The sequence below is a fragment of the Nuphar pumila genome, chromosome 6 (genome assembly GCF_984573655.1).
Source record: "Nuphar pumila chromosome 6, dmNupPumi1.hap1.1, whole genome shotgun sequence".
Classification (NCBI taxonomy): domain Eukaryota; kingdom Viridiplantae; phylum Streptophyta; class Magnoliopsida; order Nymphaeales; family Nymphaeaceae; genus Nuphar; species Nuphar pumila.
Genome location: NC_143254.1, coordinates 114,031,533 through 114,175,711, shown reverse-complemented (window position 1 = coordinate 114,175,711; position 144,179 = coordinate 114,031,533). Strand labels below are relative to the sequence as shown.

The 144,179-nt window shown below is 36.7% G+C and overlaps 4 protein-coding genes across 5 annotated transcripts; all 4 read right to left on the bottom strand.

Annotated features, from left to right (window-relative positions):
- Positions 1 to 19,074: 19,074 nt before the first annotated feature.
- Positions 19,075 to 30,815, bottom strand: LOC149835779 (uncharacterized). 2 transcript variants are annotated; one of them, XM_090010661.1, is made up of 6 exons: positions 30,698 to 30,815; positions 24,000 to 24,141; positions 23,743 to 23,881; positions 23,540 to 23,659; positions 23,342 to 23,447; positions 19,075 to 19,276 (listed from the first exon to the last, which is right to left on the bottom strand). In XM_090010661.1, the coding sequence occupies exons 2-6, from the start codon at positions 24,071 to 24,073 to the stop codon at positions 19,104 to 19,106; spliced, it is 612 nt and encodes a 203-aa protein (XP_089866787.1). In that variant the 5' UTR covers positions 24,074 to 24,141; positions 30,698 to 30,815; the 3' UTR covers positions 19,075 to 19,103. The 2 variants fall into 2 exon arrangements, with proteins under 2 accessions (XP_089866787.1, XP_089866788.1); XM_090010662.1 differs by lacking the exon at positions 30,698 to 30,815 and adding an exon at positions 30,540 to 30,581.
- Positions 30,816 to 56,521: 25,706 nt separating this feature from the next.
- LOC149835778 (histone H4) lies at positions 56,522 to 57,028 on the bottom strand. The gene has a single exon (XM_090010660.1). It carries the CDS (start codon positions 56,994 to 56,996, stop codon positions 56,685 to 56,687), a length of 312 nt encoding a protein of 103 aa, XP_089866786.1. The 5' UTR covers positions 56,997 to 57,028; the 3' UTR covers positions 56,522 to 56,684.
- Positions 57,029 to 74,651: 17,623 nt separating this feature from the next.
- LOC149835777 (uncharacterized) lies at positions 74,652 to 107,142 on the bottom strand. The gene is made up of 13 exons (XM_090008742.1): positions 106,640 to 107,142; positions 103,668 to 104,832; positions 102,561 to 102,779; positions 102,181 to 102,386; positions 97,503 to 97,577; positions 92,546 to 92,617; positions 88,195 to 88,293; positions 87,957 to 88,028; positions 87,764 to 87,878; positions 77,674 to 77,742; positions 76,451 to 76,988; positions 75,955 to 76,081; positions 74,652 to 75,453 (listed from the first exon to the last, which is right to left on the bottom strand). Exons 1-13 carry the CDS (start codon positions 106,784 to 106,786, stop codon positions 74,986 to 74,988), a joined length of 3,372 nt encoding a protein of 1,123 aa, XP_089864868.1. The 5' UTR covers positions 106,787 to 107,142; the 3' UTR covers positions 74,652 to 74,985.
- A 19,292-nt stretch (positions 107,143 to 126,434) lies between these two features.
- LOC149835776 (protein S-acyltransferase 21-like) lies at positions 126,435 to 142,878 on the bottom strand. Its single transcript, XM_090008741.1, has 10 exons — positions 142,476 to 142,878; positions 141,241 to 141,354; positions 141,039 to 141,129; positions 140,737 to 140,942; positions 131,645 to 131,713; positions 131,473 to 131,544; positions 131,210 to 131,338; positions 129,284 to 129,364; positions 129,001 to 129,195; positions 126,435 to 128,033 (listed from the first exon to the last, which is right to left on the bottom strand). The coding sequence occupies exons 1-10, from the start codon at positions 142,518 to 142,520 to the stop codon at positions 126,924 to 126,926; spliced, it is 2,112 nt and encodes a 703-aa protein (XP_089864867.1). The 5' UTR covers positions 142,521 to 142,878; the 3' UTR covers positions 126,435 to 126,923.
- Between the last annotated feature and the right edge of the window lie 1,301 nt (positions 142,879 to 144,179).

Genomic DNA, 144,179 nt, shown 5'->3' with positions numbered 1-144,179 from the left:
CTCACCTTTGCTTCTAAGTTTTACTTCTTTTTAGGCAAACTTTCGGTTATTCTACCATAAGTTTGAGGGGGATATTAAATTGTATATATATATACATTTATGTATATAATATAATATATACATATATATATTATTATATATATACTATATTTATATATATATATATATTTATCATATAAATATATATAATATATAAATAAGGGATAAGCTAATTAATTTGATTTGACCCAATGGCTAGAATTCTAGCCATTGGAACCAAGTCAAATAAGTTGACTTGCTCTCAACGGCTAGAATTCTAGCCGTTGAGAGGCCTATCTCCCTCTTGTTATGCTATCTCTTTACCCTTTCTACCTTACTCTCTTCTCCCTATTGTGTATAAATAGGGGGTATTCTCCCCTTTGTAAAGTAAAGTTTTCACACTTATTTCTTTGAATAAAATATATTTTATTATATTGTGTGTATCCCCTTTGCGGGATTTGTCATTTGTCAGTGTTCTTTAGAATACTTTTGTGATTCCCTTTGTGGGATCCATCAAGAACCAAGAGTACATCAATCTTCAACTTGAGTGGATAATAACAAAAGTGAAGATCTTTACATTTTCAAAGGTCAATGTAATACTCCAAAAAATGTAATATTTTCATCATATCATTTATTTGAAAAAAGTCATATAGGACTGCACTATTAGCCTGATAAAAAAATTGTAATATGTTTTTATGTTTTTATGTTATTATATCATTTATATATTCTCTATTTTTATATTTTTTCAAGAAAAAACAGATTTTTCCAATCTATCACAAGAATTTTCTTGGCCTACATTTTGGGTGAACAACATATTTGAACAATATTAGCTTACATTTTCAACTTTCTTAGGGAAAACGGGTCACTTTTCCATCAAATCCCTTTGGCTATGGGCTCCATGTTCTGTTGGGGCTCACATAACATGACAACAGATAGAACAAAGGGCCCGTCCCCACTACTCTGGAAAACCTTTGGTTGGATAAGTGACTTATTACTCTAAAAGCCAACTGAAAATTCCTGCTATGCATTCAAATTAGATAATAAAGTAGGTGTGCCTAAAATGAAAGATTTTTTTTTTTATGACAAGGAAAACCTCGACCATCCTACCTAAAAAGAAAGAAAGATAAAGGCAAACATATGATGGGATGAATGACGCAGACAAGTTAAGGATGATGATTGGGGGCAAATGTAATAAGAAATTACTGCCAGAGCTTATAAGGTTGCCCACATGACCATAGTTTTGTGGATAGATAGGGAGCTTTTCTCTTATGCCAAGTTCGAGCGAAAGGGGATACTCCTTTTGTAAGGCAAAACAATCGAGGTGGCACTCACATAGTTTTATACTAATGGCATAGCCATCATATTTATGGCAAGCTAAGTCTAGTGTGATCAAGTCTCCATCCTGAGCGAGTTTTCTGTGTTATAAAAAAAAAAAAAAAAAACTTGGCGACTCCCTAGGGTTGAGGGGGTAAGCCCTCGGAGTTTTACGCTGACATAGACAGAGACCGTAAGTACGGCAGGATGAGCCAGCGCAGCTAAGTCTCTGCACCTGTTGCGGTTTCTCCGAGTAAAAATAAAAAAGAAAACATATAAGCTATCACATGCCTCAAAGTTGCAAGTATTTAAGATAGATGCCTAACCTTTTAAGAACTACTCAAATGCTTGAGTTGGCTTTTTTTTTCTCTGAAATTACTTGATCCCTAGCTGTATAGCTTGAAAAGGTAGGACATTCAGTAATTTAAAGCAAAAGGAAGGTTAAGATTGTTATTTTCAAAGATAGATAAGTTAGGTTAATAAAAAAGCAATTCAATCGGTTATTTGAGAAGTTTTTTAAAAGGTAGACCGTATATCTTAAATATTCAAAACCTGAGGCCGCTAAACTTAACTTAGCTATACATTAGGCACCTATATGTAAATTAACCGTAAAAAGGGCATGATCTAGGCACCTAACACACAAGAACTTAACAATGCCTAATGCACCATAGCTGGAATTCTTTACACTAGTTTGATGGAAGCTTTGTTATTCCTTCTTTTTTGTCGTTTTCTGTTGTCGGCAAGCCTATCCAAGTTCATTTCCAGCAATGTCCCCATCAGTCGTGGGCCCATTCGACGACCATAGCAATAAATCCCTTTAACCAAGTTCCCCGTAGACCAAATCAGTCATTAGGCTTACAAAAAAACTGCCTAATCTATCAGATATCTACAAAAAAATTGCTCACATTTTAGTAATTACATTTACCCACCTCCTTATATGATTTATGTTTTAAAGACACGTTTGGGCCTAAAATCATTCAATTTACCTTTTTTTCTAACCAAACGAAATGATTGAAATAACTTCGTTGTTACTTTGTCAACAAAAGACATAAGAAGAGTTGTTCTACCTTAAAAAAAAAAGTGCAATTTTGCACCTCAGGAGGGTATTTGAAATTATGCATGAGCATAAAGTTAAGGGCTTAAATGTAATAACCTAAAGATTGGTCTGCTTTTTTAAAATATCTGATAAAAAATAAGTGCGGCTTTTTATAAGTTATGCTTAAACTCAAGGAACTAACTTGACTGAATAACCAAAGATTATTATATGTTATTTTATTAATCTGAATACACAGACACCTTATTGATTTCATTAGAAAAATAAATATAAATATACACACCTTATTCACACAAGCTAAGCTAGGCACGTAAAGTGAACTTACTCATTGGGTTTCCTTGTTTCAAATAAAGTATTATTTCCAATCAATGCTAGGCAAATAGGAACTTACACACCTGGTTTCTTCGTTTCAAATATGAAGTATTCTTTCCAATTAAGATATGCTTCCACATTGTATATATCTGCTAATATATCGGGCATTGCAGTTACATTGCCCCGGTGTATGTTTTCTATATAATATTTGTGGATGAGGATCCACAAATCAAGCATCATGGGCCCAACTGTAGCCAGCCATGGGGATTAAGGGTGGCTTGACTGGAGAGGATGATTGACTGATGCACCATCTAAAAGAGAAAATGCGAACTGATCCAACGATCATTGCCAATTTTGTAGCCTTAATTATGTATGAATGCATCTCAAAAGATGTCCATGGATCTTTGAATATACCTAAAAGCTGTAGGCTTCTTTTGTTTCATTATTGCCACCAATAAGAAAAAATACTCCCATGGGAAAGACATCCTCATTGATTGTGGGGCCCGCAGGAAAGTGGAGTGCGAATGTTTGTTTCATCTGCATAAGAAAATAGGAGGGTTTCATAAGTAAACCACCCATTTTCATGTGTAAAATGGGTGAGCCAAACATGGCTTTAGGGTTTGTTTGGATGTGAACGTAGGGTTTCTGACTTTAATGAGAACGTACAGTAGGTATGTTGAGAGGAAGCTACCTTTTTTATGTGTGCAAACAGGTGGGATACGGTTGGATTTCCGATCTGAATCTGGCCGATTATTTCTGGATTCGGATGCTTCAAGTAAGATCCAAATGTGCATTTCAATTGGATTCAGTTTCACTTAAAGGGATCATATTTGGTTCCAGATCAGTATTTTGAGTTGGACCTAATTTGGGTTCAAGTCAGAATCTGACCTAATTTGCAATTTTTTCATGTAAGAAGCATGTTTTGGATATGTTTCCATTGGATCTATTATTACCACATATAGTTCAGATCCAGATTGAACCTCAGACCATTGGATCTTTTCTGGATTTGATCACGTGCTTAAAATTCGGGTTAGGATTAGGATCCAGCCCATATCCAGTGTGTTTGGAGCCCTAGCACTTTTGCACCACATTGCCTATGAGGGTGATGCACGCGCCCATGTGTTTATGTGGGAGTTGGGCTCGAAAAAATGCTCCAACATCTATCAACTTTGGTCCCAAAAATGGGAATGGCACCAAAGGCATTATGGTTTCATCTAAAACAGAGACCACGAGTGGATACTGGGTTGGGTCTGGAGTCGAAGAGCCCTAGGGATGTTAATGGATTGGGTTTGGGTTGAATATCTGACCGAATCCTAATCCAATTTGATGGATTTGGTAGTAAAGTAGGCAGAATCTGATTAATAATCAGATTAGCATCCGTCTATGCAGATTTGCATCTGATCCAAGTACAGTGGAAAATATGACCCGATGACATAAAATATGTTCGATTAGCTAATCAGGTCAGAGTTCAATATCACATCTTCCCCTTCTTACACTAAATCCAAGTCCAAATCCAATTAGTTTAGATAGACCTCATTAGGACAGATTCAGTAATGTCTGGATTGGAACCAAGTCCAACCCGTTTACATCCATTAATAGCCTGTTGGAACTAGGGAGAATTAATTGATGTTTGAGACCAGTTTTATTTACGATTCAACTTGAATGACTTGACCAAAGAATTGGGATTTTTATGATAACATTTTGAAGTAAAGGAGTATTTGGTAAGGTACTCGGGCCCAATCACTCGATCTCCTTCACAGGTTGGGATGAGCAAAGCATGTATAGCTGAAAATCCAAAGGCTGCGAGGCCTGTCTATTATTATTTTGCTCAAAATATAACTTTTTGAAACCAAGGTTTTCTGCCAAAATAATCCTTTTTTTTTTACTAGTTATTTGAGGAAGTTTTTTTTTTCAGGGAAAAACCCATTTTATGAAAATTGTTTTGTCCCCTATTTATCATTATTGGAAAACTCCATAAGTTTATAATGAGAAGGGTGGTCTTAAAGGGCAAGACCTTCAGGGGCATTAGATCTTGAGCTTGTCAAATGCTTGTGATTTTTTTTTTAGAGGTGACACCTATTCTTTTTGTATAGCATCTACGTGTAAGCACGTTGAGACGTACGTGACACCCATGTTGGGTTTATGGCCGCCCAAGATGAGTGAGTTACATTGCACTATTTCATTTGGTATACCCTATCTGCCTTATATGAAAAACGTTTACAAAAAATGAGTTTTGCTTCTTCCAAAGTCTCTCTCCTCTCTTGGCCTGTGAAACTGTTTAGGGTAAATGTGTTGTGGTGACTAACCTACCCAATGTCAGGAGAGGTTAATATTGCAGGAGAGGTTTAGGCTTGGTTGTATCTTGGAACTGAGTTTGTTTTTAATCCTATTGCACTCATGCTCAATCCTAGTGGGGGCAGCTATCACTTTCAAGACAATGTCATTATTGTACGCTTCCAAGCTTTGGTCCCATCAATTTGAGAAGAATACTACCAAATCTTCAACAATTTGAAAGTGACAACTTACCTTCATGGCAACTCCTATAAAGATCAGGAACCAAAAGTTCTCAAAATGTCTCAGTTTGATGGGACTAATTTCAAATGCTAGTAGAACAAGTTCATGATCTTCTTGACCATGGCCAAGGTGGGGTACGTGCTCATTGAACCATATCCTCCTGAACGATAATAAGAAACCATTGTTAAGGACATGAAGCACCGAAAGTGAATGAAAAATGATTGTGTACCGAGGGTACATTCTGAATGTGTTGTCTGACCCCCTGTTTGATCTCTACTTTGAAGTAAACTCTACGAAAAGCTCTAAGAAGCTCTTCAAAGCAAATACAATGCAGAATATGCAAAAAACCGAAAGTTTCTAGTAAGTAAATATATAGATTTCATGCTTATTGATAACAAACCACTTCTACCCCAAATTAATTAAATGCAATTATTGGTTCATCATCTAAGTGTGAAAGGTATGAATTTTGATGAGTCTTTTCAAGTGGTTGCTATAATTGAGAAATTAGTCAATTCATGAAAAGACTATCATAGTATAAAACATAAAAATGAAGACTTAACTTTGAAACAACTTCTTTCACATCTTCGTATTAAATTAAAAGCTCAACATAGAGACAAAAAAGTGGATGTATGTAACGCTCCAAGATTTTCAACCCTTGAAAAAATACGTGAAAATTAAAAACTTTTCTTTTTTTATTAAAATCGTCAGCAAAAATATTTTCAAACAAGGTTTGAAACCTCAGGCGGGTGAGGTACGTGTTCACTAAACCATATCCTCCTGAATGATAAGAAGAGACCATTGTTGAGGACACTAAGCACCGAAAGTGGATGAAAAATGATTGTGTACCGAGGGTACATTCTGAATGTGTTGTCTTACCCCTGTTTGATCTCTACTCTGAAGTAAAAACTCTACGAAAAGCTCTAAGAAGCTCCTCGAAGCAAATACAATGCAGAAGATGCAAGTAACCGAAAGTTTCTAGTAATTAAATATATGGATTTCATGTTTATTGATAACAAACCACTTCTACCCCAAATTAATGAAATGCAATTATTGGTTCATCATCTAAGTGTGAAAGGTATGAATTTTGATGAGTATTTTCAAGTGGTTGTTGTACACATTGGCTTTGCACACTACAGCCTTGCACATGCACCCAAGGTGCATGAACACCGGATTGATAGCCTGTCTGCACCCTATAACCTTGTATATCTGTGTGCGATGCATAGGAGCTCTATGCTTGAACATCATGTGTGTAGAAGTGGTGTGTGTGCATCACTGGTGCCTTGCGCATAGGCACCGTGTGCATGTAGCGCTATGTGTGTGTGTGTTCTGTGCGTGCACATTGAAAGTGTGTGCGTCGTGTGCTTGCGCTACCTTCGCATAGGACTTATGCATATGATGTCTCTGTGTTGGCTCACTGCAGATCTGTGCAACTGCTTTTGCATCCTACACTAGCTGCTTGCTGCTGGATTTGAGCTTGCTCAACAGCAACGCTAACTGCTATCAATCCCACTCATCCTATTGTCCACTACAGTCACCTTATCTACCTGTGTGCTGATGCAAACAGAGGCTCCATCTAAATTCTCCTCGAACAGTTGTTGTAATTGTTGCATCATTCAATGGATTAGCCTTTGCAGGCATGGTGCTCTGAAACCACTTATTGCAGCTTGTTGTCGAGGCTTCCCAGGATCACATGTTGCGTAGCCTATTTTAGAAATGCACGTAGGTGCAAATGTGAAACTGACAATCAGCGTACACAGGCATGTATTTTTTCACTGCAAATGGTTGCGGATACAGGCGCAAGATACACAACCTCTGGATCTGATGCACACAGGTGCTAAAGCATGTGGTGCGGCCCATGCAAGCTCACGCAACAAGCTAAGGCGTTTGCAAGAGCTCAATATGAAGTCGTGCACGCAGGCATGCACAATAAAAAAGGCAACGCACGCAGGCACGCATAGTCGAGATAGCACACACTCAGATGCAGTTTGTTGCAAAGGTAACGCCTAGTCTTGTATACGCCTTCGGGCTCGCGTACAAGCTACAGACGACATAATGTAGCAGTGTGCAAACACTCAATCTAGTGCAGGGGTTGATCTGTAGTTCTGAGATGCAAATCACCTCAATTCTGCAAAAAAAGTTACATGCACTTAGCAATTAACGTGAACAAAAGATAAAGATGATCGATCAAGTGTGATTGCACTCATCTAAATACTCGGATTAGACGATCAAGAGTTATAAACTCTTAGATGCATTGAGGCAATGTTCAAATAAGTCGATCAGCTGAAGAAGTCCACGATCTGTGTGCGATCAGACCGAAGAAGAGGATGTAGCTGAAGACGGATGATCGATGTGCTACTTCACTCTTCAAGATCATGGATTGATCTACTCTAATTGATCTACTCTATTCGGTCTACTCTAAGAACTAAAATCTATTCTAGAGACTAAAGACTAAAGAATTAAGAGAAAATGACAATTCATTCAATTTCCAATCTCCCTTTTTTACACATGATGGCACTATTTATAGTGCTTACACATAATGTGCCCCTTAGGAATGGGCGGCCCACACATCAAGTCTCACTGGCCACGACCTTATACGCGCTCTTGGGACCACGCCCTCTCTGCCCTGCTCATTAATGGTTGGCCTGTGTGCACTTGGCTCATGGGGGTGGTTGTGCACGCGTGTGCACCAATGCTAATCGCATGGGCATAGGCGAGTGTGCATCACTTGTGACATGTGGTACTCACGTTGAAACAGTGTCTGCCCATGATGGGATGCTAGTGACATGTGGCACCCACGCCAGGCCGGTGGCCGCACAGGATGGAAAAGTTACCTTGCACTATTTGGTTTGGCATACCTGCCTTATATAAAATTTCTTTTGCAAAACATGAGTTTTACTTCTTCTGGAGTCTCTCTCTGCCTGCGAAGCTGTTCGCCATAAATGTGTCATGGTAACTAACCTATCCAGTGTCAAGGGAGGTTAGTATTGCACGAGCAGTGCAAGCTTGATTGTATCTCGGAAGTGAGGTTGTGTTTAACCCTACTGCACCTGGGCTCAGTCCTAGTGGAGCAACTGTCGCTTTCAAAACAGTATCATTGTTAAGCGCCTCCAAGCTTCAGTCCCACCAATCTGAGAAAAATACTACCAAATTTTCAACAGTCTTAATGACCAACTTTCATAATATTCAAGGAAGAAGCATTCTCAACTGAGAATCATAATCACGATTTGCATTTTCTCATGTTTCACAAAACTTGAAAAAACGTTATGAGTGCAATTTGCGATCATGGAATGGAAATTGACTATTATAGCCATAACCGGTAGTTGATAACCTAGGTCTTGAGTTGAACTGGTTATTGCAATGTGTTACACTTTCAAATGTTAACTTGAAAAAGGAATGCAGGAGCTTTCGGATTTTTAGCGGCTTATGACCTTATTCTTGATAATATTGAAGCCCACCTTCCTCCCAGATGCTCAATGTGAAATTCATGGATCGGAATCTCCTGTATGTCTGGATGACCCTTATGTGCTAGGAAACAGACATGCTACAATAGCAATTACAACGGGAAGCACTGCCAAGATTTTGAGAGTTTGGAGGTTAATTAAATGAGATGGCTAGATGGTTACGTCAAAACATCATAACTGAGGTTCTCGAGTTTGAATCCCATGGCGGTTATCCCCAGCTTGCCTAAAAAAAGGAAAATGAAAGAGTTTCGAGTGTTTGTACTTAAGTGTGTCATTAAGGTTTGTTTGCTTGCCCAATATAAGTTTTTTTAGTATGAAACTGAAAAAATATGCACGTTATAAGTCCTTACTCTTCCAAATAGTTGCCAGGTGAGCATTGTCAATCACCAACCCATGTGAGGAGCAAGTATGGCCTCCATGGTTGGCCATGGAGGTGGATCTCAGACAATTGGTGGAAAACTGGATCAGGTATTTGGAAGGCTTGGTGTAGGGCAATTAAATGTTTTATTGATGTGTGTAAGGTAAAGGTTGGAGCAGGTCGTCAAACTATGTTCTTGTGGGATCCGTGGCTACTGAATTCACCCCTTAGAGAGGTTTTTCCTTCTTTATATTGATTTGTTAGAGGCAAGGCTTTCTTTGCCGCCGATCGCTGGTCAGAAAATGGTAGTTGGGCGGTCCCTTGATATTCCAACTCCTCCCTGCAAGCTACACTAGAATGGAGGAATCTTATAGATCTTCGTTCTCCCTGTTCTTGACCGCCATGTTTTTCACCTTTTTGCTATGATGTATATACCTCTTTGGCACTCTAGAGTGCCCCACAAGGCCTTACGGCCTAAGCACCTCGTGTATTCGGACCCTCTCTTTCCCTCTTGATGTACTTTGCTTTCAAGTATCTATAAAGAAGCTTTTTGCATCTCTCTCTCTCTTTGTGCTTGTGCATACGCGTACTCTTGCTTTCGCTCGTGCGCGTGTGTTGTGCGTCGCTTGTGCGCTTAAATGGCCTGCCTTCGGTGTGTGTGATTGCCCGAAGCTACGTCACGGGGGCCTTCGCTTCCCAGCCCGTGACAAGTTGGTACCAGAGCCTTGTCGACATTGGGAGTGACAATGGCGCCGAAGAAGATTGTCATGACTTCTTCAAGCAGTATGGTTTCTGCTGAAGAGGACTTCATGGCCGATGATCGGGTGTCAGCCATCTCGCGCGATATGGCGGAGCTGACTGGGTCAGTGACCAACATGGAGAAGTTGGTTAATGGAACTTGTGTCGCTTTTAGAGATCTCAATGCAGAGATCAAGACAGCGGTAGAGGGAGTGGAAGACTCGGTGGAAAGTCTTGCTACTAAACTTAACTACTCGGTGGAGGACTTTTCCACCAGATTTGATGATTTGTTGGGTCGGTTCAACATCATGGTTGTTGAATTAGATGTTGTTCGATGAAAGAATGAACAGTTAGAGCGGCAGTTGAGAACTGCCCCGGCTGACAATGTTGCGACAAGTTACTTCCAAACTCATAAGAAGTTGAGTCCAAGACAAGCACGTTGGCAGGATTTCTTGGCAGAATTCGATATGGTCCTTGAGTATAAACCAGGCAGGACCAATGTTGTGGCCGACGCCTTGAGTCGAAAGGCGGAACTTGCAGCTTTGCTCACCTGGGATGACAGTGTGAGCCAACCGACGAGCGATCTTCTTGAACAAGTGCGTGAAGCTTCAAAAAGTGACCCAATAGCTCAACAATTGATCACATTGGTGAAGGAAAGAAAGACACGGAGATTCTGGCTAGAGGATGGTTTGCTTCGCGCCGCGGGCGATCGTCTATATATTCTGCGACAGGATACCTTGAGGAGGCGCTTGATGCACGAGTGCCATGATACTACTTGGGCGGGTCACCCGGGACAACAGAGGACCTTGGCATTGTTGGAACGTGCATTCTACTGGCCGCAGATGTGCGATGACGTAGATGCCTATGTGCGGACTTGCTTGATTTGCCAACAAGACAAGCCCATCAATCAGAGACCTGGTGGACTACTGGAGCCCCTACCTGTGCCTAGTCGCCCGTGGGACTGCATAACCATGGACTTCATTGTAAGCTTGCCGAAAGCACAAGGTTGCAGTTCAATTTATGTGGTTGTGGATAGGTTCTCGAAGTATGTTGTCTTCGTGCCTGCCCCTGCCACCTGCTCAGTCGCTGATACTGCAAAGTTATTCGTGCGAAACGTAATTAAGCATTGGGGAATTCCAGAGAGCATCGTCAGTGATCGTGATGCACGCTTCACTGGCAAGTTTTGGCGAGAAGTGTTTCGCTTAATGGGGACGAACTTGCATTTCAGCACAAGTTTCCACCCCCAAACCGACGGACAGACAGAGAGAATAAACGGCATGCTGGAGGAATACCTGCGGCACTTTGTCAGTGCCAACCAAAGGGATTGGGTTGATTTACTTGATGCGGCTCAATTCTGCTACAACCTTCAAAAGAGCAAGTCATCCGGCCATAGTCCATTTGAAGTCGCAATTGGACAACAGTCGTAGACTCCGCACTCCCTTGCTGCGCGAGGACGTGGAAAAGCACCTTATGCATACCAGTTTGTCAAGAACTGACAAGATCAGACAGAGTTGGCGAAGGCATATCTAAACAAGGCAACCAAGCGCATGAAGAAATGGGTAGATGAGAAGCGTCGCCCAGCAGAATTTCGAGTTGGAGACAAAGTGTTGGCCAAGCTCTTTCCTGACCGCATAGCTATCTTTTGGGGCCACCACCGAGGCCTTATTCGCAAGTATGATGGTCCCTTCACCATTATCAAACGTGTGAGAAACTTGGCGTACCGGCTGGACTTGCCAGCAAACTTTCAAGTGCACCTGTTATTCCATATATGTAACCTGAAGTCATTCTACGAAGATGAAGGAGATCCTCAACGGAGCATGCCTCAACGTGCTCTGATCCCGCAACGAGCTCCTTCAACAATTAGTGTACCAGGCAGAGATCCAGATATCATCCTCAACCATTCTAACAACTATCTAAGGGAAGTCAAAAAGTACTTAGTGTAGTGGAAAGGATTGCCAGAATGTGAAGTCACCTGGGAGAAAGCCAGCAGCATGTTTCAGCATCGACAGCTTGTAGAAGGCTACCATGAACAATTGGCGTCGAGAACGACGCCAACTTAGGTGGGGGAGCGTGTTCCGGACCGCCATGTTTTTCACCTTTTTTCTCTGATGTATATACCTCTTTGGCACTCTAGAGTGCCCCACAAGGCCTTACGGCCTAAGCACCCAATGTATTCGGACCCTCTCTTCCCCTCTTGATGTACTTTGCTTTCAAGTATCTATAAAGAAGCTTTTTGCAACTCTCCCTCTCTTTGTGCTTGTGCATACGCGTACTCTTGCTTCTGCTCGTGCGCGTGTGTTGTGCGTCACTTGTGTGCTTAAAAGTCCCGCCTTCGGTGTGTGTGATTGCCCGAAGCTACGTCACGGGGGCCTTCGCTTCCCAGCCCGTGACACTCCCTGCCTACTTACTGAATAATGACCCAGATAAGTTGTAAGTTGTGCTTGGAAGCCTCTTATGGGCCCGATCTTAAAATCTCTCATGCTTATGCCTTTATTCTCTGAACCAATGGTATTGCCACGGGTTAAAATTCCAAGGCCAACTTTTGATCCTTTCAAGCCAAGGAATGCTCGTGCGGTACTAAGCCTTGCGGCCTAGTCAGCCTCACAACACGTGTTTCCCACACGTAATCTTCTTACACAGTGAAACTTTAATTTAGTGAACTTTCGTTTCTTTTAAGAAATCCTTTCAACATGATTGTCGAGCATCCGATAGTCACTTATGTGCATAATCATCCCATATCGGCTAGCATCTCCAACCCAAATGCCCAAACGTATCTTATCGCTCACACAAGTAGGTGTACGCCGACTTAACCAACATCGACCACGGGTCATAAGGAGCATGGCGCATCCCCATATCCTTTACTAATGCATGCCAAGCCCTCCAAGTATCATTGCAAGCCACCTTTCGTTAATTCTATTCACCCAAGCCAACAACGCACTGATGCCTTAGCCTCACGTGCCATGGAATGTATCATGACTTCATGCGCACAACACCTCAAAACCTCACCACCAAAGGGACAAGGTCTTTCGACCCCTAGCCCGAAGACCATCCGATGATTGAACACCATAGCGAAGAGCACCACCCAAACTCATTCGCCGGCGCCTAGGCATTCACTCGCCTAGCCCCAAGTCACCATACTCGGTTGAGATCACCTAATGTGATCCTTGGGGGAATTAGCCCTAACCCACACGCACCCTCATACGTCCAACCGCTATGCGTGGAAAAACACTTTTACAAGCCAAGAGGTCCTTAACCAAATCTCCAAAGGCAACATCCTCTGATCTGCTAGCACTGTTTAACCAAACAATGCTTCACGTTTGTGCCGCCACACAATGATGCACTAACGACGATATTGATGTCTATCGAGTGTTGTCCTACCACTAGACGTCACTGATCAAGTGAACGCATACCGCACGTTCTTAGACTTGATGCATTTTCCACTCAGTAGAGCTCCACACTGCACCTGTCCTTATTCCGAAAGATCGGCTCGAAACAGGTATGGTGGCTTCCAAAACATGCTTTATGGGAAAAGGTTTGTCTGTGTGAGTGCCTCTTTTACATGCTGGTTGATACTTTTGTATAAGACTCTTACATAAACTAACCTTAAGAGGAGAGGTTTTCTTTTCGCTAGTTCATGCTCGCTTTGTTGTGAGTATTAAGAAGACACTATCCATTTGTTCTGGTAGTGCCCTTGTGTCCAGTTTCTAGTCGAATGCGCTTAGGGTGACAAAAAATATTTCTTTAGTTAGTTCTTTAATTTGAGATCAGTTTTGATAGAGTTTGAGTTAACGAGAATGGGTAGTAAATGGGTTTTTGTGTGGCACTGCTGGGTGCTTATTATGTGGAGGGTTGTGTGGTTGAAAAGGAACTGCAGAATTTTTAAGGGGAAGGGTGTAACCCCTCAAATTTTTAACCCGAAGAACATGGCTAATTTATATATATATAATCAAATTACAACACAATCCAGTACGAACCACCAAGACTAAAACCAATGTGATATATTACATAAAGGAAAAACAATTCAACGAAAACAATAGAAACAAACATGTTGGTTAACAATCCCGAGCAGATTACAGGTACACTACTAAACCCAACCACATCAACCCATGGCATTCAAATACTGAATTTAAAACAATTTATAGTTTACAAATTCTTAACTCAACAGTTCAGACAACCCTGATTATTAATTCATGTCTAAACACCACCCAGAACAAAATAGAAAACCCCTTTGGCAAATACCCCGAGCAACGTCTCACTATCGCATCCAGCAAGCCTACTCTGCACCTGTAGAATTTTAACATCGAAGATAGAGAAACACTAACAATGAATCACATCCAGCACTAAAATACATGAAACATGCTTTTCAAGCACTAAAATTCAATATACTATTAACACATATATCCATGCATAAAACATCAATTTAGAACATGTTCATACTTAGCATTCAATGAACAATGTATGATTACAATCCACATGTAAGAGCATACAGTAAAGAGCATACAAAGCAGGTATCCACAACCCAAAACGCATAAGCAGTTAAATCGATGCATGAACCTACCCATGGTACCAACCCACCCTTACATGCATGAGTTGCTTATTACCCCGTTTTAGATTTTATTGATGCATGTCATGCACTATTTTAGATGCTCAACACGAGTTTGTTTTGATTCTTAACATAGCCTGTGGGTACACTGACAAGAGACTCAGGTTGTTCATTCACAACACTTGTATTTTATTAACATAACATTGGACCACCATCCGGCCCCGTCTTGGGTGATCAAATGTCCAGAAAGTTGGGGTTAGGCAGACCCCTACCAGTTATACAACCATACTATTTGGGCTTCGAACTTGCAATGACCCAACACAATGTGACGTGCACTGACTGCTCCTGCTAGGCAAGCGGAGCCACCTTTTGGTAATTGAGAGACCCAATTAGAATCGGGTTGGACCCAAAGGGTCAAATTAATATATGGAGACAGGTATGGTTGGTAAAATTTCATACCAGATGCGGGTCTGACCTGAATTTTGATTAAGATCCATGATATTTTATTGTAAAAAGTTAAAAAATATTATTTTACCGAGTCTGGATCGGGTCTGATTCATCTAATCCTTATAGGACCCAGGTATGGTTTTTCTTATGGTGGACCTGATCGGATCTATGTCCAGATCTAGAACTAGCACCTCAAAGTCAGATCCAGGTTTGAACCTGCCTGGGTCCGAACCAGAGACGAACTGTTGACATCCCTACTCCCATGGTCAATTCCTACTAATGAATACAACCAGCAACCTGGTTTCACTACACATGAATTTAAGTTCGTTTTGAAAGTAGAACAAGATAACAGTTATCCAACCATGTGACTATTCACAACTAGGATGATTGTGACTACTGTTATACAGGTAGTTGTGAACCCTCTTCCACCTTCCCTTCTGCCAGTGAGTGTGAGCGCGACAGCAGTATCCAAACAAATTTTCCCTTTCCACTAAACAAAAAGTGACTACTCAAAACAATAATCACTGTATAAAACTCATTGAGACAGCTGAACAGAACTATAGATAGATGCATTCTTTCTCAAACAACAAATCACTGTTCTTTAAAAAAAACAATAAACCACTGTATAAAATTCATTGAGACAGCTAAACAGGGCTATAGATAAATGCCTCCCTTTTTAAGGAATTGCTCACATGACAACCTAATTTGAAATTTTTTATATGCCGTTAACCGTAGCTACAAAAGTGACATCCAACCATTTAAAGAAGAAAAAAGATTAAATTTATTATTTTTAAGAGTTCAGTAGAGTTAGGTGATATAAGTAACTAACTTGGGCGTTCATTTGAGCGATTTAAAATATATGTTTTTAATTTAAATACTTATAAATTGAGATAACTAAACATAGAGTGAGTGGTTGTTGTGCAACCCTTGGGTGCGCAGCTACCTGCCCTGTGATGGAAGGCCACAAAAAAAATACGAAAAGGGGCAAAACGTGCTATTTGCACATTTTTGTCCCTTTAGCGCTGCTTTTGACTGCTGCTAAAGGTCTCAGCAGAAACTGGGGCTCTTAGCGCAGTCAAAAACTGTCGTTAAAGATCTCGATTTTCGCTGGGTCTTTCAGCGGTTTTTAACTCCCACTAAAAGTTCCAGCAAAAACTGGCCGTCAAAAACCAAACGCTTTTAGCATTTTTTGTGGTGGCTGTCCATCAAGCCCTGCTATGGACGGGCAGCGCAACTGCGCAGCTACCACTTTTTCTATATTTTGCCAGATGCTGAACTCCTATATATAAATATCCCTTTTATAAAGGATCACAAACTTCTCCAAAATCTATCAACATATTCACTTACTGAATTTATTTAGGATCAAGTGATGAGCTTTTGACTTTGAAAAGACTATGTTTTAACGGCATGGCTGCGGGCACTTGCCAGAGAGTTTTAGTTTTTTTTTTTTTTTAAGAATTATCTCCAACCCCGCAGTTAGTCTCAATAGTAGTGCTGATGATATCCACCAGCACAAAAGTTGGGTCTTTTTAAAACCTGATCCGTATATACCCATCTATTTTATACCTGAACCCATTGACCAATATTTATTTACAATTTCGGTCAAACTGACTCGAACCCAAATGTATAGTCTGTTAAATCCAATTTTTGAGCTCAATTAAGAAAGTGGTTCTATTTAAACAAAAAATGACCTTATTATACGAGTAATTTGACATGTTTCTTGAAATGCCCTACAATTTTCGATATTCTCTTCATGTCAAGAATCACAAATAACCAACTTTAGAATATCCTTTTTATCCTTCGCAGGTACAAAACTCATGCAGTGCAAAATGCCACTCCATTCGTCGGGTGCTGCATATTCTCACTTAAAATGAGGTCTGCACATTTTTTTGCAGACTTCGCGTAATAATATTTGAGATTATAATGTCAAACTTGAACAAAATAAGAAAATCCGCCTATATTTTATATAAACTTTTCATCCTCACCTATTTCATTGTTTACACGTTTAAGAAGAACAATGTATCTTTCAAATGATGTTTCTCCCCAATCACTCATAAGATCAAGGTGACCTTGGTGGCAGTGGAAAGCTAACATCCCGATCTTTCTTTTTTCTTTTTTTTGTTTTTTCAAATTTTTCAATGTAGGTAGACAAAAAACATGCAACCCTGAAAGATAAAAAACATGTTGCTATTCCGATGGGGTTTTGAAATTAGAAAATGAGAACCCTGTAGGGGTTTTCACAAAACACTTGTATCTCAGCTTTCCAATGATTGTAAAAATATAAGTTTTCAACATCTCATCAGAGAGTTATAGATATGAGAACAAAGATTGTTCTTTAAAAAAGTCACATATTTAAGAATTTCACATATATAAGAATTTTGAATGTATGATGGCTAAAAAGGTTTTTTTTTTAATCTAAATATTTATGATTTTGAACATGAGAATATAAAAAATTATAGAGCTTTTAGGGAAATATGTCAAATTAATAGTAAAGTATGGTTATTTTTCAGTATTTAAAACCTAACTAAATTTATGAACTAATGAGATAAGAAACATTGTTAAGGAAGACACCTACGTAAAAAAAAATGAGACGAAAATGTGATCAAGGGGAACTTTAGTAGCTGGTTTCTTTATTTTGAAGGGTCACAAGAGGATTTTCCTTCAACACTTTAGCCTCAATATCTAAGAGAATTTTTTTCTTGATTTTCAAGGATGAATGGATTTTAAGTTTAAAGGTCTAAGGCAACCTTAGATCTTCAGTAATCGATCAGCTGGTTTCTTAAAGATGGAAAAATGTAATGCAGGTGAAATGCCCTGATAAACTACTGTATATGAGATCAAGATGTAGATGACAGTCTAGGAGAGGCTTAAAATTATGATCGTAACTTGTGAATGTCAATCATTTTATCAAATTTGATAGGTAGCATTGATTTATGAAGATAGCAGTAGATGATGGCTGCAACATGCAAGTTTGTGGGTCAAATGAGATATTTAAGTTCGAAACAACATAAGGATTACCTGTGAAAACATTCCTTAGGTTACCTAAAAAAAGAAAAGAGCAAGGATTTTAAGTTTGCAACATCAAAAGGATTAACTGTAAAAACAAAAAGCTTAGATGTCATAAATTGGGATTATTAAGGTACAGAGAGACTTTATCATGAAATTGGCATTTGGTCTTTGCCCAAACAACCTATTTTACTTATTTTTCTTGTAAATTGCTATGATTCTATTAAGTGCTTGGTTTTTATCAATTGCTGGGCATCATCAAGGGCGCATGCCCGTGATATTCAAAAACAGTGCTTGGTTTTTATCAACTGCTGGGGATCATCAAGGGCGCATGCCCGTGATATTCAAAAGAAACAACTAGAAACAGTCTTGAAAGAAATAAGACTAGAAGATTTACTTTGTTTTCTTTTCGGCCATGACATTACTGAAACAAAGTAATTTAAATTTTTTTCAAACGCTCCTTAACAAAGAAATTCGCAGCTTAATATTTTAATAGTCGTGTCACTTGAAATGGCACATTAGGAACAAACAATGCTGTATTTCAACTTGAAGCAGGGGCAGAGCCACATTATGGGGAGGGTGGGCACGTGCCCACCCTGACACACAGAAATACCCCAAGGGGACATAAGTCAGGGTGATGTCAGCAGTGACCTCCCTGAAGCAGGTCAGGGTGGACACTGGTGCCTGACCCAAGGTTTGATTTCTACTAATTTGCCTCGTGATGTTAGAAGAAAGAAAAAAAGAGATTATCTTAGTTTTAGTTCTAAATAAGAGCAGTCCAAGCAATTTATCTGTTAAATCCATCCACCAGATCTAAATTTGGCTAAAGGGTGGGGAAGAAAGTTGGATTTATTTACTGCTGTAGAATATTTGGAAAATTAAAGCACGATGGTAAAAGGGAACACATGGATTTGATGTGATTATGAAGAACTTCCAAAATCCAGGCCGATAAGAACACATGCATTTTATGCCACATTTCATCATGGTTGATCACCACACTTAGAGACCAATTAAGATGTAATGAAATTATTTTGTCCATATGCATTTGGTGTAGAAAGCTGGATTTAGGTTTTTTTTGTTTCAACTAGTATAGATGAGAATTTTAGGTTTCTTTTTAATGTTTTTTTGTCTTAATTAGCATGTATTTGTTTTAATTAATTCAGTTCTTACTCACATGTTTTTTTAATGACACTATCTAGTTCCTCAATTTTGTTTGCACTTGCTAAAATTAATTTTCCTTTTTACAGTGCATTTGTGCCCACCCTGGCTTAAATTCCTGCTCCGGCCTATAGAGAAGATAAAATTTGATGGCTTTCATTTAAAGTTGCATTTAAAATATCATGAAGCCTTTGATGATAACATTTGGTTGCACCTTGGTGGCTTTTGATGCTTCAGGAGCAAACATGATGGAAGGAAAGAAGGAATAATAAATGCAAATCCAATACAAAGTAGTGCTAAAATGCCCACCCACCAAGCTCTGTGTGGAATCCCAAATATAAGTCGATCACATACTGCATTTTTTAGAACAAAAAAATGAAATCAATAAGTGAACCATTCATAGAAATAAGAATTTATCAGGAATTAATCACAGATGCCTCTCTCTCTCTCTCTCTCTCTCTCTCTCTCTCTCTCTCTCTCTCTCTCTCTCTCTATATATATATATATATATATATATATATATATATATAATACTTTTTTTGCAAATCCATGTGTGTGGATGTGCTTGGCATGGTGAATTTGCTAGGAATCAACCATTGAATTGTGTATTTTCGATGAACAATGTGATTTTTGAGTACTCTGAGTATTTATGAAGATTATGAGTCCTTGATTTTAAAGCCTTAAAAAATTCACATTTATACATCAAAATAGGATGATTCAAGAACGGGTTCTTATAAAACCAAGCATGTAGATCACATCTGTGCAGTTAGATTCAAGAGAAAATAACAAAAAAATCATGAAAACCCGGTTTACACATTAGTTCTCATATTCTAGTGATTATATATATAGTCACTAGAATATGAGAACTATAATATAAGAACTAAAAATATGAGCATTTCCAACACTTTCTTTCAAATCCAACCATGTGGATGTGCTTGGCATTGTAAATTTGCTAGGAATCAACCATTCGATCATTTATAAAGATTATGAGCCATTGATTTTAAAGCCTTAAAAAATCTCTTTTATGCATCAAAATCAGATGATTCAAGAGCGGGTTCTTATAAAACAAAGCATGTAGATCACATCCGTACGGTTAGATTCAAGAGAAAACAAAAAAACATGAAAATCGCGGTTCACACATTTGTTCTCATATTTTTGGTTCTTATATTCTAGTGAATATATATATATATATATAGGAAAAGCCATATGAGTGAACCGCCTTAACGCTGGAAGCACGTTGAACGCACATCCAGTGTTGGATTAGGACCATTCGCAACGGTCATGACCACCGCTAATCTGCTGAGTGAAAAACAGGAACTAGCAGCGGTCGCAACTGCCGCTAATTTCTGTTTTATCTTTTAAAAAAAAATGCCACTAATCTGTGCACGATCAGCAGCAGATATGTGTCCGATAACCATGGACGATTTGCTCGTCCACTGTTACGGGCTTCTATATATAGAGAGAGAGATAGAATGATTGGTTCCTCATAATGGTAGGAGGGTGTGGACCGTCCTAATTTTCAATTTTTCAGTCCTTTTTCTTTTGAATCTAACCTTACAGATGTGATCTACATCGTTTTTTTTAGTAGGAAAAGGTTTCTGGATCATCCAATTATGACATATGAGCAGGTTTTTATAAGGCTTCAAAAATCAATGACTCAGAATTTTTATAAATCGAAAAACCCATAAAATCATATTTTTTCATCAGAAAACATGATCCAATTGTTGATTCTTAGCAAATGGATCGTGCTAAACACATCTGTGGGGTCAGATTTACCAAACATAGCTTCAGACAAAAAAATCGGCACTGTCCACACCATATAAAGAGTTAGGGAGACTGTCCACACCATATAAAGAGTTAGGAGGAACCAATTTTCACACACATACACATATATATAGAGAGAGAGGGGGGGGGGGGAGAATTGGTTCCTCCTAACCGTAAATATGGTGTGGATGGTACAGATTTTCAATGCTCTAAGCCATGTTTGACAAATCAGACCCCGCAGATGTGTTCAGTATGAAACATTTGCTAGGAACCAACTGTTTGATTATGCTTTTTCAAATAAGAAAAATCTGATTTAGCAAGAAAATTTATAAAAATTTTGAGCCATTGATTTTTTAATCCTTACAAAAAACTGCTTATATGTCATAATCGATGATTCAAAAGTTGATTCCTAATAAACAAACCATGTAGATCACATCTGTGATGTTAGATTCTAAAAAAAAGTATCAAGACCGATCACACCCTCCTACTGTTAGGAGGAACCAATCACTATATATATATATATATATATATATATATATATATATATATATATATATATATATATATATATATATATATATATATATATATATATATATATATATATATATAGGGTTAATATTTGGTACAAAACTATTGAGATGGAAATCATAGGTTCAAGCTTACCACATAGATGTGTTCAGCAAGCTTGTTTGCTAAAGATCAAACCATGTATCATGTTATTTCAATTTAAAAATACGATTTTTTTAATCATGAAATTTTAACCATTGTGGGGCCATCAATTTTTAAATCCCTAAAAAACCTGCTTACATATCACAATCACATTATTTAAAACTCATTTTTTATTAAATAAACCTTGTAGATCACATTCATAAGGTCTGATCTATAAAAAAAGATCTAAAACAATGAAACGAATGTGATTTATACTCTATAGTTTTGTGCCTTCAATAGCACTAAAAACAATGAGTACTTTTTTCATTGATCAGACCCAGTGTTGTGAAAAGCGTTGAGGCGTAGCGAGGCGCTCCACCAAAAACCGAGGCGAAGCGTAAAGCGTAAGCCTCAAAAAAAAAATTAAAAACTTTAAAAAAATTATAAAAAAAATATCTAAAAATACAAATAAATAAAGAAATGCTTTATTGATGAAATAACAACCAATAAGAAATAGAAAATCTCAAATAAGTACTAAAAAATATGAGATTAACATATAAAAGTAACTAAAAACTGATTACATAACTGGAAAATATATGAGATTAACCAACAAAAGTTAAAATATACTAAGAAACTGATTACATAACTGAAATAACTGGAAAATATATGAGATTAACCTACAAAAGTTAAAATATATGAGATTATTCTAAAAAATATGAGATTAACATATAAAAGTTACTTTTATATGTTACTTTAAGTAACATATAAAAACTGCTTACATAACTAAAAAATATATGAGATTAACCAACAAAAGTTAAAATATACTAAGAAACTGATTACATAACTGAAATAACTGAAAAATATATGAGATTAACCTACAAAAGTTAAAATATATGAGATTATTCTAAAAAATATGAGATTAACATATAAAAGTAAGTTACTTTTATATGTTACTTTAAGTAACATATAAAAACTGATTACTGAAAAAAATATACGAGATTAACCAACAAAAGTTAAAATATACTAAAAAATTGATTACATAACTGAAATAACTGGAAAATATATGAGATTAACCTACAAAAATCTTGTTGATTATGTCCTTTTTCTTTTTTGTGCCTCAGGCTTGCGCTTTGAGGCACAGAGGGCTGCGCCTCAAGACAAGGCGCGCCTTTTGCCCCTCGAGGTGCACCTTTCGCCCCTCAAGGTGTGTTTTTGACAACACTGATCAGACCTTATAGATATGATCTACCATCGTTATTTAGTGGAGAACAAGTTTTGGATCATGTGATTACGGCATACATGTAGGTTTTTTAAGATCTTCAAAAATCAACAACTCAAAATGGACCAAAATTTTATGACTTAAAAAACCTATTTTGATGTCCAAAAAACGTGATTCCTATCAAATAAACTGTGTTAAGTACATCTATAAGGTCTGATTAAGAAAATGCAACCTGCAAATATGATTTCTAGTAGGTGGGAGTAGGTGGGAGCATTATATATATATATATATATATATATATATATATATATATATATATATATATATATATAACATTTATCAACAAAGTCTTGACAAAGTTACGAGATATCACTAAAAAACATTTTATATTTTAATATTAAAAATGCACTTTTATTGAAATAATATTAAAAATCATTAAAAATAAATAATATTAAAATAATGATCATAAGCGTCAATGCCCATGCCTAGTCGTGTCACCAAGGACACGCTCATAAAATGGCATATCCCTGTGACAGGTTACAAGGCCAAATGTCAAATTAGCCTGATAACAAAACAAACACCAATGGCAAAAATTGTTGCAAGGGCTGAGCCTGCTAACATATACCTTTAACATCAATTTTGAAATGTCTCTGGAAAATAGTTCCAATACCTATGTCAGGCCAAGTCTAATAAGGCCCCAAGTAATCCACAGCCTAAGAATTGTGAATCTGCACATTTGTGTGCACAAAATGTAATATGGAATAAAAGATAGAGCATCCCTTACCAATATTAAACATGATAAATTTTCTCCCCTTTAGATGTGGCTTTGCAACAATACCTTCAGGCTGAACATACACTACAACACTATCACCAGTGTCCCCAGAGTTCTCCTAACAATCAGAACAACATTAGTATGTGCAAAGGATATCATATGTTTATTCTTGATTACATCTCTAACCAATCAGTGAATACAACCACTAACCAGAATGTGATCTTCAGCTTTGAAAATCAACTTCTCAGTATTAAGCAATCTTCTCAGATTGAAAGCATGCCCTTGTTCAGAGATGCCCCTCTGCAGCTGAAGGGAAATGCTTGCTGGAATCTAATGAGCCATTGAGTTTTTATTATAGTCTAAAGTAGTATCTTGATGAAAACCAAGAATGAGAGGAAAACTAGAACACATACAGAAGCAGGATATGATATCTTCACTTCATACCAATGGGAAGATGTCAATCCATTTAGCTTGTAACGCCGGCTACCCATTTGTAAAGGTAAAGTTTCACAATATAATTCCTCTCCCACATTCAATGTCTTTATGTCGGTTCTGTCAAACAAAATATACAAGGAACTTCACAAATGAGAATGTGATCATAACTGCATAAAAATATCAACTCAAGAGCTGTGAATTAAATTTAGGAAGCTTCCAGGCTCTGAGAACTAACATATTTCCAAGCTCAGAAGATATGATGCCAATAAAGCATAAATGAAGGCAAAGCAAAATAGTCAAGGCAGCCATACGACAGGTTGAGAAAAAATCAGCAGATCAAAAGCAGGAAATCTGCAATGTACATCTGAATAACAACTCTGCCATGAGAAAAGGAAAAGAATTAGTTTCTTTATAAGAAAAGTGTTAGATATTTACTTTCTACCAAACAAAATGACAAAAAATCGCCCGATCAAGAAGAGATCTTAATTCAAGCTATAGATCATTCAAGTTAAAAAGCTAATAAGACTTAACTAGTCAACCAGAAATGAACAAATACAAGAGAGCATTTCATTATGTGCTAGGATATGCAATGTTAAATTGGTCTACACTAGTAAAGTGAGGTAATCCATTTCCAGTTTCCACCAGAAGAAATATGAGAAAAGACAAGGCTAACATAAAAAGCAGAGTATCAACATGTCGGTCAAATATACAAAAGAAAAAAGGGAGACTTCAAGATGCAATTTTATGTAAATGAAATGATTTCTGGGTAAATTCTTGGAGCCTAAGGTCATCAATATTGTGATCACTGATTCCCACAGCTAAGCATATTCTTTCAACTATACTTTAGCTCTTAGGTATACTGAAGGCATAACTCCAAAGATATACACACAAATGAAGATAACATTGCATGTTCATAAATATGAATGAGCAGATGAGTACTTGCATCTATCTGTTCACAGATAAGACATTTTAGTCTTGCTACTGAATAGAAAAACAAATAAATCCATAAAATTCATATGGAAAAGGCAAAGTAGGGTAGAAGTACGTATCATCCATGCCTCAAAATTATGCATGAACATATGATAAAGAACAACTGCATAGCGGATATGTCAACTTTATTGAATAGAGTTGTTATCTTCTGGTTAACTTTTATTAAAAGCTACATCATGATTGGTACATTCATCTATTTTTTGGAAAGTAAGCATAGGGATGGTTTTTACCAACATTTGTTGTGAGGAACAATCTCAGTGGGACACAGTTTCCATCTTATGTTGCCAAGAGACAGCATAAGTAGTTCTATAATTACTATCATTCTCATTGTTCCCTTGCGACTTACATTGTAAAGTTGCGCTTAGAGTCTGTTTTGCTTTTGTTGAGTCTGATGTAAGTTGTCCGGTTCAGGTGAATCAATACCCCGAAGGGGCAGCCCGTATGCTTGAACTGTAATACCCTCGGGCAAAATTGTGAATGAATTAAATGCGTTGAGCTTTCTTTTGTTCACCCTCGTTGTGATTGCTTCTTGTGATTGCAATTCTTCTCCCTCTATTCTCTCTTGCTCTCTTGCACTCTGATTACAAGCTTCCGCGACTGGCAAGTGAGCTGACAAGTAGGTTTGCGGCGGTAAGGAAGCACCATCGCGCCGCGCTGGCCTATTGAAGGAAATAGGCCTATGACACTCACACTACGTAAACCAAACCAAACCAAAAACTGGAACAAATCAAAGATATACACATAATGATGATGCACTCTATAAGCATGAACCCTCAACGCATTTAAACTAGTTGGTCTCAATATTCAAAAAAGTTTAGGTGGACCTCATTGTTGGTATAGCAGCCCATAAACTGAACTGTCCCACCATGAGAGAGAGAGAGAGAGATCTTCCCCCTTTGTGTTGCCAGCATTCAACAGAGGAACCTTCCCTCTGTTGGTGCACGTGTGATCAGCAGCATATATGAACCCAAGGTGGAGGGGGGGGGGGGAGGGGGGGACTTGATTTGTTTGGGTCAAAAACCTGTTTTGATAAAATATTTGCCATTACTAATCTCTTTCAACTTCTTTCAAACTACTTGACCATCCTTTACATTTTCACCTTGTCACTTGAAAGAAAAATGAGGGTCGTTCTGTTTCGGCATGAACCACCTTCATAAGATGAGAGATTTGTGGATTTAGGGTTTAATCAATGAAGATAATCTTAGAAAAGAAAAAACTTGAATGAAACTAGCAATCCTCTCTCATTCTCTGCAAGTGGTTCCTTGCATATTGTCAGGTCCAATGTCACTAGAACGGCATCATTTTGCTCCCCGTTCATCTATCCAACAAAGCTTAAAGCCTGCAAACTGTTGTTCTAGCAGTGGTCGTGTAGCAGTGTTGTGTCAGCAGTGGTCGTGTAGCAGTGTTGTGCCAACATTGGTATTAGAGCTATCACAGGGCTTCCTTGACCTGCACACTGCTCACATTGGATGTACACATCAAACACCGATGGCTCGAGTCGAACAATTTAGGCACGATCTTAAGAATGAACGAGCAGAGAATAACCAGTCAGTGCTCACACTATATATCAGGTCAAAGACTTATTTTCTTCCTTTTGTGGAGCAACCGGTGCGAAAAACAGTAGGCTCCCTTTTGCTCACATACCAAGTGTTCCCTGAGATATTTCAATGAACATTTTGTGTGGACAACACCAGTATATGCCCTAGCCTTCAACCAGTTTTGGTCAATGCATTACAAGAAAAGCTTGGTATACAAATACAACTCAATCACAGGTAGAAAGGAACACATAAAATACAGTTTTGTATAACCCAAACAATTTAGATGATTATTTGATTTGACAATTTAGCAGAGAAACTAACCTATTTGGCATCGTAAATAGGCTACACATTTGCTGGAAACTAGGGATCAGTTCCTCTCTGCCACTAGGCAAATTGACCCTCTTTCTTTATTCTTACTAACTTGGTGCAGTCAAACCCTTGGCCGCATCCCACATCTGTTGCTCTTTTTTTCTCTGTTGGCCCTCTCTTTGCACCATATCTTGCGGGGATCGGGGCATGATTTCATGGTTGCGACAAAACAATCTGTCAGCAGCAAGTATCACCCTCCAACAGCTCACCAGTAGAATGCTTCTACTCGCCAGTAAATGAGCCTTACCTTGTTGGAGTCATGGAGGTAAAGAGTCTCATCAGTGTTGTGAAAAGAGTGCCTCGCCGCAAGGCGAGACCCCTTGAGCCTTGAGGCATCCTCACTAGCAAGAAGGGTAGATTTCGGGTGACTGGAATTGATGAAAAGCTCAACTCACCGGAAACACAGGTAGGTACTTTTTTTTTTGTGTGTGTGTGTGGAGCTCGCTGGAAGGTTTCTGACAAGCTCACTTTCAGATCGCCGATTTGAGCCCTAGGGCTCGCCAACAAGCCCCTCTGTCTGCACTCTAGAAGGGTTCGCAGGTGAGTCCCCCTTCCTCTATTCATCTACAGAAAGGGTCTCGCCAATGAGCAACCCACCCTCCCTACTTCATTAGCAGAGAGGGGCTCGCCGACTCACTAGCAAGCCCCTCTATCTGCACCCTGCATGCATATATATATATATATATATATATATATATATATATATATATATATATATATATATATATATATATATATATATATATATATATATATCGGGTTTAGAAGGGTTTTTTCATGTTTTCCTCAGATCTGACTGCATAGATGTGTTCTACAAACTTGATAAGAATCTACTCTTGGGGCATCCGACACGCAGGTAGTTTTTTTTAAGGTTTAAAAATAGACTGTCTACAATTTTTATAAATATTCAAACAGAAATATTCACATTTTTTATTGAAAAAACATGAACCAAGTGCCGTTTCCTAATAAATCAATCATGGCGAACACATCTACAAGGTTAGATTTGCGAAAAACAAACTGAAAACACTCATTCACTCGTGGTAGGCTCAGACATTCAGACAATGGGAAAAACACACACAGACATATACATATATATGTCAAAAATGGATATATATATATATATATGAAATTCAGGTAAAAAAAATCCAGAATTTTAAATATATATATGGCCTAAAATATCAGACATTTTCATAAATACTGCAGTTGCTCTCTTTCTATTCTTGCTTTTGAGAAGAAACTGTGTGGATAACAAATCGTTTAATTGGTGTGTTTTGCTGGCATGTTTTTGCACTTGGATATTTTTTCTAGCAATTGATGCTTCACATAATATTTTAGTGCATCACATAATTGTAGATCAATTTCAGTTACTGCTGTGAAGTGAATGGATGTGCTCTATAGTTGGTTACTTCAACCAATTTTGAATGTTCATATTTTAAAAGAGGTGACTTCAATCACATATGTTTGTAATAGCACTTTATATTGAATCTTCATATATACTCATGTTTCACTTCTTTTATATCTATCTATCTATATATATATATATATATAGAGAGAGAGAGAGAGAGTGGTAGCTGCTTAGTCAATTTGTGCTTAACGAAAACACAAGCGCGGTGAGCGTCCATCATGCATGCATGCGTGATGGACGCTCAATGTTTTTTTTGTAAAAAAAAGGTGCCGCTAAGAATTCTTTTAAAAAAGGGCGGGGTGGGCCTGAGCCTTTTAGCGGCGCTTCAAAAGCGCCGGTAAAAGCCTTTTTCACAAAAAAAAAAACTCTAAGTGCGGGCATTTTCGTTAAGCACGAATGGATTAAGCAGCTACCTTAGTTGTCAAAGGTGCTAGGCGGAGCCTAGGCGGATTAGTCGGTACACCAATTAAAAATTTTTAAAAAATACACAAAATATGTAAACAAACTGCTAAAATTAGTAACAAACATGAAACATGTATGCAACATAAAATCAATCAACAATAAGCAATAGAAAAAATAAAATATGTCATCGAACACTATAAGGCAATTATATTAAATAACCTACTCAAAAAAATTAAAAATAAATGAACAATTAAATAAACAAATCATACAACTAACAATGTGAATGAACAATATACAAAAAATAAAATGACGTATGCAAACAAATTAACAACAATAGACATAAAATAAGCAATAGACAAATAAGAAGAAGAAATGAACAATTGAATAAACAAACCATGCAAAACACTTGTAGAAGAAGCCCCTTCCATTGTCTAAACAAAACAAAAAATGCAAATTCGCAAAATTAAAATGAGTAAGCAACAAAAAACATAAGATCATATATATGTGAAAAACAAATACATAAACTATACAATATATACATATACATAATTACATAAGCTTATAAGTTATGTTAATATATATATACATACAGAAAACAGATATATATATATATATGTGCATAGCAACTGAGTGAGTGTGTGTATGTGAAGTGTGAACTGTCAAAAAGATAAGAAAACAGATTATATATAAATTATACACACACACACATTATATATATATATATATATATATATATATATATATATATATATCAGAAACATAACTCATAAACAGTCAACCAAAAATATAACTCAGAAACCTAACCCAGAAACAGTCAATAATCTGAATTACATACACAGATATGTGCATCAGCATCTGTGTGTGGGGGTGCATGTGAAGTGTGAACCGTAAAAAAGAACAGTCAAACAGAACATATATTTATTATACACATAAATATATAACTCACAAACATAACTCAGAAACAGTCAACCAGAAATAAAGCACATACTTAATAGTAATAAAATAACCTTATCATGCAAACTGCAGTATTATCAAGAAGATCATCACTGAAATAAAGCACATAAACATTAATCTACTGCATTCATTTCTTGTTTAAGGGGCCAGGGTGTTTCCTGGGGAGTGGAGAGAGGGTAAGATGGTAACCCCAGGAATCGTCTAACATGGACCTCAAGAAAACCAAGCACACCCAATAGTTGTCTTACCTTGAGTTTATAATCAAAACCAAAACAACGCATAATCATAATGCATCTGACTTGTGTGGTTTGAGTCCTTAGGTTTTATTCATCGTCATCTCAAACCCCACTTGGTACCATAAAGATGTTTCTTTGAGCTGCACTTGTATCATCTTTCCCAAGTTTCTCTATCACTAAGGTTCTTCCAACTTTTCCTTCTACATGCAAAGATATTTTCATCGCTTGACCTAATTCAAGATAGAATATGATTATAGCTCAACCTTATTGCATTTAAGGGCACTGCAGATCATCACACCCTACGATAGAATTTAACCAGATTCGGGCAATATATTCATAATAAAGTAACACTTCAAAACATGAGGGGAAGTTAAATAACCGCTAGAAGGATTTGCTATGTACAACATCCAACGACAAACATGGATAAAAAATCAAAATATTCCAACATATTCACTGTATTGTAATCACAGAAACCGGTAGAAATTTTTTTGTAAAAAAACTTCAAGAATGACATGAAAACACAAGCAGGCCATACAACTTCCCTGCATCACAAATCTAGATCCATTATGCTGCCAGAATCTAGCAAAACAATGGCAATACTGGATTCCAGCAACATAAATATCCGTATCGCTCCCGAGAAGGAAGTGCCCAATAGGGTATTGTGTTTCAACTGATCGGCCTCCCTTCCTCTGTCTAAGACAGAATCCAGTGAAAGCGACTCTAGAGAAGAGGTGCCGATTAGGATTTTGTGTTTCATCTGTCTAAGCGGGAATCCAGCGAACGAGAAAGATAGAGGAGCGAGACAGATAGTGAAAACGAGACAGAGAGAGTGAGAACGAACGAGAGAGATAGAGGAGCGAGACAAAGAACGAAAGGCATACCTTATTATTCTTCTTGCTGCAAAAAAACGAGTGAGAACGAGAGAGACAAAGAAAGAGAGAGAGAGAGAAAGAGATCGAGGACCTCTTATTCTTCTCATCTTGTGTATGGTTCAAACTGAAAAAAAAAACCCAAGACTCTTGAGCTCAGGCGGTCTTACCCTAGGTGGCGGTAAAATAGAGCTGACGCCCAAAACCGGTCGCCCGGAGGCGGTTGATGAGACCTTTAACCAAAGCAGCTACCACTTTTCCTACGCAAGAGATCTAGTCTCAGTTCCCCTCCCGTGTGTGAAAACACAATTTAACATGCATCGAAATTATGAAAAGGGAGGAGATTCGGCTCTTAAATGGGGTTGATAATGGCCAATACTCATTATTAGGTTCAACTCTTCGACAATTTCAGGTATGAAATGAGAGAAAACAGGGTTTGATTAAGATAAATAAGAAGTTTTCAACATCATACACTTTTTGTCTAAGACATCTAAAAGTGTCAGGCACGTGACATCAAGCAACCAATTTTCTTGGACACATACATTGAAAAATGAAGTGTCCATGAAATGTTTAGGAGTGGACAAAGGACATGATGTTTTGTCCTGTCTTGTTCACTACAGTGACAAGGTGTCATTGTCCACTGTTTGCATCGACTACTTTAGAACACTATTGTCTATGTGTCTTGTGTTTGATTCATTATCATAGACAACTTGGACACATAATCAAAAATTGTTAAAAATTCCATATTCTTTAGATATACAAATGCGTAATAGGTATCATATTCAAGCAAATTATGAAAAATTGTCAAAAATCTTAAAGTCTAAGCATACTAAAAAAAAAATCAAATTTAGCATCTATTCACTCAATAAATTGCCAAAATATAGATTAAAATATAAAACTCTTAAAATCTAAGTATACTCCACAAAAAAATGGGATTTAGCATTCATTCAATAAATAAATTGCAATAATAGAGATTAAAGTACAAACCCCCTAAAATCTAAGCAACCCAAAAAAAATTAAAAAATGACTCTACTAAACTTGGCCCGATTTCCAAAAAAATGTATATTTTTTTATATTCTTCTGATGTCCAAAATCGTAAATATTTGATATCGTTAGGACTCTTTTACCCTTTACAATTGTGAATTGAGGCATTTTTATGATAAAATTATACTGCTTGTCGGCTAGGTCCAACTCCCACTTAAACATAATCTCAGGGTTTTTTTACGTGAATTTAGATCTCACGAACATTGCATAAATTTATTTGCAAAATTTTAGTAAAACTGAAAACATTAAAATCATAAATATCTGACTGTTTCACAAATAATAAAAAAATTTGCATAAAAATATTTATGAAACACTTCTTGCAAATATCCTACTATTTCACATGTACTTCCTGAAATTACATAAATTTATGTGTGAAACTTCACTTAAAGGAAACTAACAAAATCGCAAATATTCTATTTACATATTTACAAAATTTTTATTATATGAAATTCTTTTTAATACTTGCAATTTTGTCGAATCATATATATACTTGTTTTTGTTCAAGAGTTTCTTCTTCTCATTTGTGTATGCAAAGAACTTCCCTAAAGAACCCTTGCGGCGATTCTTGCATTTCGATGAGGTTGTGGTATTATTCTTGTGATCGACTTTCCCATCTACAAGTTTGAAAGGTAAGTTTCATACAATATATACCTATATATCCCCATGCATATTTCTGAGGAGGTTGTGGTATCATCCTTGTGATTGACTTTCATTTAGGATTTACTATGTTTACGATTTTTTTATAGAAATATATATTGTTATAGATGATTTATGATTGTTTGTTTGTCCTTTAATATTTTTTGTTCTTGTGTTGGTGTAATTAGGGTAAGGTTCACTGCACAAGTATTAAAAGGGGTAAAGCATACTATACTATCGTGGTTGTTGTAGGTACTCAATGATGGTATTTGAAAGGTCTAATCAGATTCACATCAATTCGTTCAGATTCACAATATCAAATTCAAATTCACACAAAGAGGTTCAAATTTCAGATTTAAAATAGTGAAAAGAAACAAATTTATCTAATCCGCCCAAAATCAGATTTACTTGATTGAATAAAAACTCAGGTTTATTTAAATAAAACTTTAGATTTTAGGTACTTAAAAAAAAACATTGATTAATTAACCAAATACACAAATTTAATAAACCAAAAATCAGATTTACCTACCTCAATCAAATTCCATATTGATACACTTAAACCCAAAGTTACTAATTTAATCCCTAACCCAAATTTATCACACTATAAAAATGCTACACACGATAAAAACAAAGAAAATTGTACATGCTTAGGCATTCATCCAGGTTTAATCGTCAATGTCAATACAAATATAACTTAATCCAGATTTAATAAGAATCAACATTGTTTTAATGATTTAAGATAAATCAGCTCCAATGTGAACTCCAAAATGAAAGTCAGACTACAAGAACTTAACGACAATATATATATATATGTGTGTGTGTGTGTGTGTGTGTGTGTGTGTGTGTGTGTGTGTGGTGTAAGTTTTGTGAAATAGATTTTTAATAGATATGTTTGATGAAAACGATTTATGCAAGCCAGACACCAAATAATAAAAATCGACTCACACTAGTGGTGAATCCGGGTCAAACTCGGGGAATGAGAGAAAACTTTGTATTCCACACAAATATATTCTTTATTGTCTTGAAAATAAAAATAATTAATTAACTAAATGAGAGTGTGGCCCTCTGCAGAGGACTTAAATAAAGAATAATTAGTTACAAGCCTTTTACAAATTTAAATTAATAAAATAAATAAACTTAATCTTAAAAAAAAAGGTCTTCAGTGCTTGAGCTTCTAGTCCCTCTTATCTTCTACTGCTTCTTGCTTGTTATTGAGGGCTCTAAGGGTCTTTTGAGGAGACCATTTGAGAATCTCAGAGGGCTCTTCAGGGGTACTTTTAAGGGCCTACCGCACATCCAACTGCTTCCCTGCAAAATACAGTAGAACTAGACAGAAATTCAATGTTAATTTAAAAAAAAATCACAAAAACAAGAATCTAACTACTAATAACAAATTAACTATGTGTAATGAATCTGAACTAACATTTAACAAATTAAAGTACTAAATGACAAAATAGCAAAATTAACTAACAATCAAAAAAATAACTTGTAACAAACTAATAAGATTTGCTTCATTCTATATGTGGAATTATTGTTGGGTTGTGTAAATTAAATTTATAATGTGTGTTGAGTCCCAGGGATATTTTCTGCAATGTTTCAAAATTAATTATTTATAAAAAAAAATCTGCAAAATTTTGAGGGTCAGTTTGGGGTCATTGCATTAACTGCCCTGTGTGTTTGTGATTTAGTTTAATTATGTTGTATTCTTCTTAGTTAAAATTTTTAAGGCTTAATAGAGGATTGTTATCGGTGTCAACAATATTAGAAAATTGAAATTCAATTTTGTTTTAGTTCTGAAATTAGGATCGTGACTACAATACTACGTGTTATACATGTTATCTACATTATTGTTAGGGTTGTGCATGGTTGGTTTATGTTTATTAGAAGTCGTGTGTATGTGTTGATGTTGAATATGTGTTGATTGATTGCATATATAATAATGCATTTTTTTTCAATAAAGTATTTTTGAGATATATTTTCAGTAAAAATGTGTGTGAAAACCATGCATCAAATTATAAAAATTGATTCACACTAGTGGTGAAGTTTGGGTCGAACTCAGGGAAGAGGATAAGTGATTTTGTACCCTACACAGAACTACTTTTGTTGCCTTAAAAATAAAAATTAATTAACTAAAATAAAAGAATGACTGTTGCTCTCTGTGGAGGACTTACGAAAAATAATTAAATGGTTTTATTACAGACCAAATGAATTAAATAAATAAAATAAATCCTAATCTAAAAAGAAACGAAAAGGTCTTCAGTGCTCGGAGCTTCTAGTCTCTTTTTATATTCATTGCTTCCCTTCTTTGTTTCTTCATCATTGGTTTTTAGTCTTTTTGTTAAATGGCTTTCTTAGGAGCTCAAAGGGACCTTTTGAGGGGACCTCAGAGGGTTCTTTGAGGGCTTACTGCACGTCTGAACACTTTTCTGTAAAACACAAACACAAAACACACAAAAAATTGACAAAGAAAACTACGCAAGAATCGAAGGTTAGTATGAAAAAAAAATTATAAAAAAACATGCAATGAACTAACATGAAATAACAAACTACACTAAAAGACAAAGTAGTAAAACTAACTATTCACTAACCAAGAACTAACATGACAACTACTAAAAGACAAATTAGCAAATCAAACTAACTAATGAACAAGAAACAATTGATGAAACAAACTATGACAAAATAAAAAGAAACAACTAACTAATTAACCACCAAGAAGAAAATGTGCATAGTGTTTAGAACTAACTAAACTAATGTATTATGCTAATCAAATAAAACGTTAATGCTAATCAACTAATTAACAATTAGTAAAGCTAATGCTAACCAAATTATAATACTAAAATTAAAACTAGGATTAACTAACAATCATATGAATGAAAAATACCAAAACATGCTCTACGGTTTTCAGATTCAAAACTACTCAAGATAAAAACAATAGATACTAACCTAGGCTTTGAAATAATACTATTAATTTTAATCTAAGATGTAGTGCTAACTATGAAACGATTTAAGAAGATAGAACGATTAACTTACCAGATTGCTGCAGTTTCACACTTCAATTCACATCAGTCACGTTGGTGCGTGATTGTCGTGAGTTCTCAAAAAATTCATACGGTTTTAATCAATGCAGGTTATGCATGAACAAGATATTCAGTTGAACGTCCAAGGCAGGTGTTTTCACAGCAGATACACGCTGTTTCAACAGACTGCACGTTGCTAAACTGATCGCAACAATAAGAACGTCTGTATGTCTACAACTCGGCGATCGATCCAAACACTGTTGAGGCACACGAAATCACAGTATGTACGGCTTGATAATGGTGTTAAACAATAATTATTCATCACAGATCTATGTGATAATGCATCTCATGCCTTATTTTGTACCGTTTTCAGCCTCCCAAATGCAGCCTTATTGGAATATAATTAACACCTAGCTGTGGCATATAAGGGCTTTGCGGTTCTTATGGCTCATGACATTCAAGTTGAATGACGTCGAGTGTTTGATACTTAGGGCATGTTTGCTTTGGTAACATGTGAGAAAGTAACTGTGAAACCCTGTGATCTACTTTCACAAGATTCAAGGAGAAAATGCCTACAACGGTTTCACTCAATCATCTGGTAGTAGGACGACTTGTGAATGCTACCAAGTTGACGGGACGTTATAAGTTTAAAAGCTAGGTCCCTCGTCGCAAGGTCAAAGCTTGGTGTACTCCCCAGTAGGTAAGGGAGACCTAGAGGGTTTTACCAACCTGAGGCCAACCAATATGCAGCGGGTGAAAGGTTTTTTTTTCTTGAATTATCCAAAAAAATTAAAGCAAAAAATAATCATACAATTACAACTTTTACTATACTAACCTTAAGAAAGTATGGTAATTGTGATTTACAACGAATATGATCAAAAGATGGCTCAAGCCATTGAACAACTCTCTCTGGTGGGTAGGGGGAGACTACTCGTGGAGTTTTAAATTGCGACGATCAAAACAATCCAAACCAAGCTGCATGTTAAAAATAATAATAAGAATAACACTTAGATATTTGTGTTTCTAAATATACAAAAAAAAATCTTATATATGACATTTTTATCTTAACTGAAATACTGAATAATGGTTAAAAAAACGTCTGGCATCTAACTCGGTTCCAACGCTCTTTGTATATACGGTTCTGACTTGGATCCGAGTGAACCTAAAACCACTTTTTCTGGATCAGAACTGTTTATAAAAGGGAAAACATTTGTGATCCGTACCCACCCAACTTTTCTTTGGTTGGGTCAAAATCCAATAAATATCCGACCCATTTGCAACCCTAACAGCATTGAAAATTGTTAGTTGAAAACGATATAACTTTTCAACTAAATCGGTTTTTGCCTAATGAAACTAATTAGATCGAAAGAAGAGTAAATAAATTAGGCAGGAAAGTCATTTTATTATAAATCACTTGTGTTATTGAAGCCGCAAGAATCGCTGTTCATGATAATAATGCACCACAACTACAGTAGTGAGATTAAGCAAGAGGCTCCTGGAGGAGGAGAGTGTCCAGAGAGTTTTACACTGCCAGAATGGCGACCGTAAGTATAGTAGATTAAGATCAGCACGACCAAGCCTGTGATCTTAGGCTCGGTTTTTTCTGTGCAATAAAGAAAAGACTACAATATTTATATTCCATTAAAAGTGGAAAAGAAGAATTGCATTAGGTGAACTCTCTCTCTCTCTCTCTCTCTCTCTCTCTCTCTCTCGCTCGCTCGCTTAAACGGTCACGTTATTTATGTTTAACTTATTATAATATGTGTAGCAAATGCTCATATCACATCGGTATAATTAGCTTAGCTAGATGATACATGAGTTCTTATTAAGGGTAACCACCGTTATTCTATGCACTTCCTTCTCGCTCCGTGGTTTCATGGTGAGTGGATGGTGGGAACCCGGGCATGTTTGGGTAACAAGGCCAAGGCCAACTACCCTTTTGACAACCACAACCACCATAACCACCACCGCTGCTGCCACCGCCATTACCGCTACCAACACCACCACCACTACCACTACCATAACCACCACCACCTCCACTTCCACCTGAACCATAGTTCCAGCCAGGCCCATATCCACCGGTTCCTCCACCACCACTCCCACCTGGACCATAGCCACCGTTTCCTCCACCACTGCCTGAACCATAACCACTGCCCTGACCGCCTCCCCCTTCGCCATTGCCTCCTACTCCACCACCTCTGCCATTGCCAAAGCCACCACCTTGGCCGCCTCCGGAGCCAGAACCATAGCCGCTGCCCTGACCGCCTCCCCCTTCTCCATTGCCTCCTACTCCACCACCTCTGCCATTGCCAAAGCCACCACCTTGGCCGCCTCCGGAGCCAGAACCATAGCCGCTGCCCTGACCACCTCCACCTTCGCCACCTCCACCTCCTCCACCAGATCCGCTGTAGGGGGGAGCGTAGTCACCGCCCTGACCGCCTCCACCACCACCTCCGCCACCATGACTATAACCAGGGCCAGAGCCATGGCCACGGCCTCCACCATCACCTCCACTGCCTACATTATGACCATAACCGGTACCTCCACCACCACCACCTCCTCCTCCTCCTTGACCAAAACCACCACCTTCGCCACCACCACCACCTCCTCCTCCTTGACCAAAACCACCACCTTTGCCACCACCACCACCTCCTCCTCCTCCTTGACCAAAACCACCACCTTTGCCACCACCACCACCTCCTCCTCCTCCTTGACCAAAACCACCACCTTTGCCACCACCACCACCTCCTCCACCTTGACCAAAACCACCTCCTTCTCCACTGCCTCCACCGCCACCACCTCCTCCAGAACCAAAATCACCCCCTTCACCACCACTTCCACCACCATACCCACCACCACCACCACCTCCACCGCCACCACTCCATGGGCCACTTCCAGACCCAAATTGTGCACCCTTCCCAAAGCCACCAAAAGGGCCACCAAGGCCAAAGTTGGTGGCCCTATTAGCGGAGCACATCACCATGCTGAGGCAAAACAAGAGACATAAGTAGACAGGGTTTAGGTGTGAGCCCATCTTCCTCATACCTATCTATCTATTAATGGAAACCGCTATCTTCTCTCTAAGACAGATATATATAAAAGGAGAGGAAACGATCAGGTGTGCTTGATAACAGAGCCATTGTGTGTGAGACCAAAATCCGGAGAAATTGCGTCCATGCAAACGTATTCACACCAATCTCATGTTCAACCACTTACGGTGGTATGAACAATTTTAGCAGGGATTAGGTTCAATGTTACTGCACAAAAGAATGTGCTGCCCTAGCTCTCTGAATGACACCTGTCCAATTTAATTGGACGCACCAGCAAATTTGATGGTTCTTTTGGCTGAATGGGACAAGAGTGTGTGTGTGTGTGTTGTGGGGGGGGGGGGTGTGCGGCGGCGCATAACCCGATCAACCCATCAACTTTTTTAGGTGTGTCATAGGTAGTGCACAATCAATTCTGTTACGGTCCACAATCGAGTCCAGTTTGGGAGAGGGGCATATTCTTGTGCATTACATTACCCGATCAACCCATCAATTTTTTAGGTGTCATCGGTAGTGCACAATCAATTCTGTTACTGTCCATAATCGAGTCCAGTTTGTCAAGATGATATTTTGAATCTAGTTGGATTTGAGGTTTCAATTTTTTTGCTTTAACAGAGTGGGTGTAGCAGGTCTTTCTTTTTAAATGTTAGTATTTGGTCCATTTAAAAAAGTGAGTCAAGTCGGTACGGATCATGATCTAGTAGTCATTATTGATCCAAGTTCAGCTAGAGATCCACACCGAAGAGGAGATCTAGATTCAATCAACAATCTATATCCAAATAGTGCTCCAAATTCAATGCTGAGGTGGATAACCCAGTCAGCGTAAAAACCACGCATGCTAACATGGCTCATCTCTTAAAAAAAAATCAATGGACACATGTCCATACCAAGATTGAAGAGAGTCAAACACATGTCCACATGAATCAAGGGGAGTTAGCCAACGGGGCCCACATGGGGGCACCAACTTGAAAGGAGTGGGGGATGTCTCCTTCTCTCCAAAAATGTCCCGCAAAGGTGTAGTGTGTAACCTGCGAATTTTTTTTATCTTAACTTTTAAATTTGAGTAAAATTCAAGTAAAAATTAGGTTAAAATCAAGTTAAATTCAAGTAAAATTTAAGAGTTTGAGTTGAGCTAGGACTCTAGTTAAATACGTTATGAGCCATAGATCTTGTAGGAGATTCGATTTGGCGATTTTAAATTTTGGTTGAATCATAAAATGCATTTTTCAAATTGGACCAACCACTATTTTGAGTTTTTTTACTTGAATCTAATTCAGAAATAGATTTTTCAAAATTGATTGAACTATATTTTGGATCCAACCCAGAGTCCTAATAGGATGTCACAATGGTATATAAGGCCTAGAGGGTCATGCCCAGTCCAGTGGAGCACCACGTGTTAGTGCGAAGCCTACAGGGGGCATGGAGGTAACTAGGAGTATAATGGACTTGCACCATCTCTACGCCAAGTGGCAATTCCAGAATGCATAGAGATCCTCCTGGTGGATCTCAGGTCATTTGGTATTTTTTTTAATGGATTCTGAATGAGTCATATTTGGATTCAGTACATATTTGGATTAATTAATGGATTTTAGATATATTGTATATGGATCTAAACCATATTAACTAGATCCAACATGGGTTTGGATTAGATTTTGGGTTTGTACTCTTAATTAAGAAGTTTGGATCAGACTTGATTTGGTCATTTGATCCAATCTCAAATAGATTGGACCCATAGGGTGGGACACTTTGAACAACATCATTATTGTTTTGACAAAAATTATAGTTGATCGATGACCCACCTATTAAATTGGAGTTGACTTTGACGTTCCTCATCTTGAAGGCATGAAGATCAACTATCTATATGCCTAAATTGATTATGATTTGAGTGTTTTATAGTCAGTCGAATTTCATGCCTAATTGCAAATCGAAAATCAACATTTTTCGGCATTAACTATTTTTTTGGTCAATCAGTGTATGTATGATTAAATCTAAGACCACCACGATGATCTACGTTTTGAGGGCTATTGAATTAACTATTTAAACATCAAATTCTATTGAGTCTTTGAGTTTATATGCCTCTCAAAAGGTTACCCTATCACTGAAGCCCAATCCAGGTTAATAAGTCTCCACCTTTCTTCTCTAGCTTAATTAATTTTGAAATCTAATGAGTTAGGACCTATATTTACTTTTTTATTTTATTAATAAAGAAGATCAATAGATATTAACCTCTTATATTAGAGATAAGACTCTTGTCTAGCTCGTCTATAAATAAAGGTCCTCATAAGGAGAATTAACATGGCTAGTTTTATCTCCCTTTTCCATTCTCACTAGAGTTCTCTAATCTCTCTCTCCTCTATTTTCTGCTTCTTCTCTCCATCTCCGTAGCTAGGGCTGAGTGTTGACAGTCATTAGAGCTCTCATACAATGGTGGTGAAGCTTCACACCAATACTGATCATCCGACAAATTTCTGATTTATGCAATTAAGGTAGGATTCATCCTACTCATAGTCATAAATCGAATGGAAGCACATAGATCATGCGCCTTGCCAATTCTATGGGCTAGTCTATGGTAGATCAGACATGGAACAAGTACGAAAAGTGTTTTAAAATTATTTTTAAATCAATACTAAGCTTTAAAATGGATTTAAAAATATGTTTTTAGTAAAACTATACCAAAATGGCTAAGCTGGGAAATTGGGTAGTGTAAAACACAGTTTTATATTCCTACATGATTTAAGATTGGTATGTCATTGTTTTCAGCATGATCGAATGAATATTTATATTTTCTCTCATGTGTTTATTGTATGAATCATATTTCTGCAAATTTATTTCATGTGTTCTATAATAATTTAGCATGCTAGCATCTTAAACTAGATATTATGTGCATAAATCATGAGTTATATTAATAGTTTAGGATGCAAATATTATATGCATAAATCATGTTATATTAATAGTTTAGGATCCACTGCATGTTTTATTATCATGTGATATTTTTATAAGCCTACGTGATGCATATGTATTGTGTATATGGTTGATGCATGATTGAAATTCAATATTACACATTGATGTTTGTGGTTTCCTTATATTTAGCATATTTCATATTATGATGCACATGCTCTCATGATTTTTCTAACTGATTCATTGCGGAATAATAATTATAGCTCTCAAACTGAATCACTTCTAACCAAATCCTTTCACAGAGACCTTCTAGACATGTGAGAGGTGTCTCAAAAAAATATTGGGCCCTTGTGATTATACGAAATTGAGGGTTATGGCTACTGCAACACAAGACAAAACTTTTGTCCTGTGTTCTAAGCAAATTTTGATAGTTGGTCTTATAGAAAATTCAATAAATCAATGATTTGGTGTTTATGACTGATTTTTTGATATGTTATGATTATTATGTTGGTAAATCTAAACCAATCATAGAAAAATCTGATTTATTATTTGAGAATCCTAGAGTCTCACACAAGTCATGTGAAATTCAACATTCTGCAAAAACTTTAGATCTAGAACTGTCTTAGATAGGGTTCAGTTCAAAAAATTCAGAAAATTTATATAATAATTATTTTTTTATAAAATCAGATGATTTTGAAAGCTAACACGTGTATCTATTACCATAAAATTTGAGAGGTTGAGGTTCCTCCCAGATTGGGTCTGGTGACTGCTTCTTTGTGAAGCAAATTTTTGTTAGGTTCTGACAGAACTGAAAATTATTTTTGGTCCATGAATTCATATGGGCAAACAAAATTGGTTTTGTTTGATCTATTATTTGGATATGAGAGCTAACACTTTCTTGTATGCCTATAAATTTTTTAGGGTTCGGATATGCTCGATATGATGGTCTAACAGACCCGTGAACAACATAAAAAATTCTGATATTAGTTTGGGACATGTCATGTCTTGTGAACTTGCATTGTTTTAAATCTTGTGTTTGCTTAAGATATAGAATGTTGATTATATATTTTTTAATATATGATTCTTCATGTTTCTATTGTATGCAAGCATTTTGATGATTTATACATGATGATATATGAGAGTGCATGTTAGCATATGAGTTTTGAGCATGATAGATGGGCCATTTAGTGTGCATAGTCATACATGTGATATTTTTTGTTATTCATAGTTCATGCTATGCTAAAATGAGTCCCATGCATCATGTAGAGTTATATGTGACATGTGTTGTGTTGTAAGTCATGTAGAAAATATTTACACTAACTTTAGTATATCTGTAATTCTAATGCATGCATAGTTTTTACGAGTTTTTATGTGTATTTATAAGTTTTGATGTATGTTTATAAGCTTTCGATAATACATGTATGAATTACATATGTATGACTTGAATGGCATACATAGAAAATATGTATGCTTGAGGTTTAGATGTTTTATATTATAAAATACACATGTTTCGAATTATGAGATATAATTGATTCAATCATTCGAATACGCATGCTTCGAGGTTTAATTTATGAACATGTAGATTTTAAATAATATAAAATATGATGTTATATGTGGCTATGTTATAATATAAATGTGTGTGATGATGTGCTTCTATGTGATGTTAAAATGCCACATGAGCTGAGGTTATGAATGCATGCAATAAAAGTTTGAGCTCAATGATGAAGCTATTGGGTAGAAGAACCTTGTTGATATGCTAACATGTGATTACATGTTGAATTGTCATATGATTATAACCTATGATGTGATGCATGTTGCATGTATACCTGCTTGTGATAAAATTGATGGCTATTGACCCTGTGAGCGGTTGACTTTGTTTATGCATGTATGTCAATAGATCCAGTGAAGAACTGTTCTAAAGAAAATATCTATGAGGGTGTGCATGTCTAAGATCAGGTAATCTGGCTAGAGTGGTAAATCTTTGTGATGAGGTGCATTGTTTAATATTGGGTAACCTACTAGGACAATAAATTTTTATGAGAAAATGCATTGTCTACGTCCAGATAATTCGACTAGGGCAAAAACTCCCTATGAGGTTATAAATTTCCAAGACTAGGTGATCTAGAGTGGAACTTGTTTTCAAGATATGGTGATTTTTTTAGGATGAACACTGAAAGTAAATTTTGATATACCAAATTAAGGATGCATGTTTGTGATTACTCATGTTGATTATGATATAATGTTTAGTATGAGATACTATAGAGTAGAAATCGATTTTGCTAGACCGCTGTGAGTTTTTCTCGGTCACGGACCACTCCAGTGTGTATTTTTCAGACTCTTTGAATCAATGAAAAAATTAAAATACATAGCATAATAAACACCTCATTTGATTGTTCGGTTTGAGTTAAGTTCCTGAGAATATACTCTTACAGGACAGAGAAAGAGTAACAATATAATAATGCATTAGATGTGACTCATAAGTGTTTTAAGTATTTCAATAAATGTTGGCATATATGGCTTTGTCTTGTTGTGATCTTAATTACTAATAATTCAAATACAGGTTTGTTACTTGAGGGTAAGAATGATTAAGTGTGAAATCTTGTCTGCTTATATTTATCATTGTTGTAATCATGATCTATGTTGTGTTTATATGTCATGTTAATGTCATGCTATCAATTAATTGTTTTGGAAAAGAGGTATGCTTTGTATGTTTATATTCTTTTCATTCCTATGTTGTAGAGTGTTTCCTACGGGTTGTTGTTAATGCCTCTATTTTTGACATTTTTAGGTAATGAGTAAGTTGGCTAGTGATGACGGGAGGCTTGGGGTGGTGCCAAGAGAGTCACATTTTTGTAAGCTCCTAGGAAGACTTGATTTATTATTATTATTTGATTATTTCATTAAACTTGTAAACTCTGATTAAGTGAGACTGATACTTTGATTTATTTCAATTTCATTGATGGTTTGATTCTGATCATTCTAGTCTTACATGTGTGTGTTGGGAACTGTAACCCATGCAAGGCTTGAACTGCATTTAAAAGAATTTTTATTGTTTTTATTGAAAATTATGTAAAGAGATTTTTAAAAAAATCTAAATTTTCAGTTTCAAAAATTAGGTTGTTACATATAGAGTCCAACCAGGACATGTTTTCTTAACTGTTTTATGATTTTAGCATTTTAGGCTTATAAAGAGTTCAATTTAGGATGAGACTCTAGCTTCTTATTTTAGTTTAGTTCTGGTTGCCTAGTAGGATACTTTTTTGGGCATCTAGATGGTGTTGTCATTTTATGGATTAGTTTAATTTTAGTAAATAAATGTAGACTCTACCCCAGACCTCTCATCGATATAAAGAGGTCTGGGACCCCCTTATGAATGAATGAAGATTATTGATTCTCAAAATCTCTCTCTCTCTCTAGTTGTCCCCCCTCTCCCTCTCTCTCTCTCTAGTTGTCCCCCCTCTCCCTCTCTCTCTCTCTAGACATCATATCTTTCTCTCTCTTTTCTCTTTGATCTCCCTCTCATAATGTGAAAGCCAAAGCCTCCCTAGGTTGGTCGACATCTCCTCCAATGAGCTTGAGCTCTTCCTGCACCTTGTGGACACCTTCCTCATGGGCTTTCAAAAAATGCAAAACAAATGAGGTTTTCCACTTAAAATATTTTTTTAAAATGGATCTGAATTTCGAGAGGGTGTGGGGACCATTCTTCATGGTAAAAAGCCTTCCTCCTCCGGTGAGCAGAGATCATTTTGGGGCGACGGTATTGGAGAGTTTTATAACTTCGTATATAAGACCTAAAAGAAAATCAAGTTCAGAGGCAAGAGCCACCGAAACTCAAAAAAATCATAAAAATACAGCAAATATAAATACATTAGATAAATCTAATCTTGAAAAAAACTTAAATAAAAATAAAATAGGAAAAGAAAATGGGAACCAAGTCTCACCTTGAGCTTAGGTAGCCCTTTCTATGATGTTGACGACTGCGGGAAAGCATGAATAACAGCTTGGCTAGAAATGGACTCCAAAGGGGATGAGACTTGGCCGATCTAGACCCTAGGCTAGGTCGACTAGTCTTAAGAGGGCTAGGTCAGCTAGGCTAGGCTTCGCGTAAGGTTCAACAGAGCATGCGCATGAATTCCTTAATTTTTAGATCCTCCAAATAGGAAGAGAATACATTCCAATTTATAAGTTTTGAGGTGGATCTAAATATGTTCCTTACATATCTGGGGTCCATCCAGATGGATGGCTGAGACTATGATAGGTTTGAACGAACGGTTTAGATTAGGATATGGTCTAGTTTCCTTAGAGGGATTTTTGATTTAGCTCTATAAGCTCGATGAAGGATCGCGCTGGGGAAGTAGAAATAAGGCTTCTCAGAGGTTGAGAAAAAATATTCAGAATGATAGATAGTGCATGCTCCTCTGAGATCGGATTCCTCATTTTGTTGCAAGTGACTCTCCACCTGCGAATGAAATCTCTAGCCTTCTCATTTTCTTTCTGCCTAAGGTTACAAAGATGATTCAGTGTTGGCAAGGCCTCAGTGTTGAAAAAAAAAGTTTGATAAATAGATTGACAACTTTATCGAACTCTCGCAGCTCGATAGGATTGACATGATTCGCATACCATTTTGTCATCGTGCCTTCCAGGCTGCAAGGAAAACATCTGAAGAGGGACCTATTGTCCATTTTGAATTTGTTGCACTCAGCGAAAAATATGGCAAGGTGGGTTTTGGGATCGCCAGTCCCATCAAACTTTATAAATTTTTGAGGAAGATCTTTCAGACTGTCATCCCCTTCAATGCGATCGTAGAAGTCTTCGCTAATGTAGACCCTTTGGGCCTTGTCTCTGGCTTGCATATCTTTGACCATACGGGTCATTTCTTTAAGCTGCACTTGGATCAAATCTTTGACTGGAGGTTGAGTCTTGGGCTTGTTTATTGATTCTGGTTCCTCAATTTGGATAGGCCTTTTAAATTGATACGGAGGATTTTAAAAGAACATTTGTTGCTCTTCCTCAAAATCTTCTTCTGTTGATTCTGCTTTTTCTAAGAAGTCGTCTTGTTGATTATGCTTTTTGGCAATTTTGATGTGCTTCTTCATGGGGTTGTCGTTGGTTTTCTTTTTGGAGGACACCTTCCCTGACTCTGCCTCGGTTGGCTCTGATAACAATTTTGCCATCATCTTTTGGAACATTAGATACATGGTCGAATCAATATCATCTTCGCCTACTTGACCTTGCCTCTTAGATGAACTCGGAGAATTCATTTCTTCCATATAACTGTTGTACTTGGGTGGAGCAGTCTTCTTTCTGAACCTTGTCTCAACCATGCGACAATGCCAAGGTTTTCTGCTAGAACAAAGGGGATGGTTAGATCGATAAAAATTTTTGAGAAATGTTTTGTTAGGAGGACAATGAATAAGTAAGAATTAAAAATCAAGTTGGCAATTAGAAAGAATATCCCATTACCAGGGACTGGGTTGCCATAAAAAATGTGACAATTGCATCATTACCCTCATAAAGGAAGTAAACAACTAAAGGATGTCTTGTTACCCAGGCGAGGTCGTCAACCATGATGAAGATACCAAAAGAATGTCATAAAATTGATATGAGGAAAGAATTTTATTGAAGAAATGATATAAGATCATAGACAAAAAGAGGGCGTGCGGACAATTTTCTACAACTCTAGGTAATCCGAAGACACATTGGGTCCAGGAAAGATAGAAAGAGTACAAAAGAACCCCAACTATATTTGGCTGCATGGTATGCTTTGGACCACTGAGCATCTTTCAAATCAAAATCTGGAATGATGTCTGATAGAAGATGAGTGTCAACATGCCTTTGCCTCTGCAAGAACTGTCTGACACATCTCTCTGGCTGATAATTGACATAAAAGAATGGTCCAAACAACCTGTAACACTTGCCACGCGCATAGGTGTAATGAGAAGGTGACTTCTGTCGGTTGAAATAGTCTCAAATGATCTCATCTTTATGAAAACTCTCGATCAAGGCTCGGTACTGAGGAGTAGGTTGTGGCTCTTTGCCATTGTATTTGAATGAGTTGGCTCTCATTGGCATATGCTGGAGAAACCATGATTGTAGGGCATAGGTACACCCTTCTACGAGGACTGCATCTCTGAGAGTGAAGCGGTCAAACCATGATAAAGAAAAGCTAGGGCAGCCATGGCAATAGAGAGGCGGTTGGTCTGTTGACTTCCCCACCTTCGCAAAAGTTGAACAATTCAGATATCCACATAATTTTGTTCGGCCTGGAAGAAAACTAGCCCCACAATGTATAGAATCATAGCATGTTGAATTCTCTCTTGAGTTGCTCTAGACAGAGTATTGATATTCTCATATGTCCCATACTGGCGGTAGAGCTCGAACAGATCAACGTATTCATTCCCAGATTCTTCAATAAGTGACCAAGATCTATGTCTTGTCATTCGGTCTAGAGCATCTCAAGGATCAAGTACTCTCATATTTATTAAGAGTTGCTGCTCTATAGGATCGCCTGGCTTATCAATAGGCTCAGGTAGGCCCATGATGTTGGAGAACTCGTCCAAAAGTAGTGTCATCTCTCCTCACATAAACCAAAAGGTGCAGGCACGCAGATTTCATCTCTCTGTTAAGGCTTGAATAAGGTTACCATTGATAGTTTACTTGCCCACTGTTGACATCAGTTCCAATCCACAATCATTCAGATGGTCCGAAAATATACGGGAGAAGTTGGCGAGCTAAGAATAGTACCATCAAGGAAGGAAAGGACCGATGTCTAGGATCCTATGTTCTAGAAGACCTCGCCTTATCTCATATGAGATATGACCCTCAGGAAAAATGGTGTCATTCTACCTGAATGTCATTGGAACACACTGACAATCATGAAGAGAGTTAGAACAAGATGACAACACAATCCGAAGGAGACACAAGTTTTGCTGAAGATGATAGATGGCAGGACTAGATTTGATTAAAGAATCAAGATCCAGGATAACAAGGAGGAAAAAGATACATGTCTGGATTTTTGGAAAATAGATGAATTTAGAAATGACATTCAGGGCTTTGAGAAATTTGTTCTAAAAACATAGGAAGCAGTTAATAAGGACTGTAGAATCAAATTCAAATCACAACAAAGATACACAAACAAGGATGTGTATACAACACTCAATAAAGGTTGACTCTACCATGCAATTTTTGAAAAGGCTTGTAGGACTCTACCCTAACTCTAAGGGTTCAGATCATCTGTGTCCAATCATGATACGCTTATATACTTGAGTTGAGGCTCAATGTACGTAGCATAAAATATCTCCAAGGTTCTAAAGGTATCACTCTTCTACATCCTTAAGCGTCTGTCGATATACTTTAGAGTATGACCCCCGGTACTGACAGAGGGGTTATTAGCCCAGATAAGTGGCTCAGTTGTGAGGCTTTATCCCGAACTATAGTTCAGGGATAAAGCCCAACAACGTGATAACCGGGACAACATAGGTAGGGAAGTTTTATAAAAAATGATTCAATCACGCACAATCAGAGGGCTCTAATGCATTTTGACCTAATATAGAGCTTTAAATAATAAAAGAGCATTCACTTGCATACAGGGTTTGCATTCAACACCTAGATTAAGGATGGTTGTGTTTGACCTAGGTCTAAGTGAGCATCAATGGACCTCCTCAATCAGTCCTACTAAACCACGCCTAAGCCTATATGCACCAATGTCAGCTAGGTCAGATTCTAGGCTCCGAGGTTCATAAACAAAGGCTGACATTGTAAAATAATAACTTAGACAGTTAAACAAGACAAGGCATAAGTTTAATCAAATTAAAGACAGGTTCCATCATGGTCACCAAAAGTCTGTATCCGTGCAAAATTTTACCTTTGCATTTTAACTGACCTTTTGAAAAAGTTTTTTTTTTTAGAAAACTCGCATCCATTTTAAAAAATGCAAGAAAACTTGAAAAGTTGGGACTCGTCTGTCAATACAAGGTTTAACTGTTCTTGACACCTTAACCAGGGGTAATTGAACCAAGAATTGAACGATATGCCTTGTTTTATTCAAATATCTAAAAAGTTATTCTAAATCCTAGAACGTATAAAGAAACATCCATACGACTTGAGTTTTTTAAAAGAGTTAATTAAAACATGATGCATGCCTAAGATTTTGAAAATAACTTTTGAGAGTTTAAAATGATTTTAAAAAGACTAGACAGGTTGGGCATGTGATCTTAAAGGCCCATGCATGAATACAACCTAAGTCTAAATGATGCATGAATGTATACACTTTTGAAATTCTGAAAAGAAATCCTTTATAAATCTCCTTCATTTTGAAATTCATTTTTTTTGTATAAAAGGGGGTTTTGTTCCTTATAGAATTCAAATAAGATGAATTCACCACATATCCATGACTATGGTCACAAATATATTTTGAATATATCTCATTAAATTCTAACAGGAGATTTTTAGAAAATACTTGAAAGGAGTTTTGGAATATGCAATGATTTTGGAAAATAACCTAAGTGTTTAGGCTTTTGTAACTTAAAAGAGGTTAATAAACTTGAATTTCATTCATATTCTGACTATGGTCACAAATATGAATTCCACTAAGTTTATTAAATTCTTAAAAGAAGGTGCATGTGTCATTCGTGTTTCACCATTGTAGAATTTAAATGTGCATATACATGACAAACCATATCAATCAATAATAAGAAACAAACTATATGCTTATGCAATTCTATCTATGCAGAAATAAATAAAATTTCCACTATTTCTAGTTTTTTATTATAATTTACATTGGTAAATTGAATAATAAAATAAAGAAAGAAAAGAAAAAGTACAATCTTGAACTTCTTACAAAATTAGCACACATGTTTGTAGAAAAAGGTAGGCTTCTCAGGATTTATCCAACAATATCTGAAAATTGAGGGATGTTATCCTGAAATAAGCCTTTCTCATGCATTCATAAAATAAAATTTCTAAATAATCTAAAAGATAATGCATGATTTAATGACCTAAAGAATAAAATTTCAGAATTGATGGTAAAAGTATCAAAATACTCCTAAAAACTTGTATTAATTACCAAAATAATCTTAAAAATTAGGGTTTTATAAACAAGTTTTGAAATATATCTAATATGGAAACTAAACAAACTCAAAAATTTACCAAATTGATTGGAAAGCATGTTGATATGATCAAGAATATAATCAAATTCTAAAATCATAAAAATAATGCCTAAATTGAAAATATAAGTAAGAAAATGCCAAAATTGCCCTTGTTTTAGCAGAATTGGGACTGTGTAGAAAACCGATTTTGGAAAATCCAATGAATAAAATACTAAATGACATTAAAAATTCTAAAAATTGGTATACACACTCTTAACAACCTTAGGAACAAACTAGAATAAAAAACTTGGGGAAACACAGAAGAAAAATATGAATTAAGGCTCTAGTTGTGGACATTACAAAATTGAAACAAGTTTTGACAGGAATAAAACAGGTAGAAAAACCTATCTTCAAGCAAAAAGACACCTAAACAAACTCAATTTCGGCCCAAATAGACTCTGTGGACTCAGAACAAATTCCAAGAACATGTCCTTTTTACAGAATCTAAAAATATTTTCTGGACCTTGAGATATTGATAAAACACTTGAATTCAAGGAAACAGAGAACGGGATACTTGTTTTTGCATTTTTGGCTGGTTTAGGGGGTAAACAAATTCAATTTTTCTCAAATTTATGGAAAACTTTGCTTGAAAAGATCATAAAACCATGCCAATTTGCATAAATTAAAAATCTATTATGGTTTGGGCACAACAACTTCTCAAAGTTGTCGCTCTGTCTCAAAAAATAAGCCTGTTACAGAATATAGTATTTTGTAACCCGTCTCGGTTTTTGATAAAAATAAATTAGTAAACATACATGAAAAATCATAAAAATTTCCAAAAATAAACTAGACACAACAAAGAAAAAATTCCTTTTTATGGATCAGAAAAATCATCTTTAGTTAGGGATATATGATTTCGGTAAGTTGACACTGGCTGCAACTATCGACCTGACGGTGCAGAAAACAAGTTTCAATTTTAATTTTTAAAAATGGGTCTAGAGATATTGAAAAATAGTGAAATTTGGCCAGAATCATGTAGACACATGGATGAATACGTGGTAAAAAATTTAATTCAAAAAGAGGAAAATGACTATGCAAAACATCGATGATAACAAAGAGATCATTTACAGGAAATTACAGGAAATGAAATAACTAGTAAAAGAGAATTAAAACTAACTATTTAATGTACATTTGTAAAATAAAACTAATCCTAATCCCACATGAATGTGAAAATAACATGATCTAGATTTAGTATGCATGCAGAAGAAAAAGAAAACAAAACCAACAAATGCATGGAGAGTAATTGATTTAGTCGATGACAAGAAGAATTCAACCATACAGAGGTTGAAATCTAACTTTTTAATGACTATGTGTTTACAAAACAAAATATGGATAAATACATCATCTACGGATTATACTGAAGCATCTAAAATAATGAAAAGCAAGGAAGGAGAAATCACTTGCTCCTGTAAAAAAATCCGGCTGGTATGGAGAAGAAGACAATCCACTTGAGTGCAGGCCGGTCGGCGGGTCAGTGGTGCTCTTGGTGGAGATAGCTGGCTGGTTGATGCTAGCTTTCACCTCCCTGCTGCAACCAAAGAAGAAGAAGACAAGGAGAAAGAGGAAGGAAAATGCGTTTTTCTTCAAGAGAAAGTGACCCCTTAACTCCAGCCCCTACAACCCTTTTTATGGTGCTATAATCACCAAAGAAAAGAAAGAAAAAAATGAAAGAATGGAAGAAGGAAAAGGAAAGCAAGAGAGAGGGAATGGAAAAGGTGAGAGGGAGGAGTTTGACCCCCTTGTGGGGCCCTTCCACCCTCTTGGCTTTCCTAAAACAAAATAAATAAATAAATAAAAGGAATAAAAAAAATGGAAATTTTGAAGGTTTAGGAAAAAGGAAAGAAAGAGGAAATAGAAGAAGAAAAGGGGGTCGACCCCCTTTGTGGGGTCCACTTTGAATATATATTTTTTATTTTTTATTTTAGCTAAATAAAAACTTAACATAACGAAAAGATTAGAATAAAAAATAAAGAATGTGAAATACTTACCAAAGTGAAATTATAACACTAAAACAAAGGAAACTAAGAATTAGAGTCCTCTAGATGTGGCGCCATCTAGGTTGGATTGGATCTAAGATCTGTTCGGGACCCAAGATCCAAAACAAAGACGGGTTTGGATTTAGATTTGGTACACACGATTTTTGAAAAAGATATTTAAAATAACAAATCTTGAAATGTGAAAGCACTAGATTTAAAATGTCCTTTTCAATCAATTTTGAATCTGGGTTAAGGATTAGATCAAAAGGAAAATTTGAATCTAGATCTGGATCTGAAGCTTCAAATGACAGATAGATTTGGATCTCAGACGATGAGCTTGATCTATGCTCGAAAATGGTAGACAAATCTTGGATCGAGGATAAACTTGCCAAAAATGGATCCTGACATGATAAACAAATGAAATGGATCTTGGATCAAGTGGATCCTGGATCAAAGATAAGAATTGAAGAACGAATCTTGAATAATAAATGATTGATAAACGAATCCTAGATATCTGATAAAATGATTCAGGTTCAGAAAACAAATTGGACTCTGAATATAAATAACAAAGCGAAATGGATAACAGGTCCAGGGTGAGGAACGGATAATGGATATCAGATAAAGTATCCAATGTTTAGATTATCACATGGGTTAGATCTCGGATACAGACAAAATATCAACTAACAAAATTGACCCGGGTCTAGACTAGAAAATACCCCTGGCTTAGAAATTGACTGAACTTTCCCTGATTGAGAAGTGATCGAGAATATAGATGATTTTGCCCTCCTGGGCAAGGGCGTGAGGTGGAGTGAAGAGTGTCAATAGGTTTGAATTGGTTTGAACAGGCTTTTAGGGTTTCTGAACTCAGGTGAACTAAAAAGACACTAACTCAACTAAGCTCCCAGACCAAATGATTGAAAACAGACACAATTCCTAGTGAAATAGTGAGAAATTCACTATAGAGTGAAGTGAGCAACTAGAGTGTATTGGGTTTGAACTAAAATGACAATCAACTAGACTAAGATAAACTAAATCCAGAGTTTAATCCTAGCTAGGCTGACTAGGGTTAGCTCAATTCTAGTTGAAATGAACTGAATTGAGCTAAAATAAACTCCAATAATGTGGAAAATAAGTTTGAACTAAAATTGAACCACTTGAACTCTTGATGAGTTCAAGTTAGACACAGGAGAATAGGATTTACTGGAATTGACAAACTCTGGGATAATTGGGTTGAATTCAAGCTAAAAATGAGCTCATTTCATGAGAAATTAACCAAATTTAGTTTAAATGAATAGGGTTTACTCATCATGAGCTTAGGGGCGCTAGAAATGATTGACATTCTAACTCTTCTAAGTATAAAATGAGCTGGGTTGGGTCTAACTGACAAGGATCTAAGGTTACCTAGGGGTAAAATGGTATTTTTTTATAAAATAGAGAGAAACGATACCTAAACTGAAATGGACCTAGGGATTAGACTCCTACACTGTACTAAAGAGGTTGGCATCTGTGAAAAGGCATTTTCGGAATGGACCTGGAAAATTTGGGGTGTTTACAGTGCTGTCATTTTATTTTTACAGGTGTTGTAGATCGTGTGGGAGCTCTACTCGGATTCAGCTTGCCCTCTACCATCACCGAGAATCGGCCATGTTCTTCCTTCAATCGGTCCTCATTCTTCTCTTTACCACCAACCTTCCCCTTCATAGCTCGGCGCTCGGATGATTGCAGCAACTTGGAGCATACTGTAGCCCATTCAAAACGTAAAGGTGCGCTTTTCAATCACATTAACCGCTCTTTCTCCCCCCCAAATCGTCGGAGAGCCCTTGAGGTGAGTCTTCACATCCCTTTCTTCTAGTTAGAATTACGTCAAGAGTCAAGTTGTGTCCGGGCGTGGGTCAATGTTCGAGGTGTCTATATGAGTTCCAAATTCTTTTTTTTTTTTCAACATTGAATCATAATCTGATTGTGATCTTGCATGAGCAAGAACCGACTTTTTTTCTATTCAGCCGATTGGATCGAGCAATATCGATTTCAACCTTAAATGATGTAACTGACTGAATAGTGTACATAGAATTGTTTTCTATTTTTTTTAATTTCATTTTTAGTTAATCAAATTAGGATTTTATATTGTTTTAGAAGTTTGGTCGTGATCTAGCTGCAACTATATCCGACTTGTAACAGTCTGGTCCTTAGAGTTAGTCAGTTAGAGTTAATCTGTTAGGATTGGATGTTCTTAAGTTAGTGATTCAGTTAGGGTTAATCATTAACATTAATTTTACTAATTTTAATTCTGGATTTTAACAGTAAGTTAAAATTAGTTAATTAGGTGGCATATTCTTTTATTAATTGTTGAAATCAATTGTAGTCAATTAGTTAGGATATTATCACATATTCAGTTTTGGGGTTAGTCGAGTAGTATAGCTTGTTTTGCAATTTTTTTATTTGTATCATTAATTTTTATTTGATCAAATTCAATTAATTTAGGTTTATTAGATTTAGGATAGTGTATTTTAATCAGGAAATTAGTAATTAGGTTAGCATATCATTTTTTTTAGTATGCTTTGACTTTTAATTAGGGTTTCTAGAAATCAACATTTAGGTTAATTTAGGAATGTAAGATGATCAATTTTTTTAGACTTTGGAAGTTTCTTATTTTGAATTCATTATAATAGTTGCTATATTTTATTTGATTTATTTTGATTAGCGTAAGTGCTCTTTTTGGTAATTAATTTAGGAAGTCTTTAATGTAGGTAGACGTTTTTATTTCTTGCCTTTTTAAACCTTGCCTTGTTCATTGAATTAATTTTAGTAATTTATTTAAGTGCTTTCTTTACTTATTAATTCAAATTAATCTTTTATTTTTAGTAATTTGAATTAGCCATAGCAGGGTCCACTAAGGGGCATGGAGCATTCAAATCTTAAGTCAATCCCATAATCGACCCCTATGTGCCCTAATTAGCTTTAATTAGTTTGAAATTGTTTTAAGCAACTTAGATTATCAAGTTAAGTTAGTATAGTTTATGTTATGTATATTAGGGTTATTTAATTGCATATTTTAAGTAAATTAGTTCAATGTTAATTAGTTAGTTAAATATTTAATTAGTTGGTTAATCTAGTTAGTTGTATCGCATTTCTTTTATTTGCTAAGTCTTATTTCATTTTTATGTATTGTAGTTAGGTTTCAATTTATGTCATTTACATTTTTTCATTATCGTTTAGTAGTGTTTAAATCTTACTTTAGATTGATTAGTTTAGTGTAGTTAAAATTAATTAATGCTTAGCATTGTTATTGTAGTGGATTAGCATAGTTAGTAAAGTTATTGTTTTTATTAATTGCAGAATTATTTCATTTCATTTGTTGCTTAGGTTTGAATTTTTAATTTTTTTAATTAAGTCTTTTCTCTATGTTTGAAAGTAGTTAAGTTGTAATTAACTTGTTCCCTGAGTTCAACCCAGTCTTGCCACTAGTATGAACCGGTTTCTTATTATTTGATTTACATGTGTTTTGTTGAAAATATTATTTTAAAATTTTATTTTACAAGAAAAGATACACCACCAAGGTAGGAAGGTAGGCAACCAAGTTCATAAAATATGAACTCGATATCCAATACAAGAAGGGCATGGAGAATAAAGTTGTCAATGTGCACTCTCGATGAATCGAATATGCAGTGGTTACTAAATAGCTCATTTGACCCTCCCTCCCTTCTTTTTTACTAAATAGCTGGAGAAGTATCACCCAGACGACTAAGTTCATTGAGGGCAAAACTCCAACTTCCCTTTGCCCACCGAGCAGTACACCCAAGTTTCACGATGTGCCCCAAAACTTCGGCAACATTCACAAATCACCCACCCAAATGAGCAAAGTCCTTTTAAATTTCTATTTCTAAATGTTTTCACACTTCACTAATCACCTCTGACACTCACTTTTACTCTGAAAAAGTTTTATGGCTGCGAAGATCATGGTTTTGCGATCAACGACTAAACACATAGATGAGTTTAATATACCAACAATAGAGACCAGGTGTACCAGATTTTCCTTTGGGTCAGAGCAAGGAAGAAAACAGCGCTAAGCGAATAGTCAGCCAACTCTACGCAAAGAAAATTATCGCACCCAACTTCAAAGCCAAGCAAGCGCAACAACACTTGGTTTCCATATATACGCGGGGAAAAAACAGAAAAAAAAAGGAAAAAATCCAATTCTTACCACAACCTAAGGCAAAGAGAGGGAAATGCTCAAAGAAAAGAAGCCATTCTGATTCATAACATTCCCAGAGAAAGATTTACATGTTGGAAGGAATCCTAAAACTCCAAAGCAAAACAAAGCCCTAAAACAAAATAAAAATAAAAATAAAAGCAAGGAAGAAACGAAGAAGGGTTGTGGGGGAGGTGAGATGGATCAACCGCCGAAGCCGTAGAGGGTGCGACCCTGGCGCTTGAGAGCGTAGACGACGTCCATGGCGGTGACGGTCTTTCGGCGGGCGTGCTCTGTGTAAGTGACGGCGTCGCGAATGACATTCTCTAGGAAGATCTTGAGGACGCCCCTTGTCTCCTCATATATCAGCCCGCTTATGCGCTTCACCCCACCACGCCGGGCCAACCGCCGGATCGCCGGCTTCGTGATCCCCTGGATGTTGTCCCTAAGAACCTTCCGGTGGCGCTTCGCCCCTCCCTTTCCCAACCCCTTACCTCCCTTCCCCCTTCCTGACATTTTTTTTTTCCGGCCGAACCGATCTCTCTCTCTCTCTTAGTGGCAAGTAGTTGGTTGGATGGATATAAAGGAGGGAAAAGGGAGGGAAGCTAAATAGGGATCTGGTGGATGGGTTGCCCCGTTGGCGATCCACGTGAGAGGGACTTCGTCCGTTAGATTTTGAAAATCGGACGAAAGTGAATCAGAGGAAAGGCTTGGATTGATGAGGTGGAATTTTCTTTTTGTTACTTTCATCATATATGTAATCAAAGGTCGGGAAATGCGCTGGCCTGGCAACAACAAGCAGTGCTCGGCTTGGTTTTGTGCCCAGCCGAAGCTGAGCTGAGTTCAAGACCAACCAAGCTCAGCTTAGTGTAAAAAAAAAAAAAAAAATTGACCCTTTTACCAAGTCTAACCTCATAGATGTGATTTACATGTTGTATTTAATAGAAATCACTTTTGGTTTGTTTTTGTTTTTTTTGAAAGGCAAGCTGGGGTTAGGTATACCCCCCAACCAGTTATACAAAAATACCATTAGGATTAGAACTTGCAACGTCCCAACACAAAGTGACTTGCACTAACTGCTCCTATCAAACAAAGTTAGAAAGATATGATTTGAACGCTAAGTCAAGAAGTTAAACATGAACTAACTCATTTACAAAATAAACACATTGTTTGAAACGGAACTTAAACTTGAGACCTGTTAATTGATTGCAAGCCAAGTAGTCCAACCCTTTATTATATACTACACTTCATGATGTAAAATATGTTTGTTGCTATTTAATGAACATATGCAACCCAAGCTGAGCTAAGCACATGCATGTATCCTCTTTCCAATTTGAACAAACTTTTTGCTAGTCTAGTGAGAAACGAGCAGCTCATCTCATTTCTGAGCGGACGTGTTGTTTCGAGCATACATTTGTACAGTAATTGTTTTATTAATTTAATATTTTTAATAATATTGTAATAAAAAATTTAAATATCAAACTATATTTTTAAATATCAAAATTTACTTTTTATTGATTAAAAATTAAGAAAAAACAATGATCTCTTCTTCCATTTTTGTAAAAAAAAATTGAATTTTCTAGCCGAACCCACGTTCTTTTTTCTCGTGTCCATGTATATTTGTGACATTGATTCTAACGCATGACCCAAGTAGAATGTTCCTATGATTCTATGACTTAAGTATTTAATAGCCCTCAAGTTACCTCACTTGACCACATTTGTTTTGTTACTTTTGGAGGTCAGTAGGTTTGTTCCGTGAGAATTATTCTCAAGGCTTCTTTCAATGAGGTTTTTTAGAGTGACGATAAAGTCCATGTGCTCCCTCTCCTCCCTTTTTTCAGTCATTTTAGGGTAATTTTTATATGGCCACCAAAGTTTTAATTCTCAGTCATATAAAGAACAATGTTTTCTCAATTTTCAAGTACCTCTTAAACTTTCAACCTAAGTTAATTGACTAGCTTGGCAACTACCATTAATGATCAATTTACCCATATAAGAATACCTAACATTCACTTTAGTGATTACATTTTAACGATCCATATGACGACGACAAGAACTGAATTGACTTGGAGGCACACACTTGTGGATCCCCAAAATTTTTTAAAACAAAAAGGTAGGGTTTCACAAAAAAAAACATTTGAAAATGGGTCCGAAAAGCAGGATCCAAATTTTAGAAATTGTGAGATCGGTTCTTCAAGGTTACGCCTCTTTCCTCCTTTGTTCAACAAGGATTAGCTGAACCACAAGCTCTAAATCAACATTTTGCGGCAGTGGCTTGTGAGTGTTTTATACCTCATACATGGATCCTATAAAAAAAAAGTGAGCTCGGTAGCGGGAGCCACCAAAACTCAAGAAAAACACGAAAACAAAAAAACATGTGAATATTATAGATTTCAACACCTATAAAAATGTAACAAATAAATGAAAAGAACAATAAAAAAGAATTGAATCTCACCTTTAGGCTTAGGTAGCCCTTTCTACGTTATTAACAAGCACGAGATAGCATGGGCAGCACTTCGTTTAGGTGTGGGCTCCAAAATGGGGTGAGGTAAGGAGATTTGGGTCCTAAGCTAGGCTAGGCTGGGTGTGCTAGAATTTCTGTAGAGTATGGACATGAACACAAGATCTAAGAATAAGGGGTGGCCCCCTTATTTATAGTTTTTTTGGTGAATTCAGATCTGTTACCCGCATATCTAAGATCCATTTTTTTTGTCTGGTCTAGATTGAGATGAATTGTTCCTATTGGCCAGTCTTTTAATAATGGATGAGATTCGTCTAAGACATGTTGCCTAAGATAAAAATTTAATTTTATAAAGGAGTTTCAAAATCAAAATATTTTATTGAGTTTTGAAGGGAGGTTGGACGGATTAAGTTAGGCTTATCCCAAGGGTATGCATTTTAGAAATGGGCAGGAAGTGCTGACGACAATTCTTGTTGACGATAAACTTGGTTTGTCATCAACAAAAGGTGCTGACAATAATTCATAGAGTGACCTACTCCTGATGAAAAATAAATGTGTCATCAGAAGATGTTGACATCACTTTCAAGAAAAAGATTGACTACTGACAATAATTCAAGGATACTGACGATAATTCAAGAAGGTGTTGACGATAATCACTGTCATTAGCAACTAAAAACATGTTTTGAACATAACTTCTGATCTTGATGTCAGATTGACCTGATTTTTGGCTTGTTGAAAAGTTTAAAATATTCTAATGGATATGGATTTTTGGTATGAAAACTTAAAAAAGATCATTTTAAAGGTCAAAAATTAGATTAGAGTTAACCTTGTTTTATAATAAGCTAATGGATATGGATTTTTGGTATGAAAATTATCTCGATAAAAAATGGGGTGTTTATAGATGATCACTTTTGTTGCTAAGCATGTGAAGCTCGATTGATAACAAAGAAATAGACACATCGGCTTTGGAAAGAGCAAAAGATTGACTCTAATAAAGTAATTTTTGAAAAGAAATCTTGTAAAAGACTGGCATAGATGGCTTAACAATGTAAGATGATAGCTAAAGGTGCATACATAGCTCAACACGAGGGTCTTTATATATGTGATGCACATCTATATAAACAAATAGCTCTGACCAAATGAAGTTAGATTGTTACAGTCCAGAATATAACAATAGATCTAGATTCAAACGCCACCTCTAGAGCCCTATAGGGGCCGACGAACACAGTGTGTCCTAGGATGACAAGATGTTTCCTCTAATGGTTGAAAAGTCAAAGATCTAGAGTCCAAGGCAAGAGGAGAAGTAGGACACGTGTCAAGCATAAGAGGCATGCCAATTAAGGAATGGGGTCCATCTAAGGGATGTGCTATACTGGATAGTCCTATGAGATGTCTCTCAATTCTAGAAGTTGATTAGAGTTAATTAAGTTAGTTAATTAATTATTAAAGAGTCTTTAGTTGATTTGTTCTTATGAAATGTCCATGTTAGAGAAGAAGTCCTGTCAGAAGAATGAATCTAGAGTCCTTATTCAGTCTTTATTTTTTAGTAGGATTTTTTATGTGTTAAGATAAGGTGATTGAATAGGAACTCTATCTTAGGCCTCCAACGTATAAATAGAGGTATGAAGTTTTCCTTTATGCATTGATTAATAAAGTAAAGTTCGCATAACTCTCTTTCTCTCTCTCTCATTTCTATCTCTTCTCTCTCACAACCCCTCTGGTTTTCAGCAAACCAGACCTCCTAGGGTTGGACGTTTAACCCCTTTCACGAGCCCAAGCTCCCTTAGTGTCTTGGGTCGTGTATTGTTGCTATCTTGTCTGAGTTTTAGCCCTTTCTTAGCCTGGCGAGCCTGCTATAGACCTCCAAGGTACCCCTACAATCCTTCTTTAGCCTTACAATAGCTTTTATTAATTTTCTAGAACTTGAAACCCAAAATTGCATCCTATCAGACACTCGAAATACCCAAATTCTCTAAACCAATAACCCGTGACTATCAACATTCTTTTTCTGTATTTAGAACATATCGCATACCCTTACACACGTTCCTATGTGACTCTAGAACCGTTGGACCATGTCCTTTCAGTTTTAGACCAAAATCGCACCCAAATGTCGTTCGACACTTGTTTCACTTACCAAGTCTAAACCGCATCTACCTGATTTAGCCATTTTACCTTGTTTTTAATTTTTTACCCTAACTGCAATCATGAAAAACCTCAAACCTATTTTTCATCATGTTCAATAGGATTCTGCACCCCCAATACATGTACCACATGTCTCACGATCCAAGAATCCCAGGTTCGGTCATCTTGAGTCTGTCATGCTCAAATTACAATACTCATCCATTAGAAATCCAAACCTATTTTCCAGGCCTTCTTTTGAACCACCTACTTCAAAATTTTTAAAGGTTCTATTATAGAGTACAGACTATGTAGTACCTTATTCTATATAAGGGCTTTCCCTTAAACTTAGTGATTATGAGCAGAAAGCCTTTGTTGAATGATATCAAACAAAGACAAAACAAGTACCTTGTCACTTAAAATCACATGAAAGTTGACTAATGATTTTGACGAAGACAATTTTTTTTTGAAAATATAGAAACAAAGACAAGCTTTTTTGTGGAAAAAACATGAAAAAAATTGAGACATTTTATCTGAAAAGGGGATGGATGGTGATAGTTTCAAATATGCGCTTTTAGAAAAAGATTGGGTTTAGGATGGTTTTTTGCACTCATCAAATGAGTTTGAGATTGCTCCATCAATCTGTGAGTCATCCTAAGGACCTAATGTTCTTCTATCTGCCAGGTATTCTAAAATCAAGACATGGGTAGGCTTTTCTAAGGGTTGAATGGGCTCCTACAAGAAAACAGGTTAGGAAATGCAAACTGGATGGAATGTATGAGAAATGCATGATAGCCATAAAAATGCATGGACAATTTATTTATTTTTCTATGAATAAAGATGTAATGCATTGGTAATTTTATGAATGAATGCATGTGAAAATAAAACAAAATGGACGTGAATGCATGGAAGTTCTCTTTCTGGGGGCCTTGGAAAAGGTCCGGAGACCCTAGAAGTGATAAAATGTTAACAGCGATTGAAGAACTACTAACGATGATTCTTCAAGTGATGATGACAAAATGATTGTCGTCAGAGGACAAGACTAGATCCAAGTCTTTTGACAAAAAAATACAAAAAATTACTAATGACAAACTAAGGTTTCTAATAATAAATAGATTGTCATCAATAGAATACAGCAGAATCCAGGCCGGTGACTCGAATCGCTGATCACTAACTGAAGGCTTGCTGACGACAGTCAGGCTGGCAAGAATTGTCATCAATGCAGGCAAGTAAAAACTCGTTTGAGGCCCATTTTTTTGTCATTTTTTAAAATTTCCTTAATATTTTCTAAGACTTTTGGAAGATTTTCATGATTAGTGACATCCACAAGTAGAAGAGTGTCTGATTCAATGGTGCAAGCCACATCTTCAACCAATAATCGCTCGAAAATGAGGTATTAAAAAAAAAACCTTTATCTCAAATTTTGATTTTGGCTTTCCAAGCCATAAATGGCCGATTAAATTGATGCAAATGATTTCAATAGTGAACAACCACGCAAAGATGATTTTTGGGGTTTAAAATACCTAAAATCTATGGGAATCGAAGGGTGATGCTTTAGTTCAAATTGGGTTTTTGTGGCTAAAATGATGCCCAATCTCAGTTTTTTAGGATCAAATCACCATTTAATAAGTTTAGAATCATCTTAGGCATGTTTAGAAACCCAAAAAGTAGGATTCAGTGAAAAAAAATGATGAAAAGAGGTCAGATTGTTGCCGAAAACCCTCGACCACTTACGACAATTTGTTGTTGGCGTTGGGTTTTCTGACGACTATCCAAGGGCCACTAATGCAATTCATATGGAACAATATGTTGTTAGCATTTCCTGCTTGAATGCTAATGACACATACATTTGTCATCAATAATTTGCTAACAACAATTGATTTGTCATTAGCATGTCTCTGATGATACACACTTATGTCGTTAGGAAGAGTTTGAATCAGGTGTGAAGTAGTTACCTAAAGTTCAAAACCATATCCACATCCGATTATACTTGGATATGGTCTTAGCTTACCAAATCATACTAAACATAGTCAAATACAATCAGATATGAAATAAATTCAATTCATTGGTGTAAGATTCATAATTTTTCAGAAAACTTTTGAATAAAAATAAGAGGTATTTTTATGTAATTTCATCGTATTGACCTAAAATACGAAACAAAGAAATTTTATAGAGACAATTATACTTAGGACGCATATATCCTCAGGGATATACACTCAAAATATTTAGGGAGCCATATCACACTCATTTGGCAAAATGAAAGAATTCCACAGAGACAATTTGCTTTGTCTCGTCGAAACGAAAAGAATGACATACTCACTTTTTTATGCAAAAAATATTAGCAAAACCCTAAAAATATATGGGCCCCACATAAATATCTCATAAAATATCTTGTAGGCTCTACATAAATATCTCACAAAAATATTTTGTGGGCCCCACATAAAAATATCATGAAAATATCAAGGTGGCTCCATATAGGACATATTTATCCTTATCCAAAAAGGGTAAGGAGAAATCTGGAAGATGGACATACTTGTCCCTTGGGATAAGACCCACACCCAATCTCTAGACCCCCAGCCCCTCTTTTAGAAATCGCCACCCCTTCTCTCTCCTCTCTCTAGAAGAGATCTCTCTAGAAGAGATCCCTCTAGAAAAGAACTCTCTCTAGAAACAAGCTCTTTTTAAATTTTTTGGGTTTCTTCACGCCGACGAGTTCTACATGAGATGCTCTTGGTTGTGATCATACCAGATGTAAGGACATGTCGGCCATGACCTACGAGCGCCTTTACGCTTGCGTTAAGCCACCTCTACCAGATTTTTGGTAGGTTGGCATACTGCTCTCTATTTCAAGTTATATTTGTTGAAATAATTGTCGTGTACAGTGAGATTTTTCTTATTGTATATCGGTTTAAAACGATATCAGGTCTTAGTCCTTGGTTCACGCACTTTAGGTCACCACAAGCTTGCTTTGGTGTTCACGTGTGTGTCTTTGTAAGTACTTCTCAATATTTATGGTGAATTTTGTATCATATGGTCCTAATCATTGGTTTACACCCTCTAGGCCACCGCAAGCTTGCTTTGGTGTTCAACCTCTAGGCCATCGCCAGCTTGCTTCGGTGTTCACGTGTGTATCCTTGGAACTACTTCTCTATTATATATATATATATATATGTTCTGTTACGCAAGTTACTTAGCCTGATATGTGGTTTGATTCACTGGGACCCCGCTTTATGCACTTTACTTTGTCGGTGCAAAGGCTCCTGCTTTACACTATTTACTTTGTTGTCGCACTGTTATGTGCACACGTTCCTGCTTTTAATAAATATAATTACATTGTGAAAAGCATGTAAATGGTGACTAGTCTCTATCGCTCAAAGCTATTCAAAAGCCTTATCACACTTAAAATATTGTTTGACGAAGAAACTCCTATTAGAAAGGTTTTGAATTTATGCAAAACTGTATTTACGTAAATATCTAAGTTGCCAACGTAAGTCCTAAGTTTTTGATAAACCATGAAAGATGTAATGTACGCACAATGGTGCACATCTGTCTAAAAATGAAGGTAACATTTTTCTGTTAAATAAGAGAGATGCTGCTGAAATTTCTGACAAGATGCTCTTCGAGCTAAAAAGAACGCAATGTTTTCCCCGTTAAACAAAAAAGATGTTGCCAATTTTTTTGGCAAATGATTAACCAAATCCTAAATGGCATGTTTATGCCTTCAAACCAACGTAGGGTTTTTTCTGTTAAACAGGAGAGATGCTGCCAAAAATTTTGGCAAAATACTCGCCTAAGCCAGTAGGGATGCCACGATGATGCCCTCATGGTTGGAACCCTACCATAATGGCTCATTCCATTTTCGCCTTCAAGGGCATCATACTCGTAAGGACTGTTGCGTCAGAGTAGCTATTGCACCCTGTTAGGTCAGTGCTTGTTGCAGATAAATATGCCCGAGCAGTCGATAAAAAGTAATCCTTGATTATGCATGCCTCTGTAAACTACTGTCACAGGAATAATACTTATAAGTGTCATTGTGTTAGAGTTGGTTATCCACCCGTAATGGGGGTAAAGTACTCATGAAGGTCGTAGACGCCAAAAGCGATGTTTGCATGCATATAAACAAACATAATGATAGTACCTATCCACAAGAGAACCGACCTGTGCTTCAAAAAACTGATTGGTGTTGGGTTCATATTTTTTGTGTGCAGAATGCACTAGATAGTCTATGTGGCACTCAACGTTTTAATAATAAAGATTATGTCATTGAAGCCCTTCAGGACTTACGCTCATCGAGGCAAACAATGGTGGTACCACCTTGAATAACATACTTTATCTTATGAACCAAAGAGTTCTGGCAGTCTCCCAGGCACTTGAAGGTTAGGAAGCTGAGCTATCTCTATGACCTAGGGGTTGACCCCGCTAATGCAGTAGTATGATGCATCCAAACCAGCCTAGCGAGGGTTATCCCGAAAAAAAATTATCATTTATCACCCCGCTATGGATAGGGTCACTCAGGCTTATGGGCACAAAAATTCATAGCATAAGAAACACCCAGATGACTTTGTATGATGACGAAGTTAGGTTCTCCTACGTACCAGAGGGTGAACTTATAATTATCAAAATAATGCATTAGTTATAGGTACACTAATGAATGAATGAATGAATGGATGTTAATACTACTCATGCATCACCTTATATAAGGTATTGATCTTGGTACACTGTTAGACCGATCAGGCGAATGACCCAAATTGTATTTGCATGGCTAAGCTAGACTTGAGGAGCTTCTTCTTCGGTCCATGGGATACTTATACGCTAAATCATAGAAACTTGAGCTACAATGTTTTTAACTGCAACTTAAGAGTAACTTTTTTGTGTTTTTAACATATTATACTTGTTATAATTAAAATATTTTTCTACCAGAATAGGAATGGTTCTAACCCTATTTTATGGGGGATACAAGTACTGAACCTGCGGTATGATATGCGAAGTAGGGCAACATCAAGATTCAGGTTTCTCCAGACTTTGTTAGACATTTCATTTATAAACTCAGTATCTAGTACTCCTTTACCAAGTAATACCGTTTGTAATAAATAACTCATTTTTGTTTGCTTAAATAAAAAAATTTGGTGGACAATGAGTGATTGGCCATATACTTGTAATCTATCTGATATCTTCTAAAACCGATGACTAATTATCGTTTATTTTCGCTGCTAAAGTCTATTCTAAATTCTGCTGCAAAGAAAAAAAAATCTATGAAATTTGGACAAAGTATTGTTTTGAAAATTCGGGGTGTTAGAGTTGGCATCTCTAACTTGCACCATGAAATCCTGACTAAATTATAAATACAAATGATTTGTGGAATATATATTTTTTTGTATATGCAATACTTAGGATTAAGCAAACCATAAAATGATGGTTGAGCTTGCGACAATGAAAGTTGATGAAGAGTAAGCTAGAGGATGCACTTGTGCTTGTAGATGAAAGCTGATGCAGGCAACAATTGCGCTTGCAACAATATAAGCTAATGAAGAGTCTTATCATGTATACACATTTATTTATAAATGAATTGTGTATATAACATGAAATGGAGTTGTTTGATTCTTATTTTTTTAGGAGAATGAATTATGTATATAACAGAGAATGAAGTTGTTTGATTCTTGTTTTTTAGTAGAAAAAATTATAGATATAACGAGGAATGAAGTTGTTTGATTCTTATTTTTTGAGTAGAATGAATTGTTTATATAATAGGTGATTGATTCATATATGTGTTGTGTATGTAACATGTGATTGATTTGTTAATGAGAATAAATTGTGTATATAATAGAGAACAAAGTTTATTCTTGTTTGATATGTGTTGGAGGGAGCCGAAACATGTGATTGATATGTTTATAAGAATCAATTGTACATACGAATTTTGCACGGGTATATTTTTGCATCATGAAGGAATTTCGTAAGGTACATGCGAATTTTAGTTTATTCTTTTTAAACCAGAAGAGAATTTTGCAAAGTGCATGCAAATTTTTGTCCATTTTTTAAATCAGGTGTGAAAGTCTAATATTACAAAATTTCTAATTTGCATTACATCGATATTGCAAAATTCTTGTGAAATACACCCTAACTATTCACATGAGATTCCCCAAAAAAATCGGAGGAGGTCAAAATTCATGGTTTGCAAAAATAGGGCATCGAGATGCAAAAAAAAAAGATTAGAAATAAAACGTCATTCTTTCACAAAATGAAGTCGCTCATACATTGCATTCATTCCATTCTTTTATAAAATAAAGTTTCTCATCCATTGTATTAATTCCATTCTTTTACAAAATAAAGATTTTTATACATTGCATTTATTTTATTCTTTTATAAAGCAAAGTCGCTCATACATTGCATTTATTTCATTCTTTCACAAAAATGAAATCACATATACATTGCATTCATTCCATTCTTTCATAAGAATGTGGCCTCTCACTGCCTCTTTGATGGGTTGAAAATAGAGTATGTGTAAAAGAACCTCCATCTCTTGGGCTTCAAGAAAGTTGTATATCACCGCATCTTTGAAAGAGAGAAAACTGTGTTGTTCTCCTAATTTTTTCTATCTCATCTATGCCATGTGATCAAACACTGACTACGAGATACATCAACTTTGTATTGATGAGGAGAAAACACATCTATTCAGCTATCACCGTTCGTTAGATCAGAGGCCCCTCATCATCGTTCTCATTATCTATGATGAGAATGTGTTGCATATTTTATTTTCAATGTCACCCATGCCATAAGATGCCCTTACCGAAAAAAGTGTTGGGTTCTTGTCCTCTTTTTCACATAAGTGTAGGTAGGGTACCTTAGAGGGACTCCATCCTACACGATTTTGTGGTTGATGATCCACTCAAGTTAAGCAAGATTCACTTTCAAGTGTAATTTAATCTCACACTTGTATAGTATTTTGAATATGCCTTGCTTCTCCTCCTTTCAGCAATAGATAAATACATTCACGTAATGCATGTGGGTGTGGACAAGGATCTTCATGAAAAAAATGCATGAATGCATATGCTAATGTTTTTTATTTTATGATATTAATATTTTCAATGCAAAGCCATGGTCGAAAAGGGTATCAACCAATTTTAATAGTGTTTCATCATTTCGATCCATGTTAATGGCTAAAAACCTTGTTCTTAATTTTTTATTATTATCTTATCATTTTTTAAGCAATGGTTAGAAATGTTGTTCATAGATTTTTATTATTGTTTTATCATTTTTAAAGCACATCAATGGTTAAAAATCGTGTTCATAGATTTTTATTATTGTCTTATCGTTTTTGAAGCACATCAATGGTTAGAAACCGTGTTCATAGATTTTTATTATTGTCTTATCATTTTTGAAGCACATCAATGCTGAGAAATCTTGTTCACAAAAGAATTTAACGTCTTATTTTTTTGTGAAAGCATTTCAATGGTGAGAAACATTGAACATAATTGTTTAATGTAGTCTTATTATCTCAGCATGGACATCTCCAACACAATTTGATAAGAAATGAGAAAAAAATATATTAACCCCCTCACGCCCCTACATCTCTATCTCTATCTCTCTAGATCTCACGCCACCCCCTAGCCTCCTTTGTTGTTTCCTTCTTTCTCCCCTAAGGGTGATCTCCATTGCTGCAGCTAAGTGGGCTGTGAATCTGTAGGCAGTGATGGGAAGACAAATCCTACTCCCTGAGACCATACATTGGTGGTATAGCTGCAGGATCAGCCAACCGATCCATTTATCAAATGAGATTGGGTTGCATATTCCAACTAGGAGGTAGGAACACCCAACGATGTGTGTGGGTGTGGAATTAAGGTGCGTAATCACAGCTGTATCGGTTTCAGACTACTTAGGAAAGGAATTGATATTGGACTCGTAATAATCGATATGACGTATATGCCTAAGCATTCACGTGAACTAGTTTTGGTGTATAGGCAATGTGATTCGATGGGGTTCAGGTGGATCTGATTTGTTGCGTGTAAGCCTTGACATTCACGCGAATCCGACTTTAACACTGTGCCTTGATAATCTGCAAATCTATAATTTATTGAGAAAACTGACTATGTATACTTGATATTTTAATTAATGAATCTGTGAAACTGCGCGTGTGCGTAAATCTGTAAATTTGTATGTGTGAATGTTGAAAATCTGTGTGTGCGTGATTTGAAACTATGTGAACATGGAGCTGTATGAATGTATAAACAGCATGAACGATGCAGTGTATATTTGCAAAGTAAAATATGCGAGTATATACAGAATGTAATATATATATATATATATATATATATATATATATATATATAGATATATATATATAGTGAGATCTGTGCATGTATGCTTGTTGGTGCATGCCCTGTTGCCTTTACGCACATGTTGTGCACGGGTGAATCATGTTGTGCACAGGAGGATAAGGGTGCTGTGCACATGCACACTTACACCTGAGTAGGTGTACTGTGCATATGCACATGTACAACTGTGTGAGCGTTTTGTGCACAGGTGAATAAGGGTGTTGTGTATGCACAGGTACAGGTGTGTGAGCATGTTGTACATAGGTGGATAAGGGTGTTGTGCACATGCACAGGTGCATAAGGACAGGAGCATGTTGTGCACATGCACAGGCACAACTTTGTGAGATCGTTGTGCACCTACTTAGTTTATGTATGAAACTCACTCATGTGCACATACTTTGGTTACTTATGAATCTCATTGCCATACAACAACAACTAAGCCTTCATCCCAAAACAATTGGGGTCGACGATATGAACCAAAAAAAAAATCATTCTGGTCTTCCACATGAATCCTTCTCCTCCAAAACTTAACTTATATATGAATCCATAGTTGATCACATACATAGTTTTGTCTGAAAATTCTCACGGTGCACAGACTTAATGAATTCAATGTTGTGCACATACATAGTTATGCCTGAATATATATATGAAACTCACTCATGTGCACATACTTTGGTTACTTATGAATCTCATTGCCATACAACAACAACTAAGCCTTCATCCCAAAACAATTGGGGTCGACGATATGAACCAAAAAAAAAAATCATTCTGGTCTTCCACATGAATCCTTCTCCTCCAAAACTTAACTTATATATGAATCCATAGTTGATCACATACATAGTTTTGTCTGAAAATTCTCACGGTGCACAGACTTAATGAATTCAATGTTGTGCACATACATAGTTATGCCTGAATATTCAGGCATAACTATGTATGTGCACAACATTGAATTCATTAAGTCTGTGCACCGTGAGAATTTTCAGACAAAACTATGTATGTGATCAACTATGGATTCATATATAAGTTAAGTTTTGGAGGAGAAGGATTCATGTGGAAGACCAGAATGATTTTTTTTTTTGGTTCATATCGTCGACCCCAATTGTTTTGGGATGAAGGCTTAGTTGTTGTTGTATGGCAATGAGATTCATAAGTAACCAAAGTATGTGCACATGAGTGAGTTTCATACATAAACTAAGTAGGTGCACAACGATCTCACAAAGTTGTGCCTGTGCATGTGCACAACATGCTCCTGTCCTTATGCACCTGTGCATGTGCACAACACCCTTATCCACCTATGTACAACATGCTCACACACCTGTACCTGTGCATACACAACACCCTTATTCACCTGTGCACAAAACGCTCACACAGTTGTACATGTGCATATGCACAGTACACCTACTCCATAGTTGATCACATACATAGTTTTGTCTGAAAATTCTCACCGTGCACAGACTTAATGAATTCAATGTTGTGCACATACATAGTTATGCCTGAATATATATATATATATATATATATATATATATATATATATATATATATATATATATATATATATACACACGAAAACTCGTAGGTGCATGATTACTTTCAAACATAACCAAAATGAACTTGTGCGGAGCATCCGCGTGATGGATGGTCCGCGCATGGTTCCGCCAAAGAAGACCTTTAGCGGCGACTTTTGTCGCCACTAAAGGTCTTGTCCGAGACTTTTAGCAGTGGCAAAAGTCACTGCTAAAGGTCTGAGACCTTTAGCGGCGAATTTTGTCGCAGCTAAAGGTCATGTTCGGCAGAAACAAGCACGGAGCTTCCATCACGCGCACAATGGATGCTCTACACGAGTTCATGTTCAAAAGCGATCATGCACCTACGTGTTACTCTCTCTCTCTCTCTCTCTCTCTCTCTCTCTCTCTCTCTCTCTCTCTCTCTATATATATATATATATATATATATATCAAAAAATCATTGTTGTGCACGTACAGTGTATGTTTGAAACTCACTATTGTGCACACGCAAGGACTACATCCGAAATTACTGTTGTGCGCATATACAGGTCATAACTGAACCTGATTACAACACATGTACTCAGGCTCGAACTGAACTCGGTTACTGTGTATATACCTAGTGATTTCTTGAGAATGAATGTTGGATCATGTTGAGTATTTGAGTGCCCAAGTGATACATATATACAGGAAACACCTGTTGTACAAGTATGAAGTCATCGTGCACACACACACACACACACATATATATATATATATATATATCCAATAGAAATTTGGAATTGACATGCATGTATATACATAAAATCCGATGTCACGTAGAGATTCATGCCTATGGTATGGGAATTTAAATGTATCATGTTATGTATATATACAACATGTGTATGACCTGTTAAGGATGTGCGACATGTGAATTGTTATTTTTATACCTACACTTGTGAAAAAAAATTGTTCAAGCACAAGTGTTGGCTCCAGAGTGAGCCTGAGGTTTAAAAAGGACCAGAGTGGTGCTTTATGTGCATAAGTTATGTGATGTGACTATGCTGTCAGACATAAATGATATGCAAGCACATGGGATTGCTCGCGGTTGAAATAGACCAGTGGGATGCTGCAAGTGTACCAATTTATAAAATTGATATACATGCACACATAACCTGCCTGACTGATTTAAAGGCACTGGAGTGCTTGTTGCTTGACTTGTTTAAAGGTACTAGAACACACTAAATAAGATATTATAAATGAGCTAATAGAAATTTATGTTCTAAGTAGTATGGGGATGATGCCAAGAAGGCAATGTGATATGTTATGTACATGGAATGTTAGGCCATTGGGTGCCATATTAGTTGAGTACTTGCAAGGTAATGTGATAAACTCTATGATAATAATAAAAATAATTGATAACTCATTCAGACTTTGGTTTACCTTAAAATTAGTAAGTGGTACAAAATTTTAAAAATATTTGTATTATTATGCTTCAAGTGACAATAATTCAGTTGGTTTTCAATCCTCAAAGTTAGGAAGACGGATTACCAATTTGTCCCAGGTAGTAGGTCCATGTTCTTACGTAGACATTAGGAATGTATCATATTTTAGTTTGGCCTTTGAGGGTTTCTCTCGGTTATTACACCATTCTCTTTGAATTTCAATTTCAATTAGTTACTTGGTTTAATAAAATACATAGCATAATAAATCTCTGAGTGATATCTTCTATTACGGTTGTCTTGTCTTACAAGTACATTAAGGAAGATAAATATATAAACAAAACATTTACACTTGGGCAGACAATTTTATATTGAATTTATAATGTAATGTGTTAGATGATGTAAATGTTTAACTATGGTTATTTACATGTTTGAATTATTAATACATGAAATTAAATGGTATTGTTGTGGTTTACTTAGTTGATGTTCAAAAAGACATATGATCGTGTATCCTTGGTAAATGAGTCATATACATTGTGAGTTTGAACTTATTGAGACTTGTGAAGACTGGCTCATATTTATTATATATTTTTAAGTCAAAAGTAAAGTAACTGGAGCGGTTACAGGACACTGGGAGCAGCACCAAGAACCATTAATTTTATATTCCCAAGATGTTATCTAAACATTTAATTTTATTTGGATGAATGGTGTTGAGTTGAATTCCCGTAACCCACCCAAAATGTACCCAAAAGGTAAAATATTGTTTCCGTTGTATTTAAAAAAAATTACTACATTTTTTAGTTAAATTTGAAGCGTTACATGTTATTTTTGTTATAGTACGATCATTTTTCAAAAAAAAAAAAAACTAAACAGAAGTTAATCTTGAACAACAAAGGCCCAACACTCACGCATGCCCATGCATAAGGATGTACACAGCTCAGGCAAGATAAGGGGTCCATCTAACCAAAGGAAAGGTTCAAAGTCAACTGATAGTGATTGATGGTGTTACTAATCTAACTATTGAGTTCTTTTATCGATCGAACTTTACTATTAGATTTTTTTTTATAATCCAAGTGAAAAACACCCACATCACCGACTGTACATTGGCTGGTCTCCGGTTGGTAAAACCCTTGAAGTCCACCCCCACTCACCCACACCGGGGACTACACCCAGCTTCAACCTTACATATTGGATTTTTTATCATTTATTTAGTGACATTTTATGCATTTTTAAAAACGCTAAAAATCAACCGCGCACAATACTTTGCATTGTAAAGTTTTGAATGCATTGTGAGCCATCAATTTTTCACATTTTTAGATGTCGTAAAGCCTTGTGCAAATCACATTTCTCACTAAATAAATTATAATGAACAAATATATAAAGTCCAATAGATGAAGTGCTCAAATATTGGATAGGGAAACCGTCCATCATTGGTTGCAGATTTTGGACCTTCTTTTGGTTGGATGGCCCCCCTGTCCTCCGATTAATAATAGAATCTGAATTTGGGATAATATTGCTTCTGAATCTGAATTTGAAACCAAACCCGAATCTTAACATATACCTGAATCTAAATAGATGCAAACATTTCATCTGATTAGCTATTGAAGCTAGTTGGATCAGAACTTGTTTTTAGGTCTTTCCATCCATATCCAAATCCGACTCTGAATCAGCTTTTGCAAAATCTATGTTAAGTCAGGTTCAGTAATTCTTAAATTAGAACCGAATCTGACCCCTTTACATCCCTTACCCATGCACACATGCTTATGTACCATCAACTTGCATGGCAAAGAGCACAATACAGAAAAACATAAATATGCTTATCTAACTAAGAAGATGCATGCACAAGCAAAAAGATGAAGCCATGGGAACCATAATTCTATTTGAATGTGTTATTAGTTATTTTTTACAAACATAAAGAAAAACACATTTTATAAAGGAGAACCTTGGCTTTATTTATGATTGAATGTTTGGATCCAAACTATTTAAAATATAAATGAAAATGAAAGGGAGATAAGTAGTAAGCACGAGAAGATAAATAGTGGTAGTGGTGGTAATGGTAGTGACAGCGGTGTAGTAGTGGTGGTGATAATGGTAGTGACAGGCGGTGGTGAAGGAGTAGTGGTGGTGGTGGTGATGACGATTGTGATGGTGGAATGGAAGAAAATAAATAGTAGAAAGAAAAACAAGTCTTCCCTTGTTTTTTTTTAACAAAAAAGAAAAGAAAAAAGAGGATCTCTTAATATTTAAAAAAACATGTTAGAAAAATAAAAATGAAAATAAAACCAACACAAACACTCGTTAGTCAAGGCAAATACAAATAGTAAGATCCAAACTGGGTATTTAATCAAACACTATCTGAGCATAAATCTTCTGTTGACGTAAAACCAAATTACATGGAACTTGAAGCAATCTACTAAGAATACAATGAGGTGGATGCAAATAATTTTTCACGTTCAAGCCAAATGCTGAAGAATTAAAAAAAATACAATTTAAGCTTCTTATACAAAATGGGCTTGAGAAAAAAAAAACAGATTTTCACAAATACAAAAATTAGAAGAGAACAAGAAGCATAGCATACACAATGACCGACCATCCGCACGGATTACATCACACAGCAAGGCAACGTCCCAGGATGAGAAAAATGGGAAAAAGTACAGGAGCAAAGGAAGCATTACAGACGGGATGAACATTCTAGAATGCACGCCAATTATCAGAAGTCCGTCTTGGCGTACTATTATCTGATTTGAATGGCCCTGTCGTCCCAAAAAGATCTGTTTCATCAAAAGCTGAGAAACCACGGTTGTGGCCAAAATCACTAGTGCTTCGCATGGAGTCGAACCGAGCAAGGGTGTTGTCATGTCTAGGAGAAGCATTATCATGAATGCTGAAAGAATCAAACTTTAAGAAAGTGCTGCCAAATTGGTTCTCCTCTGAGTTTAAGTTGAAGCTAGGTGAATTCGAATTAAACAATGGTGTGCCAGGTACAGAATCCCCAAAGAAGAATGAATTCTTCTCTTTCTTCCCAAACAGGCTGCTTGCGCTCGGAGAGCCTGTCCTAATAGGGTTCAAACCCATATCATCCATCCCAAAGAAAGAGTCGTTGTTATGTTTCTCATGGGTCCCAAAGAAAGAGTCGTTATGTTTGTCATGCTCAGGATCCTGTATCAACATGAGTAAAAACATGAATGTAAGAGAGAGAGAGAGAGAGAGAGAGTCTGGCTTGATCTTGGATGATTATGGAACTTGGATGATTATGGAACTACAATTTTGCCAGCTCAGACAAAATCCTAAATAGCCATGTGTCTCTTGGCCTTCTCCCTAAGATGATCAGTAACTGAATGATACATTGATACTATAGACCCATGATTTGGAACCATGAAGATATGGGTTATCCAGTACCACCCCAGACAAGATCCTAAATAGCTACATTTTGCTCTCGTGCTTCTCACCAAGTCAATGAGAAACTCGATGATACATCATATCCACGATTTGGTATACTGACATGTGGATCATGATATTAAATAAAGAATCTCTGTGAACATGTGCCACACATATCGGAGGCATAATAAAGCTGGTGAAAGATAAGCACTAGAACCACAAAAAATTATAAGCCTTTAGTTATCTTAAAAAGAGAAAAGACACAACAGGGATAGCACTTACCTTAGAGCTGATTGCATTAAAACCCCACAAAGAGTCGACATCATCATTTGCATCATTGAAAGTTGCACCCCAGGAGGGTTCATCAAACTTGCCAACAGAAAGGGTAGATTCACCGACACCATGATCACTGCAACATATGAAGAAAATGCTCAATTATCAACTCCAATATATGATGACCTTATCTTCCCATTGAGGACTCTGCCCACATGACCCTAGTATGAATCGAGGTATTCCAATCCAGAAGCCAAAATCAAACTAGATTGAGAATATCAGAATAGAGTACACTAGGTACTGTCTCATACTAAAACAATACGGGAATGTGCAAACAAATAATTTGGACAATTACCATTTAAGAAAACAATTAGATACCTAAACATCAGAACTCAAGGCACATCAACATCTGAGATTGCATGTGATTTGAAGGTTCCAAGGCAGTGGTGAAAACTGAACAGAAGAAACAAACTGCTTCACAATACCACATTGAGATGCAACATACCTCTGACTGTCCTTCACACTGGAAAAAGAATCCAAGCCAATGCCCTTGTCATACTGTGCAGCAGGAAACTCTTGAGATGGACTGCCCAGTCTGCTTTTTAAAGGACTTTCCTTCGCACTGGCAAAAGAATCGAAGCCAATGCTCTTGTCATACTGTGCAGCAGGAAACTCTCGAGATGGACTGCCCATACCGCTTTTTACAGGACTTTCCTTCGTACTGGCAAAAGAATCCAAGCCAATGCTCTTGTCATACTGTGCAGCAGGAAACTCTCGAGATGGACTGCCCAATCTGCTTTTTGCAGGACTTACAGGTCCACCATTGGTCGATTCATCTTCACTTTGAGCATAAGCAGATCCACCCTCAGTAACATGATGGCCTGTACTAGAGGGATTTTCCACTGGATTGTCAATATTTGACGATGATGCAACAGAGAAGGCATCAATAGTGGGGATTTTGTCATTCCAAACACTAGGAGGTTTGGGTTTTGCAGTAGCCACTTTCTCCCCTTCAACTGTAAGTTCTTGTACAACTGCGAAGCCTGCAAAGACAAACAGTCCATGGTCTTAAGATGATTGAAGGCTGCCATGCCCAGGCTCCATATGGACTTCTTCCCTCCCTCTATTGAAGAAAATCTAGGTTAAACTTTGATATGACATAAATGCCACCAGTCCAGAGCACACAAACAATTTTTCTGGCAACATGAAATCAATGACCTACTAATGTTGATTTCAGCACTACTCTGTACTGGAACCAAAGTAGGCTGGAGAAAAGAGGGAGGAATAGAAAAGTAAGACAGCACTTTTGCCTGAGGTGTCATACAAGAACCTAAACTTTGACATACATAAGTATCATATCCCAGTACCAAGTGTCATGGCTGCATCAATCTATGTCAAAAACTTCCCTAAGATGCAGACACAAGTACATGTGCATACATGAAGACATGCATATATACATAAAGGGACTTAAAACTCCAATATGGAAAAGTACAGAGTTGGCAATTTAGCTTATCAACAGAAATCACCAGATACACCCACTATGTACAGCCAGGCACACCACGTGCTGACAGTACAACATCCATTATATGGATAAACAATAGGAAAATTCAGTCAACCAAATTTGAAGTAGGCACCTGACCTCTAGGCAGGAATCATGAATTCCAAGATCACATGCATATACAAGATCGAAAACACAGTTGGAAACAATAGTGAAGTTTTGACAATTACCTTCATCTTCAAACTTATCCCAGTCATCATCCCAATCAGCAGCTCCTGTCTGAATTCCAGGTTGCCAGACTTGAAAGAAAAAAGCATTCATTATACGGCCTTAGGCACAAAAGAAACATGCAGAACATCACAGTTTCTAATATCAAATTGTTCAACAACATGCATTACCATGTAATGCAAGAATATTGGCACATGGGTTACTTACGTGCCATTAGACATTTAAAAAAGATTTCCATTGATAAAAAAGAAGTGTCCATTGGCGGCAGTTCAGTTCAAGCTTGATTACAGCTTCCACCATGCCCAAGCTTGAATGGCCAAGTTCAAACTCAGATTGATCTAGCTTGCATAAGATTGAGCCAAGCCAAAGCCTTTCTTGGATATTATTAGTCTATTCTAGGGGAACGGGGTCTGAGCCCAAGAACTATGTGGAAAAGCAAAGACACATTGCTGAAGCGATACTAACTTGTCTAAAAATTTTAGAAACTATTAGCAGAACCAATTTGAGCCCATGGCAACTTGGTCCTTCTCGATTATAAACAAGCATGGCTCAGGCTCCACTAAGTTCATCAGATTACTAAATGTCCAACTCAGCATTTGTAAATACTATATATCAAGGAAGAAAACAAAACTCGACAAGCTTATTTAAAGAAACCATCTAATATATAATTACAAAAGCATGTCTTTGTGCCTATGCCAAAGAAGAGTGCCTTTTTCTCACATTCAGCATTTAACATGCTCTTGTTTTCACTTCACCTTTTAGAACAACAAACAAATATGGAGAACACATGTACAATGCAATATGGTTGCTTTCTGTGCTTCACTTTTTTCTTTTGGAAGGCGAAAGGAGATTGTATTTAAAAAGATTTTCCTCTTTTGCTTACATTCAGTCTCATATTAACTTATATGAACATATAATGGTAATCGAAAAACTGTTGAGTCCCGAAGACCTTGCATATATGAATTCATGTACAAGCCCATATGAATTCCTATATGCAACTCTGACCTTACACATGAGCACATCTAGTTGATTTTACCTAGTCCTTAATGTGCATAAATGCCAGAGCTCGTCATATATAAGTAACAAATGAATGCTCCCAGCACTCTAGGCACATGCTACCAACAAGAATCTACTTATGGGACTGGGGACTGGGGACTGTTGAGAACTAATATGTGTTTTTACCTTTTTTGTTGAGCTACCCCTCTCTACGTATACATCATTATTTATAGGGCCATTCTTATACATTTATAATAATAGGTTGTAGAGTCAATCATTTTTGTCTTTTAGTGGATTAGGGGGGTCGTTTCCCAATATATTGTTGTAACCTCTTACTGTTAGAGCTAATGAAGCCTCTCACTATTGAGTGGCTCTTCTTCTTCTTTGTACTTCTTTCCTTCCTTTTTTGATATGGTATCAGAGCCATATCCAGATTAAAGGAGAGCTTGAAAGATGATTCTGGAAGAGGAGACTCCATTCTTGAAGGACTGTATTAGACAGTGTGCTGTTGACATCATCATCCTCCTTGTTGCCAGACCAGGTTGGTTCAGTTTGAATCTATGTCACAGGGACTCGGCCAACTGGGCGCCGCGACGCGGGTGCGGCACCCGGTGCGGTCAACCTGACCCTGGATGCGTTGACCGCACCCAGGGTCATTTATATCCAACTTTTGGATTTTATATATATATATATATATATATATATATATATATATATATATATATATATATATATATTTGCTGCACCCCCGCACCCGCACCCATGTGACATAGGTTTGAATGGTTTGAGGCTGGGATTCATTACTCCTTGATTTTAGAAGCATCTTGAATCAAGAATCTCGTCCTGTGGTAGAATATTGGAATTTCTACAGAATTTCCAATAATTTCTGGATTGTTAGCAGCCTCTTCACCAGATTTGAAGAATCGAATGGTTTCTATCAGATTTGAGGTTTTTGATCTTACAAACTGGTTTGGGTTGGTTCGTATTTGAGTAGAGATTGCGAGCTATATAGCTGGTGGTAACTCAGATTTTTGGGTTCTTTGGCATCAGATTTTGACTATTGGGTCTGATATCGTGTGGTAGTGTTGGGATTCTTCATATGGTGCTCTTGTGAAGGTTCTGTAATGAAACAACAAGTGCACTACAACAATGCCTCAAAGAGGCTACAAATGTGTACACACATATACAAATGCCAGTTATGGGCCAAAGCCACAAAAAGGCCAAATACAAAAACCTCTCAAAACAGAGGAAGAACGTCAATATAAAAAACAAATATTATTTCAAATATGATTAAGGAACATTAACCAAAAGAAGGGGCTAACAGCCCCTTTATATACAAGATGTGCATTGGGGAGCTCCCAATATAGATGTTGGGAGCTCCCCAACGGTCACATTTGTGACTGTTGGAGAGCCCCAACAGATCTATGGTCATATTGACCATAGAGCTCCTAACTAGTTGGGGAGTTTACAAATAAATAAAAATAAAAATAAACCCCATAAACACTCATGCCTTTAAGTAATCTTCGCAACCAAACGATCTCTGATATTGTAGTAGTCATTGCATGGTACTCAGCCTCAGTGGATGATAATAATGCTTTCTGTTATTTTTTGCACTTCCACGACACAATAGAATCACAAAAAAAAAACACAAAAGCTGGTAATTAAGCGTCGATCATTTGGATCGCATCCCCAATCTGAGTCAGAATAAGCAATCAACTCAAGAGAGGAATAGGAGGATAACAAAAAACCTCTAGAAGTAGAGGTTTGTAAATATCTAACAATTGTCATCACAACACTCATATGAATTGTGGTGGGAGAATGTGAATTGGCTAGCAGTATGAAGTGCATGCGTAATATCATGCCTAGTAATAGTTGTAATATCATGCCTAGTAATAATTTACAATAATAAGTTAGAGTCAATCATTTTAGGGGGTTCATTCCCAATATATTGGTGTAACCTCTTATTATTAGAGCTAATGAAGTCTCATTATTGAGTGTCTCTTCTTTGTGCTTCTTTCCTTCCTTTTTGATAGGGACCATTATGCCTCGGCATGCTTATTTTTTCCTAAATGAGAACTATTCTATTTGTTTGTTGATCCATCCTCACTTTCTTACTCTACGTTATCTATTTTCATTTTGCCCTTATACCTGAGACATAACAAGCATTTTATAATTACAATTAACACAACAATTCAATAAAAACATGATAGAACTTTCCAGGAGGTTCCACCCAAACCCACTTATTGATTTTGTGGCTCCATTTGTTTTTGCAACCTAATAATCTAATAATTTGTTTCTTTTCACACTTAGATCTGGTTTATATTGAATCCTCTTCACATGGGGGCAGAGCTTCAATATTTGCAGAGATGGGTGAAGGAGTTTAAGTCTTAGGCAGGGGATTAATAATATCAAGTTATCCTACCAAATTATATTAGTCATCAAATAGTAGCAATAATTTGAAAATAAAGTTAATTTATTGCGATGTCACCTATTTTTAAATATCACAATTTTACCATGATATTCATGTAATGAAACTAGCGGAAGCCCAACAATGCAAAGCACTCTTTAGACGAGGAGCCAAGAACACAAGCACTTAAAGTGCACACGTAACCCACTAAGGGGTAAAGTGCCTAAACGGCAAAAGCAAATATTATTGAAGGGTTGAAAAAGCCATAACATTACAAGAGGGAAAGCCCTCTATTTATAGAGGATCAAATGCAAGAGAGAGGGACCACAAGGGGGCTCCCTTCTAGTCGTTGGGAGCCCCAACGACCATAAATATGACCGTTGGGGCCCCAACGACTAGATGGGTGGGGCCCCTTGTGGTCCTACATTAATGAAAAAAAAAAGAAAAGATAAAAAGAAAGAAAAGTGAAAAACCTAAAAAGTAAAAAGTACATGGATTTTACCAAAATACCCCTATCGGGTTTTTGGGTGTACAGAAAAAAGAAAATGTGTATATATATATGTATATATATATAAGTATATGTATAAATATATATTTATATGTACATATTTTAACACGCCTCATCAAACTTTACGGGGAGAAGACCGAAAGTTTGCTAAGAAGAAACAAAAAACGCGGAGTTGAAAGCGCTTTGGTGAAGAAGTCAGCCACCTGATATTCTGAAGTAACATATGGTAATGTGATAGTTCCTCTGAGATTTTCGGCTCGAACATAATGGCAATCCATTTCAATATGCTTGGTCCGCTCGTGAAATATATGATTGCTTGAAATGTAGATCGCACTTTTGTTATCACAACACATCTTGGTGGAAGATGTAATGAGAACGCCCATGTCACAAAGAAGACTTCTAAGTTATACGATTTCAATAGTTGTCATTGTCATGGCCCGATATTCAGCTTCAGTGGATGATAGTGAAACCTTTTGCTGTTTTTTACATCTCCACGAAATGAGAGATTCGCCTAGAAAAATGCAAAACCCAGTAGTTGAGATTCGATCATTGAGATTTCCTCCATGTGAACTGTAGTAGGCGCATGCTGAAACTGGCTTGCAGCATGAACCACATGAGCTATATTAGGACGGGTGATGGATAAGTAAGTAAGGGATCCAATCAATTGACGATAGGGGGTGGGATCCTCAAGTAGAACGCCATCCTCAAGTCTCAACTTTGCATTAATAACTTCAGGAGTTTCAACTTTCTTTTCATCAGATACTCCTGACTTGGTACAAATGTATGCTGCTAATTTCATTTGAGATAGAATATATCCTCACAGAGAGTATGTTACTTCAATACCTAAAAAATATCTCAAAAATCCAAGGTCAGACATATCAAAAGTTTTCTTTAACATGGATTTAACATCATTTACTCTATTTTTATCACTTTCAGTGATGACCCTATCATCAACATACAGAAGTAGAATAACAACGGAGTGGCTTGTTTTCTTAACAAAAAGAGCAGTGTTAGTATAACACAAAATAAATCCCAAATTGATTAATATATTACTAAACTTGTCATACCAAGCTTTAGGAGCTTGCTTAAGACCATATAAAGCTTTTTTTAATTTCAAAATTTTACCATTTAAATTCATGTCAGGAGGTGGTTTCATATAAACTTCTTCACTCATATTTCCATTTAAAAAGGCATTTTTAACTTCAAGTTGAAAAATATGTTATTTTTTAATAGAAGCTATTGCAATAAGGGCTTGAACACTAGTCATTCGAGTAACAAGAGCAAAGGTCTCATCATAATCCACCCCCTATTCTTGGGCATATCCTTTGGCTACTAATCGAGCCTTAAATCTTTCTAAAAAAACATCACTCTTAGTTTTTAGTTTGAAAACCCATCTACATCCAATGAGTTTCTTGTCATTAGGAGGATCAATAATTTCTCAAGTCTGTGCCTTTTTAAGTGCATTAAGTTCAAGTTTTATTGCTTCATTCCAATTAGCATATTGTTTAGCATCACTATAATGAGATAGTTCATGGAAAGAGTGAAGAGCTAACAAACAAGCTCGAAAATTTGGAGAAAAAGAATCATAAGATACAAATTTATTTGGTATTTTAGAGATACGATTTGATCTTCTTCGAGAGGATTCTTCTATTGACTCATTTTGAGAGAATTTCTCAAGGGCACAAAGAGGATTACTTTCATTCCTTCTAGAATAAACTTGTGTGTGACTTGGTATATTTTCTTCTAAGTTTTCATGTAGGTCATGTTGTCCATCATCTGGAGGTTCAAAATGATCCTCGATGAGAGTTTCACTAGGTTCAGTAATTTCAACATGATCATCTATAATTTTTTCTTGAGGTAACAAGTCAAACAAAAAGGAATAATCAATATTTTCATTTCGGTTATACGAAAAACCATTTTCTTCTTCTAAGAAAGTGACATCTTTTGAGATATAAAGTTTGTTATTGAGTAGGTCAAAACATCGGTAGCCTTTTTGTTTTTCGCCATATCCTAAGAAAATACATTCAATTGCCCTTGAAGAAAGTTTATCGTTTTTGTGAGTTAGGACAAAACATTTACATCCAAAAATTCTTAGTCTTTTATAATCGGGAGACATATTGTAAAGTTTTTCAAACGAAGAAAGATTTTTTAAAGAGGATGAAGGGGTTCTATTGATTAGATATGTTGAGGTTAGAACCGCTTCGGCCCAAAAAGATTTTGGAATGTTCTTTGAAACTAATAAAGTTCTTGTGGTCTCTATTATGTGTCTATGCCATCTTTCCGCAAGGCCATTTTGTTGCAGAGTGTTTGGACAAGAACGTTGATGACAAATTTTGTTTTCTTTTAAGTAGTTTTGAAAGTCATTGAACATATATTCGCCTCCTGAATCGGATCTAAGAATAGATAGGTTTCCTAAAAATTGATTCTTAACCATTGCATGAAATTCTTTGAAAAAGAGAAAACCTCAGGTTTGCGATTTAAGAAGTAAATCCACGTAAATCGAGTGAAGTCGTCAACAAAGACTACGTAATATGCAAAAACTCCTTTGGATACAACAGGGGAGGGTCCCATACATCATAATGAACAAGCTCAAACGACCGAGTGGAAACATAATTTCTTTGAGGAAATGGAATAGCTTTAGATTTCCCAAAAATGCAATCTTTACAAGTCATGTGCTTGTCTTTACAAGTATTGTCCAAAAAAAGAAAACGACACATCTTTAAAAAAATCGGATGGCCAAGTCTCTTATGCCAAACTTCAATACTTTTGTCATTTACAAGATTACAAAATGACTTGGATGAAAGAGTCAAAAAATTCATAAAATAAAGATCGCCCCTCCTATGGCCTTGCCCAATCAGCTTCCCTGACTGGAGATCCTGCACGGTGCAATCTTTAGGTGAGAAAGAGACTTGGCATCCATGATCAGTAATTTGGGAAACAAAAAAAAGGTTTAGGTTAACTTTTGAAACAACTCTTACTTTGGGAACAAAAATTTTTTGAGAGAATTTTAAATCAAGTGTTTCAATACTTTCAATTTTTAAAGATGTCCCATCGATCGTTGAAACATAAGAAGATATGAGTTCGGAAAAAACATTAGAAAGAAAGTTTCTATGAGATGTCATATGAAAAGAAGCACCTGAGTCTAGTATCCACATACCTGGAGGTGATGAAGAATAGACTATGGCGGCTCCCGATGTTGAGGGTGAAGAAGTCTTGAGAAGATGTTGGAGAATTTCAGAAATATGGCCAAGAGTTTCTTTAATATCTCCTCCATTGGTATTTTCTTCTTCCTTCATTGGAGAATTTTTTCCAACCACGGCCACCTTTCCTTTGAGCTTTAGACAAACCGACTTAATATGTCCCGATTCATTACAATAGTGACAAATCACTCCCTTTCTATACCCATGATTTTTGGAAAAATGAGGAGGTCTATATGTTTTTACATTTGATCAGGGCCTAGTAACGGCCAAAATTTCATCACTCTTAATACTTATGCCAAGACGAGTTTCCTCTTGGCATACTTCGGCAAGAGCATCTTCAATAGGTAAGGCTTTACTTCTATGAAGAAGAGATGCCCTAACTTGTTCAAATTTCGGCCGAAGCCCATGAAGAAATTAAAAGAAATGCTCTTTTTCAATTTGTTCTCTTCTTAGCTCAATATCTTCTGGAGCCACCCACTTGGGCTCAAGAAGAGCAAGTTCATCCCAAAGAGGGGTTAAAGTACTAAAGTAATCGCAGACACTCATATTCGCTTGTCTAGTAGACCTAATTTTTTCTTGAAAAAAAAATTGTCTAGCTAAATCTTTTTTTGTATACATACCCTTAAGAAAGAACCATGCCTCATTGGCTTTTCTAAACTTAGCAATGTTGGCACAATTCTTGAGGTCAACATTGTTCATAAACCATGCCAAGATTTTGGCATGGTTACTTTCCCAATCATCTACTTTGGATTGGTGATCATTGATAACTTTGATGCGCTCATCGCCATCTAAAGCTTTTTCAACCCCACTTTCAATTTTAGTGAGCACAAGAGAAGGTTCAGGAGTAGTTCCCATAACAAAACCCCAAAGTTTCTTACCTCTTAGGTGGTTTTCTATAGTGGAGTCCCACATAAGATAATTGGATCCATTGAGCTTAAAAGAGAGCTCCACTTTTGATTCGTGCTCCATGGATGCCAAGAAAAACCTTTGGTATCTTCAAAGGGTAGAGAGGCATGTTTCCCAAAGCACCTACTAGAAGGGAGACAAGATCACCAACCTTGCTCTGATACCATGTAATGAAACTAGCGGAAGCCCAACAATGCAAAGCACTCTTTAGACGAGGAGCCAAGAACACAAGCACTTAAAGTGCATACGTAACCCACTAAGGGGTAAAGTGCCTAAACGGCAAAAGCAAATATTATTGCAGAAGAAGAGAAGTGGGTTGAAAAACCCATAACATTACAAGAGGGGAAAGCCCTCTATTTATAGAGGATCAAATGCAAGAGAGAGAGACCACAAGGGGGCTCCCTTCTAGTCGTTGGGAGCCAACGGTCATAAATATGACCGTTGGGGCCCCAACGGCTAGATGGGTGGGGCCCCTTGTGGTCCTACATTAATGAAAAATAAAAAAGAAAAAAAAAGAAAAGATAAAAAGAAAGAAAAGTGAAAAACCTAAAAAGTAAAAAGTACATGGATTTTATCAAAATACCCCTATCGGGTTTTTGGGTGTACAGAAAAAAGAAAATACGTATATATATACATATATGTATATATATAGTTATATATATATACATATGTATATATATATAAGTATATGTATAGATATATATTTATATGTACATATTTTAACAATTCATGTGATATAAAAGTTCCTAACTTTCTTGTGCTTTATCTTACATATCTTACACATTTTCTCTGTATTTTAATATATATAGTACTAATAAGTTCTAGAGATTCTTCCAAAGAAGATTTTTTTTTTATCCTGAGATTTCCATCACTGAGAAAATCCTCATGCTGATATTTGTGCTATCAAATCATACTGTTATGTCTATACAGTTAAAAGTTCATACAATAGATCTCCAATGTGCAATTTGACATCAAATATCTCTGAAGAAATGTCGATGCCTATATCAGTCAATGACCACTATAGAAACTACAAGTACAAACTACCACTGATGCAGCACTAGCATCCGCCTTGATTCTGCATGAACAGTCCATGTTCAAAGGTCAACCTATTTAGAAGAGAGGGTGACCAGAGGATAGCAAGAAACATCTCCAGACCTAGTTCTATATCTCACCCAAACCATCAGTGCTCTTTCTGCAAGAGGACTCCATTATAGGCCTAGTCTAATGGTGGTTAAGTTAGGAGCTATGTCACAAGGCCACGACAAAAATGAAACAAGACACTCCATTTTTTGTGGAATTTGTCATCAAGAATAATATATAAGAGGACAGAACCGACAATGCATTGGAGTATCCTGTGACATAGTTTAGAAACTGATCATTCATTGAGACTAAAGACAGATCCAGATTAAGTTGAGTTAGTTACATCTCCAATGACTCAATGTTCATTTATTAATTATTATTTATTTTCTTTTCATGTTGTGAACTTACAAAAAAATTGCCAACTTGTATTTCCCACAATTTTATTGCGACAGAAATTCAGAACAAACTTGCCTGAAATTTGAATCTTCCACAAAGCATGGAAAATCACACGTTGATGAGACGGTATTTATGCAAAATTTTCTAGATATTTTCCAAAATAGGAAGATAATTTTGGTTCACCAATGTTTCTCTGTCATTTCTTAAATAAATTGAGAAATTTTCCTAAAAAGTTTCTTTACTTGGTTTGAGAATCTTATAAAACTTTCCTTCCTGAATCACCCAATGATTGAGATTTGATATTATGAGTTTCAATCATAGGATAGCATGGAGATGCTCAAATACTGTAGCATTTTTCATTTTTCATTCAGAGTATGTTGATTCACCTTGCTTGCATTCCTTCAAAAACCATATGGTCGCAATGGTTTTTACGTGCAATAAATACAGGCATATGTACATCCAATAAGAGGTAAATTTGACTAGGAAGATGCTATTTCAGAGTACTTGGCATTTAACATGCACCATCCAACATGCACAAGAATGATCTTATGTAAAACTGAAGAACAGAGAAATGAAATAAAATGGCATTGCATGGATACCATATGGAAGTTCTACTAGTGCAGTTGGTTTCAAATGCAAACCATGACGTTTGCATCGCTCATTCAAAGCTTTAGCTAACTCCTCCAGGTTTGACTGTATTCGATCTGCACGTACCTGGAAACACCAGCAGTTGAACATTAACAGATTAGCAGAACATATTTCAAGGATTTACACTGAAGCATAAAGGTTTACCTGAAGCAAGCCATCAGCACTTCCACCATGTTCCATCTGAACAATTGCATTGTACAATTCCAATTTCCTCCCCTACATGCAAATTAAAATTATTTTGACTTACAGGTTAAACTTGAGCATTGTACGCAACAAAAGGCATAGCAGTTGTATTTGCCTTTTCCAATCTCTGAGAAGGCATAAATGAAACAAAAACCATTTCTCAAGAGCCATCATTTCTGTGAAACAGAACACAACTCACCTGAATATCACGAAATGTAGCCTCCTCTACAGTTAACTTAGATGCTAATTCACCAACTTGATTATACTTCTCCTCATACTTCTTAGCTAATGATTCAACCTGAAATTTTGTTTACAAAAGCACCAGTGACTCATTAAAATGAAAAGGTCTAGTCAGTCCCATCAACAGCAGAAATCTAAAGGAGTAACAACTTTTCATGCAAATGAAAGAAGTAAAAATGCTGAGTCAGAGAAAGAGAGACTTGTCCAACACCCTAAAAAATGCAAAGGCTGCACTTTTGCTTCAATTAAAAGCACTCACTATTTCAGAACTGAAATATTCAGAAAGGATAAAATAGAGTATTATTAACTCTGATCCAACCCAAATGGGATCCTCTGAAACAAGCATCCAAAAACTATTGAGAGTAGGTTTTAAAAGTCGTGAAAATTTTCTCAACAATGTGCACTTTATAAACTTATTTAAAATGTTCAAGACCAACAGAGTCTTCCGTTCTACTTCAAATGCATGGTGTGATTAATTTCATCAGTCCCTGCTTCCCAAGAAACTCAAATGAAGATAAATGGATAATGACAGAACTTCACAACTATAGCTTTATTTTCCAAGAGACGGGATCCTGTGAGCATGACATTTTTGCAGAAGATCAAGTAACATATTCTTCATGCACATGAATCCATCACAATAGATTGGTTACTTAATTGTCAAAAGTGGTAGGCAGAGCCTAGGCGAAAGACCCCTAAAGGGCCTAGGCAGAACCAAAAGAAAAAAATGTTGAAAAAAGTAGAAATATCACAATAAATTGTTCAATTTAAGTAACAAACATATGATTATGACTATGAATGAAGTATAAGTGTGTAATTTAACATTGAACATAAACATAAACATAAAAAATTTGAATATATATATATATATATATATATATATATATATATATATATATATATATATATATATATATATATATATATATATATACAACCGAGTGGAGGGGTGAGAGGAGGAAGAAGAAGAAAAGGAGAAGAAAAAATGAAAAAAAGAAAAGGGAAGGAAAAAAGGAAAAAAGTGGAAAAAAGGAAAGGAGAGAAAGGAAGAAAAAGAAGAGGGTGGAGGGTGTGAGGTGAGAGGAGGAAGAGAAAAAGAAAAGAAAAAAATAACAAGAATAAAAAGAAAAGGGAAGAAAAAAAAAATGAAGAAAAAAGAAGAGGGTGTGAGGTCAGAGGAGGAATAAAAAGAAGAGAAAACAAAACCAAGAAAAAAAGAGAAGGAAAAAGAAAATCAGAGCAGGAGGAAAAAGGAACGAACAAGAGAACAAAAAAAGAAAAAAAAAAGCATACCGGGTCTTCTTCTCACAGCCACGACTTGAGAGAGAGAGAGAGAGAGAGATCAAAAAGGGTTATATTTGCCCTAATAGTGGTGAAACGGGTCGGACTCGGGCCAGATCCGAATCTGAAATAAAAACATGGATTCAAATATGGATCGGATATCTGACCATATCCGATCCATTTTCAGCCCAACATTTTTAAAAAAAAATTGACATATGTGTCCCCGCAGCATAAGCGGGGACAGCCTAGGCGCCGCCTAGTCGGGAAAAAAAGGGCCCCACCGCCCAAACCCATAAGCCCAGGCGGTGGGGTTGTGCCTAGGTTACCTAGTCGGCGCCTACACGCCGCTTTTGACAACTAAGATTGATTATGTTGAGGATGTTGTTCCCCATATAGTAGCATTACTTTCCTATCTAGCGTGAGAATGTCCACGAAAAACATTCTCACAAAAAATTGCACGCACACATGTGTCGACACTTAATGATTAGCAGACAACAAGATCGTTTTACAGTCATAAAACAGGATACAAAAGGGTGGCAAGAGGTCACATTAAAACATAAAAACAAAAAGTGAAAGAAAAACAACAAAAACCAAAACGTAATTGAAATGAGTTTAATTTTAGTTCAGTGGGCCTCTACATTATGAGTTTGGATCTAAATATAGATAGGCCTAGATCTTGGGAGATATTGTGTCTTAAACAGACACACTTATGAAGTAGCCAAATTTAAATTATATTTGATTATTTCTACTTGAAAACAAATAAAAGTTCTAACTAGTGTTGTGAAAAGCGTTGAGGCGTAGCGAGGCGCTCCACCAAAATCTGAGGCGAGGCGTAAGCCTCGAGGCATAAAGAGTAAGCCTCAATTTTTTTTTTAAACTTAAAAAAGACTATAAAAAATATCTAAAATTATGAATAAATAAAAAATGCTTTATTGATGAAGCAACAACCGACGAGAAATAAAAAATCTCAAATAAATACTGAAAAAAAGAGATTAACATGTAAAAGTAACATTAATGCAACAACTTGATCTATGTAAGTATCTAAGAAATAAAATATGAGCATTCATTCAATTATATATAACCAATATGTTTATGCGAAATTCATCAACTATTAATAATCGATGAACTTTTGGATGTTTATCAAGTTAATTAACCTGCACGAACTTTTAAAAAAAAACACCTTTGGATCTAGATCTCAATAGGAGATCCACGAGGATCGACCTCCATGAAACCCAGTTCAAATCATACATTTGACATGTATAGTATCCACATAATCTCCTAATTAAATGTGTTGGGATCCAGTAATAGGTCCAAAATTGTGAAACATCATAACAAGGACTTGGATCCATTCAATGAACCCTATCCGGGTTTAGAAGAACATATATAGCCGGATCTCTTAAGAGACCCGGACTACTCAAAACCTTTAATGACATAAAACCATATCCATTTGATAGATCCAATCTCTAAAACAGGTTGGATCCAAGCTAGGTCCATATTGATAAGAACTATGGGTCTAGAATTGGATATGGACTCATTGTCAAGACATGCAAAGACCTAATTGTAGATGATATATATATATATATACTGTAGGTGTGGTTTTGGATTTGGATACAAATCCAAATCCATTTTAAAAATCTATTTCTACGTTATATTGCATTGGATTGGATCCAATTTAATGCAATTGTGTTGTATTTAGAATTTGGTTGGGTCCGTTTGGAACTTTGGACCCAAACCCAAAGCTATTCAATGTGAGACTCATTTTGGGTTTTGTTCGGATCTTGGATCCAACATGACCAATCCAATCTGAAATAACAACACCCAAATGATATATATATATATATAATATGTAATTAGATTGAGTTGGGTCCAAATGGGCCCAACCCAATCCGACCTCATTAACCGATTTCCCCTCTCTTAAGATGGTTTGGATAAAGGTTCGACCCACTTAGATTCAACCCAGATCCAAACACTCTAATTGATCCTCTTAAAACAAAGGGTTTAGATCGAGGTTGGATCCAACCCTGATCCAGATGCTAGCCGACCTCCACCCCCGACTCTTCCTCTTCATGACAGTCTCTCTCTCGTTCACTCCTCTCTATGTTTACCCCCACGCTCCCTCTCAAATCCCTCTCTCTCTCCCTCTCTCTGCTTTGCCTACTCCACTACCACCACCAAGAGCGTCGTCGTCGCCGCCCACTGCGCAGGTGAGTCCCCTCCTCCCCTTCTTCTTCTTCTTCTTCTACTTTTCTTTTTTTTGCCGCTGGCGACAACTGCAACAACCCTGTTGCTGCTGCCACAAGCCAGGCGGAAGGGATTGGCAAAATGCCACCCTGTTGGGTGAGCTTACGCGGACTGTTTGCCTCGCATAGAGATGAGCAGAGAATGAGGGCCCTCGATATTAACCCTAATTTTCAGTCAAATGGGGGCTTTGACCCCCATTTGACCAAAAATTTGAGGCGTGTACGCCTCACTTTGAGGCGCACCTCGCCCCAAGGCGTACGCCTCAAAGCGTATGAGGCGTACACCTTAGGGTATTTACTCTTTTATGCTGCGCCTCAAGGCACAAAGTCCCTCACCTTGAGGCGAGGTGTGCTTTTTGCGCCTTAAGGTGCGTTTTTAATAACACTGGTTCTAACTAATGTATAATCCAAATAATGGTAAGTTACCAATGTATAGTCAATAAATAGAGATACTGGCTTTAAACAATAAGTTGCCTTAACAGTTTTAGAACCAGTAGGCAATATCAATCCAGGTGAAGATATCCAATAACACCACAGCATTGTATTTGGAGCGCACCACCATACAAAATGAAGGCAAAGAATTACCCAGTCCCAAAATAAACTAATAAAACAACAAAAAACTCAAAAGCGTAAACTCCATGCTCATATTTTACATGTGTAAAGTCAATTTCCATGAGTCAAAATACCATACAAACAACAAAGGGGGAGACAATCCATCTTTTGTTTTTTAACACAAATTGATTCCTATTATTTTATGCCATACATAGGGAAGACAAAAAAAAAGAGCACTACCTCACGTCTATCAGCAGAAGCCCTTTCTGTGATCTCATTCAAACGATTATCACATCTGCTTTTGTATAAGACCTGTTTCAGAAAAAAAAATGTGGAAACAAAAGTTATTAGATAATAGAACTGCATTGTACATGGCATTTGGAAAAACAAGAAAATACTGTAGACTTGTAGAGCATCTCAGATACAGACTGTTTTTGTAAATTTCATGACAGTAAAAACACCAAATTCATGAAAGTTGACCTCTCATACAGAAGGCAAAGACAGAGAATGAGAGAAAAAGTCATATTTTCACTTTATACTTCTGCACAAGGTACTAAACCGTTGATCCATACACCAAAATGGGTACGGGAAATTCATAATCCAAGATGCATAAACCACAGATAGCTAGCCAAATCAAAACATATAACCATATCAAGGTCTAAAATGTTTAAAAAAAACCTGCAGCAGTTGTTCTTAACCATAGGAGAAATTTTGGTAACCATGAAAAACTGAGAGCAAACTAAAGGCTGTACAAAAAATAACAAAAAAATAAAAGCAAAAGCATAGAGGCTTAAAGCAAACTGAAGGCTGGCACAGATATAGGTAATATTTTGAAAGATATTATCAAAATATAAAAGATGATTAAAAAAGTAAATATCATAATATTTTGAAAGTGTAAGAAACACAAATTATAACAATAATATGATTATATTTTCATATATTTTCAAAAGTTTTCCATTTTATTTCAAAAAATTATTGGCTCTCCCACACAAGTAAAAAGATCCAAGAATACGAACAGTTCAGAACGGGTAAGATCAGCCAAAGAAAACAAAAACGATGAGGAGGTAGAAAATTAGCATAGATGACATTTTTATTTTTTTATTTTCTTTTATTTTCTTCTTATTGTGCATGTTGTAGGCAAGAATATGGTGGATGGTAGGAAAATTAAAATTGTATGGCTAGAAATATGTCAGATTGTAGCACAATTGAAATGTCACCATAAAAATAAGAAAGAAACAGCAATTCTGTATTTTTAAGAAATTGTTGCCATTGCAGCATAGCTGATGGTTGTTGCAGTTGACACCAGGCATGCACAGTGAATGTAATTGTGTCAAAACGGTGGCATATTTGTGGCACTTCTCTCATTTCCCTATGTGAATACGATGCTAATGTATGGCATCTAAAAGTGGAAATTGATTCAGTGATTTTCTTGAACGTATCTAGAAACAAGGAGAGAATGTCATATACATCTTTTGTCAAAAAAAAAAGTTAGAAGAAAATGCATATGGGAAAAGCAAGAAATGAATCTAAACGAAAGAAGATGGGTAAATCAAACCATTGGTTGGAAGAATAACTTCAAGTACGCCAAAAACTTCACGTTGAGACATAGTAACAAATCTCGGCGATATATTGAATGTGAAAAACACATGATATTTTCATCGTACAAAACATTAACAATAAAAACACAACATATTCAACTTATCGCCTAAATTGAATATCTCGTGAATTTTTCACGTTGCTTTAAAAAACACAGTAGAAATGCATGGTGATCTTAGTGCATCTCCTTTTTTTTTTAAGGCCATAATTTAATGCTGCCTGTTGCCTGCACCATGTGTTGTGGGACATAGGGAGGTGCCCTCCTTTTATAACCCACAAGAGGTCCCTCCCCCTGCCAGCCCCTTCAATATGGGACTCTTGTATAGTCCCATGAAATGAAAAATATTATCCCATTATATATAACATCAAAATCTCTCATATGCACTTCTATGACATGCTATGTATATGCGCAATGTTGTTTATGGACTGCATATGCAATCACACTCCCCTTGTCTCATGAAACTTGGTCCAGCCCAAGCTTCCCCCTCTCAATATATTTGTGTTTCTTTTTCAATTTACGGAGATTTCCCTAAAAGTTTTCCAATAAAAACTCATGTTTTGAAAATATCCAGAGATATTTCTTTGCCGAGAATATCCTGAGAACGAGATATTAAGACTATGGTTGAAGATGCCACATAGGAAACAGAAGGTGATTATAAATGTAGGTGGACTAAACAATTAAGAGTCGGACTGGATACTAAACTATGTCACACAAACACTCCACTTTGCCCTCCGTACCCATGTCAACATGTGTGTCCCCATATTGACACACATCGACACCTGGACACGTCATTTTACCCTCCGCACATACAAGTTTGTATTCAATTTATAATTATATTTTCAGTTTATAACTTTATATTTTCAGTATATAATATATATTTTAGATATAGCATATATATTTAGATTATATTCAGTCTATTTTGAATTTATTTTGTATTTATGTGGTATTTAATATATATATACACAAAGCTGTGTCTCCGTAGCCACATTTTTTGGAATTGTCGTGTCGTACCCTCAGTAACCGTACCCAGGTAACATAGATATTAAATAGTCAGATTGAAGAATACCTGGTGGGTGAGTCTAAAGGCGGTGCACCACTAGGTAAGGATACATCATGGTGGAACGAGGATGTCAAATTAGCTATTAAGGTTAAAAGAGAGTGTTATAGAAATCTAAGTAAGAGTCGTGATAATGAGAATTTGGAGAAGTATATGATAGCAAAGAAGGAAGCTAAAAAAGTTGTTCGAAACGCGAGGGCTAAGGTATATAAGGAGGTTTATGACAAGTTGGATACCAAAGAAGGCGAGAAGGATATTTATAGGCTTGCAAAGATGAGAGATAGGAAATCGAAGGATTTGGGTATGGTTAGATGTATCAAAGATGAAACACAAAGGGTTTTAGTCAAAGATGAGGAGGTTAAGGAGAGATGGAAAGATTATTTTGATAAGCTATTTAATGATAGTCATGCTCAAGATCTTGGAGACTTCTCCATTCCTTTTCATGAGATAAATCGTGACTTCATGCGCAAGATTCAAAAGAAAGAAATTGCAGAGGCTTTGAAGAAAATGAAATCAAGAAGGGCAGTTGGCCCAGATGGTATACCTATCGAGGCTTGGAAATGCTTGGGAGAGAAAGGTTTAGAATGGTTGACAAATCTTTTTAACTTGATTTGGCGAACAAATAAGATGCCTAATGAGTGGAGGAAGAGTACTTTGGTGCCTTTATATAAGAATAAGGGTGATATACAAGATTGCACAAACTATCGTGGTATAAAACTCATGAGTCATACTATGAAACTTTGGGAGAGGGTGATTGAGTCTAGGTTGAGGAAGGTTGTCATGATATCGGAGAATCAATTTGGTTTTATGCCTGGAAGATCAACTATGGAAGCTATACATCTTCTTAGACAACTTATTGAAAGATATAGAGAGAGGAACAAAGATTTGCATATGGTTTTTATTGATTTAGAGAAGGCATACGATAGAGTATCTAGGGACGTTCTCTGGTGGACAATGATGAAGAAAGGTGTTTCTCTCAAGTACATTAGTATAATTAAAGATATGTATGAAGGAGTAGTAACCAATGTCCGCACTTGTGGAGGGGTGACAACCAATTTCCCGATAACGGTTGGGTTACATCAAGGATCTGCTTTAAGCCCTTTCCTATTTGCAATAGTGATGGATGAGCTTACGAGATCAATTCAAGAAAATGTACCGTGGTGTATGTTGTTTGCTGATGATATTGTTTTGATTGATGAGTCTAGAGCTGGGGTTAATGCTAAGTTAGAATTATGGAGACAGACATTGGAAGCTAGAGGTTTTAAGTTGAGTAAGAGTAAGACTGAATATATGGAATGTCGGTTTAGTAAGCAACGAAGTAGTGATGGGAGTGTAGTGAAGCTTGGTGAGCAAGATATACCGGTGAATGATTATTTCAAATATTTGGGATCCATCATTCAAAAGTATGGAGAAATTGATGGAGATGTAAATCATAGGATAAAGGTTGGGTGGATGAAATGGAAAAGTGCTACTGGAGTGCTGTGCGATCGTAGAATGCCATTGCGGTTGAAGGGAAAGTTTTATAGGACGACTATTAGACCCGCTTTACTATATGGTACAGAATGTTGGGCTGCCAAGAGACATCATATTCAAAAAATGAGTGTAGCTGAGATGCGGATGCTTAGATGGATGTGTGGAAATACAATAAAAGATAAGATTCGGAACGAAGAGATACGTAAGAAGGTAGGTGTTGCACCCATTGAAAATAAGATGCGAGAGAATCGTTTACGGTGGTTTGGACATATTCGGCGAAGGCCTAATGATGCTCCAGTTAGAAGGTTGGAGAAATGGGAAAATATATTAGTTAAAAGAGGTCGGGGTAGGCCTAGGAAGACTTGGATGGAGATGATAGGAAAGGATATGAATGCTTTGAACCTCACCGAGGACATGGCGTTGGATAGAAATGATTGGAGGAAAAGGATTCATGTGGAAGACCCAAAATGAATTTCTTTTTTGGTTCATATCGCTGACCCCAATTGTTTTGGGATGAAGGCGTAGTTGTTGTTGTTGTTGTTGTTATTGAAGAATACCTGGATCAACATCACCAAATATCATAAGTGTTTAGAAAAAAGAAAGGAGCTGAAAGAAACAACTTGCTATCTCTCAGAAGCCTCAATCAACATTCTATTTCATTAATGTGTATTCTTCATACTAGGTCTGCTATGATCAACATATACTTGTGCATTAAACTGCTTCAAAAGAAGACGAAACTTTAAATGTGTATTGTACATTATATTAGATTGACACATTTATTGCAAACTCCTATAAAAAATGATGTCACATGAATAGTAAAGGAACAAAAGAGAACATTTTCCATCTTGGAGGGATATATTCTGAGCACAACTTCAGCCATCCATCAGAAAATTTAGAGTTTGAAGTTAAAAAATCTTTGGAATAACAACTGAAGGAAGATTTAATGAGTCCGAATCCAGTGCTACAAAAAAAACTGAATGAAGATTTAATGAGAAAAACATATTACATCTAATGTGCACACTTTGATAACATAAGAATAAATAAAGCATTAGCATAAAGAAACAACTGACCAGATCTTGCATTTTTGTCCTGTAAAACTCCATCTTCTCTTTAGAATCAAGTATCTCCTTCTCCAACCCCTCAACCTATAGTTCAAAAAACTTGTTCAGCTAAACTGCGTGCATGTAGAAACTGAACAAGTTAAAAAAAAAACCTGAAAAAGATAGAGAAAATAAAACCTTTTATATAAAAGACTAATATGGCATCTCAACAGCGTATCTTTTAACCCCTCAATATCATCCCAGCCAAGTCACAACCAGAAATTTCTTATATTTTTAGGATCAAATTATCAGATAAAAAAATAAGCCTCAGGTTCCATGTAACAAACAAGAGAAAGTGCTTAGATTACAAATGAAATTTAGATAATTTAATCTTCTAAAAAGCCAAAATAGCTTTATCTAATTTATCTGATCCACACAGGCATATGATCGCAGACAACAATGGAGGATAGCACTTAATATCTAAGAGGCTTTATACAATTCCATAGAAATGAGAAATGGTCCAACATTCAGAGGTAGAGTTTTGCTTTGCTAATCTGAACCCATTTGTGCACATCCATAACTTCCCTTTTACTAATTTGCTAAAAGCTAGTATCAAGTTCAGCAAGATTATACCAATCCTCTTCAGAAGAGATTAAAGTCAATGCACCTAAGGGGGAGGGGCCAGACACATCTTTAGTCTTGTGCAACTCTTCCCAAAGAAGACTCTTATCCAGATCCATACATGCATGTGGGAATGAAGACTGAGTCCTCAATGAATAGGACAAACTTGATAGTGGGAATTCGTCAATACTTGTGTTGTCTCCCTCTTCCTAACAAAATCCCAGAATAGCAGAATATCACCAAAAACAGATAATCTCACTTTTTGACATAATCGAAACATCCAAATTTGCTCAACCATGTTCTATCCTAACCTAGTAATTCTCGCTCTTGACATAAACGTGAAGTCAAGCTTGCAATCCTCCAAGAAATTAGTAAAACAGACATCTTATATAATTGAAAAAGGCCCTAATATTTCAAGCCACCATCTTAATAAGGAAATGTGAGACTGTGATCCATCTGGCAATCCATGGCCTCTAAAGGAGTTCAAAGTTGGGGAAATGAAATCAAGTACCCAACATTCCTTTGCTCCACGATTTCAGTTTCTAACATATAAATGAAGTAAAGCTTTATGACTGCAGGAACCTTGCAAAATATTCCAAGCCTCTATTTACTAAGAAACTGTGAGCCGGCCTAGAAAGCTATGGGTTCCAGATGAGATCAGAGCGTGGGCATGAAAATCAAAGTACCACATGCGGTTCCCAGAAAACCTGCAGCAAGACTCATCCAATCTAGAGAACCAGCAACTTTGCCTCTAATTCTTCAATCAAATTCTTGAAAGATTTCATACAGCTCATCCGAAAAAACACTTGGCATTTCAAATTAAGGGAGGGCATTGCCATGTCAGGACTCAGGAACTAAGAGAAAAGTTCATGAAAGGGAGGGTGCTGAAAAGGATGGGGCAATTGGAAACTTGGAATGCAGCGGAAGAGTGAAGGAAGGTCGGGGACCTGGGAAGCAATTTCAAATGTATCAAGGGAGTAAGAGCATGGGTCAAGGAGGAAAATTTCACATACAAAATCCATTAATACAGCTCTGGTCTAGTCTATGGTGAGTTAACAGGTGGTAGATGAGAATGATCAGAGAGTAGCAACCAATGTTGTTAAAAACACACCTCAAGGCGCAAAAAGCACGCCTTGCCCAAAGGCGAGGGCTCTTGTGCCTTGAAGCGCATTGAAATAACGCAAATTTCCTGAGGCGCATGGGCGAGGCGCGCCTCATGCTGAAGTGTACGCCTCAAAAGTTTTGGGTCAAATGCCGTTCAAAGACCCCATTTGATCCAAATTAGGGGAAAGAAAGGCCCGACCCTAATTAGGGTCTCTTGCCTCTCACTCTTGTCTCTTGCCTCTCACTCTCTCTCGCGCGCCTCTCACTCTCCCGCTCATCTCTCACATCTCGCTCTCCCTCTGACTCTCACCTCTCCCCCTCATCTCTCGCTCTCCCTCTCTCTCTGTCTCTCCCTCCCGCTCAATCTCGTCTCTCGCTCTCCCTCTCTCTGCTGAAAGGAAGAAGAAGAAAATTCTCTCTCTCTCTCTCTCTCTCTCTCTCTCTCTCTCTCTCTCTCTCTCTCTCTCTCTCTCTCTCTCTCTCTCTGCCGAGAGGTATAATTAGCCATTCTTTTTTTTTATGTTAGCCATTCTTTTCTTTTTTGGTTTCTGCCAACACATGTAGTTCAACCATAACACACCTCTGAAGCTCTGTTTCATTGAGCAGCAGAGGTGGTTCTGTCCAATTTGAATGGACTATGGTCTCTAGGAGAATTTGATGTTCAACAATTTTTTTGTTGTTGTGCTTTGAGTATTGTCCACAGGTGTCATATCTGAATTACTTGATTTTATAAGCCTATGAAATATTGGGCACCTGAAATGCACAGTTCTTATCATTACAAACTAATTGCAACATCCTAATAATAGGAAAGATTGCACCTTTAATTATGTAGTTGTTTCTTACAATAGGTAACAATGTGTTTTCCCTGTTATCAGTTTTATTTTGTGATATCAATGACTAACTATGATTTATACTTTATATTGCCTTTGAAAAAAAAAGTAGCAGTCTTTACATCCTCTTCAAGCTTTATCTGGCCTATTTTAGGTTGTGGGTTCTGTTTAGTATTGAGACAGAATTTTATCCTGTTTTTTTTTATCAGCATGAATTTTAATTGCAATGCGATGTTACGTGCTTATGGTCTTTTCAAGTTCAATAAAAAATTTCTTTTGAGATTTTCTATTTCTTATTTGTTGTTGCTTCATCAATAAAGCATTTCTTTTATTTATTTGTATTTTTAGATAATCTTTTAAAGTTTTTTTTAAGTTTTCAACAAAAAAATTTGAGGCTTACACTTTACGCCTCGCTTCAGTTTTTGGTGGAGCGCTACGCTATGCCTCAACACTTTTCACAACATTGGTAGCAACCTCTACCATCAAAAGGGGTATGACGGCAGTGGATTCGAGAGATTAGAGATGTAGTGACACAGGAGTCAAATGCACAATGCTGATTAAGAACAGGTAAAAATGGTCCAAAACTGAAGTGACAGCTCCTCAACCATGGGCAAAATTCTAGAACAGAAAAGGATAACTGCAGCCGCCTGTCATAGAAGGCTCACAAGATGAGAACACAGAAGCCTATGTGCAGTCAACTCCATGTTTGGAAGTGATAAGATGACTCAGCTAAATGTTCCAAGGTTTCCCGACCACTTTCAGAGCATTTGTTCTGGATATTGTTTGTGTTTGGAAATGTATCCTTCAGGAGCTGCTGCATGACTCTGAACTATCAACAAACTGAATGTACAAGACTATGGGAAGCACAAATTGGAGCTACTATTAATTCTTCACTTCAATTAGTGTTGCTGTAAATGATATTCAACAGCTACTTCAGAGGCAACTCTGATTTTGATCTTTCGAGGGACGATATCACTTGGGCAGCATGGACCTTGCACATTTGCTCCTGTTATGGTTTGGCTCTTGCTGTCATCCATCATGATGTGCTACGATCTATATAATGCACTTAAGAGGGACTGTTCATGATGACTAGCTATGCCAAAGGTTTTGGAATGGACATCAATTACAGCTATGTGATTATTTTTTTGGTTCAAGAACTCTTCATTCCCATCTCAATTTACCTCCAACTTTGTAGCATAGTTGGCATCAGAAGTGATACCAATTCTTACAGGTTTATGTCTCTCGGTTCATGCTGTCAGGACAAGTTCTTCACACTGTTCACAGGCTATGTCACATGGGTGCGGGGGTGCAGCAAAAATATAAAAAATTATATATATATATATATATATATATATATATATATATATATAAAGTCCAAAAGTTGGACATAAATGACCCTGGGTACGTTGACTGCACCCAGGGTCAGGTTGACTGCATCGGGTGCGGCACCTAGTTGGAGAATCCCTGTGACATATAGGTCAAAAAAAATTTTCTTGGCAAATTTTTTTTAAGTCCGAGAAATGGACCAAAATGACCCTGGGTGCGTTGACCGCACCCGCGTCGCGTCGACGCGGGTGCGGCACCCTGCTAGACGAATCCCTGTGACATAGTTCACAGGAGAAAATCCAAACTGGGGACGTTTTAATCCCTACAGTACAGTAGCTACATGATCATAATGGGATGTCTGATAGACTTGTACACTGGCCCTCAACTGTTATTGGCAAGGAACTGCTCTTCATAAGTTGAAGCCCTGTTATGCTCCTTTTATCTAGCAGAAATCCCTCCTCTCTTTTTCTCCATAAACATTTTGTCTAATCAGTGAAGACCTGTTTCCTCCACCAACCTTTGCATCTCAGTCTTGATTAATCATAAAGCAGAAGAATTTCCTCATCGTAAATATGAACGGTCGGTTCAACAAGCATCTTTATCTCATTTTCTCGAGTTACCATAACAGCAGGGAGAGAAGCAAAAAAATATAATTCAACGTCTGTTGACAATATAACCAAGAAAAATTTACTAAAAAGTAGATTTGGAAAGATCCACTCATCAATCCCTAACAAAGCTCAAAATAAAGGATCAAAACATAGCAATGGTGCCTAGAAGAACTAGATCAAAAGAACATGAAACTAAAATAATCAAAAGGCAACCAAGACCTCAGATTCTGTTGCCTCCTGGAATTTGGAGTTCAATGCATTTTGTTCCTCCAAATTGAGTTGGTTGACAAGGTGTTTGTCTGACACTGGAACCCTAGATTTTTGCTGTAGAGATTGAGCTGCATGAGCACCATCATTTGGAGGCACGTAAAGTTCTGTTGCGAAAGCAGCTGAATGTGCTGCTGAAGGCATTTGCTGAGGGAAGCCTATATAACAAAATTCATCTTCAAATTCAGTTAACAGGATCATAAACAAAGATAATGAAATAAAAAAGAGCTTAAATATAAAGGAAAAAATAGGAAGAGAAAACGGAATATTCAAAGATGGATATAGAAATCCTCGAGCAAAGCATTTTCATGAACCATAAAGCACAAAGTTACCATGTTCTGGCCGCCAGGTATTGCCACCAAAAACACCGGCATGTTGACTGACAGCAGGCAACAGTGCTTCATCAAACTTTATACTGCTTGGAAGTACTGCAGGAAGAGGGCGACCTTCTCTGTAACGTTCCATCAAATACAATGCTGTACAAAACTCTTTCAGTGAAAGCATGCTGTCATTGTCCTGATCAGATAGGTCCCAGACCTGCTTCAAAACCTCTGGGAGAACATGAAACAAGCACAGAATAAGAATAATCCTATGTCACAGGGACTCTTCAACTAGGTGCCGCACCCGCGTCGCACCCGCACCCGATGCGGTCAACCTGACCCTGGGTGCAGTCAATGCACCCAGGGTCATTTATGTCCAACTTTTGGACTTTATATATATAATTTTTTATATTTTTGCAGCACCCCCGCACCCAAGTTTTTTGAAAGTGCCGCACCCCCGCACCCATGTGACATAGGAATGATCAAAGCAGATCTTAAATATATTTATGCTTAAAACAAAGATTTATGCCTGAAAAAAGTGAGGAAAATATAAAAAAAACACAGATCAAAACAAGGGGACGGTAAACTCATCCCTTTGTTAAAAGAAAATAAAATCTTGCAAGAAACTCTCAAGTGTCATATCAAAATGTCATGCAAGACAGAATGTTTAAGCACATAAAACCATGAACTATAGGCAACTTGCCATAAATAAGTGTAGAAAGACATGTATGGTCTTATCATGGCACCCACTGCCTTACTTTTCTACATGAAGTTAATTAAGTGTAGAAAAATTATGTATAGTCTTATCACGGCACTCCACCACCTTACTTTTCTACATGAAGCTTATTATTATAATAGCAAATCCTCCATCAAGCATTTATAGACTAAGGGTGCATCACACAGAAAGGGGGCCATTTCACACAAAAAAAAACCTTTCCAAAGGCCCCACATTTTCCTGTTAAAACGTTGATGCAACTATCTTCAAAGAAACTGAGGGTCAGACTTGCTTTTCATAGAAGGAGACGTTACAGGGTTCCATGTGGAGCCTGCTTTCCTGCCATGCAAATGTGCCCTAAAGGGAAAGAAGAAAATAACAATTATGGCAGCGGTACTTCCTACCTCTGGGCAACCTCCAACTGAGGAACAGATTCCGTGCTTGCTCACCAGTGATTTTCCCATCACGGTCAGTGTCTACTTCAACAAAGATGGCATTGTACCTTTGAATGTCAGACTGGGTTATTCTCGGCCAAGGAGGCTGCACCTGACTAGCTGCAGAACCAGCAAATCCAACTGCAACTCCAGATCCAGTTAATGCTGGAGTAGCATGCAGCATATTGAATTGGTTCTGCTTAACCAATGGTGAAGCTCGCTGGAGCTGGCCACCAGCAGTTGCCTTTGCCAAAGAGCTCTGGATCGTGTCAAGCCCCTGTTTTGCCGATGATTGACTCCCAGAAGAAGTAACCGGAACAATGGCTGATGAGATTGAAATGTTGGTCGCAGAAAATGTAGGCAATGGAACAATTTCTTGCTTAGGTTGGGATGGAACAGCAGAAAATACATTCCCTCCAAACATTGAATCTAAAGAGAAACCATTCCCAGATACAATGCCTTTAGAATCCTTATTTGTGGGCTGTAGTGCAGATAATGTTGTATCTAGAGATGGTTTGGTAGGGACTGATGGTGTTACTGTAGATGAACCTTGTCCAATTGAATCCATAGATGCACCGGAAGCTACAACTCCTCTATTAAGAACCTGTGCACCAACCCCCATGGATGAACTGCCCATCCTAGCACCAAGCCAATCAGCTGATAAGTTTGAGTTTGGAAGGCGTGGCCCTGTCACGCTACCTAGAGGTGCTCCTTGATTAATTCCTTGCATTGGAACTGGAGAAACTTGTGCAGGCAGAGGCCTCACAAATTGTTGGTTCAGAACAACACTTTGTTGTTGTGGCCCTCGGAAGCCAGGATTTTGAGAAACAGGTTGTGCTCCAGAACTTATATGAGGCACAGGGGGTGTGACAGCATTCATCTGGAGAGAAAGCGGTGCACCAGAATTCATCTGCAGTGCAGGTGGTGCAACAGTACTCATCTGAGTAGTGGCTCCAGGAACAGGATTTATCTGTGGAGCAGGAATTTTAGCTGCAGCTGGACCAAACAAAGCTGCCTTAACTATGTCTGGAGTTAATTCTCGCCCACTTTGTGCCACTGTCACAAGCCTCAAAGCATTATAGAACTCCGCATGACCAAGGAAGCCAGTCCGGTTCTGATCCGCGTGCATCCATATCTGCAGAGCACCAGTAAATACAGCAAGTAGAATGTAGTTCAGCTGCTTCAGCAAGATGGTACAGTAGAGTTTCGTGATATGAGCATTAAATTTGAAACAAGTATAATTGGAAAGAAAAACGATGCTTATTCATAAGCAAGCAGACAGCAATAAAACAATAAGTATGACATGATTTATCCATTTGGGATCAAACCAAAATGCAAATGGGGGACAGGATTTGGGCTGGATCGGTCTTCTACAATTGGTTCTTCTTGGCATCTGTGATTTCTTTTCCGAGTTTGAGTGTTTTGTTACTAAATTTCCTTGCTATCTTCTCTTTTATCAGTTATGGTTGAAGTCTGAGCAACCATTCATTTTTCTTACCCCTTAAGAAAAGTTTCAATAATATGTGAGTGTGTGTGTGAAGTTGGTCTAATTAACAAAAAAAATAGCTTATATAAGTGAGAAAACAAACAGCATTTACAGTGACCACTGAAGAAGAAGCCAGATATTGTTAGATCAAGGTTTTCCAATTCAGAACTTAGTGACTCTACTCAACCAGTCTGCAAAACAGAAATTTGGAGCACAGAATACATGGCATTCAAAAAGAAAAATATTATTATATATATATAAAGAAAACAATTTTTAACATAAAACATGTAAATAAGTAACTTGCATGTGTCTGAGTTTGATACAGGCAGGCAAAGTAGCACCAAGTCATCAGACTGAACGGTCCCAGGTTGTTGGCAGAGCATCATAACATTCAAAATGTGAGTGGACCAACCTCAAAGCAGAGCATCATAACATTCAAAAATAGAATTTCTCAACAGTTTCTAAGTAGTGTTATTAGCACTGAAATAGAGCATTAAAATTATTAAACAATAAGAATTCTTAGGTGGATTTTTTCTCAAGTAAAAGGTAACACAAAAAGGAATTGTTGTTGATAACAATAAGTGTCAAATAGCCAACAGGAATCCACCAAGCAGAGACTGACATAGTGAAAAAATTCAGATTTCGGCTCTGTGACCCAGAGATACCTCTGCACCTACATTTCTGAAAATTTGCAGGATGCCAGACCAAGGATGGCCAACTAGAAATTCAATAACACTCACCATTTGATAAAAAAAAGAAAAGAAAAAGGGCAAACGAAAAAGAAATGAAAATGAAAATAAATAAGTTTAATTTAAGAATCATAGGGAAGCTGACTCAACAAATCAGCACATAAGCTGAAGCAGGCTATTTAATTGCCAATGCATCAGATTGACTCTTGAATTTGACAGTCAGAAAAATCATGTGTAGTTGTCCATCAAGAATCTTAAAGTGGTAATTATTATCTCAAGATCCGCAAGTTAAGATTCACACATCATCTTCTCACAGTATCTCCAATGCCCGCAAGTCATTGGCGAAGCTGATCTGAATTATAGACTATCGGGTGCTTTAACAGTGCCCTGAGCTCATGCTGGCAATGTTATGGATTAAACTATTTCAGATTGAACATCAAACCCCATTATGAAAAAAATTAGCCTGGCAACCATAAACACCACAATAACCACTTCCCCCCACAGAATTCCACCCATGAAAAACTAAAACTAGAGATATCCACAAACTCAAATTCAAAAAGAAACCAAGTATTAATCAAACTAATGCAGAAAGTCTAATAGTAACCCAACTTCTACATAAAAAAGAACACAAAAAGGAAAATCTAATCTAATTTACCGAAAAAAGTAGCGTTCCAACCACAAACTATACCCATGATCCCGAACACAAACAAAAGAGAGAATAACTCAACAACCAAGGGTAAAATTCAACGTTCTTTCCAAAAACCCACCTGCGCAAGGACTTGTTTCGGCAGATTTGATCCCTGAAAGAATGCGACCGCCTCGTTCCCGCTGATCCTCCCATCTTGATCTAAATCCGCCCGCCGGAAGTACGCGTCGAACACCTCCATATTCGGCCCCTGATCTCGCCGAGCCATGGGAACACAAAATCAAAGATTCCTCAGATCAAACGACGAAACAGACCCTTAAAAACCTCCCCTAAGTCGAAATTTAAGGAAAGCCAAATCCCGGAAACCCGATTCATAATGGAATTAAGGCGCCCAACCAGAGAAGAAAAAAACAGGATTTCTGGTGCCTTAGGGTTTAAAAAATCCGAGCGAAAACGGATCCACAGAAAACAAGAAATTGGGGATGAAATGAAAGACGAAGAAGAAGAAAGAATGGCAGAGAAGAGAGATTTCGGGAAATAGTGGAAAATTGGAAAATCAGGATTTGGAGGAAATGTGAAGAGCTGTTCCGGAACCACCGGTTACGAAGTTTTTTTTATAGTTGACTCAATACCCATAATACCCCTCTCCTTTTATAAAACTGTCCAGCGAAATGTCTCGGGCATAGTCACAAAAGTTTAAAAGTTAAAGCAGCAAAATAACGGCAGCTAGTCTCCCGACAGAAATTGAAACCTTTTTTTTTCTGGGGTTTTATCGGGAAATTATAGGCGCAAGCATACGTTAATTACAAAATTAACAAACATGACAAATAATGGAAAAGAAAAATATGCAAAAGAGGAAATTCAAGATATTAGCCGATATAAACAAAAATATCATAATAAATTCACGATATTTTCATGTATCTAATTACATTGTGATATTTTAAAAATGTCACAATATTTTGGTGGTTTATAAACGTGACTAAAATATAGCATTTTCACGTAATATTTTCAAAATTTGTCACTGTGAACTTGGTTTCTTTTAGCATGCATTACAAATCATGCCCAATGTCACAAATCTCGCAAAATCTAGGCAACGAAAAATGTCAGGACATTAAAAAAATGAGCCATTTTCAGGTGCCATCACATGGCACACTTTGAAGTGTGCCGCTGCACCTGATGCCCTTCATCTTTGGCTGGCAGTCTGTCAGTTGTGGAGTTGAAAAGCAAATGGAGTGGGGCCCAGCCAAAAGCAGATGGAGGGCAGCATGCGGAGGCACACTCAAAGTGTGCCATGTGATGGCACCTGATCCTGGCTAAAAAAATTTGACTTTTAGGATAAATCTTGAAAAAAACATTGGCATGTATAGAAACATAAAAATAAAATACAGATAAAAACATAAGTAATATATAAACGGAAATAATTGCTTTTATTGTGTAACATAGCTAAAAAAACCTATAAATATGATATATTTTACATAAAAATATTTTGAAAGTGTCACATTTGAAGCTTGTTTTTGGCATTTAAAATATCTGTTATAAATTTCTGAAATTTTCGACAGTCGGCTACATTTGTGACATGTCTTGTCCATTAGAACCGATGTGGTCTGTTCAATTCCAAGACTCTCATTAGGGGTGGCAATTTCTGACACGACCCGCCAACCCGCCTCTTAGGCGGGTTGGGGTTGGGCTTAAGCTAACCCGTTTAATAAAAGGGTCAACCCGCGTAACCCGTTTATTAAACAGGTCGGGTTCGGGTTGGGGGTATGCCAACCCGCCAACCCGGCTGACCTGTTTAATAAACGGGTTAGGCGGGTGGGTCAACCCGCCAACCCGACCCGCCAACCTGTCTGCCAACCCGCCAACCCGCCAACCCGACCCGCCAACCTGACCCGCGAACCTGAAAACCCGTTTACCCGACCCAACCCATTTATTAAATGGGTTGGCGGGTCGTGTCGGGTTACCCGTTTATTAAACGGGTCGGGTTCGTGTTTGCCACAGCCGACCCGTTTAATAAACAGGTCGGGTTCGGGTTGAGGTATGCTGACCCGCCAACCCACCAACCCGACCCGATTGCCACCCCTAACTCTCATGGACTCCCTGCAACACTTGGTTTGACTTCGCCCACTTGCATAAACTCGGTTAGGGTTATTGGAAACTTTCTCAATTGGAGTCGAGACTGTTTTCATCTTTTTTTTATATATATTAAGAAAAAAACCACCTTACAAATTTGTGAGTTTATTGGTATAAGAACTCTAGATCCCTTTGACCACGAGGGAGTACACCAAACTTCAACTATGCACACCAGTGGTTTTTTAACTCATGACATCCCTTCAAATGGGCGACTTTCACAAGTCACTAATATGGGATGAGAGGAGCCTTTACCGGAAATTGTAGTCTAGTCATTGTAGATCCTACTTAGACAAAATTTGGATCTCGAGTCGATCACGTTGAGTTGAAGTCGACTAAATCTTGGTTAGGTCTAACTTCTTTAAACTTGGTTGAAAGAAAGAAAGTGAAAAAAGGTAATTTATGAAGGGAAAATATTGGCCACTAGAAATTGATCTTTATATCATACTTTTTGACGTAAAAGTATGATTTTTTGAGGGTTAAAAAAATCAATACATAGTACATTATTGATGGTTCAACCTCTGAAAAACCTGAGAAATATATATGCTAGAGAAACATGAACCAATGATCGGTTTATACTAAACCAAACATGTAGATCACATTTGAAGGGTCAGATGTAAAAAAATAAAAAATTAAGTTTTTAAGTAAAGGGTTTGGAGCCCACAAAAGTAGCCAACACTAGGGGCCTAATCTGTGGTAAATTTATGTTTAGACACCTCAAGTTTAAATATTTAAGATAAATGCTCGGATGACCACTTAAGTTATTTTTATCCTTTTTAATTACTTAATTACCCTTAATTATACTCTCTCTCTATAAGCCAAAACAAAAACAAGAAAAAGGAGGAAGACCCTACAATTTACGTCGGCTTTTGATGCCTACGTCCACGGATCAAACACTCCCAAAGCATATTTCTCATTGACCAAGCTTTTACACATATATAGATGATTTCCATGCATGAAGGTTTTCTTGAGAGAGAGAAGTTTTCCTCAAGAGATAGAATTCTACAACATTCTTTCTTATCTCCATCTTCAAACTCTTTCCTTGTTTTGATAATTTCCTTTGGGATTAGGTTGCTGAATTGGGCAGAGCTTTATCACTTCATGATCCTTCAGATCTTCTAGATATCGAGTCTAGACTAGATCTCAGTTTGGTTCATGCTTTAGAACCACCCCCCACACACACCTTTCAAACTTGGCAGGGTGTTGTCTAGATGGCAAGTTTGGGTCTAAGAGCTTGAAATGTAGCTTTGGTGGTTTTGTTAATACATCGGCAACTTGTAGATGTGATGGAACAAATCTGGTTATGAGTTGTGTCTGGACCACCTTCTCCCAGACAAAATGATAATTGGTCTTAATATGCTTTGGATCCATTGTGAAACACTGGGTTTATGGTTACGAGCAATGTTGACATGTTATGACAAAAAATAGTTGGAGCTTGTGATATTAAAACACCAAGGTCCCCAAGAATGCAATGGTGGATGAAAGGGCTCTGTATTCTGCTTTTAAGCTCGACCTAACCACTGTTGGTTGCTTTTGGGCGCACCAAGAAAAACGTTGAAGCAGTTCTCTTACAAAAAGATGATTCAGTTCTACAAAAGATGATTCTCATCTTGTCATTTCTAGCCGTTGAAGCAGACCAATCCTGGCCGTGCATTCTCCAACAAGGTCACAGATTAAAGAGGGAAAGATCACAGGAGGGAGGCTCGTCCTGTGTAATAGGACTGATTCTTTTTTCCTACCTTTAAAAGGGCACAATTTTCATTTTTTTTATTTTTATTTTTATTTTATTTTTTAATTATTTTTTTTTTAGGGAGGGGGGGGGGGGGGGGGGGGGGGGTCGAACTGGGGCTGTGGTGGCCTTGGATACATGTTCATTGGTAGTAGTAGGTGTCCAAGAAAATGGGGTATATATGCACCATGTTCCCTAGGGTTAGAGAAGGATAAAGTAGGCTCGTACGATTAGCCTTCCACAAACTGACATCTCCACTGGAATTATCAAAGTTGTTGGTATTTTTTTCTTAATTCGAAAATAGCTGGGGACAAACCCCCATAACACATACAAAATCAATTCCCTCCGATATATTAATTCCCACCGGCACACAAATCCAATGACAATATATGCCGTTTTCTATCGTGGTAAGGACACCAAAAATCATAGCCATAGAGAACCATAGTTGTTTCTTGGAATTTCATGCTTTTTTTTAATCTATAACCTGAAAAAACCGCACCAGGCACGAAGACCTAGTCACCCTGGCTCAGTGCTATACCTACGGTCGTTGTGTGGGCAAATAACCTGCTCAGTCTGCATTTAAAAACCCATGCAACACAAGGAGATTTCGAGCTAACAGGCTAATGCCAAGATTTATAGTGCCTTTAATATATCACAAAATATAATTAAGGAGAAAATGGAACATGGTCAGCACATACATATGTTGACATACTATAGACACTCAATTTTGAACCAAGATATTTTAAACATAAAAAATAAAAGAGGCTTTCTTCAATCAATTTTTTGACATACAAAACTAAATGCTTGTGGGTTTGACCAAAAGAAAAGTTAAAGAGGAGATTTTAAAATTTTCAACACATCAAAAACCAGCTCAAACGGTAACGACCCTGATTTATATCTCGGTTTTTTTTTATAAATATTTTATTTTTTTTAAACTCAGCTAAATATATAAATCGAGATTGTCACAATTATCATATCAAACCATACACTAACTAAAATGCAAAAATGAGAGTACATCAATATCAATTGAATTAAATTTAAATAAAGTTCAAATTATTCAATCGTCCAGTTACGAAACCATTCTTAAACCCAATTTCATAGCCAACCAAACCCTCAAAACATAAGAAACCAAAACCATCGCCTCGACAGATAGCGTGCAAAGTCCAAAAACAACCAAACAGCGTAAGATCACTAGGTCTCTTCAGAACCTAAAAATTTTATAAGTAAAAGAATTAGACAACCCAAGTCTGAATAAGCAATAACATACTTGCATAATGTACGATATCAAAACACATTTAAACACAACCTTATATATCAATCGTGTAACCCACATATTAGCAAACAATAACATAAAATTATATTAACAATAAAATAACAGGTCAATTTAATACACATCTACTCATGCTAAGATTTGCATTCATACAATAAATTATGTACATGCATGAATATTTACAAGATGCATGAACTTATCAATTCAGTGTATGAATAAGTTTTTATCTTTAATTATCATTTTCTTCCTTAAATGATGCATGATATATTCTACGTATATGCAATTAACATTCGTGCTTCACTTATCAATATCTCTTTGTGAGTACAACATAGACAACTCTCAGTACGGAGCTACGGCTCAGGTTTGTATTTTCAAGCAATTGTGTCTCATTAACCTGTGTGACGCCCCAATTATGACTACTTTGGAGAGAAAAATTATAAAACTCGAGATTTTTCTTTGGCAATTAAAATGAATAAATGATTAACTTTATCTGCATCTATGACATGAGTGTAATTTTTTGGTTTTCTTGAAATTCTTAATTTTCTTAATTTTAAATTATTATGAAATTAATTCTCAAGTTATGAAGAACATTGCAAGAATAATTATAAAATTTAAAATGTGTGGACTAAACAAGAAAGTAAATGATTTGTATATTTTTAGATTATGAATATTGGATTTTGATTAAATATGGATTTGGACTTTAAATTAGATAGTGAATTTAACTAATGATATTTAGATCCAACCCAATTAGGTTGGATATAATCCATGACATTTGAATCTAATTAGATATGAATTGGATTGGATAGAACTCAGAATATTTGGATCTAATCTCATTGGATTTAACCCATAGTATTGAATGCTCCGAACAATGTCATTATTGTTTCGACATAAATTACAGTTGATTAGTGACTCACATTTTAAATCAGATTTGACCTTGATGTTCTTTATTTCGAGGGCATCAAAATCGACTATCTATATGCCCAAATTGGTGTTCATTTGAGTGTTTTATCATCGATCGAAGTTCATGCCTAATTGTAGGTTAAAAATCAACATTTTTCAGCATCGACTAAATTTTTTTGCCAATATGTGTTCGTATGATTAAATCTAAGACTACCACAACAATCTGCGTTTTAAGGGCTATCAAATCGACTATTTAAATGTCAAATTATGTTGAGTTTTTTTGTTTATAGGCTTTCCAGAAGGTTACCCTGTCACTAGAGCCCAAGTCAGGGTAGAAAGTCCCCACCTTTCTTTTCTAGCTTAATTAATTTTGAAATCTTATGAATTTGGAACGATAATTTATTTTTTATTTTATTAATAAAAAAGATTAATAGATATTAACCTCTTATATTATATATGAAACGCTTGTTTAAGCCCATCTATAAATAGAGGCTCTTATGAGGATTAACAATATTAGTTCTCCCTCCCTCTCACATTCTCATTAGAATTCTCTAATTTTTCTCTCTTTACCATTTTCTTCTTCCTTAGAGTTTTTTCAGCATTTATTGAAGCTGCTCCAAGGTTCTAAGATGAGAGATGAAGGTGTTGGTACATCCGAAAATACGTTTCAGGTAGGATTCATCATACTCGTAGCATAGATCGGACGCAAATGCATAAACCATGCTTCTTATCGATTCTTCAGGCTGATCCATGGTAGATAAGCTCTGGAATAGGTTTGAAAAAGATTTTTAAAATGTTTTTAATTCAAAATCATGCATTGAATCGAATTTACAAAATCATTTTTGGTAAATCTATGCCCTGTTAGCTAAACCGAGAAATCGGGTAATGCAAAACACATAGTTTTGTGTTCCTACGTAATTGTAGATGGTTATATCTTTGTTTCCTGCATGATTGAATGTATATTTTCTTGCATTATTTACAGTATAAATCATGTTCCTACAAACTTATTTCATGTGATTCATGGTGTTTTCGCATTCTATCATCTTAAACTAGTTCTTTTGAGCAAAAATCATGATTTATGTCGATAGATTAGATTTCAAAGAATGTATTATGATCATATGACATCTCTTTATGACTGTAGATGATGTTCAGATATTATTTATGTGTTAATGCATGATTAAAAATAAATATTTCACGTTTATGCTTGAGTTTTCTTGTTTTTATCATGATTTATATTGTATTTTTCATGTTGTCTTGATTTTCTTGACCAACTCATTATGGTAAAATAAATATAGCTTTCAAATCGCATCACCAAGGGATAAACCCTTTTATGGAGTCATTCCAAACATTTTGGAGGTGTCTAAAAAAAAAATGACCTCAATGGTGATACGAAAGTGAAGGTTATGGCTGTTGCAACCCAAGACAGAAATTTTGAACTATGTACAAAGCAATTCTTGATAGTCGGTTTTGCAGAAAATCTAATAAATCAATAGTTTCGAGTTTATAGCTGATTTTTTGATATGTTATAAATATCATATGAATAGATTTGAGAAAAATAAGTTTTATTTTCTATAAATCTTGAAGTCTCATACAAGTCATGTGAAATTAAGATTCTGCAAAAAATTCTGGATCTAGAACTGTCCTAGACAAAGTCCAGTCCAAAAACTTTAGAAAATCTATATGATAGTTTTTTTTTTTAAACTGATAACATTTTGAAAGATAAGTATGACTATCACTTGGATTTAAAAGTTAATATCTTATGGTACGGTTGTAAATTTTTATGAAAATATATCTATTTGGTTTGATGGTCTGTTAGACCCATGAACAACATATAAATTTTGACTTTATACAATTCTTGATTTTTGAATAATATCTTGACTTATGAACTTATTTTGCTAAAATCATATGATTGCTTATGATATAAGATGTTAATCATGTATAAGCTGATAATGTGATGTTTCATGATTATGTTGTATACAAGCATGTTGATTATTTATGCATGATGGTATAAGAGACTGCATATTAAAACATGAGAATTAAACATAACGGTTGGGTCATATAGTATGTATAAGCATGCATGTGTTATTTTATGAAATTCATGATTCATTATAAATCAAAATGAGTCTCGTGCAACATGGAGTGTGGTATGTGGCATGTAATATGTTGAAAGTCATGTGAGACATGCATAAATGGGGCTCAAACAAGAGTCGGGTTCGATGAAACCAAGAGAGTGCTTGTAAGTACCTAGTTCGGTTATAATAAACATGCTTATATACACACTTTAATTGGACTCTTGGGTGCTCCTTACAAGAGAGCACATACCTTGACTTGAGTTCAAATGAGCTATGTTAGGACACCTCAGGTATGGGTTCTTGCTTATGAGGTAAAGGATTGAGCTGCACATAATAGAGCTTAGGGTTGTTGAACCCGGTGTTGAGTGCACCCAGTATTATAGTTGAACCCAATGTAAATAACACATAATAACTCATTTGTTTCAGTGGCCTACTTTGGAGAGGGTAGGAGATACACATGCCGATTGACACATTTTGAAGGCATAGACACCTCTTGGGACCCTAGTCATCGGTGCAAGGGGCTGGGGTTGTCAATTTATCCTAGGTAGGTAGTCAGACTTTGCAGAGTAGAAATCAATTCTCTAGACCATTGTTAAGTCTCTCTCGGTTAAAGACCGCTTCAGTGGATGTTTGGTCTGGTTCTTCGAATCGATGGGTCAATTAAAATATATAGCATAATAAACCCTCATCTGATTGTTGAATCAGGATTAGGTCATGAGTGTGTACCCTTCAGGAAAAAAAAGAGAAACAATGCATTAGATCATATTCACAATGATTAAATGATTTATTGAATGTTGGCATAAATTTTATGCATGTCATGTATAATTTTTAGATTATGCATATGTTGGCATATATGGATCTATCTTGTTGTGATCTTGATTAATAATGATATAATGTAGGTTCATTAAAGAATGAATTATTGTATAACCCTACATGATTAAATTATTATTGTTATGATCATTGACTTTGTTGTGTTTATATGTTATGACATGCTATGATTTGTTTGCATTAAGAAAGATGTATGTTTTATGTATTTGTGTTTTTTTCATGCCTATGTGTATGATATTTTTTTACTGGGGTTGTAATTAATGCCCTTACTTTTAATATTTCAGGTAACGAGTAGACTGAAGGGTGATGATAAGAGGCTCGGGGTAACGCCAAGAAGGTCACAGTTCTTTAGGCTGTTTAGAGAACTTGATATTTTATTATTTGATTGTGTTATCAAGTCCTGTAAACTCTAATATTTGGAATACTAGTATTTGATCTATTGTAATTCAAATGATGATTTGAATTAGTTATTCTAATCTTACACGTGTGAGTTGTAGATTGTAATCCATCCAAGGCTTGAACCATATTTAAAAAGAGTTTTCGTTGTTTTCTTGAAAATTGTAAAAAGGGATTTGAAAAAAAAAATCTAAAATTTTCGGTTTCAAAATTTGTGGCATTACAGAAATATAAATTTTAAAGAGAGTTTTCATCCTCATGCAACCCAATATATCAAATTTTTCTCATAAGTCTTACGTACCATACCGCGGACAAATCGTAGTAGTTCTCCTGGTTACGGGTCCTTTGGATGGGGGTCAAAGCAACCTATAATGCTAAAACAATATCCTCACAGAATTGTCAGTACCATGCTTACTCTCTCAATAAGCCATAAGAGAATTAATTTCATTTTGATTTCCTAATTAACTCTGGTGTTAATTGTGTCAATGCAAACATGCAATCACGTTCAGGGTTCATATGCAACAATATTCATGGCAATCTACCATAAAATTGATATAATAATGCAATTATTATGCATTTACACAATCAAGGCTGGCTAATCATTCATATTTATTTATGCACAATTCAATCAAGAATGAAACATGCATATCAGTCCAGTATCTCATTTAAGCATCAATAAACATGATATACAAAGTAAAATACAACTAGACACCAACACATATTATATTGTACAATTCAGATCCCTCTTAACCGAATTTTTGAAAACCCACCAAAGATCCCATGAACCAAATTTCACTCTCAATATTTTACTGGGACTACCTCAACATCTTAGGAAAACAGTCCAGAAAATCGAACTGCAAAATTCATCATAATAAAAACAGAAAATTTTTGGAACTGAACCATGTTTAGGAAAAATATCAAATAGACCATGCCAACTGCAAAAAATTATCCCGGTTCAGAGAATTTCAGGCTTAAAGAAAACTCTTTTGACAAAACCTTCTTATGCATGTTACCTTTCACCTAAATATTTTATAATTTATTTTAATTAGGTCTGATTGGGGTTTTAGAGCTTTCAAAATCTTTGGTCGGAATAATCCTGCTATCAGGGCAAAAAACCTATGCTCTATTGCAATAGATGTTTTGACCTTAAAACTGAACCAAACGGAATAAAATAAGATTCTAGATTCAAGTCTTGGATGTGTATAACACTCCTGTATTTTTATTTTTATTTTTATTTATTGATTTCATTTTCATAGAGATATCAATTTGTTTTTGAAATTGAGTAGAACAAAAAACGAAGACAGAATAGCCAAAATTCAAACTCATGCAAGATCTATTAAGCAAGAACAAGAATAATGGCGAAATTCATACAATCAAGATTTTTTGATGCTCTAAACATATTTACAACATCACACAACACATATTTGATCATATTTATGTTAATCTTGTTAAAACATTAACATTCATCATCCAAAAATCACAAAACCTGCATGGAATATCTCAAATACAATTTCATCTATGCAAGAATCACAAGAAACCTTAAACAACATAAAATCATAGTTTATTTATGCAAGAACATATTGTTTAATCATGTTACACATGTATTAATCTACCATATATGCTAAGATTAACTTTCTTTAACATGAAACATCAAAACCCTAAAACATTTTTACAAAAACCTTCTTCAAAAATGATTTTTGCGTATCTTTAACCAAGATCTAGGCAAAAGACAAATTTATATCAAGATCTATAAAAAAACACTAAAAAATATCCTTGTATATTCATTATATGTATTTAAAAATCTAATAAAATACATATTTAACTATTAACATGATTTTTGTTTTTTAAGGTTTCGAAACTAGTCTTTTCCAAATCATTTTCTTAAAACTGATATTTCAAAACACTGTTTTGGGTTTTCAAAAAAAAAAATCATGTAAATCTAATATCCATAGATGTTCAAGGCATAGATTACATGTAGATCCAAGCCTTTGATAAAAAAGAGGGCACGCTAATGCATCTCAAAATCAAACAACATGAGAGTAGAGTTTTCCTACCGAAAATGCACTTCTCGCAATAATATCGTCGCTTTTTCCTCCACACGCACCTTGATCAGAACTGGTTTAGACCTTCATCAAGGTAGTTGTAGGCCTCTAATGGAAGTCTGGACTACCTTTAGGGTTAGGAGGAAGAAGGAGATGTAAGGAATAAAGATGGAACAAAGTAGGCTCTCTTTTCTTCTCTCTCTTTTTTTCACTTTTTTTTCTTAGACTATGAAACAAGGGGGGTCGTGAGCCTCTTTCTAGACCCCTACTCTCACGAGTTCTAGAGAGAGGGAGAAACTAGCCCCCTTTATAATTTTTTAATATTATATTTTTTTCTAATTTAATTTGATCTAGAAGGGGTGATGTCACCTCTAGAAGACCTTAGGTAGATAGAGTTCTACTTTGTATAGGACTCTATACTACCTTTTAGACATTCTCTCTTTTAATTATATTCTTTCTTTTCTTTATCTTCTATTAACTAAAAAATCTAAAATTGTTTTTCTTTCTTTATCTATTTATTTTTGGTATTATCTAATAATTTAATTTTTCCCAAGTGGTGTTACCATCTATAGGGTCCATAATGGACGTCCAACCCATGGGACTCCATACCAATAATTAATACCGATTTTATTTAAAATCTATGACTTATCCTTAATTGGATATTTTATTGGATTTTAAATCCAATTAAGATCAAATTCAATAAGAGTAAACTATATCACACACGTATCCATATTTAATTAATAAAACCCACATTCCAATGAAGGTCCAAATTCATCTTAAATTTCTATCAAATTAAATTAAATTCCTATGCAAGATTAAATTTCAATTTCACGCCTACTTAAATTCAATATTAAATTTTATTTCTACTACTAACTCAATTCAATTTATAATTTCAATCTCAAGTTCAAAATCAAATAAATTTCAAATTTCATCCATTTAAGGTATAAATAACGATTTAATAATTACCAAAAATCTCTTGCATCACACAAATTGACACCATAATCAAAAGAATCAAAAGTTATGACCAAAACTTGTCTCAAGACAATAACGACACTTCTTATCCTTAAGGATTGTTGCTACTGCATTTGAATTGCTATTATTTCATTGTTGTCAGTACTCAACTTTAAAGCAACCATTTTTGTTCCGACTTCATGTAACACCCACAAATTTAACCTTTTAAAGACTTTCACTTATTTGAAATTTTGACATAAATTTTTTTAATACATTGATGAGTTACATTTTACTAAATATAATTCATCAATGGGTTTAATAACAGTTACGTTACATCCCAATTGTACCAACTGCTAGACGAACTGCTTGAGTGAAAGTGCGAGCTCGTACTCCTAGCACCCGATCTAGAATGGGACCCATAATCCAACCTAACTGGATTTTATTACATATATGAAGTTCTAACATAAACAATCTTCAAAGATTTTTAATGCAAAAACAATTTAATTCAAGGTTTAAACTTCGGGCCGGTTACATGAAAAAAATAAAAGAATTTGATTGTACGAAATAAATTTTAAATTTGTATACGAGAAAGAACTCAACATCCGTTGAGTTATCTTATTCCAACATATTTATAAGGTTTACAAAACCCTCACAAGTCTTTAACCATAAAATTTAAGACAAGTTTTATAACCCAAAACAATAAAAGTTTAATGTCTTCACAAGTCTTTAAAATCAACCAAAGCCGAGATCCTCAATGGATCGAAACAGGCAAGAGTGTCCCTTGAGAGCATAGCAACCCACCATTCACCTCAGTCCTCCAAGATAGTATCTATAATGTACTAAATCATTAACACGTGTACATGGGAAACCCAAAACCAAACTTGAAGAATACAAATCAAGTTTGTATTAGCACAACCACAATGTGATTCTGATCATTTATAAAATGAGAGTCAATAGAATCCACAATCAAAACATTCATTCACATTACATTAATTCATTCATTCTTATTGCATTCAATAAATCATTCTTATTACATACATTCATTCTCATTGCAATCGTTTGCATAAATGAATAAACAATCAAACAAATCACATAAAATTACATAAAGCAAATAGACAAGTCTCATTTATCATGTCCAGCGTGAAACATACGCACATGCTTTTTAAACAAGTTAAGACATATGAATCACTCATAATCAAAACTTATGCATTCACAAATTGCATATAACAAATAGGTCAAAATCTCATTTTACCATTTCAAAATATATTATAAGCACATGTTTTTTCAAGAAAACAAGACATATAAGTCTATGGCAATTTAAAGCATTCATATTCATTCTTTCAAAAAAATATAAGCAAGTCAATCTCATGACCATGATATGTATTTGTAACACCTCAAATTTTTGAATCTTGAAAATCGTGATTTTTTTTTAAATACTTTTATAAAATTGCAGCGAAAAATTTACACGAGACATAAACTTAGCGTGTTATTTTTCGATCACATTCACATCTATACAGTTATTTAATTTAAAAAATTAAATATTTATAAATCAAATAAAAGTCCACTATATTTGAAATTTAATAATAACATCTCATCTTAAAATTTAAATCAAAGTATTAAGCATTTATAAATGCTCACAATCCAAAACACTCGAAAGAATGGAAAAGGCTTGGATCGATCACTGTCACAACCTCCCGTCATCGCATGTGAGACTCACTACCTGAAAACATTTAAAATCAATAAGGTCAAACAAGCATGTCTCAGTAGAGTAGGACTATTCAAAACACATAAATTAAAACAAGTACAAAAAAATTACTTCGATCTTTCATACATTCAACAGGATTAAGTACAACATAAATATAAGCATCAATTTTTAACATATCATTCAAGTTGTCTCAGGCCGAGTTTGGAATGGGGCATGAGCAGTGCGGAGCTCTACTGAGTGGAAAATGCATCGAGTGTAAGAACGTGCGGTATGCGTCAACTTGATCGGTGACGTGCGATGGTAGAATGGCATGTGATAGGCAACGATATCGTCGTTAGTGCATCGTTGTATGGAGGCACAGACATGGAGCGTTTGTTTGGCTAAGCAGTGCCAGCGGACCAGATGGTGTTGCCTTTGGAGAGTTGCTTAAGAATCTCTCAACTTGCGGGTGTCCCACGCGAGGCGATTGGACGCACGGGGGTGCGTGTGGGTTAGGAGTAATTCCCCCAGGCGTCACACTAGGTGATTTCAACCGAGTAAAGATACTCGGGGCTAGGCAAGAGAGAGCCTATGCGCCAGCGAATGAGTTTGGGTGGTGCTCTTCGCTATGGCATGAAATCATCAACTGGTCTTCGGACTCGGGGTCGAAAGACTTAGATCCTTCAGTGGTGAGGTTTCAACTGGATTGTGCATGGAGCTGCGATGTGCTCCATGGCATTCCAAGCTAAGGCAGGTTGGTGCCCTTCTCGGAAGTGCTTAGTTGGTGTGGGACGACTATGCACAAAGTGGCATTGATAACATGGAACGCATTTGAAGATGCACTTTAAGAGCTTCCGCTAGGTAGTTGTGTGCGGGGTAGCGCACAGGGCCAATATTCTGATTCAGCACATTGAAAGTGTTGGTGAGTGGCTTGTGGTCGTTAGTCTGGCCATATTGGCTAGTCTAGCATGTTACAGGTTGCGAGCTATTCTATGCCCGTGGCAAAAGTGGCTATGAGATAGTGATTAGAAGGCTTGTGGCGGTAAGGAGGACCATTGTGCTGCATGGGCTTATTGAAGAAAATTAGCCCGTGACAATTGACATCAGAGCAGATCGATATCTTAAGCAAGATACACTAAAAAAGAAAAGGTTCACGGAGACCTTGTTATTCATGTGCAACACTGAAAGGAACAAAGATGGTTTATTCTTGCGATGCAAAATTGCGTAACTGAAGATTGGTGAATCGAATCGTTGAAGCAAAGTAGTGGTTGGATGGTATGAGACATCTTTACCAGGATATTCTGAAGCGTAAGGTTGTTGTTCAGTTGCTGGCTAAGGGAACGCAGATAAATCAAAAAGATTCTCACCAGTTGTGTGTTAGGCTCACAGGTAGAGCGTAGCGTTTGTCTTGTGCATGCGGAGAATGCATGTTGGATTCGACTGGAAGGATTTGCACCTTTGGGTCGGAGAGACTTGATAAAACTTGTGCTCTCTCCCAAGTTTGTGGGTTAGCGGAGTGCCCACGTTGAGCAAACATGCTCGTCGGTTTGGTCTCTTAAATTGAAAGTTCTCTGAGACGTGTGTGTGTGGAAAGAGTTGTTCTTGGATCGTTGATCCCTGCGGAAATTCTCTGCTGACTCTAGAAGAGAGTTGCAGCATGCGGGCTTCGGGAGGGGAGCAGCAGCATTGGGCCGAAGGTGCCTATGTGAGGAAGACGCATCAGCATTGGGCCGAAGGTGCCTATGTGAGGAGGACGAGTGTCATGAAGACACTCTGAAGGATCGCATTGGGTTAATGCTCCAGCAAAGCATTCCCCACTTGAGAACTCAGATGGATCATCGAAAAATCGTAAATGTTGTCCTAAAAGGGATAGAGATCTCTGCGGGAAACATTGGTGGTCATCTTTCTCTAGGAGGATCACAAAGGGCTCAAAGTGCCCTTGCTGAGGTTGGAAGGCAACCCAGCCATGAGCTTAATGACGACAAGCTTGTCATGCAGGTAAGGAGGCTCTGCTTGAGTTGGAACTACACTAGGGTTCCACGAGCATGGAATGCTCGTTGCGAGAAAGCGAAGGATTGTTGTCTAAGCGATCAGAGATGTGTTAAGGTATGAGACTTGGCATATTGAAGATTGTGGAGATGGTGGATAGACGCCAGAACAAGTTGAGCTGGATGAAAAAGAAGTTAGCCAAAAGTTAACACAAAAGGAAACTGGCAGATCAAGCTAACTGCGTTATTACCTACACCAACATTATTGAGGACGTATAATGGCTTGGGTGGGGGAGCATGTCCCGGGCCGAGTTTGGAATGGGGCATGAGCAGTGCGGAGCTCTATTGAGTGGAAAATGCATCGAGTGTAAGAATGTGCGGTGTGCGTCAGCTTGATCGGTGACGTGCGGTGGTAGCATGGCATGCGATAGGCAACAATATTCTCGTTAGTGCATCGTTGTATGGAGGTAAGGATATCCAAAGACTATACCATTACACTACAAAAAGACTTATTGAGGCAATTAACCCTGTTTGAGGAAAAGAGAGCCAGATACCTTTAGTATGCCATAATCCTCATTATTTCACAAATGCAAGCTGCCACCATAAGCTTGACATCTCTGTCCAGGTGCTTTAGAAATTCTGCCTTAGCTACTGTAATTTGTATGGAACCCAATAATGATTTTGGTTGTGATTGGTCAATCTCAAAAAGGCAACTTGTTGTATATACAAGTGGCAAATCATGCATCAAACTGATGCACAGATCAAGGAATATAGAATACTAGATAATTCAATCAAATATTTCACCTCAATCACTACAAATGCAAACAAATTAATGCAAAATTCCACACATGAAGTATGAAAGATCACTTAAAGAAAACTTTATGGATGAGACATACTATTAATCAAGTCTATAAAGACGCTGCCCCCCCCCCCCCCCCCCCAGTCCTAATGTAGGTCCGTTTCTGTCACACACATACACTAAATATATATATATATATATATATATATATATATATATATATATATATATATATATATATATATATATATATATATATATATATATATATATATATATATATATATATATATATATATATATAACTTTTTACATGATGAAGTTTATTTTTTTCAAGAATTGTTTAGTGATACAAATATTAAGAAAACCAATATTGTATACTTTTATTAGAGAAAACTCCAAATCGATACAATCATAAATCCAGTAACCTCTTTCAGGGAGAAATATGCATCTTAAGAGAAACAATGAAAATCGGTGAATCAGATGCCAGGGTTTATAGAAAACATGCCAAGTCATGATGTATCATCAAACTCAAATAAGATAAAGCAATCAACTAAAAAACATTAAACCACATAAAGATTGGTAAAAAATAAGTACCAATGAATCTCATCAAGCAACAAAAAACTCCTAACCATGGCATTCCAACCAAAGAAGATACAATTTAAAGATACAGGCAGAAAGAGAAAATTGGAAATGTGCTGAATTTTTCAAACAATATCAATGCTTGCAACTTATATTGCGTGAGTGAGTCCAAGAATGCATCCCAACTTATCGGAAAGGACAGAAAGGCTTAAAAAGAAGCAAATAACAGCATATTTTGAGTATTCAACAACTGACAGGTTATAATATAATGTTATAATAATATATAAATGTTATAATAACAATATAAGTTACAGTTTTAAATTTTTATTTATTTTATTAACATAAATTACAAATAAGCCTTTCTAATTTTCTGTTGGGAGGGACAGAAATTTTTTTTTTTTTTTAGGTATGTTGAGAGCAGCCAGGTAAGTGTTCAATGAGAGTTTTAAAATATATAAACTCTTGCATAATTATGAAAGTTGATCATTCAACAAGGCAAATTTCTTCCTCAAGTTTCAATAAATCAAATTGCCACCACATGAAATAGTAGAGCCCCGAAAATATATATATATATTTTGAGAGAGAAAGAGAGAGAGTTATTTGGTGTGCCCGCACCCTAAACTGTCCAATCAAATGAACAGAAATAGTCAAAACAGCCCCGCTGATCATGTTGTTAAAAAAACTATTAAAAATAATAAATTAATGTCCTTACATGCCCAGCCTTGTCATAGTGTCTAGTTGTGTCTCCTATACACGGGTCCCTAAACTGCGTGTCCTGTGACACAGTTGCTGGTGCTTATAAATTTATATTGTCACCACTGGATTTCTGGTATTAGAATTCCTTTCCCAGCATAATATGTATATAAAAGCATAAGTTTGATCCAATAAACATCTGATCTTTTTATTTGCAGCTTTCTGGATCACTTCTTGCCCCCATAAATTTATTTATCCTGGAAAGGAGTCAGAGAGAGAGAGAGAGAGAGTTTTCCATAGGAATGGCAGTGGGCTGGGGAAAACGGGGCTCCACCCGCCTCACCCTGTTTAGACCGGGGATGGACCACATGAAACAAGGATGGAGGCAGGGATGAAAGTTAAAATCAAAACCTATGCGGGTACAGAGGCGGGAATGGACTTACTCTTTCACCCACCCCATCCCCGATCCCCATTAGTAAAATAACTAAAATACCTTTAGGGATGGCCGTGGACAGAGGAGAAACAAGGCCGGGTCCTGCCTTGCCCCATTTGGACTAGGAATGAAAGACATGAAACTGAAATGGAGGCAGGAATGAAGGTTAAAATCAAAACCTATGCGGGTACAGAGGCGGGAATGGACTTACTCTTTCACCCACCCCATCCCCGATCCCCATTAGTAAAATAACTAAAATACCTTTAGGGATGGCCGTGGACAGAGGAGAAACAAGGCCGGGTCCTGCCTTGCCCCATTTGGACTAGGAATGGAAGACATGAAACTGAAATGGAGGCAGGAATGAAGGTTAAAATCAAAACCCCTGCAGGGATGAAGGGCAGAATTTTGAGACAAGGCGGGAGTGGAGACCTTGTCCCCCGCCTCCGCCCCGGTCCATTGCCATTCCTAGTTTTTCACTTTTGCATTGTGATGTTGATGAAGTAAACAGAGGTGATCTCCACCCCGCCCCCCCCCCCCCCCCACCCCCCCAAACGACACACAAACAAAAAGGGAGAGGTGATCCTTCTGGTTACGATGACATGAAAGTGGGAAGGCCGGTTGGATGTGTTCCTCTCTTGTTTATTTTCTTGTCAATCCAAATATTCATTCATTTGATGATTATAGTCCACAGAAAAGTCGAATGGACCTCAGTAGGTTGAAAAAGGCTCAGAAGCTCATCTGGTTTCGAATGCTACTGAGTACACCTTAATTCATTGATGATCTGTTTCAGGTTTTCCCCTTAATGTTGAATAGTTTCAACCTTAAAATAGTCTCGCTCTGTGGTTTGATTGCTTCTTATTTTTGCTTCAATTGATTGGCCAATTTGACAATGAACAGAAAGGGAGAATTTTGAGAACACTAAAAGGGAATGATAAATTTGAAAAAAGAAAGTGATAAAAGCTTAAAATTTTGATTGCCAGATTACCTTTCACAACAAAATGGGAAGGCTGAGCTTAAGGTTTTCGGGTCATGATTAGAATTCATAGAATGATTGGGGTTGGTCTCTCTGTGTGGCTTCAGATAATTTTTGATGAAATCCATGGCTCGTAAATAAAATTTCAAATTTTTTGTTTTATAACATTTTTTTGTTGCATGCAAATAATGACTTTGTACAAGATTATCAAAAAATATAAAAACTAGAGCTTAAAAAAATTTACAAAAAATGTAACAAATATATAAAGAAATAAAAATATACATTTTTATCTTATCAACGCTTTTTTATAGGCTAGCCAGTTTGGGAAAAAGAAGTTGGTGCAATTTTCATGGCCACCTATAAAGTTGTTAGCACACTTCTCCAAAAAGTCACTTCAACATCTCTCTCTCTCTCTCTCTCTCTCTCTCAAGAGCGCGCGCTAGGCAATGCAGTGTATATCATGCACTTGATGGATTAGAAATCATAAACTTGTTCATAGAAAAGGGTTCATATTTTTCTAAGCATGACTGTTTTTCCTTCAATGCTGCTGGATCAACTTATGCATGCTTCTACAGGTGCTCTTACATATGTATGTGCAGCTCCACAATTATGCATCACTTGTGGATGCAAGCAACCGAAGCCCAAGTCGAATTCCCAGTGCCATATGCAACTCAAGGTTTGTGCATCACCTAGCAACCGAAGCAAAAGCCGAATTTTGCATGCAGAGCAGCAAGCAGATCATGCTATGAAGCTAGAAACCCTAGTTCATTGGCAATGGAATGTAACTAGTACCTCGCCGAATTCAGAATTGATCATAATTCTTCGTCAAAATCAATCCCAGATCCAGGTAACAACCATCTGTTTCGATTGTCAGAAAACAACTGCTTATCATCTTTGTGTCCAAGGCTGAATACCATCGCCAAGAAAACAAACAGATTTTAAGACAATCCAGATGACTGGGATGCCTCGGAATCCTTTGGAACGAACACAGGAAACTGATCAGACCCTCTTCCTCTCCCCATTCTTCCCTCCTGAAACCGTGAACCTGATGCACTTTCTTGAACAGGTCTTGATAAGCCACGTTGTCTAGAACTTTCTGTTGCATCCGCCATTAACAGTGGACCACCAAAGAAGATAGACTGCTCTGTGCAAACTAGGTTCTGTGTCTGCATTGATGTTCCTGAAAATGTCTTTGATTGTTCCTCTGTGCCTGAGAGCTTGCAAGGAGAACGCTTCAGGGGATCTGGATTCGAAATTGCAGAAGCAGATGTAACTTCTGTTCCCATAATTTGAGAGGAGCTGGATCTGTTTCCCAGGGGATGGTTATCTCCACCAGACGGTAGAACTGATACATATCGACCTGCTGCCGGATCCCAGAAGACAGAAGGCCTTTGGTTGTCTTTGATATTGCCCCTATTCTTTCTCACCGGCCTTTCATCGAGACTATGGCTTACAATACTTTCATGGGCATCATTCGTCTTAGTTGACCATGGGGATCGATCAGCAGATGATTGATATATCGGGTTGAAATGTTCTCTATTGGCCATTGGTCTCCCCACTGTGAATGTCATCCTGTCAGCATCAGGAGAGGCAGCAGGCAGCTCTAACGGCAGCGGACTGAGAGCAGCTGAGTTATTTGTATGGGCAGGACTGCTGAAACTGCTGACACTCCGAGTTCCTGCTTCAATATCATCCCTACTAGCCCGACTTGGGGGGTATGAATTCTTCAAAGATAACCTAAGGCTACTTTTAGTATCCCTGGGGAGACCAAGATCTGTGCTGACACTGCTCGCACCACTAGCATTTCCACTTGAACAGTATCCTGAATCAGGATGCTGACGTGTACTGATTGGTCGAAGCACAGATGATGAAGCTCTAGCTTTTGCAGCTGCTCTCATTGCCTCATTGGAATCCAATTTAGCTAATTTCCAAGCACTAATTCTGACCTGCCGTTTGGGTAATCTATTTTCCCTGTCTGGGAAACCAACAGCATCCGGATCAACGGTTGAGGGAACCCTTCCAGGATCTAAATGAGGGATTATCTCATCCTGGAATTATACTACCATAATGAGTTTCATGACAAAAATTTCAAAACAAAAAAGCACTCGGATTAAACTAAAGAGAATGAAATGCATTATTTCACACATTCGCCCAACCAACACTAGAGGAGGTTATGCACTGGCTAGAATGCATGACTGCGACTTTGCTGGACTCACAGATAACATCATGACATTAAAAGTAGTTTGGGATGCATTTCTGCTGTTCAGAAAATGAGACATTATCAATTCAGGGAAGTGGAAAGAAAAAAGAGTGCTGCAAGTTCCTTATTCAAAATAAAAAAATTTAGAAAATGATAATCATGGGTATACATGGCATTTGTAATTTTGTGGAATTATGACACTGACAGTTTTAACCATTTTTAAGCAATCAAGACTCGTTAAATAATGGTGATTTGGCAGCCTTTTGCTTTGGAAAAATAAAAAAGCATGAAATTTTGCCAGTTGGAAGACGAGCACCGATTGACGTGTTATCTAATTAATGCAGAGAAACACGAAGTTTCTCAGTGTGTGGAAAAGCTAAAACCTTCTGATATTATTTGAGAACAAAAATTCCTGTTGGACCAATGAACCTAGAGTCACTGAAACTGTTGGGACTTGGTCAGCGGCTGACAACTAACTTGATTCATGCCACGCTAACCATACTAATTCAATATGAATTTAACAGCAGCCTTGGGAGCTATGTTACATGGATACTCTATTTTGGCCCCTCTATTGTTCCCTTGTATACTATTCATACTGGAAACTTCATAAAAATGGCTGTGTCCCAGTATCCGCAGCCGTATTCATGTGACAGCTCAGGAGTCACGAGGAGCTGCATGAGGACATCAAATCACTGTTAACTCAGACTTCAGTCCTGTTGGAGGCTCAAATAGGTGGCCTGTGAAGTCCTCATGACAAGACAAACTAGCCCACATGCATGAAAAAATAGAAATGCATAGACTTGAATATAGAATACCTGATCCACGAATACTCTTGGAGGTGTACACCATGAACCCTTATATTGCAGCCCAAGAGAACTTCCTCCACTTAAGCCAGTTGCAGCTGAACTTGTTGGCGAAAGTGGTACACTTTGCTGATCTCCATCTACAGAGGGACCAGGTGGCTCACTTTGTGTTCTCATTGCCACCACATACTCATAAGTGGTGATACCCTGTTGATTAAAAAAATCGTACTGAATAGAATATTAATGGTGTAGAGAGAGAGAGAGAGTTTTGCAAAGAATTTTCACCAAAGGAGACCTTTCGGATCAGTATCATATGGAAAAAGAACAGTTCTCCCAGAGGTATAGAAGCAAGTAATGATACAGCCGTACATAAAGCCTGCCAAAAAGACACCAATGAGAAAAAAGCTAATACTCAGAGCAAGAATAAGCTTATTAATAAAGATAAACATGAATTATGTGATGATCAGTATATCAAACAATCAATATGGAGGCTGGATAACAGCAAAAATATTGTCTTTTCTAATTTATCATGTTTTCAAAGGATTTTTTTAATCCAATAGTACTGCAATAAATTGGGAAAAAGCTTCAAAATAAAAACATCATGTCAAATCATAATCATATGTAGATATCCTCATGGAATTTTTATTTTTAATTTTTCAACTTACTGTTAGTTAAAAAAACTCTTGAGATTTTCTGGACAAAAACACTTTTTTACTCCAAGAAAAACCCTCACCGATGTCATTATGCGACTATGGACTGGATAAGAAACATGAGAAGCTTTAATCAGTCTAAAGAAATGACAAGGACTGCTGCATGAATAGGTACCCGCAATGCCAAGGCAAGTTAATAAATAATGCCTTTGAAAAGCATAAGTGCCTCTAGATGATTCATCGCATTAAGGGCCCATTTATTTCATTCCCATGGGCGGGAAGGGCGGCCTTCCATGGGAAAAGGCATGGTTTTTCTGAAAAATCAAGACAGCTTAGCCATCCCAGAATGCTTTCATATGGGGGGTGGAAGGATTTGCACATCAAAAGTGGTAGGTGTTGGGAAAAACTGGCGCCCACTTGTGCCAGCATGGCATTTTCCCACCATGATGATTTGATGTTTGTCTCACATATGGTGGGAATGGGAGGCAAAGGAATGACAGCTAAGAAATTTCCTATGAAAATTGCATGAAACAAACGGGCCTTAAGTATTTCAATACACAAATATTAGAAACCTGAAGTGCGTAATAACTCAAAAACAAGAGGATACAAGCTGAGGTGAAAATACTGAAGATTATTATAGAGAATTTGTACATGAAAGTATCCAAGCAGAAAAAAACCAATGAGTAGTTTGATGCTCAACCACTGTGATCACTGCTGCGATCTGAAGGCAAATATGATTTTGGGAAGTAAATAACAATGTTTCTCTGGGTGTTTGCTTCGGATTCTTATGACAACATAATACAGTAAAATTCTTAAAGATAGTGATGATTGCAATCAAATACCCAATTCCATTTTTAGATTATGAAATCATTCTTTGAGTTCAAGGCAAGAATATGGTTTGTATAGAATATAGGATAATTTCCGTTCACATGCTAGCTTTGACCTTATGCTTTCAGAAGAAAGCAGGCTACCTTGCATAAATATGAAAATATTATGAAACAATGGTTGTTTTATAGTATTTTGCCACTCCAATAGAAATGGATAATTCCAGAGAAAAATACAATGAACCATTGCAGAACATAATGCAAACAAAAGCATGATATCATACTCTAGACTATATCCATCAAAATTAGTAGGAAACAACTAGTGGGAATATAGGATGAAACATAAGAAACCCTAGTGCATCTATTGTGCCTCACTAAAACTCCAAATTTAAAGCACACTTAAAGAGTTCCAAAATTCAAATAGCTCCTTCTAATGTACTAATTTCATGTGAGGAGATTCTGTAATTTTATAAAAGCTGAGAAAGGGGTACATCCAATCGTAGTCACAAATATCAGCAATGTTTTAAATTTATTGTGATTTTTCAATATTATTCTCTCATATTTGACTGAATGCTTCACCGCCTACAATTTGTAATATTCAAAAAACTTGGAAAAATTATTCACCATTTAGCAAGTGGTTGCAATGGAGAAAATATACACAACAAAGAGAATGTTGCACTCTCAAAATTTGAAGGAAATTCTTCTTGAAAACAAAAACAGGAAACACCATGAGAAGCTCACACATACCACAACTGTAGCAAATGGAGCCCGGGAAAACCCATTACCAAGCCTATCAACTATCTGATTTTCAGTTTCCTTTTTGTCGACAAAACATTGGACAAGGACCGCAACACCAACCCCACACTCAACCGCAAGCTGTCAAAAGTAGTGCATGAGTAACACGTCACAAAATCCAAATAAGTACAATGTTGGATGGCATACTCAAAATTTATATCAACATCACAGGTGAAAGATCACGGGAACTTAAAAATTTGACATGTTATACTTACCCAAACAAGACTGCTGGCCATTAAGGCAATAAAAGTAATATAGTTTTTCCTCCCCACACAATTATTCAACCACTGCATGAAAAAAGTGGATCTCATCAACCGAATGAACACCAAATATGTGTAAAACATTCATTATTTGGAAATTTAAAGAAACAAACTACCCATTACATACACGGCAATGGTGATCAAAACCATCCACACATTTGTCACAACTTCTGCAATGCTTGCTAAACTTCCGCACCTGAAGAACAGTAAAAATCACAATAATGTAAAGGAAGCACCAAGCAGATCATTAACAAGATAAAGGTTTAAGAGTTAAATAACAAGCAACTTTGAATCCGTTGGATAAGCAATCAAAAGGATTAGCAACTGACAATCATAAAACACTAACTTTGACTGCGAAGACAAACAAATCCCCTGAAATTATTAAGGAAGCATATGTAATAAAGTAGACTTAGATGGTGAACTGATCTGCAATTGGACAGTACACAAGTTGGGGACAAACACTGAAGCAACTATAAAGGCTTAGATAAAGCCCTGAAAGACTATGGCAGGTCACAAATAAGCAAATATCAAAACACTCTCGGAAATTGGAATCAATATTAACCTAGGATACTTGCCCATACAGGTCTAGCATACGACAGATCATTGAGCCTGAGCCTTTGAATAATAGTACTTGTGTGATGAGAAATTGAAAATATTATACAAATTTAGATACATCTTGGCAGAATTTCTTAATAAGATAGATCAATTCCTAGTAAGCCTATCATTATTTACCAGGATCAGGGGTCAAACATCGCTTAACAGCTCTAATATGGTTCAAGTTCATCCTAGTACAAAGAATTTTGAGTAACCAATTAACACTATTATAAGATATCTCCAATCATGTGGTCTCTCAATATGAAATCTAAGGAGAATGCCATTTTATGTGTGTCCAAGGCTCTAAAATCAACTTTTAACAGTTACAGAAGAGTACTATAGCCCCTAAAGGAGGAACTACCAACCACCACTACAAAACGCATAGGATTTGCGCCAAATCCATCTGTATAGCATTCTGCACTATGCTTTAGGGGAATGCTATAAGCTCCTCACTATGCTTTAGGGGAGTCAAGTATTTTGCAAAGGGAACTAAACCTAGTGAACAGAATCTGGTCTCTAAATCAAGGATAATGTACAAAAGAACCAACAAACTGTGACCACCTCTGATCCCTCTCTTTTTCCAAAAGATCGAACTCAGGCAGATCCACCACTTTTCATCATCATAAGCCTTGCTCGAGATCTCTTAAGGCTCAAGTCACTCAACCTTTCTCATCCTCAATGTTCCGTGGAGGCCTATATGATAAGAAAAAAGACTGATGAGTGTGTTCTACAATGAGCTTTTGAACTACATTATCGACAATCGAAAACACCATTTAATTCTGCCAGAAGTTGAAGTCATGAAGGCCCTTACAAAAAGTGTCTTCAGGCTACCTTCACCACATACTTGGAACAATTCCAACTTAAGGCAACCTCAGTGGTAACCTATTCCAATCCTCCAATTAAACCCTTAACGCTATGAAGTGCAAGTTTCTCGGAGTTCCAAACCTTCCATAAAACCCTTAATCGAGCTTTATGAATTGCAAGTTCTCTGAAGAGGATTGAAATTGCAATGTTGAATGTAAACAGCAAATGATATTTCCGTAGTCTGTCACTGTTAAATTTGCAGGAATTGTTTATGATTGATAAACACTCTTGGAAGGTTGCTGGCTATCTACCTCCTCAGATATCTAACTGACATGTATTGTATTGATTTCTCTTCTTTTTTTATAATATTTTCTTTATCAACTTCCAAAAAGAGGGAAAGAATCCTCTGTTGCAGCCAAGTAAGAATTGATGGCAGCCTATATCTGTATAAAGTGTAGCTTGCATCTTCAACAGATTCTATAGCACAATTACCAATAAGTCTCACAAAAACATTGGTTAAGGGTTTTCTCTAGATAAAAAGTGGGTTTTCTTGAGAAAATTAGGGAGAACCTGAGGAATTTTCAAGTCATTGTTAAAAACAAAAGTTTCCAAAGGCATAAGAATAGCCCATGCAAATGTAGGTTATCATCCTTCCTATTAGGGATGGCAGTGGAGGGGAAAACGGGGCCCTGCCCCACCCCGCCTCACCCTGTTTGGACTGGGGATGAAGGACATGAAACCGGGATGGAGGCAGGGATGAAGGTTAAAACCAAAACCCATGCAAGGATGGAGGTGGGGATGGACTTACGCTTTCCCCCGCCCCACCCTGCCCCTGATCCCTGTTAGTAAAATAACTAAAATACCTTTAGGGATGGCAGTGGACCGGGGAGAAACGGGGCCCAGCCCTGTTTGGACCGGGGATGGAGGACATAAAGCCGGGATGGAGGTTAAAATCAAAACACGTGCGGGGATGAAGTCGAAGATGGAGGGTAGAATTTTGAGATGGGGCGGGGGTGGAGACCTTGTCCCCCACCTCCGTCCCAGTCCACTGCCATCCCTACTTCCTATGCAACCCTGTGAATAATGCAAATAAAGATAAGCCCAACTTCTAGCCAAAAAATATATATGGCTATCCAAAATAAAACTAACAAAAGTTTGAAAATGCAACTTCAAATTACATTTAGGGAGATTCATTTAAAATCCTCACTTATAAATGAAGAAACAATTTAAGTAGCTTAAATAGTGAACTCAATGCCTTTGCTTCCATATTACACCATGTTGCCTTGGTTGGTGCATTCAATAATGTCAATATTCACAACAACAACTATGCCTTCATCCCAAAACAATAATGTCAATATTAAACACCTAAAATCATGCATCACAGCACCTGCCCCCAGAAGGAAAGTTTGCCCACAAATCCTCAAATATAATGCCAAGAAATAATTATGAACTACATTCTTCCCATGTGTGCATTGTGAAATTGTCTACGAAGAGACAATACGCATACAAGCATAAATACTTAAAAGAGAAGTGCACGAAGGCACTTTCACAACACTTGAACACAATACGCAAAAAGCGTAAAAATAATAAACATGCAATAATGCATGTGTTTCATAAAGAAGGAGGAAATGCTTGAGACTCTCAAGCTTAGGAAATACAAGGGGGGAACACCCCTATTTATACAAATGCAAGGAGGTGCAAAGGGGGGGCTCCCAAAGGAGTCGTTGGGAGCCCCCAACGGTCACATTTGTGACCGTTGGGGGCCCCCAACGACTCTATTGGGGGACCCCCAATGCATATTAAAAATATCAAAAAGAAAAAAGAAAAAAGAATTACAAAAAACAAAAAAGAAATTTACAACATATTCTAAAGGGGAATATGCGCAAAACAGGAAATGACAAAAATACCCTTTCGGGTAGAAAAATATATAAATATATATATTTATATAGAGAGAGATATATGTACATATAATATATTATATGTAAATATATCTCTATGTATATAAATATATATATTTATATTTACAATAATGATTTTTAAGAGCTACATTTTAACACCCCCCCTCAAACTTACGGTGTGATAACCGCAAGTTTGTCAAGAAGGAAATGAAATCTGGGCGAACATAGAGCTTTTGTGAAGAAGTCGGCAAGTTGATACTCAGATGTCACATATGGTAGATCAATGACCTTCTTCAAGTATTCCTCTCGGACATAATGACAATTCATCTCTATATGCTTTGTTCGCTCGTGAAAGGTGTGGTTCTTGGCAATGTAGATTGCACTTTTATTGTCACAGCATAGCTTTGTTGGTTCTTTGACAACTACTCCCATATCTTCCAAAAGACGTCGAATCCATACTATTTCCATGGTGGTAGATGCCATGGCTCTGTATTCGGCTTCAGTGGATGATAAGGAGACCTTCTGTTGCTTTTTACATCGCCACGAGATCAAAGATTCTCCTAAGAAAATACAAAAGCCAGTGGTGGAGTGACGGTTACTAGGGTCATCTCCCCAATCTGAGTCAGTATAAGCAAGCAATTTTAATTCAGAAGAAGAGGATAGCAATACTCCCTTATTCACCGTTCCCTTCAAGTATCTAATGATGCGAAGCACAACACTCATATGAACGGTTGTAGGAGCATGCTGAAACTGACTGGCGATGTATATAGCATGTGACAAATCGGGTCGAGTAATGTAAGATACATTAAAGAACCTACCAACTGCCTGTAGGGAGTAGGATCGGTTAGAGGAACACCATCGTCAATCTTCATTTTGGCTCCCACAACTTCAGGAGTTTCGCATACTTTGTCATCAGAAATCCCTGATCTGTCAATAATCTCACAAGCAAGTTTAGACTGAGATAGAAAATAACCACGTTGCGAATAGGCAACCTCAATTCCAAGAAAATATATCAGAAAACCTAAGTCTGACATCTCAAATTTTGAAGTCAAGACGGACTTAATACACTTGACTCCTTGAACATCATCACCTGTAATTAACATGTCATCAACATATAGTAACAATATTACAATCCCTGCTTTAGATTTTCTAGTAAATAAAGCAGTATCAGTATAACATGAGAAGAAACCATTTTCTAGCATTACACTGGTAAATCTGTCATACCAGGCTTTGGGGGCCTGTTTCAAACCATAAAGAGGCTTTCGAAGACGAAGAACTTTATCTTTAGGAATCTTCATGCCTGGTGGGGCTTCCATATATACCTCTTCGTTAAGGTCACCATTTAAAAAAGCATTTTTCACATCCATTTGAAAAATATTCCAATTTTTAATAAATGCAATAGTAATGAGGCATCTAACTGTAACCATTCAGGCTACAGGAGCAAAAGTTTTTTCATAATCGATTTCATACTCTTGCCCATACCCTTTTGCAACTAATCGAGCTTTATACCTTTCCAGGGATCCGTCGCTTTTAGTTTTAACTTTAAAAACCCATCGACAACCTATAGTTTTCTTTCCTATGGGTAGAGTTTGGAAATCCCAAGTTTCAGCCCTTTTGAGAGCACTAAGTTCTTTTTGCATGGCTTCTTGCCATTCTATACATTTTTTAGCTTCTTCAAAATTCCTTGGCTCAAAATAAGAGTGAATGCCACTAAGACAAGCCCTATACTGGGGTGAAAAGGAATCAAAAGAGACAAAACGAGTTGGTGGTCTCCTATTCCTCTCAGATCTTCGGTGATCGAGAGTAGGTACAAGCTCACTATATTGGTCAATGGCACTTCTAAAGGTGTCTTGGTTTCTACGGGAGTAGGTTATCGGATCACTTGAAATCCTGTTTTCTTGATCATTGAGAGGGTTATGTTCTTCGACATCACCATCATTTTCCTCATCGTGATCATCATCACTAAATATATCATCATTACTAGCCAATAAGTCAAAAAGGAATGAGTAATCAAAATTTTCTTGTTGAGAAACATTTTTTTCAAATCCACTCTCATTTTCTAAAAACATTACATTTCTAGAAACATATAACTTATCATCTCGAAGATCATAGCAACGAAACCCTTTTTGAGTTTCGGAATACCCAAGAAAGGCGCAGGGGATAGCTTTGGGAGAGAGCTTGTCATTTTTATCCGTAAGTATAAAACATTTACACCCAAAAACACGTAACCTATTATAATCAGGTTCAAGTTTATATAAGATCTCAAAAGGGGATATTTTTCCTAATATCCTAGATGGTAAGCGGTTTATCAGATAAACAGAAGCAAGGGCTGCTTCAGCCCAAAAGTTCTTAGGAATATTTTGAGAAATAAGCAGGGTCCTAGTGGTCTCAATGATATGCCTATGTTTTCTTTCGGCCAATCCATTCTGTTGAGGGGTTTTAGGACAAGACCTTTGATGAATAATTCTGTTATCCTCAAGATATGTTTTAAATTGGTTGGAGAGATATTCTCCTCCAGAATCACTTATAAAAATCTTTATATTACTATTGAATTGATTCTTGATCATTGAGTGGAAGGTTTTAAAACATGTAAAAACTTCATGTTTGTACTCTAGGAAATAGATCCATGAATACCTGGAGAAATCATCCACAAAAATAACATAGTAAGAAAAGCCTCCTTTTGAAACAACAGGTGCGGGTCCCCAAACATCGGAATGAACAATTTCAAATGTTTTAGATGAGAACATAGTTCTTTGCTTAAACGGTAAACTTTGCATTTTTTCGAGAATACAATCATTACAGGAAAATGAACTTTTACATAGATCCTTTGCAAAATGTAAATAAGATAACTTGGTGGCATTAGGATGACCAAGTCTTTTGTGCCATATGTTTATATCTTTGTTCCGGGCAACATTACAAAATGATTTTGGAACTTGGAGAGATTCCATATAGTATAAGTCTCCTTTTCTAAAGCCTTCCCCAATCAATTTCCCGGACCGGCGATCCTGTATTAAACATTTGTCACATGAAAATTTAATATCGCATCCATGGTCCGAGAGTTGAGAAACAGAGAGAAGGTTTAAGTTAAGTTTGGGTATAAATCTAATTTTTGGAATGGAAAAACCTTGAGTTTCAAAATTACCTATTCCTTTAATTTCAAGGGAGGTTCCATCCGCAGTGGAAACAAAGGATGGAGAAACATTTTTTAAAAAATCGGAAAGTGAAAACATGTTTGGGGACATATGAAAAGATGCACCTGAGTCCAAAAGCCAAGAGACTTTACCTGGAATGGAAGAGGTAGACACGGCGGCACCGGATGTAGCTCCCTTGAGAAGAGGTTGAAGGGCTTCCACTATTTGATTCAACGAGAGTGACCCACTTGATGATGCCTCTTCCTTTTGTGGTACACCGGTGGTGGCCATAGCGAGAAGCCTCTTCCATTTGGGACATACGGGCTTGATATGCCCCGGTTCCTTACAAAAGTGACAAATAGTCTTGCTATAGTCTCTCTTTCCTCTTTGTCCACCATCTCCTCCTTGATTTTGGAATTTGAAATGAGGAGGACGATAGGTCTTTACATTATTTCCGGGTCTTAATACGGCATTGACCTCATTGTTCTCTTCATGATTACAAGGAACCACAAGAACATTTGATCCTTGTTTACATAAACTCATACGAGTTTCCTCACCACTTAATTTGGTGAGAACATCTTCAAGAGATGGAGGAGTAAATGAGGATAGAAGGGATGACCTTATTTGCTCAAATTCGGGTCTTAACCCATTCAAAAAATTGAAGAACCGATCTTCTTCAAGTTGCTTGTGGCGGAGTTCAATTGCCTCTCCACTCCATTTTGGTTCAAGCATGGAAAGCTCATCCCAAATGGAGGAAAGGTCGGCATAATATTCCCTTATGGACATTTCACCTTGAGTAAGGGAGAGGGCCTTCTTTTGAAGGTAATACTTATGGGATAGATCTCTTGATGTATGCACTTTCTCGAGATAATGCCACGCTTCCATTGCTTTCTTGAACTTGATAATGTTGGCATTAATCTTTGTTTCGACGGATGCGAAGAACCAAGAAAGAATCTTGAAGTTCTTCATTTCCCATTCGTCATGCTTCTTGGAGTATTCTTCAAGAGGTTTGATCATTTTCTCTCCCTCAAGAACCTTGATTTCATTTCCGTCCATCACGGTTATTTTGGGTTCCGGTTCCGGAATAGTGCCTTGCACATAACCCCATAATCCTTTACCTTTTATGTGAGCCTCCATGTTCCCGGCCCAAATATGGTAGTTGGACCCATTCAACTTGAAGCCAAGGGCGAAGTGAGACTCTTTTTCACCCATTAAGGAGTAAAGAAAAAGAGAAAGAGGCGTACCAACACAAGGTTTCAACTTCTAGCTTGCACAAGATCCTTCTAAAATATTTGAGAAGCAAGATCCACCACTTCAACTTCCAAGAATCCGAAGGCACGGTTTTTTAGGCACTCGAAAAAAGAAGAATCCCACGATCCTTAATCACCAACCGAGCTTTGATACCATGTGAAATTGTCTACGAAGAGACAATACGCATACAAGCATAAATACTTAAAAGAGAAGTGCACGAAGGCACTTTCACAACACTTGAACACAATACGCAAAAAGCGTAAAAATAATAAACATGCAATAATGCATGTGTTTCATAAAGAAGGAGGAAATGCTTGAGACTCTCAAGCTTAGGAAATACAAGGGGGGAACACCCCTATTTATACAAATGCAAGGAGGTGCAAAGGGGGGGCTCCCAAAGGAGTCGTTGGGAGCCCCCAACGACTCTATTGGGGGACCCCCAATGCATATTAAAAATATCAAAAAGAAAAAAGAAAAAAAGAATTACAAAAAACAAAAAAGAAATTTACAACATATTCTAAAGGGGAATACGCGCAAAACAGGAAATGACAAAAATACCCTTTCGGGTAGAAAAATATATAAATATATATATTTATATATAGAGAGATATATGTACATATAATATATTATATGTAAATATATCTCTATGTATATAAATATATATATTTATATTTACAATAATGATTTTTAAGAGCTACATTTTAACATGCATGTTATCATAGTGCAAGATGTCACAAATCAAACTCAAGGGCACTTAACAGGCAATTTCACATCCAGGAAATTGATCGTATAGCAGCCAAGATCTGTATGGAAGCACCAATAGAAGTATCAAAGGTTGAAATTTCACATCGATGAGGCCAAAAAATCGATTGTGCACAGAATTGACTGTAGCAGATACATGCCCCCAAGATACCACTCTAAATACATCAGCTACACAAATCTTGACTAAGCCTCAAAACTAATAAAAGGAAATGGATAAATGAGAACCTAAAGCACTTGTGCTCTAAGATACTATTTCTGGAATGACACCCAAGTGTAACCATTGTGATAATCCACAGCATTAACTACACAATCTTGCATATTAATGCCATTTTCACTAATTTTTGTTAATATTAAATAGTACAGCAATAGGACCAACAATTAAATCAGAAAATCCAATGATTCTTGTTAATTACCAAGAAATCTTTCCTTCAGACTTTGCTTAGACAGCCAACAAAGAACTAAGATACCAAAATTCACAATATTAACAAGAGAAAATATCAAAGTTTATCAAGATGTCATTGTATTAATAGCTATTGAAGTTTGCACTGCTACAAAATAACTAAAATGTATAATGCCCTAATAAAAATAACTTAAAGCCAAAAATAAAATGGCAAATGCAACATGATGTTTCCATGAAAGCAGATTCATAGTGATAAAAGGTTTACAATCCATAAAGATCAGGGATCAATTATCAATCAAAAATACCAAAAAAAGAAGAACAAAAAAGCTTCAATACGTGAAATTATTTGGAACAGTAGAAAACGAGATGCCATATGTACCTCTGCATTGCACAATGTGCAGAATAGGGCATCTTCTTCATTGGCTTGTTGCTGATTAACATCTTCATTTTTCCAGCAATCTTCTTTCACCAGCCACCCACAGAAGAAGCCTCTAATGCAAGAACAACAACAAGATTTCTGCTTCACAGAATTTTCTGAGTACCTTGGCTCTATATTTTCAGGTTCTCCCAGAGAAGGTTTTTTACCTGATTTACATATTCACATAGTGTTTATAAGTATGAGCGTTGACTCATCAGCAGTTTAGGGAAACAACTGACCAGGCAAACTAATATTGATTTTACCAGCCAATTGTTCATCAGGGCTTATTAAGATGCCTGGATCTGCAGGATCAATAGCTGTGCATCGAACATACAATATAAAAACCAAGAGTGCCTGAAAAGTTTTGAAGAGCACAAAGAAAATGAAAATCATGTACAATATTTTCCTTGACAAACGGCCATCCAAAATGAAAGTGGTGAGCAATTAAGACAGGTTTCCCCTTACCACTGGAGTATAAACTCCTATTGCCACATATTCAAACACATTCTTGCCAAGAAATGGTGCAAAAAAGGCATAGAATGAAACAGCCAGCAAGAAGAACACGGTTATAGCTACAACCTGTCAGCAACAAAGTCATGAGAAATGACAAGCATAAGATGCAAGAAAACATGACAAAAATTTGAACATGTAAAGGGTGAAGTTTTCTCATACTAAATAGTGATACGAATTAAATTAAGGACCCTTTATTAAGAAACGTTACTCATCCACTTGGCCATAACAGTTCAAATTTCATGAGGGGCTTGTTTGTGGTTGGGAAAACATTGGTTAAATTCAGTTCAGAACTCTCTTATAGACACCATCTGTTTCTTCACGTTTTTTGGGTGGATTAAACCCTGTGAGTATGATCTGCATAGTTTGTTTAGTCAAAATATATTTCGGATTATGCAACCATGTTGTGTAACCAGGTTTTTTAAGAGCTTCAAAACACCAATGGCTCACAAGCACTGTAGGCTGCCTTCTTCAGAACCCCTTGCCGCATTCCCATACGTCCATCTTGAGAGGGATAGCTTTATTGCACTGTCTAGCATGCTTTCTTCAGAGTATCTTATATGCCTGCATTTGAATGAGATGTTCTAAATTCCAAGTAATTTTGCTTATCTGTAGCTGGTTGAGAAAGACCCAGAAGCTGCCATCGTTCTGTTCTGGAAGGCCATCAATGCAGGGGGACCGCGTCGACAGTGCTCTGAAAGACATGGCTGTTGTGGTATTTTACTATATTAAGACCATGGTCAGATTTTATAAGACAGAAATAAAAATCTGAATAAATCTTGTCTAATTCGTGGGCTCAGTCAGTGCGCTACTTTTAGACAACAACCGCCCTTTAAAACAAGCATCAATCTCCCGTTGATGTTATAGATCACACAGCCATATACTTTCGAAAGCCTACAGCTTTAACCATAATTTAAAAAAATAAGAATGGTTAACAGAAACAAAAAACAACAAAATGAAACAAGGAGAGGCTAATATAAGATGGATCACCAAATGATCAATATGGTATACAAAGGGAATACATTAAAACGGGACACAAATGAACTCACTAAATGGGTATAATGCCACACACAAAATGCAGTGGGTACCCAAGTGAAAGATCAAAACCATTGGTTCAGCAAAGAAATAACGCAAACCATCAAATGGGTAAATACTTCCCAACAAATCAGTGATGATAACAACCAGAATACCTGAAACGTGTGAGCAGGGAGTTGCCATCCATGACGCCTCGCCATGATCGCCGAGGACACAGTTGACAACCAACAAACAGCATCACCTCTCTCTCTCTCTCTCTCTCTCTCTCTCTCTCTCTCTCTCTCTCTCTCTCTCACCTTATTTTAAGATCTCAGAAACACAGACAGGCTTCTTCTCGTGATTCTCTTAGCCAGAATTCCATGACCCACATCAAACAAAAACTAAATCGTAGAAAAATAAAGATAAACACTGCACACCTCAATCCCCTCAATACAACCTTTGGGAGTCTGTATGAACCCCAAAAACCATGGTGGTCTCTCCCCCTCTCTCTCTCTCTCCCTAAAAATAAATGAAATAAGAAAAATAAAAAAGGAAATGAACACCTTTCCCCTCTTCCTTGTTAAATCTAAAAAGGAGGTAGGATTAAAGGGAGGGCTGCCCGGTTGTAGTAATTAATTGGAGCAAATTTTGACTTGGGCAAGTTGAGGCTGGAGTCATTACCAATTTACCATCTCTCTCTCTCTTTTCTCTCTCTCGTTGATAATCTCCCCGTTCTTGTTGTTACTATCAAATTATAGGCCCACAACTATCGGGTGATCACATTACCATTCTGTACATGTGCTGCAAGTCAACGACAGGAATAAGCTTCTCTTGTGAGAGTTTGGTTTAGGACAACTTTTTTGTTCTTTTCTTTTCGTATAATGTGGAAAAGAATCGGCCTCTTCGTATTGTATCTGTAAGAAATTCATTGGCAACTGACCTGATTTCGATTTTTTCAGATAAATAAAGTTATAAAAAATGCTACAAGTAGTTTTAATATTTTTAATACTTTTATGACATGTATCGCCAGATGGTTAAAAGTTGACTGATTCATTTTGATCCAGTTGAGAATCGGGATTGACGGATTCACTTGAATTGCAAGCCAAACGATTCAATGGCTGATACGATTTTAACATTGTTCATTGCTGCGAAAATCCCAAATCCCTTTGCATACCATTGACATAATAACTTTATCAAATATGAAGTAATGTCCTTGTAAAAGGGCACCATTTGAAAAATGTCTCATAATTTGCCAAATTATTCTTCATGTCTAAAATGTTTGATTCTTGACTTTTTTAAGATATTTTTGTTGTTCATATAAGCGAACTTGTAGATGTTCGCGTGATAGATACTGATGTTCACGTGATAGATACATACATCATTTGAAGGTCGCAACATCTCAATAAAAAGGAGATATGCATGAATATTTTGTGGATTTATTGCTACAAATAGAAGTTTGGATAACCCCTTTTGATTATAGATTAAATATGATTGAATTAATGTCTTAAACTTCTCTGTATCTACTTTTCTTCTTTTTCTCTCCTCTTTCCTTCCTCATCTATCTATTTTTCTTCTATATGATTAACATGAAGCCAAGCCTTCCTCAGTTGGTACTTCATACATTCTAAGAACTCAAGCCTTTCTTGTACCCTTGTCTTGCAGTGGAGTGATCCCTATCTTGAAAATCAATGTAAGAGCCCTATTAGTCATGGTTCTACTTATCAGGTTTCCTTACAAACGTATCTCAGGTATTTGTATCACTCTCTAGATTTCTATCATACATTAGGGACAATCCATATCATTTCCTAAAGTTGTCTAAGCTCCTAGGCCAAGATCGCACCGGAAGGAGCAATGTAGTCTCGTTTTATGGGCTATTTTAT

Excerpts from the sequence above, each read along its gene's own strand:
- LOC149835776 (XM_090008741.1), bottom strand. The coding sequence starts at position 142,520 with ATGGCGAGGCGTCATGGATGGCAACTCCCTGCTCACACGTTTCAG. Across the intron at positions 131,339-131,472 it reads TGGCCAGCAGTCTTGTTTGG|CTTGCGGTTGAGTGTGGGGT; the intron begins GTAAGTATAACA and ends TACTTTTGACAG. Across the intron at positions 129,365-131,209 it reads CTCCATTTGCTACAGTTGTG|GCTTTATGTACGGCTGTATC; the intron begins GTATGTGTGAGC and ends TCTTTTTGGCAG.
- LOC149835779 (XM_090010661.1), bottom strand. The coding sequence starts at position 24,073 with ATGGCTGCCTTGACTATTTTGCTTTGCCTTCATTTATGCTTTATTGGC. Across the intron at positions 23,660-23,742 it reads AGATATCATATCCTGCTTCT|ATTCCAGCAAGCATTTCCCT; the intron begins GTATGTGTTCTA and ends ATGGCTCATTAG. Across the intron at positions 23,448-23,539 it reads AAGCTGAAGATCACATTCTG|GAGAACTCTGGGGACACTGG; the intron begins GTTAGTGGTTGT and ends TCTGATTGTTAG.
- LOC149835778 (XM_090010660.1), bottom strand. The coding sequence starts at position 56,996 with ATGTCAGGAAGGGGGAAGGGAGGTAAGGGGTTGGGAAAGGGAGGGGCG.
- LOC149835777 (XM_090008742.1), bottom strand. The coding sequence starts at position 106,786 with ATGGCTCGGCGAGATCAGGGGCCGAATATGGAGGTGTTCGACGCGTAC. Across the intron at positions 97,578-102,180 it reads AGGAGGCAACAGAATCTGAG|GTTGAGGGGTTGGAGAAGGA; the intron begins GTCTTGGTTGCC and ends TTTGAACTATAG. Across the intron at positions 92,618-97,502 it reads GGACAAAAATGCAAGATCTG|GTCTTATACAAAAGCAGATG; the intron begins GTCAGTTGTTTC and ends TTTCTGAAACAG.